General features: G+C 49.1%; 20 protein-coding genes across 20 annotated transcripts; 12 read left to right on the top strand and 8 right to left on the bottom strand.

The window, feature by feature from the left end:
• Positions 1–2,983: 2,983 nt before the first annotated feature.
• Positions 2,984–9,046, bottom strand: mpas-1 (Methylphloroacetophenone synthase; the record flags this gene model as incomplete). The annotated part of the gene is made up of 3 exons (XM_037321541.1): positions 2,984–3,129; positions 3,185–3,553; positions 3,616–9,046. 3 exons carry the CDS (start codon positions 9,044–9,046, stop codon positions 2,984–2,986), a joined length of 5,946 nt encoding a protein of 1,981 aa, XP_037179758.1.
• A 2,080-nt stretch (positions 9,047–11,126) lies between these two features.
• xptA (Xanthone prenyltransferase A) lies at positions 11,127–12,630 on the bottom strand (the record flags this gene model as incomplete). Its single annotated transcript, XM_037321540.1, has 2 exons — positions 11,127–12,536; positions 12,589–12,630. The coding sequence occupies 2 exons, from the start codon at positions 12,628–12,630 to the stop codon at positions 11,127–11,129; spliced, it is 1,452 nt and encodes a 483-aa protein (XP_037178879.1).
• A 951-nt stretch (positions 12,631–13,581) lies between these two features.
• On the top strand, positions 13,582–15,893 carry Laccase-2 (Laccase; the record flags this gene model as incomplete). Its single annotated transcript, XM_037321539.1, has 7 exons — positions 13,582–13,876; positions 13,933–14,083; positions 14,148–14,187; positions 14,245–14,472; positions 14,764–15,042; positions 15,097–15,708; positions 15,771–15,893. 7 exons carry the CDS (start codon positions 13,582–13,584, stop codon positions 15,891–15,893), a joined length of 1,728 nt encoding a protein of 575 aa, XP_037178880.1.
• Positions 15,894–16,811: 918 nt separating this feature from the next.
• Positions 16,812–17,852, top strand: rutD-2 (putative aminoacrylate hydrolase RutD; the record flags this gene model as incomplete). Its single annotated transcript, XM_037321538.1, has 3 exons — positions 16,812–16,922; positions 16,970–17,099; positions 17,158–17,852. The coding sequence occupies 3 exons, from the start codon at positions 16,812–16,814 to the stop codon at positions 17,850–17,852; spliced, it is 936 nt and encodes a 311-aa protein (XP_037178875.1).
• A 743-nt stretch (positions 17,853–18,595) lies between these two features.
• abr2-3 (Laccase abr2) lies at positions 18,596–20,630 on the top strand (the record flags this gene model as incomplete). The annotated part of the gene is made up of 6 exons (XM_037321537.1): positions 18,596–18,742; positions 18,889–18,990; positions 19,050–19,597; positions 19,663–19,774; positions 19,851–20,450; positions 20,511–20,630. 6 exons carry the CDS (start codon positions 18,596–18,598, stop codon positions 20,628–20,630), a joined length of 1,629 nt encoding a protein of 542 aa, XP_037178876.1.
• A 1,135-nt stretch (positions 20,631–21,765) lies between these two features.
• Positions 21,766–22,879, top strand: EPHX2-1-0 (Bifunctional epoxide hydrolase 2; the record flags this gene model as incomplete). The annotated part of the gene is made up of 2 exons (XM_037321536.1): positions 21,766–22,022; positions 22,081–22,879. 2 exons carry the CDS (start codon positions 21,766–21,768, stop codon positions 22,877–22,879), a joined length of 1,056 nt encoding a protein of 351 aa, XP_037178877.1.
• Positions 22,880–23,185: 306 nt separating this feature from the next.
• On the bottom strand, positions 23,186–24,037 carry CGCA056_v006284 (uncharacterized protein; the record flags this gene model as incomplete). Its single annotated transcript, XM_037321535.1, has 3 exons — positions 23,186–23,312; positions 23,434–23,582; positions 23,654–24,037. 3 exons carry the CDS (start codon positions 24,035–24,037, stop codon positions 23,186–23,188), a joined length of 660 nt encoding a protein of 219 aa, XP_037178878.1.
• Positions 24,038–26,549: 2,512 nt separating this feature from the next.
• Positions 26,550–27,770, bottom strand: MIMI_R526 (putative alpha/beta hydrolase R526; the record flags this gene model as incomplete). The annotated part of the gene is made up of 1 exon (XM_037321534.1): positions 26,550–27,770. The coding sequence occupies one exon, from the start codon at positions 27,768–27,770 to the stop codon at positions 26,550–26,552; it is 1,221 nt and encodes a 406-aa protein (XP_037178871.1).
• Positions 27,771–29,794: 2,024 nt separating this feature from the next.
• On the top strand, positions 29,795–32,535 carry CGCA056_v006282 (Aspartate--tRNA ligase; the record flags this gene model as incomplete). The annotated part of the gene is made up of 2 exons (XM_037321533.1): positions 29,795–30,793; positions 30,847–32,535. The coding sequence occupies 2 exons, from the start codon at positions 29,795–29,797 to the stop codon at positions 32,533–32,535; spliced, it is 2,688 nt and encodes an 895-aa protein (XP_037178872.1).
• A 626-nt stretch (positions 32,536–33,161) lies between these two features.
• On the bottom strand, positions 33,162–34,905 carry BOT5-2 (Acetyltransferase BOT5; the record flags this gene model as incomplete). The annotated part of the gene is made up of 2 exons (XM_037321532.1): positions 33,162–34,559; positions 34,663–34,905. The coding sequence occupies 2 exons, from the start codon at positions 34,903–34,905 to the stop codon at positions 33,162–33,164; spliced, it is 1,641 nt and encodes a 546-aa protein (XP_037178873.1).
• Positions 34,906–36,089: 1,184 nt separating this feature from the next.
• On the top strand, positions 36,090–37,915 carry feaB (Phenylacetaldehyde dehydrogenase; the record flags this gene model as incomplete). Its single annotated transcript, XM_037321531.1, has 3 exons — positions 36,090–36,151; positions 36,283–36,324; positions 36,466–37,915. The coding sequence occupies 3 exons, from the start codon at positions 36,090–36,092 to the stop codon at positions 37,913–37,915; spliced, it is 1,554 nt and encodes a 517-aa protein (XP_037178874.1).
• A 1,496-nt stretch (positions 37,916–39,411) lies between these two features.
• On the top strand, positions 39,412–40,029 carry CGCA056_v006279 (putative gluconokinase; the record flags this gene model as incomplete). Its single annotated transcript, XM_037321530.1, has 2 exons — positions 39,412–39,528; positions 39,598–40,029. The coding sequence occupies 2 exons, from the start codon at positions 39,412–39,414 to the stop codon at positions 40,027–40,029; spliced, it is 549 nt and encodes a 182-aa protein (XP_037179973.1).
• Positions 40,030–40,938: 909 nt separating this feature from the next.
• On the top strand, positions 40,939–43,062 carry CGCA056_v006278 (alcohol dehydrogenase; the record flags this gene model as incomplete). Its single annotated transcript, XM_037321529.1, has 9 exons — positions 40,939–40,972; positions 41,072–41,421; positions 41,475–41,557; positions 41,610–41,682; positions 41,733–41,946; positions 42,001–42,410; positions 42,476–42,766; positions 42,820–42,984; positions 43,057–43,062. The coding sequence occupies 9 exons, from the start codon at positions 40,939–40,941 to the stop codon at positions 43,060–43,062; spliced, it is 1,626 nt and encodes a 541-aa protein (XP_037179972.1).
• Positions 43,063–43,373: 311 nt separating this feature from the next.
• nmr-1 (Nitrogen metabolite repression protein nmr) lies at positions 43,374–44,297 on the bottom strand (the record flags this gene model as incomplete). The annotated part of the gene is made up of 1 exon (XM_037321528.1): positions 43,374–44,297. The coding sequence occupies one exon, from the start codon at positions 44,295–44,297 to the stop codon at positions 43,374–43,376; it is 924 nt and encodes a 307-aa protein (XP_037179975.1).
• A 1,208-nt stretch (positions 44,298–45,505) lies between these two features.
• On the top strand, positions 45,506–46,664 carry CGCA056_v006276 (uncharacterized protein; the record flags this gene model as incomplete). The annotated part of the gene is made up of 3 exons (XM_037321527.1): positions 45,506–45,718; positions 45,774–45,798; positions 46,156–46,664. 3 exons carry the CDS (start codon positions 45,506–45,508, stop codon positions 46,662–46,664), a joined length of 747 nt encoding a protein of 248 aa, XP_037179974.1.
• Positions 46,665–46,797: 133 nt separating this feature from the next.
• Positions 46,798–48,762, bottom strand: prlL-23 (MFS transporter prlL; the record flags this gene model as incomplete). Its single annotated transcript, XM_037321526.1, has 6 exons — positions 46,798–47,807; positions 47,870–47,966; positions 48,145–48,189; positions 48,250–48,318; positions 48,382–48,451; positions 48,506–48,762. The coding sequence occupies 6 exons, from the start codon at positions 48,760–48,762 to the stop codon at positions 46,798–46,800; spliced, it is 1,548 nt and encodes a 515-aa protein (XP_037179977.1).
• A 1,099-nt stretch (positions 48,763–49,861) lies between these two features.
• Positions 49,862–51,353, top strand: fap2-4 (L-saccharopine oxidase; the record flags this gene model as incomplete). Its single annotated transcript, XM_037321525.1, has 4 exons — positions 49,862–50,302; positions 50,374–50,689; positions 50,748–50,973; positions 51,041–51,353. 4 exons carry the CDS (start codon positions 49,862–49,864, stop codon positions 51,351–51,353), a joined length of 1,296 nt encoding a protein of 431 aa, XP_037179976.1.
• Positions 51,354–53,289: 1,936 nt separating this feature from the next.
• On the bottom strand, positions 53,290–54,166 carry RSB1-8 (Sphingoid long-chain base transporter RSB1; the record flags this gene model as incomplete). The annotated part of the gene is made up of 3 exons (XM_037321524.1): positions 53,290–53,446; positions 53,505–53,579; positions 53,637–54,166. The coding sequence occupies 3 exons, from the start codon at positions 54,164–54,166 to the stop codon at positions 53,290–53,292; spliced, it is 762 nt and encodes a 253-aa protein (XP_037179979.1).
• An 18,408-nt stretch (positions 54,167–72,574) lies between these two features.
• CGCA056_v006272 (Retrotransposon-derived protein PEG10) lies at positions 72,575–74,905 on the top strand (the record flags this gene model as incomplete). Its single annotated transcript, XM_037321523.1, has 1 exon — positions 72,575–74,905. One exon carries the CDS (start codon positions 72,575–72,577, stop codon positions 74,903–74,905), a length of 2,331 nt encoding a protein of 776 aa, XP_037179978.1.
• A 31,451-nt stretch (positions 74,906–106,356) lies between these two features.
• On the top strand, positions 106,357–107,596 carry CGCA056_v006271 (Protein-ribulosamine 3-kinase; the record flags this gene model as incomplete). The annotated part of the gene is made up of 4 exons (XM_037321522.1): positions 106,357–106,438; positions 106,518–107,216; positions 107,306–107,432; positions 107,503–107,596. The coding sequence occupies 4 exons, from the start codon at positions 106,357–106,359 to the stop codon at positions 107,594–107,596; spliced, it is 1,002 nt and encodes a 333-aa protein (XP_037179981.1).
• Positions 107,597–116,999: the final 9,403 nt, after the last annotated feature.

Genomic DNA, 116,999 nt, shown 5'->3' with positions numbered 1-116,999 from the left:
ACATCATGTTCGAAACCCACACTGCATTCACTTTGTGTCAACTTATCCTTTCCCCCACTTGGACCTCGGATTTCGGCTCCAACTGGTTGCTGCGGTCAGAGCTACCTCAACGGCGTGAAAACTTTACTTCTTTGTATTTTCGAAATCTTAATCGCCTTATATTAAAGCAAGCCAGACAGTTTATACCATGAAAGGACTCTCTTCAATAAATCAAACATGTACAACCTTTGGCCAAGAGAATGTAGAGACGACGTAAAAAGTTTCCGAGATGAGCTCAAAAAGGGGTGGTTCATTTGAGCAAATCTGTCATGAGAAATGGAAGCAGCAGAACCTACCACACGTCCATTACGAAGTCGTCGGCCGATAACCCCAGTCTAGGATCCAAGATAGAGTTTGTGTTTGACCGAATTATTGATCTTGCCGGTGTTTGAAGAATGAAAGAATTTTAGTATCTTCTAGAAATACATTCTGATGCAATTACATGTTGATCGAAATGTTCGCAGTATAGGCACATCGTGGTCATCCCTGCGTTATCACACTTCAAGATCCAGGTTCCCATATTTCTAATGACCTTGACGACGTTTTACACAGAAAATGCCCTTAAAGTAGGTTGTATAAATCATGAAAGGTTTATGAATCCCTGCACTTTCGCAAGTATTAAGCTCTTGCCCTTTAAAAGGTTGCAATCGAGAGATTTTGGGCACCGGCTGGACCAATAGCAGCGTTTGGATTCCCAACGGGGCAGGTCTGAAGGGGCCTCTTGCCCGCGTTCATCTGGGTATAAAGTAACGTGATGTTCTTCGAAGCATGAGGTTGACAAACAACCTTGTGTACACCTCTATAAACTGAGGTGAGCATTTGTCGGTCCACTTGGGAACACCTTTGGAATATCTGTGAAACTTTCTACTTTATTGTGGCTTGAGTGGCTCAGGGTGTACGCCACCAACAAGGTCAGTCAAGTTCATTATAAAATGTCGCCGCACCGTCTGACTGTGTGCAAAATCTTCCGTCGAACACACTCAACTCTCGTTTCTCTTTCAGGCTCACAAGACACAACTTGACTTCTGCTCCCAAATTTCGTCAACAATGTCGGCAAAGACTCCCTTAACCTTCGCCGACCTCCCAGCAGAATTGAGGCTGACAGTTTGGGAGCTCGCTGCTTCAGTCCGTACATCTCGACCAGGATTGCACTTCATTCCCGTGAGCTCTACGCCGCAAAGCACGCCGCCACGCCCTCCGAGAAGGTTATCGTATTATCAAAGGCGCATGGATAATAACCCCTATCCTGTTACAATTACAGGTGTCGACCTTTCGTCCATAGCAGGGAACTGGTCCGAGTACCTCCTCGACGCTGGTCTTTGGACTGCATGCAGAGACTTCAGGGAAGTAATGAAAAACAAGTGGAAGGAGAGAACGAAGAAGTACGTTCAGTGGATCCCACCAGAAGAGATCTTACTCCTCAAATGGTCGGTGTTATCTGCGAAGGTGACAAAACGTACGGCTTCACAGTAAACCCTCGGACAGACCTTATTTGCTTGCAAATACCCGAAGATGCAGTCTACAACGACTTCGACTCGCGGAACAAGCTACCATTCTGGAGCGACTCTTGGTATGGATGGCGCGGTCCTATGAACGTCGCTTTTGAGTACGATAGCTCATGGGCTTTTGATCCGAAAAAGGAGACGATAGAAAGAGGCCTGGCCCGAGAGCCTGCTTTCTGAACCTTATGATAGACTCAATTGCGGACTTCGAGGGCCTCGAAGATGGAACGGCCGATTATCCATTCATTCTGGTTGACCGGAGCATTCGAAAAAAGCCAGGGTGCAAAAGGTACTATGATGATGAAGCCTTCCATGCCCAGGACCGCACGTTTGAGAGTATCTGGAATGAGAGAGACCTCATTCAAGAATCCTCGACCTCTTCGATGAACGCAGTCGAGTTTCTTGGCATGCTTGAAGCAATTCCAGGCGCCTGGGGCTCTTGGGGATTTGATGATGAGGCAGGTAGAGAGGTGCGGAAGAATGACGATCTATGGGAATGGATCGATGTCGAAATCAAGGAGTTCGTTTCAGTATTTGTCTGCGAAGCCACGGAGCCCCAGGTGCAAGGAGTTTAAGCCAGAAAATAATGGGTCAAAAGGATTTAGGCGACATAAACTCACCATTTATCTGGTTCAGTCTTATTGTCGAATGGTGTGGAAGATATTGAATAAAGCACTGTTAATAGAACGGCTCAATCGTTGATAGTCCAATTCGAGGTGAGCTGTTGCGAAGTCGAATAACGTGAGGATATCTCGGACGCAATGCTGAGTTTATATGATTTGACTGATACACATGAAAATCGTTCTTCAAGGCATGTATGATTTCAAGGTTGAGGTTTGTCCTTGGCAGTCCTTGAAAATCTCCTTGGGTCCCACCAAGGTAAAAACCCTAATTTACATGTGGCCAGACGTCTGTTGTAGTTCGGCGCTGACTTAATGTTCATTGAGATTAATTGAGACCACGAGAGTATGCATGTTTTTCAAGCCATCTGTAAGCTTTCAAAACTGCCAACCATCCCTCCGACGACTGATCACGACTTGCGTCACAGATGTGAGGTGCCTCTGGTACTAAAACCAAACTGACATCAATGCCCCGGGCTCTCATCTCTTCGGCTGTGCGACTGGACTGTTGCCACGGAATGAGATCGTCGCCAGTTCCATGTATTAAGAATGTGGGAGTTTGGTAACGGCCGTTCTTTACTTGTGCCAACGGACTACACCGCCGGACCTCCTCTGTTGAAGGCTGTGGCAGTGTGTTCCAGTCCGTTATCTCGGGTCTTCTCGAACCTGCGAGCCTTCTGCTGGGTAAGCCTTCAATAATGATTGGTAGCGTTTGGGCTTTCCAATTCATGTGTAAGATGATACGAGAACGAGGATCAGTGCGGATTCGGGGGTCTGAAAGCGGTTCCCAGGCGCCGATAGTGCCATAGTTGGCAATCTGTATCACATGATAGAAGTCAGTAAGACGGCTGAAGGTGGTTTCATGATGTGGTCAGGGAAGCTCACAGGCTCATCTTGGACAGCCTCTAAAACGTCGTATTCTTCACCCAAGTCCTCTGCTCCAACGGGTTGAATGGGAGATTGCCACCCTGTACTTGCAGATCAGCATCCATACACAAGACGCAAGCAACACGTTCAACCCACAGTCATCCTCATAGTCAGTAGGACAGTAGAAAGCCAAGATAGCATTCGGCGATCGAAGCCCTCTCTCTGGTGCCGTCCATCCAGTCGACAATGCCAGCTGCCCTCCGGAGGACCATCCCACAACCACGATGTTGTCTGGATCAGGTCTGACGTCGGGGTTCCTCAGTTCGACGTACGGCAGTATCTTTTGAGCCCATTCAAGTGCATCGCATACATCAACCATGGGACCGTCAGCAAGTCGGGACTCCGGGCATAGCCGATGGTCGAGGCTGACTGGCAAAAGCCCCATGTCAATCATGATGCGCGTCTGCGGAGGTCTGATATCCTTGCGGGAGAAAATGATGTGACTTCCTCCATGTATCATCAGAGCTGATTGCTTCATGTTAGAAAATCCCCGTTCCCAAGCACCTGCTGGACTCTGAGCAACCCACCGATCGGCATCTTCTTGGCTGGGTTTGCCACTTGAGGATAATAAATATCTGCGTGAATCTGTTGGGACCCCACTGTTTTGTAGACCACTTCCTGCACGTCAATCTCCACCTGACCGTGTTCGATCTTGTCGGCACCTGTGTCAAGTCGGGCAGACCCAGGCTTCTGAAACCCACATATCACTCTGACAGTCTTGGCCTCGAGCGACTCTCCATCAGACCATTGTACATCTGCAAAGCCTGCGCTTAAAAAAGCATGTTGCCAATGTTCCGCATCAGCCAAGGCATGGGAACGACCATCGTTAAAGAGCCACCAGCCCTCCAGCAGACCGACGATTATATCAAAGACGTACAGCTGCCGAGTTGGCGTCATCTCAATCAGGGCAAGGGCACCGTCTTCACGGAGCATCTTGCGCAGATTGGCCAGGCTTGAGGTTATGTTCCTAGTTGCGTGGATGCAATTCGTCGATATGATGACGTGGAACGCCTCAGTGAGCTCAGCAGTCGGCTCGCTCTCGATGTCCAAAACCCCAAAGGTCATGCCGCTGATTCCTGCGAAAGAAGTCTTGGCCTTCTGGACAAGCGATGCAGATAGGTCGGTGAAATGGTACTCGAAAGGGATTCCGACTTGGACCAGTAAGTCAACGACATGGCGCGTTGTGCCTCCTGTGCCAGCTCCAACTTCTAAGATGCGGAATGGGCCAGAACCGCTACTATGACTGAAAGATCGACACAAGAAATCGCCCAGCAGATGAGTGGCTGTTACTAACATGGGCCACTTTCGATAAAGATCGTCGAGCCACCTCTTGTTTGCTCGGTTGCCGAAGAGCACTTGGAGGACGTCATGATCTCCAACGAGGCACGCAGCGAGATGAGGCCCTACAGCTCTTAGAAGGTGACGAATTGGAGCGTTTAGGGGGTGTTTGTCTATGATATGCTGGAAAACCTGTTCTCCTGATGTGGTGTCCATGGTCTTGCTAGTCCTGATGAAACAGTCCCCGGAAGACTCTACGATGTTTTCGTCTTCCAAAAAGCGGTAAAGCCGATGTACGAGCTGCTGGTGACGAGGCAAAATGCCTGTCACAATCGGCACGGTATCTCCAGGATTCAGTGCCAGTAGATCGCAACCTAAGGTCTGGAAAGCCTGAGATACGTAGGCCAGGACTAGACGAACATCGCCAGGATGAATCTCAGACCAATAGTCGAGAGCGCTCGTCGATGCCCCGAGCCGGTCAAAGCTGAGCCGCACCTCATCCAAAGATTTGTGAATGGAATTGATGGTTGGCAGTTCTTCTGTCTTCTCATTGAACCCACCGCATGACCCTGGTGTGTCTTTGAACTCCCTCGGAGATCGTTGCGCAGGCCGTTGGGTTGGTAAGTTTGACAGACTTTGCAACCCTCTATTTCTTGTCGGTGGCTCTGGGGGGACTTGAGATGCTGGGCTTTCCTCGTTCGCAGAACTTAAGCCTAGCTCTCTATCAACATGAGAAACGATGGCGTTAATATCGGTAAATAGTAAAAACGTAGACAAATCGATTGTCACATTCAGTGCCGAGGCGATATCACCGATCATCTCAGTAGCCCCCAAGGAGTCGATGCCAACATCAGGGAGAGCCTCTTTGCCAGAAAGGTCGTCGATAGGAATGTCTGCGATACTAGCCGCGATCTTGAGTACCTCCGATCGTTTGCTAGTAGACCCGCCCTTGTTTCTGATGCTGACCTCTTCGGACGTATTAGTCTCAGATGGGAGAGTTGTCTCCTCTGTGCAAATGACGGACGACGAGGCTGGGTCCTTAGAGGAGCCACGTAAAATCCTCGTGAGGGATGTTCGAGATATCTTCGTAAAGCCCATAGCAAATGCGATGAGGACCATCTTCTTGGTCTGTGCCTCGGAAACATAAACATCGACGGACACGTTCTCGTCGTTTTCAGAAGTCATATTCGCAAGAACAAGCCAATCTTTGACATCCGGGGAGAAAGCGGGACCGAGCTGCAAACGCTGGATTCGATGGCAGACCAACAGGCTGTCGGGCGTTGTTGTTATATTGAAGTAGTTGACTAAGAAGCCACCGAACTGCAAGAAGCTGTCAATCATTGGCGTGTCGACAAGCCGCTGATCGAGCGTTCCATGGCTGTCGTGCGAGATTCTCACCACACCTGCGGCTTCGGTCCCCAAGCTGGCGATGGCCTTGATCCCCTTGAATGCATCTGAGTACTGAACGACTCCCTCAAATGCTCTGTAGATATGCTTCCCTTGCATGGCCTCCGCATCAGGGTGCTCCATAATATTTTGCCAGCGACAGTCTCCGATTAGCGATCCAAATCGGCGGAACTCTTGTGTAACTCTAGGGTCGTTTCGCTCTCTTAGGTGTACCATGCCAGTCGTTGTCTCCTGAACATCAATCATGTCTTCGCCAGCTTTCTGTATGTGCTCCACCGTGATAGAAAAGAACCATGACGGCCAAGTATTTTCGATGCGTCGCATACTAAGAAGAATTTTAGGAGGCTCTTTGTCCAGATTTAAAACAACCGGTGCCTTCATAGTGAGATCTTCAACGGCAGGCCTCCATGCGGCGAGATCCAAGTCTTGAAGCTTCAGAGCAGCTCTGGAAACAGCCTCTATGTACGCCGAAGCCGGCATGCTCGCATATTCGCACATGATGTGTCCCTTCACCAAGGATTGAAAGCGCTCACTTTTGGCTGAAATCTTGAAGTAGCTCTCCGTCGAACTGTCGCCTTTGATCAAAGACAGGAATTCCTCAGGGTCCGGACCTTCTGTCAAGGGACGAGCCGGACTTTCTGCGCCGTGTTTTAGACCGATATAAGGTAACCAATGTCGAGTCTTCTGAAACTGGTAGGGCGGCAAGCTGAGAGATTGGTATTGGCGTCTCTGACGTCGGTGGAACGGCCAGTATTGCACATTGTGCCCTTCCTTCCACAACTTGATCGCGGCATCAACGAGAGAATCTTGAGCAGACGAGGCAGTCAACTGTGGGCCCACGAAAGAGTGACCGTTTTGAGATTGAATGCATGACCGAACGAGCTGGGTGGCGGAGGTCCCTCGTCCAGCCTCAATCCAAGTAGCTCGGGGATATTTCTGTAAAAGCCGTTCAATCGCATGATGGAAACATACCGGGCCTCTCATATGTTCCACGACAAGATGCGAATCAGGCATACTATCACCATGCTTGTCGCTGCAAACTTCAAGGTGAATCGTTGGAGTCTTCCAGCAGAGACTCTCCGCGAGCTCCAAAAGCTGTTGAAGCAAGGGTTCTGCGAGGGCCGAATGAAATCCGTGGGTGACATCCAAAGTCTGGCAACGAACCGAGCCTCGCATCGTCTCATCACGAGTGATCAAAGTCTCTGCATCCCGGATAGCCTTAGCAGAACCAACGACAACGTGGCTTCTGGGTCCGTTGAAACAAGCCACCTCAAGACCCTCGACTTGTCTAAGTAGAAGAGTGACGTATTCTCGATCAGCGTTCAATGCAAGCATTGAGCCTGGCTCAGGACCCCAAGACTTTTCCACAAGGGATGCCCTGCCTGCCACTAACTTCAAAGCGTCGCTCAGTGACAAAGCCCCAGAGATGCAAAGTGCTGTTAGTTGGCCGAAACTGTGACCCACAACTGCCTCTATCTTGAGCCCACAGTCCATCCATGCTCTGGCGGAGGAGTACTGAATTGCGAACAAAGCAGTGTGCAGCGTTACGAGGTCTGAAATTGGGGTTCGCTGGAAGATCGCTGGGAAAATGCCCTCGAATCCGAGTTTCAAACAGACGTGCTGGCAACTGTTCAGATGGTGTCGTAATATTTGCGATGATTTGTACATATCTTCTGAGAGACCGACATAGCGACCGTCTTGGCCACCAAAGACGAGGATGATCGGTGGCGGCGACAAAACTTTTGTTATTAAGCTACACCTTGAAGCCACCTGGGAGAGAATCATCTCGAGCTCTCTCATATCAGACACCGTTGTCGAAACGACAATTTTAAGAGCATGATTGGCACGTTGGGCCAAGTGAAAGAGAATGTCTGGAAGATCGAAACCGGATGGCTTCGCTGGACCCACGCGTCGCACCAAATCAAGCACTTCCTGGGCGTATTGCGACAGCGATTCTTCATCCGAAGCGGATAGGATAAGCGGCCATTTTGATGGTGCAACTGGCTGCTCATCTAGTACCCCCAAGTCCGACTCATTTGTAGGGGCATCGCGGATCATCACAACCGAATTGCTTCCAGCGGCGCCGTAGTTGTTGACACAAGCGATTCGTTCTCTTGCGTCCCATGGAGTTAGTTGTCGGGGAATCTCCATCTTATCAGGAGCCAGTGTCGGTATGTTGGGGTTCAATGATTGAAAGCTAGCCTGCGGGGGTATGCGGCTATTTTTCAACATGAGAAGCGTTTTGATCAAGCCGGCCGCACCAGAAGCTGCTTCAGCGTGGCCAATATTTCCCTTGATGGAAGAGAAGTACAGCTTCGACGTTCTGGAGGCCCCACCGAAAGCTTCTCGCAGACTGGAAACCTCGATCGGATCACCAACGCTTGTGCCGGTGCCATGGGCTTCGACGTACGACACATCCTCACGTGTAACATTCGCCAAGTCCATGACTTTTCTTAGAAGACTCGCCTGAGACTTTGCACTCGGCACCACTATGGGCCCTCCTTCATGGTTCTGGTTGGTGGCAGAGCCGATGACAACTCCAAGAATAATGTCGTCTTCTTCGAGAGCGGCGGATAGAGATTTCAAGACGACAACACCGACGCCTTCGCCACGACAGTATCCGTCGGCCTGTGCATCAAACGGCTTGCATTGACCGTTGGGACTCAGAAAGCCTGCTGCCTTTAGATCTCGGTAGTCATGCGGGCAGGTGATGATATTCGCGCCTCCTGCGACCGCACGGCTGCATTCTCCGGACGCAATGGCACGGCAAGCGGTATGTATAGCCACAAGCGAAGACGAACAAGCCGTATCAATAGTCATGGCTGGTCCGCTCCAGCCGAAGTGATGACTGATGGCACCACTCAGATAGGATCTACCAGTGCCCGTCGTTGCATATGCCGTAGGAGGGTGGCAGCTTAGGTTCTCGGCATAGTTGTTCATCACGGCTCCGATGTAACATCCGTAGTCTTGTGGATTCGAATGTGTCTCTGGACTGAGTTGCCCTGAAGATGACAGAGCCTCGTACACCACCTCAAGTAGCTTCCTCTGCTGCGGATCACAAGCCGTCGCCTCTCGGGTCGACTTATTGAAGAACTTGTGATCGAATGTATCGTGTTGGTCAATGAAGTTGCCCCACCATTTGACCTTGAAGACATCTTCGGCAAGCTGGTCTAGTCCAACTCGTTCGGGTGCAGGAGCAACTGTTGACCGCCCCGTCGACATGAGATTCCACAACTCATCGACCGATTTGGCGTCGGGAAATATTCCAGCCATACCGACGACTGCGACTGCGTGTGACGGGAACTCAGACAGTGTACGCTTTCTTTTCGCGTCTGAAAGTGATTCGTAGTCACATTTTAGACCTGTTGCTTCCTCATTGCGGATGCTCCCTGGAGGGGTATCAGGAGGTGTCTGCATTAGTGAATATGTGGCTTCCCCTTTCTTGACGAATCCCTCATGAGCCGGTCTCGTGGAAAGTTCAAGCGGATGTCGCAGGCTAAAGAAGCGAAGATCCAGATTTCCACCTAAGGATGGAGGGAAGTGCTGTGAGACGCCTGCCATCATGACGCAGGTCTGCCCCGGTGGCAGAGAACCAACTGCGACTTTGAGCGTCCGGTACCAGTCTACAGGCAATAGTAGGGTATCATTCAATATTGCTCGAACGAGACTGTTTCCAGCGACGAACCTCCCATCAACTGTAGATCTGACTGGGACGTGTAGCCGGTCCGGACAAGGAAATTGTAGGTCTGGCTCCTGTTCAAAAAAGTGGGTGAGTCGTTCTACTTCGAGAGAATATATGGAAGAATGAAATCGTCCCCTGATCGGGACGTCAGCGACGAGCCCAACTGTCGCGAAGGCATCTTTTAGACTCGAAAGGCTATGGCGGGGTGTTGTGAGTGTGACGGAAGCCTCGTCGGTCGTCGCAGAAACATAAGTCTGATAAATTAGCTTGCTGATTTCGAGGGTCGGAGCGATTGAAATGGTGCATACCTCGGGAAACTTGCGAATTATCTTCTCAATCGTCTCCTTATGCTGTGACACATTCTTTCTTCCCCTGATTGAAACACAGCCTGACTCAAATCGGATCCTGTCCCTTTCGACGTAGGCACCCACACAGACTGCTAGCTGCAAAGCACGGATGGTCATGTCAAGAAGCGCCTCTTCGGTCTGAGAAACTGCCACAGTGACAGCACAGAGAAAACCAACACAGAAGCCGCAAATCCCCCCTGTTTGGAGCTTTTGCAGCATGGTCAACTGGAAATCCCCACTACCCAGTTGCCTTGCAAACATGATGTATTGGATCATTTGTACAAGGAAATTAATTGGGAAAGCAATCATAGGTGGAAGCCCCCCTTCGTCACACGGGAGCAATCCATCGTTGGTGAGCCATCCTGTCAAAGATTGCAAATATGACTCTCCTTCAACTTTCAACAATTCAGAGTCGAATATTATCAACCTGGGCCAGAGCGAGGGTAGTTTGTGAATGGCTGTAACCATCTTCGAGAGCTGTGGAGTGGAATTGAGGAGGCGACGTAGCTCATAAAGATCCTCGTGGGGCACTCGTCCTTGAGGCCCAAAGGCCAGCATAGAAGGAACTGATTTGCGAATTTGGTTCATTGCGAGACTGTTTGACCCGGTTGACCTGTTGCAACAATCGATGATTTTCAAAGCCTGTTGACCGATTTTCAAATAGGGAGGTCCAATTTCGACGTGTAGTTCCTCTGCCCACAGTCCCACCAGGAACGACCAGTTGAGGTTTTCCAGACCGTGTGAACGCCATCCTGAGCGGAGCTTGGATCAAGAGACGCAAGGAGCTTTGACCGTCAATCGCGCATGGATAGGACTTCAAAGTGAGCCCATAGATCAGCCTGTTCGTGATTCATGAGAACTAACCGACATGCTTGCCAGCATCGGAGTTTGAGGCCGAATGCGACGCCATCGTATACAAAGAAAGTAAGAATCCGGATACCACACTCCAAACTTGTCACGCATTACATGACTCTGCTAATGTTCTAGCCGGCAGCTGTGATGGTGGTGGGCTGCCGGAAACCTTACATTGCAGTCTTTTACTTTCATGTTTGCTCAGCTGAACTCTCCTCCACGCAAGGGTCTCATTCCTTATGCACGTGCCTTGCAATAGTCTGCCGTGTGGAAGGGATCGTCCCGAGTTGCCACCGCGGAAGGAAAGCAGAAATTCCTCTGGGTCAGCGGGTTGCATCCATGACACGTGCAGCTTGTTTCACCGGGTCGTTGGTCTGAAGATCCAAGAGGGTCGCCGGCATGTCTTCCTCGCCGCGCAAGCAAGAATTGGAGCACAAACTTTATTGTCCAATTTAACTACTTATTTCACATTCTAGAATCCTGTAACTCGCACAGCGATTTCTCTGTGCACCCCTGCAGCCCCCCCGTGGCGCTTGGGATGGTGTCCCTCTGGTGCAATGTATGTCGTAATCTGCAGTCTGCCCCCTCTGAACATCATCGACAGCCACATGTGAACACCACGAGACTCCTTCAGTTCCCTGTGCGGTATGATATCGCGAAGAGAACTCCAGTATGCGTCCACATATTGACCTCGATCATTATCTACCATCCACTTCATGATTGCCTCTGCAATTGCCTGATCATCTGCGCCGTAGTGACATACTGGAATGTAAAACTTCACGTCGGGTAACTCTTGTTGACGAAGTCCGATGTCAAAGTAGTACGCAAAGGTCCCCCAAAGGCCCGCAGTGTCAACGCCATCGGTTGAAACGTTGTACTGGGGTGCTTTTGGGAGATCCTCATCCTGAGGGAAGTCTGCAGGGAGATTGCAAACAGCCTTCATCAGCTCCCAGGCCTTTTCAAGTAGATCCCTGGGAATGCCAATCTTGCCCCCCATCGTTAGAATGGACTTGACACTTTTGAACGACGTACGAGACTCGACGCAGTAGAGCTTGAGGCGCGCATCCGCTGGACGGACAACATCAATACCCAACCAAAGCGGTGTGAGTGTCAAGCCCAGGTCTGGCGCCTCTCCGTTGACGAAGGAGAACACGGTGCCGATGGTTGGTGTATCGGGGACTGCAGAGGTGATAGCATCTTCCCAGACGGCCATGGGAGTAAGACCGACTTGACCAAGCTTGCGCGGGAAGAAGTACGCCTTCGGGAGGATCTCATGCCCCAGAAATTCGAACCCGAGACATACGTTCGTCATTATTGGCCGTTCATTAGTCTCCAAGTACTTGTGCTGTGCAGCGTCGTAGAATTTCCCGATAAAGTGATTGAACCAGCTCATGTCGAGGGACGGAATTTGGGGTCCCATAGAGTACAGCATCTCCGTCGCCGGTTTGATGTTCAAAGGATCCATATGAGTGCCTGCAAATCGACTGAATGGCTCCATGACCATGCGGATTTCAGGCTTCGTGCTGGCTTCGTTCCACCTCCAGCTGTACTCGATGTGTGTCCCATCCAGAGAAAGTCCGCTGTCCCCCTTTGCGGATCCTAACGCAAGCACGCGAGGGGAAGACCCCAGTCGCGGAGCCACCTGGTGATAGATGAATAGGAGAAACTCATATTGGGCCTCCAGACTGTAGTCCGCGTTGCGAAAAAGAGCAGCGAAATGAGGCCCAACCATGCTCCACCAGTAGTCGCTATGCTCGTCCCTGGGTGGCAGCCATTTCGACACTGATAAGAGCGCCGACCTGGTGACTAGGTTGTTTCGCGTGTTTCCATTCGTATTGATCTTAATTCGGCTCACTCGAGACTTCGTTTTGTCTTTGAATGGCTGTTTACTGCGGTCAGCATGCGAGCTTGTTACGACACTTGATACGGCTTACCGAGTCCCAAAGTGGCGTCCTGACTACTGAAGCTGATTCCATTTTTCTCGTCGCGAATTGCGGTAAGTCTTGACTACTACAAGTGAGCTGTGGAGGACGCCACAAGCCCAAATGCTGGAGGCTCGTTATTTGAAAAGTGGAGAGAAAAGTGCCACCAAAACCTATCAGATGCTGTTGAAGGGATTCCATATGATCCCAAGTTGACTGGGCCATTACTTGATCCGTTTTTCTCAAATTACGGACCTGGTCCTGGAACAAAAAGCTCTAGCTGGTGAGCTGGAAGTTTCTCGACTCAAGAGCGCTGAATGAAGATGTTGTTTCACAAAACCTCCGAACAATTTGGGTTGATGTCGTGATTTCTTGAAGCTCTCAAGGTTTCGGATACTGCTAATACCAGCTGATCACGGATTAGTCCGCCATTGTGGTACTACGTTAGGGTGTCGTAGAACTCACGCTCGTTCCCCGTGCCAGTGGTGCGCACAAAGAAAGAATTCTGCCCAGACAAACGCTCGGCAGCTAGCTCATGGAGCCATGTTTGAAGTGACAGAATTCTGCTTGCCGGAAAACTAACTACATCTAGAAGTTCTTTCAGATGATTTGCAAGGTTTCCCAAGGCTTTCCATCCCAACACTTGTTGTCAAACTTTAGTTCTGGTTGGGTTAGCTTCATCCCACGCGACGGCCACGGAGCTGTTCGTTCGGTTGGCCTCTGCCGTGCATCAATGCGAGTAATGTGTTGGTCCATGTTTACACCCCACCTTGGGCAGCAAAGGGTACCAAGGCGATGATGGAAAATAGGCTAGGCTAGATGGTTAGCTTGTGTCTGAGACGGAGCGATCGCTTTTTCGTTGGACGACAACTAGCGGTGTTGCGCCTAGGAGACTCAAGCAAAGAATCTATCTTCTGTCTGTGAGATATCGCCGGCGAGCTTCATATCTAACGACACAGCTAATCTTTTTTGACCCCGAGTCTCTTGTTGAGAAAAACACCCATCATGGAGTTCCCTATGAAGTGTGATCAAATCAATGGCGTAGTTGTTAGTGGCGAGAGTCAGGCGCAGAGCTATCGTAAGGACCGAGCTTCGATCGTGGCCCCAGTTTCACGACCAGCTCGTTGGTCCCTCGTTGGGTCGATTATCGCCCTCTTTGTGCTGAGTTGGTGGAATTTTCGGCCTGTCAGTCACCGCAACGAACTTATCTCGGGTGCGGCCGTCGGCCCGCATGTCAAGCACGCCCAGCAAGTAATTAGACGGTACAATCTTACAGTTGGGGCTCGATGGCTGAATCTAGGTTCGTTTTCTGAATTTCGCAGTCAAGTGTGAGGCATTTCTGATGCATTTGTTTAGATGGTGGTTTTTGGAGAGGTTTCTATGTTTGCAATGGAGAGACACCATGCCCAACCCTCTACGCCGAGGAAGGGGATATTGTTGAGTTGAACGTCCACAATGATCTGTTTGCTCAGGTGTCTATCCATTGGTCGGGAATGAATCATCGAAAGTAAGCTGGTGGTCCTTTTCAAATAATGGTGTACCTCATGAACTGAGCTAAAATATTTGGGTAGATTCGGGTTTTGGAACGACGGAACTGGAGGCCTGAACCAAGTAAGATAAAAACTCGTCCTTTCTTGTCTGCCCGTCTTGCACTGACCGACTCGATAGTATGGACTCCTGCAACGAGGGAACTTCACCTCCCGTTATGATACCACAGGACATTGGGGACTGAACTGGTATGCCGACCATACTGGCCTGGGGATCATGGACGGGGCCCACGGACTGACTTACGTCGCGCCGGCACCCGACCGCCCTCGTCCTTATCACGAAATAACTTCGTCGCCCACAGACTTATCCCTCATTCACGAGGCAGAACGGAATGCACAACACATGCTGGTTTATAACTACTATCGACGAGATGCTGGATGGCGGGTTATGGAGTTGAAAGGGGAAGGGACAAACTTGAATTGCTACGATTCTATCCTCGTTAACTCCAAAGGTCGACGACACTGCCGTCATCCCGACTTCACTGAACTGGACGGAAAGCTATTGGATGCGTCAGGGTGTGTGATTGAAAAAGGAAATGATGGAGTTCGCTGCAGTCCCAGTAAGGCTGACTACGAGGTAAAGTGCTTTGGCCTTTAGCTGCGCATACAACAGCTCTTCGTTTACTTACAGCGATTACAGGTGATCGAAACCCACGGGAGACCTTGGATTATGCTCAATATTCTCAACATTGGATTCGAACATGCCGTACACTTCAGCATTGACGACCACAAGATGTGGATTGTTGCAAACGACGGCGGCTTCATCAGGCCTAAGCTTGTCGACGTTCTCTACATCACGAACGGCGCCCGCTACACTGTATTGGTAAAGCTGGATCAACCAGGCGACGACTACACGATGCGGCTCGTATCGACCAGCAAATATCAAAACCTCCATGGGTATTCGATTCTGAGATATCCCGTGAGTTTACTCCATCAAACATCATTTCAGCAAGGTTAACATACAGTCTCCAAGGCGTTGCGCTACCCAGCTCATGGGGCGCCGATGGAAGTTCAGAATCCACCAAGCGGCTCGCCGCCATGTGTAAGACCCGATGGCGTGGTCGCACCCTCATGCAAAATGGCGTCGACGGCATCTATGGCACCATACGCGCTCGTTGCACCCCCAAAGGCTAATCGCACTCTTCACTTCAAGATTGACCAGCAGCCTTCGCGGTACGAGAGACACGTTACCGAATTCTTTCTGAACCAGAAGCCTTGGCAACTGTACCACTCACAGATGGGACCGCTGCTATTCGTTGACAACGTCTCGGCCGTGGAGCCCCCCGTGGTGGGTGGTTTGCCGTGGGGAACCACAGTCGACGTGATCGTCCAGAACACAGTCGACGATGTGATGCCACTCTACAAGCACGGCGACCCCATGTTCCTTGTCGGTTCCCAGCCCAACGCAACCTGGAAATGGGACACCGTGGAACATGCGCTCGCAGCCGGAGTAAAGCACCTCATCCGAGATCCCCCTTTGCAGCTGGTTCATGACGTGCCACCCCTGGGTTGGGCAGTACTCCGGTGGCAGATTCGGGTCCGTGGGGCCACCATGCTACACTCCAACAAGTTCAAATACTACGCGGTGAGTTCGGGCTCTCTCCTTTTCTCCTACCTGACCCCGGCCCTGGCTGACCCCGCATTCAGATGGGCATGTCGGTACCCCTACTTGAGGGCATGGATTCAAGCATGCGCGACGAGGTGCCAGAGCATGTGAAGCACATGCCGCATGTTGAATTCGCGCCGAAGAACGATGGAGTGTTTGGTTAAGCTTGGGCACACGGGGCAATTTGCCTAGAATAGTGCTGTTTTGGGTAGTTAAACGCCGAATTCTTTCTGCCCGCGCCCGCCTCGTGTCAATAAGCTTCCAGCTAGTTTACGTTGGACGTGAAGTGCTACAACCTCGAATTGCTAGACGCTCGAGTTGATTACGCACAACCTAATGAGCAAACAACATTACTAGGCGCTTGCTTTACCTGGAATGGATTGATCGATACGCAACATAAAGTCAAACAAAACTGTCTCGATGGGTGATTGATTGGTTGGACGTAAAACAAACGAAATAAAGTTCCTCACAATGCAGTGCGTGTTTTGCGACGTCCCTTCGGCATCTCATCGGTTTCCACGACACGCAGGCCATCATTTTCGACACCTTATGTATGACTCAAGAACTTCAACTGCAAAGTCCGATAGTAGTTTTCATTTGTCCCTTTCCACAAAGAGTTTTTGGTTGCTTTAATGCTCATCGAGCTTTTCGTTGAAAGTTACCGACTGTATTTAGTTTAGGTAAAGGGTGGATCGATATTCGTCGCCATAGAATGTTGCGCGATCATTCGCTTGCATGCAGTCTACGACTTGATTGAGGCTCGGATGACTTCTGCTGAAATATGCTTTCTGTCTCTGATCACATGGAAGAACCTTAATGCCCAAGATGTTCCCCTACTGACGCGAAAAGTGCGATTGTATCGCTTCTCGAATCAATCACATGAACCTTGTTCACTCCAAACAGTAGCTAACGCCGTAACAATCCCAAAAGCATATCGACGGAGATAGTCGAGCGTTCTAGGAAACAACCATCTGTCGCCCATTACAAACATCAAAACAGGCCACAAGACGTGCCCCTTACCCAGGTTTCTCACCCGAGCCACTTCCTGAACAATTATCTCCGTTGGGCTATCCACTACTAGTATGCTTCCCACCTACGTCCCTGTCCAGAAGGTCGAGGCGAAGAATGGCATTGTCTATGCCTATCGACGACTTGGCCCCGCCGAGGGTATCCCTCTCGTGTTGCACATGCATGTGAGTGGCACTCGCTCGATCCAGGCCCGATAGCTGATGATTTTCAGGTGAGGGCCTCGATGGGTTACTGGGATCCCGTGTTCATACGCCCTCTTGCTTTGAAGCGCCCGGTCATTATGTTCGACCCGCCGGCAGTTGGACAGACCACTGGCGACACCCAACGCACCCCAATCGACAGTATGTGCTCCTCTACCTTGATCATTAATGAAGCCGTCAGCTGATCCATGCTCCATAGTAAATATCATGGGAGACGATCTGAACGCATTCCTTGATGCCTTGTCTCTCGATTACATTGACTTGCTTGGCTTCTCCATCGGAAGCATGGCCTGTCAAATGGCAACACTATCAAAGCCAGATAGAGTGAGGCGCCTGATCTTAGTCGGCGCTGATCCCTCCGGACCAACACCAGGGGACCACTTTTGGCCCCGGACCGACCCGAACCTGGATCGTTTCCTGTCCTTGCAGCGCAGTGCCTCTGAGGCGGACTGGCAGGCCGCTTACACTCTGACTTTCTTTCGCAATGACGACCAAGGCAGAGCGGCCGCGAACTCTTACTTCAAACGCTTGCGACAGAGTGAGTTCAACGAAAATGCTGCCGATGGAGCACTACCAACCTTCAACGACGTGGAAAGCTTCATGATACAGTTGGCGTGTATCAAGAACTGGTGCGCGCCGGGTGGCAAGAACAAACATTCGTACTACAGACTTCATGAGCTTACAATGCCCGTGCTCGTGATGACGGGCGATGATGACTACCTGGTCCCTACACCTCGGAGCTATGAGCTTCTGGATGGGATACCCAACTGCATGCTAGTCATTTGGCCTCGTGCCGGACACGCGTCCATCTGGCAGTATGCTGAGAATAACGCAGCCAGGGTCAATGAGTTCTTGGACAGCAACCCTGACAATTACGTGGAACCACGCTTGTGACAGTTTGTTCATGAAAGGTTGCTAGGATAGGAGTTTGAAAGTCTACTTGGGTCACAACATCACTCACTCAATGTAAAGTCCGAAAGGCTCGGAAATACTAGTAGTTTCGAACATTGAAACAATGCAGCTGCGATGGTTTCCAGAATGGCACTTACTGAACCTCGCGTGTGCCCCCGCATGAACACTACGACTCCCCGTATTACTCCACAGCTTGGATCCCTACCCTGGGGAGTACTCGGGTTCCGTGCCAGAACGAATGACTCGGACCTAAAGCTTCATCCCGGAGCTAGTGGGATTCCCGTCAATGCACCGGCAGCTGATGGTCCGGATAGAGATTACTGATCTGGAGAGAGTGGCATAGTTGACGCAGATCTCTAAGAACATATCGAGGGGTCAACTGTGTGTTGGTGGCCGACGGTGTGCTGCAGATTGTATGGCCAGAACCACAGCAGAGGCTCGACTTACACCGGTGCAATACATCATACAGGGCATTTTGAGTCCATCCTGCTATCGCCCTCATCAGGCTCTTCCAAAAGGTGCCAGACATTTTGTGAATGAAATTGAAGTAGCGTTTTTGACATGATGCATGTCAGAGTCGTGGGTTTCTTTCTGTCAGCGCTTGTTGTGGTCGTGAGCAAGGAAGTCCGAAGACATAGTCTCACATTAACGTATGCTTGGGATAAACAAGGTGCGACCCAATTGACCCTGTTCAATTATTCGTTCTGACTGAGACGCAGATGGTCATGGCCGTCCGACCTATCTCATCAACGGAGACACTCCTGGGCCCGTACTCACCGTTGAAGAAGGAGAAACCCTCGAAGCATTCGTGGACAACCAACTGCCAATTGAAACCACTATTCACTGGTACTCTCTTGTGGAACCCATTCTTCGTGAGATGAGACAATATCTAAGGCTACACAGGCACGGTATTTATCAAATTCACGAGCCCTGGAATGATGGCGTACCAGGCGTTACCCAGGCAAGCATTCCCTTGAACATCACCTGCGTCAGTCACCGGGCATCTAACAATACAAAGTGGGCCACCGAGCCCAGAGACAACTACACCTATAGATTCACACCTGAAGGGCAGTATGGAAGCTACTTCTACCATGGGCACTTTGGCCCCGCCTTCTCTGATGTAAGTGTTACTTACTTTCGCTTGAAGCTCGTCGATCAGCCTGACCTGGATGTAATCAGGGCCAAAGGGGTCCGATCTGGATTGTGCCAGCTGCCTGGCGTCCTCGACCGTACCATCTCATATCTGACAATGAGCACGATGTCCGGGCCATGCGAGCAGCAGAGAGCAATCCACGACACGTCATAGTTGCCGACTGGAATGATCAGCCGATGGACATGTATCTCATCCGCTTCCGTGACACCGGATATATCCCAATATGTGCCAACAGTCTGACTCTCAACGGGAGGGGTGGCACGCGATGCGAGTCTGCTCGTGATCTCGAAGATGCTGGTGGACCTGGACGCAATGAGAGGGGCTGCCGCTACCTAATCCCTGGCCATGAATACACCAACCCCGAATACTGCACCGAGACACACCCGGAACTGGAAGTCATCCAAGCTGATTCAGGGGAAGAATGGATCTGGATCAATTTCATCCACTCTGGTGCCCATCATTCCCTGGCTATCAGTATCGATGAGCACGAATTCTGGGTTGTAGGGGCCGATGGAGAATTTGTACATCCGCAAAGGGTGGTAAGGACTCATGTCAATCTCGGCGAAAGAACGAGGTGAGACTGGTGCTCATGTGCTTCCCTTATCTATCATTTAGAGTACTGATCCTTGCTCAATGCAGCATTCTGGTCAAATTGGACAAGTCTGCCGGAGACTATGCGTTGAGACTGCATTCTCTGCGGTCTGAGCAAATGATCCAGGGAGCCGGTGTTTTGCGCTACGCCACAACGAAGGTGAGATCGGGCCAACATATCCAATCGGCCAAACTTGATATGAAGAGGATATCGAGCTCATTAAACGTTTTCGCAGGATCTATCAAAGACGTCGAATCGAACAGTTCCCAGGACCAAACCGTGGCTACATCTCAATGGCAGTCTTGTGAACCCTGCAAACAAGGTCATGGAAGAAACCAGGCTATCTCCATTCCCACCTCGACCGCCCCCTCCGAAAGCGGATTTCACTCTCAAATTCACAGTCAACAACACGGGGCCATCGACATGGGTCCTCAATGCAGCACCACATGAGTTCTTCCGTCAGAATGTCCCTCCCATTTTATGGAACGAAAAGTCCCGCGGCAAGACGTCATGGGGGAATCCACATGGATTTCTCAAAAACGGATCCATCGTCGATTTGATCATTGAGAATGGAGCCAAAGTCGATGCCAGCCACCCTTTCCACAAGCACAACCACAAGGTCTTCATCATCGGACAGGGGCAAGGCGGCTTTCCTTGGAAAGATGTCGACGACGCCATTAAGCACGGGGGCGGAAAATACTTCAACATAGATAATCCGCCTTACCGAGACGGATTTACTTTGCAAGCGGGGGAAGGGAAGTTTGTCGTAGTCCGCTACAAGATTTACTTTCCTGCTGTTAGCATGCTGCATTGTCACATGATCCATCATTTCGCGGTAAGCCTTGATCTCTCAAGTTATAAAGTCGCTCGGTCACTAACTCGGCTCCGATGGCAGAGCGGCCAACAGGTTATCCTGCTGGAGGGAATGGAGGTCATGCCTCCAGTGCCAGAGGAGTTGAAGAACAAACCTCATGTGGAGTTTCAGATGCCTCCGCGGTACGGGCCGCTGGACTGATCGGCTGCCTCAAAACTTCGACGGCCGCTAGAATGGCTTATTGCAGCGGTCAACTTGATTTCAGTACAGCTTCCTTGATATTTCGGTACCTGTCTGGGTCGATACAATTGCTCAAGAAGGGCAGTCGAAACATCTGTCGAAGAGTTCTTCCTTATCTAGCGTTGAGTAGTGAAGATCGGGCTGCTATACTTCAGCTTCCAGACTCAGTGGGTTTCCATAACCAATACCAAAAACAAAATACACCGTCTTGGCCGTTTGGGTCGTAGAATGCTTCCAATGTGCCGCGGATGTTATTGAGGTTGTGCCGTTGCACTGCATGAACTAGTGGTTAATAGCCCCTCGGGACTTTGAACCTCGAACCTCGGCGTTGGCTCAGGTGTGTCTAAGGTGATATTGATCCTCGACATCCAGATGACAGAGGCATTGATTGAATCTTATCGCCGAGACGAATTTGATATCGCAACTTGTTCCACTGCACGCGAGGTGCGGTGCGTCAACACAATTCGCATCTCAACATTTCTCCGATTAATGTCTCTCCCGAGTTGCACGAGGCCAGCCATTTGACTAGGCCCCTTACAATTGAAGACCACGCTCGCCTTCTCAAGAAAGCATGAAAACAGTAAGCACATCTCCAATATTTCTCGTGTTTTTCATATCGCGCCCTACACGGTGTGCGAGAACGAGCTTGGATTGACGTCGTCTCGCCCGGCCCGAGTCAGACGCATCAAAACAACCCCTACCCCAAATCCACGCCGGTTGGAGGCCCCGCTACACCTAATTAACCTTGTCCCGGGCTGTCCTCGCTGCGTTGCCACTGTTCCTAGCTGTTTCTGGGTATTCCGAGGGAACATTTCGCCCATGTCACTCCACAAATAGCACCACAGAAAGGGGCATCATCTTGGCAATCTCAAAGAAAACGGCTTTTCTATCCACAATAGGTGCAACCGAGGCACGCCTTTTTTTCTGCTAAGCTTTATTACCCAATGCAAAATGGTGTCAGCCGAGGAACCTGAGTGGCCCGGTGGTGTTTGTATATAGTGGACGGGAACCCCTCGGCCGATATGGGATTGTTTTGATTACGCACGACACCGGCGTCACCACCAACTGCATTCACATTCTTTTTGAACTCGCCGTGATGTCTGTCGTAACTCTTAATGACCTTCGGGTCAAGTACAAGACCGCCACGCTGAACGGCGTCAAGTACAACTACATCCTCGCAGAGCCAGCTTCTGGCAATGTCGTCGACACGATTTTTCTCATCCACGGATGGCCTGATATGTCCTTAGGATGGCGCAACCAGATCCCTTACCTTCTTTCAAAGGGCCTTCGGGTTGTCGCTCCTGACATGATGGGCTACGGCGGTACGGATGCGCCGGAAGATGTTAGCTTCTAGTGAGTCGAGACTCGTAATATGCCATACTCTTGAAAGATGCTTACCGTTCCTGTCCAGCACCTTCAAGCGCGCCTCAGACGACATCGCCGCCCTCGCAAGCCACCTCGGCCTCTCCCGCATCATCCTCGGCGGCCACGACTGGGGCGGTGCCGTGGTCTACCGCGCCGCCCTCTGGCACCCCGAGCTGATCTCCGCCTTCTTCGTCATCAGCACGCCCTTCGCGGCCCCGCGCCTCACATACATCGACCAGGCCGTCGCCCTGCCCACGCTGCACTACCAGCAGCAGTTCCGCACCGACGCCGTCCAGGACTACATCGGCCTCCCCGAGGCCCAGAACGCCACCCGCGTGCGCCAGATCCTGACCACCATCTATGGCGTCCGACTTCCCGGCGGCGGGTCGGCCTTCAACTCGAGCGGCGCGGGGTTCACGTTCGAGCTGCTCGACGAGGTGACGGAGGACACGCCGCTGCTGACCGCGGAGGAGATGGACTACTACGTCGAAAACTACGTCAGCGACCCGTTCAATAGGACGCTTAACTGGTACCGCACCGGCGAGCTGAATTGGCAGGACGAGCTGGCGCTGGTGCCGGCCAACGCTTCGTATACGGCCAAGTACACGCAGCCTGCGCTGTATATCGGCGGATCGCTGGATACGGCGCTGCCTCCGGTGCTGTCGACTGGTATGGAGACCTACTTTAACAGCCTGTCGCGGGGTGAGGTGAACGGCACTCACTGGGTGATGTGGGAGAAGCCCGAGGATGTGAACTCGTATGTTGGAAACTGGCTCGCCAGCTCGGTTCTGGGCAATGTGACCATTGGCCTGAACCTGACCGCGGCGAGTGGTCTCCTTCACTAAAATGTCCCACTGTAGTACTGGAACCACCTAAGGGTTCTTAATAGTGTACAGATTCTAGCAATTATCACATGAATAATGAAAGTATTTCACACTCTTGTGAAAAAGATTTGTAGTATATATATATGCAGCGAAAGTAACGAGGGGATAACTGCGTCTATCATCATCAATCGCTATGTACGGCCCAATACGTCTTTCAACTTCCCCTGCCTACTCTTTGTAAGCAATTGCGTATTTTGCAAGCAGCCACATCGCCTACTTCATAACGCGATTGCCACAACTGAACAGTTCAAGTTCCATGGAATGCGATTACTCAGGCTTGCGGATCCAGACGAGGAGATCCCCGTTGCCGTACGCGAACTCAGAACCCTGGACAGTATTGTCCTTCAGAGTGCACGCGTCCATGATATAGCCAGCACCACGCGCGACATCATTGCTAAATCAGGGGCAAACAACGTCAGCATATCTCTCCTTCTTCAACCAAAATGCTAATCAACTCGGGCCAAAAAATAGGAATTCTTAGGGGTTTTGAGAGCGTAAGGGAGGAAGGATCCTACCAGGAAGAGGCCGCGGGAATGCTGCCCGAAGTGACGCCCGTGATCTGCGCGTTGCCGATGGTGCAGAAGTGGCTCTTCGCGTTGGAGACCACGCACGATGTACTGCCGAGGCCGGCGAGGTAGTTGATGCAAGAAACGGCGTCGGCGACCTATTATCAATTCAAAGAGTCAGTCATGTGGCCGCTTCAGTATTTTCAGAGGGCCCCGTGAAGAATCGTACCGAAGCCTGCGTGCCGGCGATGGTGTTGCACGTGGCACGCTTGCGAACGCGGCCATAGTCCCAGTCAGGGGTAGCTGCCTCAGGGACCTCGTCACGCTTGCCATAATCCCAGTCCGGGGTAGCTCCCTCAGTGGCATCGTCACGCTTGCGGGCGCGACCGTAGTCCCAGTCCAAGGCAGCCGCCTCGGAGGCGTTGACGGACTTATAGTACGCCTCGACAGCCTCCTCGGGCGTGAGGTTGTCGCCGTGTGGGTTGGCGATGACGCCGTCGACCCACTTGGCGAAGGAGAAGATCTCGGGGGCCGGAGTTGCGGCGGGTGCGGCGGCGGCGAGGGGGGCCACAGCGGCCAGGGTGGCGACGGCGCCGAGGACGAAGTTGACCATTGTGGAATTATAGATTAGAAGTAGGTCTGGTGGTTGTGGACTTGACTTGGCTGAGCTGCTGAGGACTGGAGTGAGGAAAGGAAGTGTGATGGAGGACGGTCTTGAGCTACTTTATATACGAGATGACCTCGTCGTGGAGGACTAAGGCTTCAATTTTCGCAACTGGATATTGTAAGCACTTGCCCACAAAACATTATCCCCGCAAGAGGTCAGCACCAAAGCGCCATGTTGAGCATAGCCCGCCCTGTGAGAGGATACACAGTTGATGAATCCGGTAGGAGCACTTCGCCCAGTAACACGATCGCAGTATAAACACCAAAGTTCCATACTCAACGTACCGTATCCATCTTCAAATCCTGTCCGCAGCAACTAGACCTCACCGCGGTGGCCGGGCGGCCGACCTCGCCCTTGTAAAGCAGCAAGCGGTCAACCGCAGTAAGACCTAGCGAAGTCGTGACGAACCTCCGAGCCAGATGACGGACCCCGCCAAACAAGGCTCACGATCATCTAAGGGAACTGCCTCAATCGTCTCCCCCCAGCCCCGTAAGGCTAGCAGGGTCCTGAGGCCCAGATCGTGCACGGTACGGAAGCACGATGCAGGTCTGACGCGGCATCGTGGATGACTGCGTTGCCGTTCCAGGGGTTCGCTGAGCCGCTTTCGCTAGTCACAAGCGAGAAATAAAGGCTTGAGCAAAAGGTCCAAAACGACTTGCTTCTTAGGGCCCAGCGCGAGCCAGTTGTTATATTGAAGAGCGGGACCGGGCCGAGAGCCAGTGGCAACGTTGGTGTATCGGTGCCGTCTTGTAAGTGTCAAGCCACCTCGGCAAAGTCCCGACTCAATGGAACCCCTAGTGTACGTTCCTCGGAGTCAGAAGAATACATTGATTAGCGGATCGGCCTGATTTCAAAGTACCATGTTGATCGTCCTCCAGGCAAATGCCTGGAGAGGCGTTCTGCCGCGGAATTCCATCACCTGTACAATACGCTGGACCTCTAAAAGCCTATCAAAAGTCCCATTCGGCAAAATCTAGACCAAGGCTAGATTCAACTCCTCCGCCAATCGAACCAAACAAGCATCCCATAGATGTGAGAGTGAATCGTGGATCCAGTGAGTACTTGTTCATGGCGAGCACTTTGGTGCACTAAAATACAGTACTATGGATCAAATAGTCAGGATGTGATCTGACCTGGGGCGCTAGCTCAACTCCATACCGTGGCGGCCGATCCCTGTAATTGACCCCACGATGAGATCGTGCTAAGGACCCTCTGCTCTTGAGAATGGAGGCCTAGTCTGGGGCGGCCGATCCTTGCTTCATATCGAAAGAGTTACTGACGTTCGGAGGTGCGCAACTACCTGTCGCTCGTCTTATTGCGCAAAAAAGGCATATAAGAACAAGCCCTTAGAGATGAAAGCCGAAGAAACAAGTACCAAAGACTCATTTGCCGCCTCCCCTCTCTCTTTATTTCTCTCGCACATCCCTTCAACTCAACCGTTGGAGTTAGAGAACTCCCAAAGTCATACTCACCACTGGCACCTGCCGGTGTTTCTAACCGTCTCAAATATTCGTGACATTTTCAAGATGCTCTCACCGCGGCCATGAGTCGGGGCGCCGAGGCCGAAGGTCAACATCCTCATAGTTCATATCATTGCGGTGCGGGAATTAAAGCAGGAGTTGGCATCTGTCCCCGATGGGAGAACCTGTGTGTACTTGACCTAGGTGATCATACATGCGTGCAGGACACGGAGGCAGAGTCTCCAAGTCGCCACTTTCGGAAGAACGAGCACCCGCAAGCTACACTCGCAGGCCTAATCTCCCCAACTACGGCAGCGGGCGAACGAAGATGCTGGCAATCCCCAGTTGATCACAGCAACTCGTAGACCCGCTCCAAAAGCCTACCTACACAGAGCAGCCGATGCTACTTGCAAGCCGATGAAGATGAAATAATTGCAAACAACCAACTGTATTAACGCACCAAGGCTTGCTGAAACCCAACAAAAGTACGTCGATAGAAAAGCACTGACCAGATGAACGTGACCTAGTCATCTGATCACCGACTTCAGACGAGTCCAATCGGGGTTGGTTCAACACGGGTACTGGCCCTCCCTTCTCGGGACCGAGAGCCCTCGGACGTCTCCTCCCTTTTCAGCAATATCTGTGCGCGGCGTAACCGACTCAACAATGGCATTATCGAGGATTGGTACTATGTATCAAACGCTCTGGTGTAGGTGCTGCATGTGGGTGGATGCAGGTGCTGTTATGCAGACGTGGTGTCTCGCAGGATTGCATGGGGAGCTGTGAGACATCACGCATGCCATGTTGAAAGGTCAAATGCGATTACTGCGTTGACCAGTCTGGGCATTCGTTGTTCACTGGCACGAGCTTTCAAAGTCTCGGTAGGTTGAATGATGTGTTACGCGGTATTGGATATCTGCCAAGTGAAAAGTAAGGACAAAACTGTATCTACCTAACTTACACACTCCATATTAATGAAGCCCATGGCTCCAATCATCTCATGTACTTTCTTCGCTGTCGTTAGTAATCTCTATCCTTGGTATCGTCCCATCGAATATTTCATCGCTTTCTAGAGCGCCTAAGCCAAGCCATCCTCTAAGGGCGTCAATGGCCTTGTGATACTCCACCATGACACTCTCTTTTGGTGTAAACGGTGGCGGCTTATCCCATGCATGCTTTTCTGTGTCGACCACGCGAGTGCTGATCCGGCCTCCACGGGTCTGAACCCTTTCAGCAAAATTCTGTCCCTCCAATAGCAGCATATCGTATTCGCACATGCATAAGTGGATGGGTGGGAGCCGGTCTATCATCTCGTCTGTCATCAGTCCCGGGGAAAGCCGCGGATCGTGGCGCTCAGACCTGGGCCGAGGAGGGTAGACATAGGATGCGTCAAAGAGATCGGTCATGCCCTTTGGCAGAGTCATGTCTGGCCTGCCACATGTCTCGCGCTTCATTGGCCTCGTGATTGTCCAATCGAGGAGCGGATAGAAGAGCACGATCCCGGAAATTTCGGGGACCGGGAATTTAAGCTCATAACCCCACCTCTCTGGCTCTTGCAGGAGGTTCCAACTGGCGAGGGCCAACGTGCCTCCGGCCGAGAAACCCGACACGAAGACCTTGGATTTGTCGAGGAGGAACTCATCTGCACGTGCAACGATCTGCAAGATGGAGTCGGCAGCATCCTCCACCGGGGTAGGGAAGGGATAGCCCGGAGCCAGGCGGTAGCTGACGGAGAAGACGACGGCGTTGAGTGCCGAAGCTACGGCGCCGGCCCATCGGGCGTCATCGGTTCCTTGTCCCAGGATGAAGCCTCCGCCATGAAAGTTGACGACGGCAGGGAAGTTCCCGGTGGGCTTGCCAGCCTTGGTGTGGGGAGGGAGGTAGACATCGACCCTGATCTTCTCTGGACCAGACCATTCTGACAGTGTCGAGTCTAGCCAGATGACCCTATTTGCAGCGGGAGGAACGGGAGCGGACAGGTTCTGCAGCCCGAAGGCAAAGGCGGCCCCGGAACGCAGGGCGACCGCGTTGGCGGTCAGGCGCCAACGAGCGATATTTTCCAGTGGGTTTTCATATTCGCCGTCGGGAGTGCCGGCTCTGCTAGTAGCTGCGCTATTGACCTTACTGTTGGCCTTGCTCCCGTTCTTGCTGCCGTTCTTGCTAGACTTGGACAGATTCGATATGTTGGAGACGGTGCGGGTGAGCCTGTTGGACCTCATTGGGAGTGCGGAATGCGCGGAAGCGATGCAGCTGCAGGTGACGGGTTGGTGGCCGGTGGGTGCTGAGAAATTCGGACTATCGGACGCAAATCAAAAGGACATTGTCGAACGACGGATGCGGTGAGGCCAATTGAGGCCGCTGTCGTCCGGGTGCGACGGAAACAGAGGACGATTGATGATGGATGGGAGGAGTGAGAAGGAGGGAAGATGGAGACGGGTTGACAAATCAAGAGCTCGATAGGAAGCTTTTGGTGGCACCCGGAGAGGTAAAAGGTCGGCGGGCTACTGGCGGCTCCGGGCTGGTGGTGGAGGTTGGGCGTCAGGTGTCGTTGACGTTGAAAGTTGGTTAGACTTCGCGGAGGTGCCCTGCGGCAGCCGGGACAGCCTTGGCAGATGAGATCGGGGTCTCTTATTCGAGTTGGAGGGGAGGATCAGCCTGGCGAGGTAGCCTGTTTGGGCGTTGAGGGTGTTGATGTCGGCACGTCGAGCCTTTAGTGTGCGGCACCAAAGCGTGTTGAATACGTCGTGGTATTGGATATTAGCTGCGGCTTGTCTAGAGACGAAAACCTGTCAGCCTGAGACGGGACGGTGGCTAGAGCAGTGTCGGGGTGTTGCAATGACAACAGCAGAGCGGTAGCAGGAAAACGGGGCGGCGGATGAGCTGGAAGAGCGACTGTCGACCTGGTTCGAGAATGTGACTCGATGGGAAGGTGGCAGACGTGGCTAGACAGCGACGGGGTTCGACGGGTGCCGGCGATCTGACGTCAGTAGAGGCTCACCAGGTGCAGCAGAGGGCAGGTGTGGGGCCGTACCTTCCGGGATGTGATCGGAGCTACCTGCGGGATGCAGATGTCGCGGTTTCCAGACGATGCCAGAAGACGGGAAGCAGCGGAGACGACCTTGCCTTCCACCACACTACCAGCAGACTGCCTTACCTTGAGTGTAAGGTGTAGGGCATAGGGATCTGCCCCGGAGCAAACGGTCCTCGACTGGCCGCTGCAATATGATATCAGCCAGTCATGAGCGTGGGTCTCGCCGTCCGTGACCTTCCCTTGCCCCTTCCACCTTCCCCGGCCCTTTGCTGGTTCCTCTCTTCCCGTGTCTCTGGCGGTACGTACCGCGGTGCACGTACCGTGCCCCACATCAAATGACGCTGCACTGACACCACATGGTCGCTGCGGCAGGAAGGCGAGGAAACTTCTCACCCAAAAAAAAAAAAAAAAAAAAGTGTGAGGAAGTCACGACGTGAGTTCGCTGTCTTGCCAGGGAAGGGACCACCGGGGGCCACCGCCCAGTGTTGTCCGATGCACCTGCGATCGATCCATTGCTCCTGCTCCTGCCTTTCTCCGTTGCTTTCGGCAAACTTTTTTCGACTCGTGCCTGCCCTGTCCGCAACGGCACAATAGAGGTAGAGGTAGGGCAGGTACTCCTTCCCGCAGGTACCGTGTACTTCGTCGCTGCCCTTGACGCCCTGACGTATCTTTACCACCCGAACGTCAGTCTGGAACATGCCCGCCCTGCTGTCCTGCCGTGTAAGCGTCTTGGTCGCCGCCTGGAACCAAGACTTGCGCGGTCTGAAGTCGCAGCTGCTTGATCATGGCCAAGTCACACGTACCTGATGCCCAATGTAAAGGGCTGAAGCTCTGGACGGGTATTGCAGGTAGCAACAGCGTTCCTCCCGGGCGGAAAGCCTTGTCCGCCGCGGACTCTGATGTGCGCCGAGTGCCCTCATCACGACTGATGTCGGTGTCCTTCTTGTCCATGCCACCCTTTTTATTTTTGTCATCCACCCTCCCCAGCTCCCGTCCCTTCTGCTTCTTGCTCATTCGTCCTCAAAGACCCGTGTGTCCAGACTGGTACCTGCAGTGATCTACCCATATATGCCCTCCCTCCCCTAAAACTTGTCTTGGCTTTTCTCACGACGTATTCTTCCTAATACCCGTTGCCGAGAAACCAACAGCATCTAGACCACCTCAAACCCGACATTCGCCAAGGGGCGGCGACAGTGACACACCAACATCAACATGATGGAATCAGAGACCCCAAGGGCACCGCCCTCGACGAACCCCCTGTCACGTATTGCGCACAGGTTGTCGATGAAAAGCAACTCGGATCAGTCCACTCCGTCCACCACCAAGACAACCGTATACGAGAAGCAGACCCCGAGGTCGAGTAAGACTAGTCAGTCGAGTGGTTCAAGCAAGTCTAGCTACGGCAGAAGCCCGACGAGGAGTGGTGAGCTGAAGAGGATGGAACGGGGCCAGAAGCAGGAGCGTCGTGAGCAGCTGGAGCGCGAGCTGGAAGAGCGCAGGAGGCGAGAATGCGAGGAGGCTCGCAAGATCGAAGACGACGAGACGAAAGCCCGCTACGGCGAGGGAAGCGAGGAAAACTACCCAACCGAACTCAACACCATCGCCGAGGTCGGCCAACTAAGTGTCGGTTCCAAAGTCACCTTCCGCGCCCGAATCCACACACAGCGCAACATCTCCAAGCACCTCGACTTTATTCTGTTCCGCGACCAGACCGACACCATCCAGGGCGTGCTGCATGACGTGACGCCAAACATGGTGAAGTGGGTGCAACGGCTGCACCCCGAGTCCATCGTCCAGGTTTCCGGTTCTCTGAAGAAACCTGTCGAGGATGTCAAGTCTGCGTATCACCACGATGTTGAGGTCGACATCTACTCCATCCACCTACTCAATCCCGCACAGGCGCCTCCTTTCAGCAACTACCAACCCCCCGAGAGCATGAACAACAGGCTCAACAACCGCGTTCTCGACCTGCGACATCCCTCCAACCAAGCCCTCTTCCGTGTCCGTGCTATGATTACCCGCAAGTTCCGCGAAACGCTCGACAACAATGGCTTCATCGAGATCCAAACACCAAAGCTGCAGCCAGCTGCGACAGAAAGCGGCGCTGAAGTTTTCAAGCTCAACTACTTTGGCCGTCGCGCCTTCTTAGCCCAGAGCCCGCAATTGGCCAAGCAGATGGCTATTTCAGCCGACTTTGGCAAGGTCTACGAGGTATGCCTCACATTGAATGACGCCTTGGGATGAACCATTACTGACACCCGCAGGTTGGCCCTGTCTTCCGTGCCGAGAACTCCAACACCCATCGCCACCTGACAGAGTACACCGGTCTCGACATCGAGATGAAGATTCACAAGCATTACCACGAGCTTCTGAAGGTTATCGACCAGGTTCTCAAGAACGTCTTTACGGCAGTGCACGCCATGCCTGAGCTCAAGATTATCCGGGACAGGTGGCCAAGTGAAGATCTCGTCTGGCTCGAGGAGACTCCCATCATCCCCTTCCCCGAAGGTCTGCAGATGCTGCGCGATGACGGCCGAGACGTCGCCGATGAAGACCTTTCAACTCGAGACGAGATCAGACTCGGAGAGCTAGTGAAGGAAAAGTACAAAACCGACTATTACATTCTCGACAAATTTCCCGCCAATGCCCGTCCATTCTACACTCACAAAGCCGAGGACCCCTTCTGGACAAACTCTTTCGACATCTTCGTCCGCGGCCAGGAAATCTGCACAGGCGGTCAACGCATCAATAACCCGAAGGAACTGCGAAAGAGCATGGCCGAGAATGGAATTTCGGAAGACGAAATGTCGGAATACCTTGAGGCATTCGACCTGGGCGCTCCCCAACACGGTGGCGCAGGTCTTGGTCTCGACCGCATCGTTTTCCTCCTTCTTAACTTGGGCGATATCCGATACGGCTCACTCTTCTACCGCGATCCTAAGTCCCTACCTCAACGCTCCTTCAACCTCCCCCACCCCAACGCAGACACCACCAAAATCTGGGCGGGCAGAGAAATGCCAGCTCTCGAAGAACTCATCGCCAACTACGGCGACGCCACCAACACATCCTGGTTGGACGAGCGCTTTGAGCTGTGGCGCCATAGCAGCGGTGCGGCTGTCGGCTACGTCAAGCAAGGCAAGTTTGCCATGATCACTGGCGATCCTCTTTGCGACCGCGGTCAGTACGAGGAAGTTATTCCCGCCTTCGTCGAGTTCGTCACGAAGGAGCTTAAGCTCACTCCTGTGTGGATGCTTGTCTCCAACAAAGTCCAAGAAATTCTCGGTCGGCGCATCGGCTGGCGCACCATGTCCTGTACCGAAGAGCAACGTGCCGATGCCGACCAGCACACCGCCCCGGATAACCGCCTAGCTCGTCGCGTCAAGCGCGAGGGTATCAAGATCCACGAGGTGAAGCCCAACGAAGATTTTATCAGCCGCGCAGACAAGTCCATCGCCGCCTGGAAGGAGAAGCGCAAGGAGAAGAAGAAGCAGGTCCATATGACGGAGATCCGTCCATGGATTGACCAGGCACACCGTCGCTACTTCTCTGCTGAAAAGGACGGCGAGGTTCTGTGCATGGTCGTCCTCGCGCAGCTCGCGCCGCGGTACGGCTGGCAGGTGAAGTGGGCCCTTGACTTCCCCAACGCCCCTCACGGCACCATTGAAGTTCTCATCGAGTACGCCCTCTCGTGCATCTCGGGCCCCGTCACCTTTGGTGCCGGCGTCAGCGAGCGCTTCGTCCCAGGGCAACACTTGCACGGCGCCCGGGCTAAGTTCCTCAGCAAGACGTACGCGGCCATCGTCAAGAGTCTCGGTCTTGGCAGGAAATCCGAATTCAGAGACAAATTTGGCGTCCTCGGCGAGCAGGTGTACATCTGCTACCCACGCCGCGGCGTCACGCTGTTTGATTTGAAGGAGATTGTCAACTTCTTCATGGACCAGGACGACTCATGAACATGATGATGTCCGCATGCGATTGTGACCAAGACGTAAGGTGGGTCTGGGATGGAGTTTTTTGGTTTCTTTTCTTCGCGAATGGGGGCTTCTTGCAATTCTTCATACCACCACGCTCACGCATGTACGACATTAGCGATATCTTCATCTGTAGCCCTTTTTTCCATCCTTCGATTATTTGATACCAGCGTAGAACGCAATCTTCTTGGTCACTCATATTGAATCTCGGAATAAACTCAAGTCTCTACTTAGTACTGCCACGTCTCGGTCCATATCTCGCGTGAAAAAGTTAACTTGTGCGTGTAATTAACCCGTTGTTCGAATAACTACCAGTCTCACCTCCCTGCATCCACTAGTCGTCATCATCATGAGTCTAACCGATTCAACAAAAGCCACTGAGATATCCCGTATTCATCAACCACCCAAAGGTACTATCGGTGATAACCTAACTGTGAAGCAGAACAAAACTCCTAGCAGTGCATATGAAGGGAGTGACATGTATTGAGGGAGGGATTTAGGCGTAATAATAATAAGGAAGGTGACCAATACATCAAGCCGTGTCTCCGCTTGAAACCTCCATGCGAAAGACAGCTCGTTTTCTACAAACGCCGGTAGTTGACATTGCTCTACTTGGACGAGGTCGCGATGTACTTCTCGAGATGCTCCCAGCACTCGGGGTGGCCCAGCGCGCTGACCCACACATTACCCGACAAGTCCTTGCCGAGGATGGTGAACACGTTCCTGCTGAGCACGCTGCGGGTGCGCGCGAGGGAGTGGTGGTACGACAGCTTCCCCGGAGGCGGCTTCTTCGCGGCGAGCTCGGATGAGACCTCAGTGGCGGTCGCTTCCGCAGCGGCCTTTTCCGGGTCTTGCGGTGTGGTGGCGGTGATCTCGCCGTCCGCGGAGGTGGCAGAGTGTCTGTTGGCAGCAGCAGCGGCGGCAGGGTCAACGCGGGGAACAACGGCGGGCGCAAAGTCGATGCACTCGAAGAACTTGCACCGGCTCCAGTTGGTAAAGATGATGAGCATAGAGTCCGGCTTGCCGTAGACGGGCTGGTCGCCGCAGCGGCCTGCCTCGCGAAGGCGACGCATGAAAGCCATGATCTGGGAGGGGGTGGTCTGGGTTTGGATGTCGTAGCGGAAGCACTTTGCGACGTAGCCGAGCGGAGCCTTGACAACTTCGGCCGACGACAGGATGGTCCAGGTGCCAAGGGCGAAGTTTTGGACGTAGTGCTTTCCTGGGGCGAAGACAGACTTGAGGCGACCGGTGATGTCGACGGCGTTGAGAACGGTAACAGAGCGCTTGCCGCCGCGGGCGGTGCAGACCATACGGGTCCACCACGCGGTGAGCACGTCACCCTCGGAGACGAAGGGGGCTTCTTCTTCTGCGCCGAGAGCTCCCTTTTCGTCCATCGCGTGCAGGTCGGCCATGGCGCGGGCGCGAAGGTCTGAGACGAATTTTGGGGGAAGACAGAGGACCTTTGACTCGATTTCTGGACGGCGCCACATGTCCCAGAGGAAGCGGATGTTGAAGCGTAGATGGCGGAGACCTTTGAGCTGGCGGGGGTCCAGGAGGAAGGGTTCCTTGTCCGGGTCAGATTGGACGCCGACGTCCTCAAGAATGTCTTCACGGGCACCGCAGAGGGCAGGGACTTCGGCTTCGCGGCCGGCCATGACGAGGGACCAATTTGTAACGAGAGATTGCATGCCGGCGGCGCCAAAGAGAACGTGTGAAAAGAGAAGGCCGACGACGGTTGCGTCTGTGAAGGAGATGACGTGCAGGTGGATCTGGGGTTCATCGGAGGTGAGGAGATCTTCGAGGGTCATGGGCGCGCCGGGGCGGGCACCGAGAGTGTAGAAGTTTACCACGCCGGGTTGTATTGAGGGGACTGAGGTTGACTTGGGGAGGTGCTTTGCGTTAGGGTGGTCTGCGATGGGAAAGTCGTGAACATCGTGGGAGAAGCGGATGGCAGGTCGTTCCGGGGTGAAGCATTCAGGTACGTGAAGTTCGAGCTTGTCGTCGGGCTAGAAGAGCTATGTTAGCCTTTGTGTGTCTTTTGGGTTAAGTCGAGGCGAGGGTATCGTGTAACTGGGTGTGCGGGGGAGCAAGGGGTAGAGGGGAGCTTACGCTGAGCCTCATGCGACCGCCCAACTTCTTCCAGTCTCCGATTTCAAGTAACCGCGACAACGAGCTCTGGAGCTTGTCGGCGTCGAGGACATCGTCGAAACGAAGGGTCCAGTTCAGTAGCATGCCACGGAATGGCTTCGTGTCGTCAAAGAAATGGACGGGGTAGACATCGTCGGTGAGGACCTTTGGCGGTTGAACCACCTTTGGCTTGCTGCGCTTGAAGATGGTGCGTAGGACCTCCATGTTTGCCTTTTTCTTGTGGAAGTCGTCGAGAAAAGAGAGAAATGAAACGAAGGATCCGCGGTAGATCTCGCTGGATTGGCTACCCAGGTGCTCTAGCTCTGAAAAGCGACAGGTTTTCCGGCCGCAGGCCGTTGACCGCGAAAGGAGGATTAGAGAGAGCAAAGAGACGGGAATCAATCCGGCCGTCAGGTATCGTTGTAAAGCAAACCACACAAACAGGAAAAGAAAGAGAGAGAAGGGCAAATGTCAAATTTGGCTGGCTCCTTTCCCTAAAAGCCCGTTCATTGTGTCGTCTCCGGACCGTCGTTCGGATGGCCAGCTTATATTCCTCCCAGCTCATTCATGCTCGAGATGGCATCCGGTGATGGCATGGGAGAAATCCGGCCCAGGTCCATGGCAGCTAGGCAGAGCGGTCGACATTGACAGTATGCAGGGCCAGCAGCAACTACTGCTGTCACGGAGGTTTCCTGTAGGTTTGAAGCACGAAGCACGGTCTGATACTTCATACCGCATGCCTCCCGTTCGAAAATGGTTCATTGCGCCTGCTGGCTGCAGCACCGAGAAACAACCTTTGTCGAGCAAAGCATGTGCGTTTGGGTACCAAGACCAACCATAAACCACCAAGAACAGCCGAGCGAGGAGGGCGTGCCCCCTTGAAGTATAAGTTGTATTGGCCTGCAGCTAGTCGCGCCAACTGATGCGAGCTGTGATGTATTCCCCATCCGTTCTCGAGCTGGCAGTGTCTCTTTTGCTTCTAGCCTTCGTCTTTTTTGACGGCGAAGCTGGCTGTGGTCTTGCAGCGGGCGAGCGATTGAAGGGGGCCCAGCATCATCCCCTGTCTGTGGTCGTGTTACGAGATTGGTTGACAAACAAGCCCAATGACCGGGATGGACTGGCGAGCTGTTATCGGCGACGCTGCGGGAGGGGACCGACACCTACCTAGACAGGAGATTGGCGGGGAAGGAGACTGAAGCCACCAACACGGAGCCGGCCGAGAGGGGGAGGGGGAGCTAATCGCATGTATCCCGCGTTGAGCCCCGCATGAAGAGATAATGGGTCCTTTTGAACTCTCACCTCCCCGATTAAAGCAAAGCGGTCTCGAAGAAACATTCTCTTCTTTCGTTGGACAGGACTCCACGGACGAAAAAAACCTTCGAGACTGACAGGACAGCTGAGAAGACAGGATGACAGCCCAGGCGTTCAACCTCTGGGTGGGAGGCCAGGAGAAGCCGGGCCATGCAGAGCAGTTCGTGACGTCCCTTTCTTCTCTTCTGCGAGTTGACCCCGCGCGCGCATAATATCTGCATGGCCATCTGTGCTCGTGCTTCATGCTCGTGGCTCAAGCTCAATGGCTCGCGGCTGACACGGTGCCAACAGGATACCAGTCGAAGACCCTGCGACGGGCGAAATTTTTGCAAGGTAAGGCTTGCATCTGTTGGGTCACTGGAGTGCACTCAGTCCCCTCTGCCCCAATCCTTCTCCGTGCTGTCATGCCCGTCACAACTGTCAAGCTTACTGAGCACTTCTTGTCCTTGTTTCTAACCATCCGACGACTCGCAGCTGTCACGCCGCATCCGCTGAAGATGTCGACGAGGCCATTCGCGTCGCGCACAACACGTTCAAGGCCGGGACCTGGTCCAAGGCCCCCCGCCACGTCCGGGCCGAGGTCCTCGACAAGACGGCGGAGCTCCTCACGGCGGAACTCCCTTCGCTGATCCCCCTCGAAGTGCAACAGACCGGACGCGCGATACGCGAGATGCGCGCGCAGGTGCCCACGCTCGTCAAGTGGTTCAAGTATTATGCTGCGCTGCTGCGCACCGAAGAGCGTGCGGTGCTCCCGACCGTAGGAAAGCTGCACAACTGGATTGATCGCGTGCCCCTTGGCGTCGTTGTGCAGATCACCCCCTTCAACCACCCGCTGCTCATCGCTGTCAAGAAAATCGCGCCGGCACTTGCCGCGGGAAACAGTGTCATTGTGAAGCCCAGCGAATTGACGCCTCTCACCACGCTGCTGCTTGGCAAGATCCTGAAGCAGGCGGGCGTGCCTGAAGGTGCGTTCAGCGTGCTGCCCGGCTACGGCGCAACGACGGGCAAGGCGCTCGTTGAGCATCCCCTCGTCCGCAAGGTGGACGTCACAGGCGGGACGGTGGCAGGCAGAGCCATCGGGTCAATCGTGGGCGGCAATCTGGCGCGGTACACGGCAGAGTTGGGAGGAAAGGCGCCGTTGGTTGTGTTTGAGCAAGCCGACATCGACGTCGCAGTCAACGGCATCGCCTTTGGATCGTTCATCGCCAGCGGACAGACGTGCGTCGCAAGCACGAGAATCCTCGTGGAGGAGAAGACCCTGCAGACGCTGGTCTCGAAGCTCAAAACGAAGACGGAGTCCATCACGCGACGCATGGGATCCCCGAGCAACCCAGAATCCATGATGGGACCGCTCATCTCGGCGAAGCAGCTGAAGAACGTGGAGGCGCTTGTGGACGATGCGCTTGCGACGGAGGGCGACGCGTTGGTTGGGGGTCGTCGCATGTCTGGCACGAGCGGACTCGACGGGACTGATTTCTCAAAGGGGTACTTTTACGAGCCGACGGTGCTGGTGTCCAAGTCCGGGGGCGACATCCTCAGGACGCGCATCTGGCGGGAGGAGGCGTTTGGGCCGGTGATTGTGGTGGCGGCATTCAAGACGGAGGAGGAGGCCATCGCGCTGGCAAACGACAGCGAATTCGGACTAGGAGCGGGCATCTGGACGCGGGACGTGGCGCAGGCGTTTCGAGTGTCGGAGCAGATTGACGCGGGCATCGTGTGGGTGAACACGCACCATCGAAACGATCCTAGCAGTCCGTGGGGTGGCGCGAAGAGCGCGAGCGGCGTTGGCAGCGAGAACGGCATCGATGCGTACCAGGCATACACGACGACCAAGAGCACCATCATCAGCTTTGCGAGCTCCGAAGAGGCGTTGGCGACGGATGACTGGTTCCGAGAGGGTGCTGGCGACGTGCGGTACGGATAGAAAGAATGGCCATTGTGTTGAAGTGAGAAAATAGCGAGATATCCGGCCAATACGAGGGAGCCATCTGCGAGGTAGCAGAGAAAAAAGTGACAGAACGACGACGACAGGTTGGATGAGATGATTGATGTGTGTGGTTTGATGTTCGGGGATGAAGAATGGGCAGCAGCGCTGTTTCGATCAGGGGGAAAGACCTCCTCAGTGCGTGCTTGCCGCATGTACCTAACCAGCCAACTAAGAAGGAGCACTGTGGCTGACATGCTTCTGCCGTACAGCGTGCATCGTGGGCGGTCCTTCCTGCTACATATATCTCGGGCCGCAGATGCCAAAAGAACAACGTCAGAACGGCCCAGGACTCCGGACTTGGGTGCAGATTCGAAACTTCAAAAAGCAGGAGGCATCCGCATGATAATTACACCTGATGAATAGCGGATTCTCCTGGTTAGTCAAAAAAACAAAAGAAAGGTCCATCCAGGATTCGAACCTGGGCTTACGGAAAATCTGGGTGTGAATCAGAATCCGACGTCCTAACCAACTAGACTAATAGACCGATGCCTATTGGTTGTTGAGAGAAACAGCGGGGAGTAGTGCTAAAACCAAAGCCTGCCTTGCCCAGCCCTCGAGAGACACTTCATCCATCGAAGGCAGGCAACTTTTTGATCAGTCACTTGCTGTGCCTGACGGATGCCAAAATGCCGTTGTTCAAATGATCGCATCGGGTGACATCAGATGCGGCATTCTCTGCTGCCGAAATTCAGCCAAATGACGACAATGTCGTGCTGATAATTCCCTTGGATGCCGCTACCCGTGCCGTTACCCACGGGCGGAAAACGGGAGGAAAACGGACATGCATATTCGTATCCATCGATTGGACCAAATCCCTGACTCTCGCAACATTGAACATTGGCAAGCTTTTCAGTGCATGCATCGCAAACAACCTCATTTGAGAGTTCCTGCTGTTCCGGAAGTTGTCTGATCCCTTCTCCTCCATCCAGAACGAGACATGCGGGTACGAAAGGGGCAACATGCTCCCTGTCTCACTCACACACACGCAAGCCACACGAACCAGCGTTCGCCTCAACAGACAGACCTGCCACAGTCGGGGCCGCATGACATCATCCGAACGCCATCGGCAAGCAAAACCCAGGTGGGAACGAACGAACACCACGATAGGCGGCCAAACATCAGACCAACCGGAAGGAATGGAAAGTCTGGAGGAGCCTCCTGTTCCTGTTCGTGTTCCTGGCCACTGCGAACCATCAGCCTGTGCCCTCGTTTCCGTTGTCCATCACCTCGCTTCTCGACTATTGCCTTATTGAGAGCGCCACCTCGTTCAAACGCATTGGCGGACAACGTTAAAGCAACCTCCCCCATCTCGCCTGAACATCTCCGGTCCGAGAACACCGATGAGACCGCTTTGAATCGGCCATCCCGTTGACGAACATCCGCCAAGCCTTTCCATTTGAAGCGAATATTGAATGAATCAGGCCCGCACAAAAATGTCGCGCCCGAAAGAACACATCATCTTCCTGACGGGACCGACGGGGACCGGCAAGACGACGATAGCAAAGCACATCACCGACGCCCTGGACATGACCTTCATCGAAGGCGACGATGTCCGTGCCCCCATTCTTCCTGAAAACATACCTAGGTAACACACTGACACCCGCGGAAAACGATTACAGTACCACCCGAAAGAAAACGTGGAAAAGATGCACAGGGGCGAGCCGCTCACCGACTCGGACCGCTGGGGCTGGCTCGACACGCTGCGCGACGAGGCCCTCAAGGAGCTGGAGACCGACGGGCTGCGCGGCGTCGTGGTGACCTGCTCCGCGCTGAAGCGGGGTTACCGCGACGAGCTGCGCGGCGCGTCGCACCCGGAGAAGGACATCTTTGTCAACTTTGTGACGCTGCACGCGCCCGAGGATGTGCTGTTCGAGAGGGTCAAGAACAGGCATGGGCACTTTGCCGGCGCGAACCTCGTGCATAGCCAGTTCCAAAGCCTAGACCCGCCCCAGGACGACGAGGAGGATGTTGTCGGGGTTGATGTGCAGCCGCCCGTGGAGGTGGTGAAGGAGGATGCGTTGAAGAAGGTGAAGGCGTTGATTAATAGGTGAGAGGTATACCTATCTTCGGCCCGTGGTGTAGATGGTTGAACACCTTGTTGTGTGACTTTCGGCGTTAGACGAGATGCGGTGTGGAGGTTGATGAGATGAGACGATGTCTTTGGGTCACTCGGCCGAACCCCGGATAGACGGCTATGTTTAATGCCCAACATACAGCCAAGCATAGTACTTCTCTAGATCTGATGGATCATTTCAGCTGTTCGTTCGATTGAAGGGAAGAAGCAATAATTTGTAGGGTTATGGGTGGGATTGATAACAGCATCGTGAGAGGCTGAACCACTGCCTTGAAGAAGATCACCCACCATGGGCGCGGACATCTCGCCGTCTTGACTCCCAAGTCAATAAAAGCAAGCTAACTATCAATTATATGCCACAAGACTCATCCTTCACAGGGTCCGTCACCTCAGCTCAACCCGCTTCTGCATCCGCCTCTGCACGCCAACTCAACAACCCCAGCTCCAGCTCACAGGTTGCATCGGGATCGTCAAACCCCAATTGTCAGCGTCGCACGACATCGGGAAACCAAACGTATTCGGCAATAGTCCAGTAGTGACAGTTGCCAAAATGTTGGAGAAGCCAGGGAACTTTACGGAGGGGTAACATGCTTTTCCGGGGATATTAAGTCTGCCCGCCATTAACCTCCAAGTCTGTTGGAACTTTGGAAATGCCGAATAATTGACCGCCGATCCGTGATACTAAAACCTTAGCCGCAGCGGACCATGTGGATTTGGTTCACCCAATACGAGAGACACATGTCGATAGTTCATTCTGTAGGGAGAAAAGCAATTCTCAGCCTTAGAATGAGGAGAAGCGCCGAGGATGGTATTTAAGGCAATATTTGTTCATCTGATGCTTACACCTGCCGCTCAAACCCAAAGCACCCATCGTGAAAGCATCAACATGGCGCAAGAATTCGACTTTGTCATCGTCGGTGGTAAGTCTGTTCACCCCTCCTCGCCAACATGAGATGAGGGGCTTCTCCCAATATCTCCTCCCATACCCGGTCTACGGCTAACCTCTTCCGACCCAACAGGTGGCACAGCCGGCTGCCTCCTCGCCGCCCGCCTCGCCGCGACACCCTCCCACCCCAGCGTTGCGCTGGTCGAGGGCGGCGGTGACATCAACAAGCCCGAGTACCGGCGCACCGCCGAGCGCTACTTCACGGTCGCGCAGCCGGGGCTGGACTACGGGTACGTCTCGACGCCGCAGGAGCACGCGCGGGGCCGCGAGGTGCCGCAGGCGCGCGGGAAGGGGCTGGGCGGCTCGAGTGCGGTCAACTTCCAGGTGTGGTCGCTCGGCGCGCGGGCGGAGTTCGACGCGTGGGCGGAGGCGGCTGGGGACGAGGTTTGGGGGTTTGAGAGTGTTGTTGAGAGGGTGAAGCAGGTTTGTGAAGATGTATTCGTGGTATTGTTGGGGGAGAGCTGACTTGGATTTAGTTGGAAAACCTGCACACGGATGGGCTGGGGAAAGAGTGGGATGGATATGTCAAGCCGAATCCGAAGTATCATGGCTATTCCGGGTCTGTCGCCAACATCTCAACTGTGAATGGCTTTCTACTAACCTCGGTACAGACCTGTGGATGTTTCCATTGGACATATCGAGCGGGAGACCAAGTCCTTCATTGACGCTGGGGTTGATCTCGGGGTAAGTCGCCCACCGAAAGTGATCGCTTATTGTTTCTGACAGGATTAAAGCATAAACGCAATTTGGATCCGAATGATGGAGATCCAATTGGTTTCTCGTTGAACTCATCAACCAGTTTGAACGGCGTGCGCACAACCAGCGCCTCGGCATTCCTAGAGAAAGGCATCCCGCCCAACTTGAAAATCCTGACGGAGAGACGTATCGTCAAGATCCTATTCGAAAACGATCGGGCCCTTGGAGTTGTGAAGGAAGATGGGTCGCAGAGTAAGTAGCCTTGACAACTTATGAAAATGTCAGGCTGACGACATTGTGAATTAGTACGGGCCAAGAAGGAAGTCATCCTCGCAGCCGGCGCATTGGACACTCCCCGGCTGCTACTCCTTTCGGGTATCGGCCCCAAGGCAGACCTGGAAAAACTCGGAATCAGCGTTGTTAAAGACCTGGACGGGGTTGGCAAGTCGTTCACGGACCATCCCATGATTGTCACCTGCTTCCAGATGAAGCCCGGGTTCACGGACAGAATGGGCCTAGCTGATCCGGCCAAGTACCAAGAAGCCATCAAGCAGCTCACCGAGACCGGAAACGGGCCCCTCTTGGGACACTTCTCGTCCGTTCCGCACGCGTTCCTGAAGAACGATAGGGCCTACGCGACCGCGGAATTTGAAGCCCTCCCCAGAGATGCGAAAGATCTGTTGCTGAAGACAGGTGTTCCGAGCTACGAGATGGTGGTAAGTCTGCACCACAACAAAACCAAAGATTAACAAGACGGATTGACACAACTGCCCCCTCCCAGATCGGCCCGCTGATCCCTCCAAACCATGCCTTCGAGAGCGCAGACGATGGCTTCTTCTCAATCTTCGTGGCGAACATGAACTCCCAATCTCGCGGCCAGATCAAGCTCAAATCCACCAACCCGAAGGACCCGCCTTTGGTCAACCCAAAGTACCTGAGCCACCCATACGACGTCGTTAACCTGCGAGAGGCGCTCAGGGAGGGGCTGAAGCTGATGCAAACATCGACGATGAAAGAGCATTTTGTGAGGCCCATCTTTGCGCCCAAATCCGACAGCGACGAAGATATCGTGGTAAGTTGTGATGCACGGAGACTTGACTCGGCAAGGCAGCTGAAAACCTCTAGGAATTCATCGAGCAAAACGTCGCTGGCTTGTGGCACCCTTCATGTAGTGTGAGGATGGGCAAGACTGAGCAGGATGGCAGCTGTGTCGATGCAGACCTGAAGGTCCATGGGCTGAGCGGATTGAGAGTTGCTGATCTGAGTGTTACATCCATGCTTCCAAGGTGCGTATGTTCATTAACCGCAGTTTCTCTCGTGATAGACTACTAACTGAATCACTCATAGTGGCCGTAAGTCGAGTCTTAAATTTGGGATTCGCTTCTATGAGACGGTGTATGCACTGCTTCAGAACCTGCTAACAATTCCAAACAGATCCTCAAATCGTCGCGTATGTTATTGGACAAATTGCTGCTGAGAAGATTGCTAGAGAATATGGACTTTGAGTATCCTAAGAATCACAGTAGAAATACATTCAACAAAGGTAGAGAAGGGCCGATGTCTCATTTAAACGAGCGTCTCCAGTTTGTCCTATGATTAAAATATAGTAGATCTAAGAGAACATCCCAAAACAGATAAGAGCCTAATCGCGTGAAAAAAGACACCAAGTGATGAGGAAACTAGTTGACCGGTAGACACTCCAAGAGAAGTGCCCTGTCCCTTTGCAATGCCTCCTCAACAGAAGTCAGAGGCATCTCAAACTTTCCTTCAACCTTCCTCGCTTTCGCGGTCGTCCAGCTGAGATCCTTGATGTTTGCCATGAGGTGGAACCTCTGGCCAAAGACGCTGATGCCCATCGCCTCGACCTCCTCAAGAGTCCGCTTCACCACGCCCACCTCTCGTCCGCTGATTCTGACCAAGATATCCCGCACTTCCTCAATAGTGAGGACCTCGTTCCCAAGATCAATCTCCTGGCCACCAAACTTGACTGGATCCCGCAAAGCCGCCGCCGCAAACCTTCCAACGTCGTTAGCATCTGTATACGGCACCCTCGCCCCATCATCAAGCAAATGGTCCAGGACACCGTGGGTCGGCAGGCGCGGAAAGTTCCCATACGTCCCCGGCACGAAGAAATCGTGGTGGATGACAGCCGGCCGGAGGATAGTGTACGCTTCAAGCCCGCCGCCGCGGATAATGTCCTCGACGGCGGCCTTGGACGCGAAGTAATCATGCAGCTGGATCTTCTTGGTCGCTTCGTCGTCCCACATGGCCGTGTTCCCGGTGCCGTGCGTTGTGGCCGCGACGATGCTCTCGACGCCAGCTTTGCGGCACGCGTCGACGACGGTCTTGGCCTGGACAGCTTCCAGGCCTGGGAAGGGGACGGTGTTCAGGAACACGCCCTGGCAGCCCTGGGCGGCGCGGTAGATGTCGTCAAAGTTCTTGCTCTCTCCTTGGAAGAGGGTGATGTTTGGGTTTTGGAGGACGGCTGGGACCTTTTGGAGGTCGCGGACGACGGCGTGGATCTTGGCGCCTACGGTGAGGAGGTGGGTTATGACCCAGCGGCTTTGCTGGCCGGTTGCTTGGGTGATGAGGTAAGTGGACATGTTGGATATATGTGAGGATGATGGCAGTGGTAAGTTGGTTGAATTGAATACGATGATTGTGAAGGCTGTGTGCTACTTCTTTGATCTATGATCCATCTTCGTCGGACAGACGCCGCTTTATATCAAAATCTCCCCGAAAGGTTTCTCTGAAGAGAAGGCCATCTTCGGATTGATAATCACTGAATTGTCGTCGTACACCTATGATCCGTTGTAACCTAGCCTCCATGTCTGACAACAGAAGCTTGCGGGGCATGTTGAAGCCCGAATAGCGGGAGCACATCAGACTACCCAAAGTCAAAGACAATCATGCAGCTCTTAGCGTCGACAAAAGTTGCATAGTGTGGGGCACTGGAATCCTTTTCTAGCCCCACTGACCAATCGCTGCGAGGTTGAGCCACCATTGCCCGCGTGGCTTTGATCTAGATGCCAGAGTAAGACGTCTCGAAAGGCTTAGGGGAGCTTACAAATGAAATGGTCAGACTTGTGGCTGTATTGCGAAGTCAATAAAAGCGTCAGCAACCCCATCGAAAGCAACTTTCCCCGAGTCTCTCGACTTACGATGGTCTGATCCCCAGTTGTTGCTGCCAGAAGTCGGCTTTCAGAACTGGCCGTGTCCGGACCTATTACGTCCGGTCCATCCGTCGATTGAATGAAGGTCCGGAAAGGTTGCTGGACTTGTGCAGGTCAGTGGTGATGCCAGATACACACTTCGGATGCAGGTGGGGGAGGACGACTAATTGCTGCGCGTACCTTAGACCGCAAGATCCAATGTGATGGAACCCGGCCAAAGTGCCAAAAGTGCGCGCGATCAAGAAGAGAATGCAATGGGTATGAGATACGGCTTTCCTGGCCTAGAGAGAATGACAAAAAGCGTGCAATAACGGTGAAAACTACCAAAGATGTCGTCGTTTTCCCGAGCTGCCGTAGGTATAGCAAAGCTGTATTCCTCAATACCTTCTGGCAGGATCTGGAAGAATACGGCTATAGGTCTGGAGAATCAACACATTTCCGCACCCTGGAATCTTCCCCAAAGCTGAGGATACAGCCTCAACGGCACGTCAATCACATGGACCTTGTCTATCACTGTAAGCCTTCCTACTAAAATTTCAATGTGCGTGTTCTAATAATCCCAAGTCCATAAATTTGCCCATGCTGCGCTGGTCACATTCGGCCAACGTCCTTCCGAGATACGGGATGTTCTCCTCAGTATGGCTTTAGTGCACGATGAAGTCTCCGGCATCGCCCTCTTCCATGCGCTGCTCGCCTTCTCCTCCCTTCACCGCCATGGTCTCAATGAGCAGACTATCCAGCTTAAAGGTCGCGCTCTCCAGTCACTGTCGGCCTCGGTCAACGACGAAATTCTGACCCCGGAGAAAGCCGCGCAAGATGTGGCCGCATCTATGCTTCTAGGGGCTTTTGAAGTGAGTGTCTGTTGAAATTGCGTCGCAGAACGTGGTTCCTAACGTTGACGTCTAGACGTTGCAGCCAATTGAGGGCACGAGTGAGTGGCTTTTGCATGTATGGGGGGCTACAGATATGATTCAAGCAACTCCGCTCAAGGATCAACCATCAAACAACGACACAAGCCGCCTCCTTCAATGGGTGCACTACCACGAAACACTTTCACGCTTCGCTATAAACCATTGGCGACATCAATCGCTGGCACCAGAGGGGGCATCAAGAAGTGCCCGTAGGTCCCAAGCTGCTCAAAAGTTGTCTTTGACTAGACATAGACCTGTAAGGAATCTCTCCATCACCAGCGTCAATTGCTTCCACTGATGTGCTCTTTCCTAGACCCACCCTGCCGTCAATCCTACATTCGCAATATTGAATCTGCTTTCTGAAGTGTGCGATACAGTTCTCGATTCAAGAGATCCCAGGACCAGCAATACGAAGTACCAAGACCATCTGCAAGATCTGAAGAGCAGGGTAGGAAATGTCTCCATCGAGTCAGCATCTGCCGAACCCACGTCTGATTCCATGTTCGCCGTCCACCTCTACCAAATAGCAACGCAGATATATCTTGCGCGACTCTCGAAAAGCCCGTGGGAGCCAGCGGAAAACCTCGACGCCCTGGTCAATGCCGCATTTGCAGGACCTATCCAGTCATGCTCCTGTGAGCACTTCTTCCCCTTGCTCATCCTAGCTTGCGAAGCACACAGGGACGACCAGAGATTAGCCATTATCAACCTTATCGAAAGGACACAGAGGGATACGCGTATACGTAGTATCGAGGGGGTTAAGAACACAGTCAGATCCATCTGGGCGCAACAAGACCTGCACAAAGATGGCGAGATCCTAATGGACTATCTCGGTATCATGACCACTGCGATCAGCTCCGGCAGCGCCGTGCCATCTTTCGCTTGAACTTCGGAGTCTTGATTCACCTCTTGCTATTCGGTATGAATTATCATTTGAGATATGGGAGTACAAGAGACGGAACACTACATAATTTGGGACATTGAAACTTTCGCCATAACTTGCACTGCCAGCAGACTCTTCAGATGAGATATCTAAATCCCTTGCCGACAGCAATCACTTGCCCAGCAGCCTCAGCTTCTTGCTCCTTCAACTCCAGCTTCCTGTTCTCTCTCTTCAACACGAAGTGCAGTACAACGGCGGCGATGATAGCCATGAAAGCCATGGCAGCGTTCACACTGAAAGCCAGCACGAACCGCGGGGCGGCATTGTTTGGATACAAGTACGAGCCGTAAATACCTGCCAGCGTGGAGAACGCATTGTTAAACGCGACAGCGGCCGCACGCTTGGCAGCGGGCCGATACATCGTGTTTGCCGTCCATACCATCGACATATTGAAGCCCGTGTAGATGCCGGGCAGCATGATCATGGCGCCAAAGTACCGCGGGCCGATCCCCGTCGCGGCGCTGGAGATAATGAACCCCAGCAGCGAGCAGGCCAACGGCGCGACGGTATGCCAGAACCGCTCGTTCGTGCGGTCCGCGTTCCATGACACCGCCGCACATGCGACGCACGCGAGCAGATACGGCGGCGACGTCAGGAGCAGCGTCGTGATGCGGTCCTTGCCGAGGCTTCCCACGACGGTGGGGAAGAAGCTGTTGATCGAAATGGAGCTCGCCGCACCGTACACCAGTACGACGAGGATCCAGTTGATGGGGTCGACCATGATCATCTTGAACCCGGCAAATATGGGCTGCTCGGACGACGAGGTCCAGTCCTCCTCGCCCGCGGCGTCGACCTCCATGCGCCACATGGCCGTCTGGCGTTCTTGCTCCGTGAGCCATTTCGTGTTCGCCGGGAAGTCGGGGAGGATGAAGAAAGCGCCGCAGGCTATGAGGACCGTAAGAGAGCCCTCGATAATGAAGAGCCAGCGCCACGCGAGTAGGCCGCCGAGACCGTCCATGCCGTTCGTTATTCCTGCAGCGATGAGGCCTGAGAAGGCTCCGGAAAGCATTGAACCGCTGTAAAAGAGGCCTGTTCGAACGCCGAGTTCCTTGCGGATGTACCATGCACTCAGGGTAGCAAGACATCCTATTTGAGCGTTTTATTAGTGATGCATTTCTTCAATGTGCGAACTATTGCATGCTGCAAACCTGGATAGAATGCTGCTTCCACGAAACCAAGCAGAAAGCGAGTCGCCAAGAGACCGCCGAAGCTATGCGCTGCGCCGCTGCAGGCACACAGTACTCCCTGGCAATTCATGTCAGCCAAAACACTGTTCCGTGATGTGTGGTTACACAGTCCGAGATCCGGTTGTGGCATCCCCAGTCACGTTACACTCATGCAATGCAGCAGTGCGATGATGGGCAGCGGGAAGTGGTAGATCGCTTAATTGATTGGGAATGGAATCAGGGAACGTCATGCTTACCCAGACTACCATGCATCCTGTCAAGTAGATAGCAGGGCGACCGATCTGTTACAAATCTTCATCAGTTCATTATTCAATCGTCCGGCGTTGGGTTTTCAGTCTTACCTTGTTCAGAAACATGTTGGATGGTACTTGCATTAAGATGTATCCGACAAAGAGGATCGATACGCAGGTCTGGGTGCCAAATCGTCAGCTATTTCTCGCATCGAAACGGCGCATATCTCGAGGTTTGCTTACTTGGAACTCACTGCCCGTTAACCCCAGATCCTTTTCTAAACCGCCTAGTCTCGCTGATCCAATGGCGTTCCTAGCTCATCGCTTAGTCTGTAATCTAGGTAGGTTTTGAAACGATGAGACCAACCTGTCCAGATAGTTCATGATGTAAATCAAGATCATCGTTGGCAACATTCGCATATCGACTTTTCGAATCAACTTCTTTTCAAGGTCCTTCAATTCATCCTCCGACAAGTCCCTTAGAAGCTCCGGCAATGGTCTCGCTGGCCATTCCGTGGTTTGTCCTTCAAAACTGGCTCTGCTCTCGTCGGTGGTGTCGTACTTCTTTTTCTGGGAGTCAACCTTGACTGGGTCTTCGTTATCAGTCTTCATATCGGTCGCCATGTTGAAGTTTGCGTTGGACGGCAATAACGTCGTCGTGCCCAAAAGTTGCCGGTTAAGGAACACCAAGTCTGGTCCCAGGACGCTGTTAAATAACTGGTCTTAACAAGCACGAAGGTGTAGACGGCAATAAGCACCTACTGGCCGATTTTGATCAGCAGCTCAATTCCTCAAAACCCCCAATCCCTCAATGTTGCCCAGCCTAGAGGTATCGCCCTGTGCGAGATACCTCAGCGATGGGCAGGTCCAAGCCGGAAAGGTCCTTCCAATCGGCGATAACGCTATCTCTTACGAGATAGGTGCCGACAAGGAAGAGGCCAGCGGATGAAATGCCCCAAATGCAACGTTCTCCGCCCGAACGTCAACACACTCTCAGTCTTCGTAGGTATCGGCTGTTAATGCACGGATTGCCGGCGGGTCTGGTGGGTTCACGGGATTGCGTGGTGGTGGTAGTAATGGAAATTGAAGGCCGTAAGGATGCGGGCACTTATCAGTCGGCCGCTAGAGCACGAGGAACCGAACTGGAGGGCGGGTCTGACGATGGCTCCTTTTATCTTTTTGTGCAGCCAGGCTCGCTTTCGACATCGGCGGACTGATGCCGATTGAAATTTCTTGGAGCCTGGGCATTTGCGGAGTTGGTGCCCGCCTCCGTGATGACCGCTTGTGGAATCCTTGTTGGTTGATGGGCATTGTGCAGTATCTCTTGGACCAGGGGTCTTCCGCGGCAAGGTGACGCATTTGTTTAGTCTGCCGCTAATCGACGTCGGACTTGGAGGGTACAAACATGCGTGGTATTGTTGGCCGTCTTACTTTGAATTGCTCTTTATTGTGGATCGATTGACGTCCGCAAACGCGGGGAAAGTTGGGTACTACACAATGCACTTTGCGGTGTGCTTGAGCCGATGCGCTCGCCGAAGATTGCGTCGGCTTCATGATCGGTCGAGTTTGCTTTGTGAGCCGAATGCAATTCGGTGTTACGTAGCCATTTATAGTTGACCGCGTGGAAATGCCGCGAGAATAGCGTTGAATCAACCAAGCCCCAAGAACCGACTTTACACCAGCAGCATTGCAGCGAGAAACATCACAATCCAATTCAACCACAATGTCTAAACCATCTGTTCTCATCGTGGGAGGCGGTGTCTTCGGGACATCCACGGCATACCACATGTCCCTACGTGGATACAGCTCAGTCACAGTCCTCGATCGATTCGATGCGCCCTCCAAAGATTCAGCAGCGACCGACTTGAACAAAGTCGTCCGCGCCGACTACCCGAACCCGCTGTATGCCAAGCTCGGCGACGAGACCATGCGGGAGTGGACAAATCCCAGCTCCATCTTCGCAGGCATGTACCGCGAGACGGGGTGGATCATGAGCGGGCACAGCATGACCCGGGGATGGCTCCACAGCGCCGTTGAAACCGCGAAGAAGGCCGGCCGTGAAGGTGTCAAGTTCATGTCGACGGAAGAGATGAAGCAGAGGTGGCCCGTCCTGACGGGCGACTTCCCGGACTGGACGAATCTCTGGAGTCCTGTAGCTGGTTGGGTGAGTTGCTTATCAATGATGATTCATATCACTGAATGTTGTGTTGTGAACTGACGCCGGACTTGCTCTAGGTGCCATCCGGTCAGGCGCTCCTGAGAATGGCCAACGCTGCGAAAGCCCAAGGTGTCAAGTACATTAGCGGAGAGGCCGGATACGTCAAGAAGCTGTTGTATGACAGCGACGGAACTTGCAAAGGCGCTATCGCTGCAGATGGAACCATTTACACGGCTGACATTGTCGTGCTCGCAACTGGTGCCAACACGGCGACGCTAGTGGATGCGAAGAAGGAGGTTGTGGCACAAACATCTGTCATCTGTGTGATGAAGCTGGAGCCACATGAAGTTGAGAAGTACAAGGACATCCCCATCATCGACGACTTTGAACAAGGTCAGTTAACATTCCCTCCATCGGAGGCGACTTGAGATCCAATCCTGACATACGCTAGGCATCATCTTCCCACCAGATGAAAACGGGTTTATCAAGCTCTGCAGTGTTCGCTTACTCACAAACTATCGGAACCGGTATGTCGCGGGAGCTTCAGTGACGCATTCTCTTGGTGACTACCCAGATGACGGGTGTCCCAAGGAGATTGAAGACGAGATGCGGACCTTCGTTCGTGAGATGATTCCAGAGCTAGCGGATCGGTCATTCGTTTCCACCAAACTTTGCTGGTAAGTCGAAAGATCGTCTTGATGCATGCAAGGAGATGACAGGTTCAATGGCTGACACTGAGAACAGGGATGGAATTGCGTCGGACTTGAACTTCAGAGTTTGCCCGTACCCCAACACAAAAAACCTCTTCGTCGCAACAGTCGGCTCTAACCACGGTTTCAAGTTCTTGCCAATCATTGGCAAGTATGTTATTGATATGTTGGAGGGCAAACTGAGTGAGGATTACAAGGAGTTATGGTCTTGGAAGAATGGCCGAGTTCCTGAGGGTACACAAGATCCCCACCCTTGGCCTCTTCGAGATCTTTCTGACTTGTCGGGTTGGCGAAGCCGTAATGCTGCAGGAGGTGGTAAGCTGCCATGGACTTGGAGTCGACTTTGAAAGCATACGTAGATACTAGATGAGAGACATTATAGTAATGCAAGTACATGACCTTGGGGGGTTGGGAATGAGTACTTTGAAAGCCAATTAGCTCATTTCAGTTTAATAGTCCAGTCGCTCTACGAAATTTCTCTCCGCAATCCCCGACCCACCATAGATCCCGAAGAGATGACAAAATAGCACAGTAGCTCTGCAAGATTTGTAGTGCCATCGAATCCCCTATCTGTATGAGGGTGATAAAGTCGTCAGAGACACTTGTAGGCCAGCCTCCAACGAGCCGAAACTCGGGGGCTTGCCTAACTAAGGACGGTCGTAATTGAATGATAGCGTCTTTCAGCACGGGATTCTTGGCTGCAGTTTGAAGACCGGCCAGTGCTAACAGTTCGGATACGAATCCTGGAGTCTCGGAATCTCGTGGTTCGTACAAAAGCTTTGCCAACTTTTGGCTATGAGGCGCTTTCCCTACTGATGCCCACAGAGCCCGCTTTCCTCGCAAAGCGGCAAATATTTCAAGGACGTTGGTAAGTTTGAAATTTTCTCTAGTAGTTTGCAGCTGAGCAAAAGTCAAGATGCATATGATGGCAGAAAACATGACCAGAGGTTCATGCCCGGCAGTGGTATCTTCAAGGTACTGTAGCTGATGGCGGAACAGTTGTAGCCCAAGTTGCTGATGATGGAGAGCTCGTACGTAGACTTGGCTCCGCGGCATATCCTCAACGCTGCATGTGGAGTTTGCGAGATGAGTCCCGGCCAGGGCAAGAATACCATGCATCAACAAAGGTTGATCATAGGCCAGATTCGGTATCGAGTGTTGCCAGATATGCTGTGCGTCCGGGATCAAGGACAAAGATCTCGCTGTTGATGTGGAGAACTGGTGCATCAACTTCATGTCCAGCGCGTCGAACGTGAGTTGGACCATCGATGGAATGTCCTTTCCCATGGCGCAATTTTCGGGACTGCTAATCGGCGAAGAAACATCTGCAATATTCGCCGCTTTGGAGTACGGGTCTGCCCATGCATATGAGCAGCTCTTCCCAAACCGCTGGCAATTTCTGCATTTTGGGTACGTCTCGTCGCACTAGGCTCTGTGTCAGTCAACGGTCAGACGGTGAATTTTTCAATGTCCTTGCCTTGACGCGACGAGCTTTGCATTGAGCACAGCCTAAACGCGACTTCGCGTGTGGACGTCGACTCGGCATAACTGCAGGACGAGCTTCGAATTTTCGACAAATAGAGCGTTGTAAGTTTGAATGAGGAAAGGTGTACGAGAGAGTACGAGAGAGTAGGACGACGCCTAGATTTATGTGCGGTGCTTGATGTTGGCGGCGCGGCGTCAGCAGCTAAGCCACTGACTGTGTAGCGCTGACGGGCTGATGTCTTACCTAGCGGGATGGTGACTTGCAGCTTTCGTAACCTCTTCTGCGCCTAGATCTGAGAATCAAGCATCAAGCACCCAAATTTTTGGATGTTGCTGAATTGCCTCTATCATAGAAGACTGCAAATCTTCCATCCGGCTGGTCCGGAAGATTGCTTGGGTAGCGTTCGTGATTTTACGGTCGGGAGTCCTGGCTTTCGGGCTATGGTTCGTCAATCTCTCCCCGCACGGGCGAAAATTCGCTTGGTTGACTTACTCGGACAGATTGAAAGCCCGATTGCTGGGTGAGTAAGTGTAAGTAGTGTCTGCCCTCAATCTATTTGGCTTCTATAGTCTCTAAACCAATCATAACTAACAGCATTGTAAGCCGAAACTCTCATCCAATATCCCATATTTTGTCGGAGCAATCCATAGTGTAATCTATCAAAAACCAACATGAAGCAGATGCCGGACGCATTGACCAAGGCCTCGGCGCAGCCAACCACAACTCCCATTACCGGTACTGGAGCCCGTGTTGACAGAGAATGTTTATGCAGGGGTGCGTATACACGGGGTTGATAATCAGGCTGCGGGTATACCTCCCATGGGATATTCGGAGTCAACCGGCTGAGTGCTTTTGGCCTGGGTCTTCGAGGCCTCTCCTCCACGAGAGCTGATAGCAGGGAAGAAGATTCCGGGATGCGCAATTGACATTAGAAGACACGCAATTACAATCATCCTAAAGTTTGAGGTCAGCGTCAAAATTGACTCAAAGACAGCAGTACTACGAAGCTTACATGCCATCGAGGACAATAAACTCCTCTTCTTTCCGCATCAATGGATTGCCCCAACCGCCAGCCATTTCCGGGAGACTACATGGCACACAATTTGTAATAATCTTTAGCCGTATGTCCTCAAACGGGTCTTACCGGTAGATGCATCTGATGAAAATGGCGATAAACGCTGCCGCGGAAGCAGACAGATAGAAGCGGAACATCCAACTAGGCTGCGCTGGCTGGTTCCACGCACTTGAATCACTTGACCCACGGCTCCTGTTCCTAAACGTCCGCCAGGCAAAGTCCACAGCAAGTAAGCCGCAGATACCCATCGTGAAAACCTGAACCGCGATTCCAGCAATTATGACGTTGTTTCCCGTCTCGGCCGCGCTTCCTCCGTCGCTAGAGGACACAGCCGCACCGCCGGCCGCCTGCATGAGAAAGCTGATTGCGTCGCAGCTGATGAAAATCCAAGTATACCATTTCGGGGCAAGTCGGGAATTCTCCGGACCGATGTAGAGGACGAGGTGCTTAAGCGTGAGGTAGATTCCCGCGGCTAGGAACGATGGGGCGAGAATGAGACAGATGACTTGCAAACGGAAGCCGACGCCGCTCCAGGGGTTCTTGCTCATCATCAGCCGGCCGATGTATCCCAGCGCTTCGAGCAGACAACCAATGACCATGACGGTCGTAAACGCACGAAGCCGATATTTGACGCCGAGGAAAAGCTGTGGCGGCACCTGCCCACAGGTGCCCCAGGTGGCCTGTGCGGCCTAGGGCCCGCCAGGGCCTTCATCTAGCCTCCTAGCTGGGCAGCCTATTTAGCTAGTTCTTATTATATGTATCAAACTCCTTACTACTTATTACGCTTATACCTCTATAGGTTATAGGCTTAGTATTTAGATTACTAGTATTTATAGTTTTAAATTAAATATTTCTCTATTTTATAATATTTTTATGAGTTTTATTTTTATTTTTGTAGTTATTTATATATTTATATAGTTTATTTTAATAAATAAATAGTAATCTAGTTTTTACTTATTCTTAATATATTAGATTATTACTATTTATATAGAAGTTTATTTTATTTATTAATATACTAAATAGCAAAATGTTTTTATTTTTTATATCTCTTTTTAATATATTAATTAATAGTATTTTCTCTCTTTTATTTTTTGATTATTTATTTATATTTCTCTAAATAACTAATAATATAAATAAAAAATTAAAACTTTTTTATTTAATATTCTCTAGCTAAAAAGTGAATCTAATTAGTAATTATAGTCAGTTTTTATTAATATTATGTTACAATTAAACTAAATTAAAAAGTATATTAATAAAGATATTTTTAAGCTTAATAATAATGTTATTATTAAAACAATATAAGCTAAAAAAGTGTAAGACTACTTTTTTTATTACTTATTAATTTATATAATATTGTTGTTAATAAATTACTTAATACAAAATAGAAAAATAATAGTAATCTTTTTATATTTATATAAATATTTAAGAGATATATTTCCAAAGTTTTTAAATATATTATTAATATTTTTATTAATAAGTTTATTAAAAGCTCTATTTAAGATTATAAGACTTTTTATAATACTTTTAAGTATATTAAATTTATATTACTAACTTTATAAGTAATTTTTCTAACTATTTATGAATTATATTATTTTTAAATTATTTTAAAACCTATTTATTAGATATTTATAAATATTGTATTAATAATAATAAGAAGCTTATATAGACTAATAGTATTAAAACTATCTATTTATTTATTTAAAATAAAAAATAACTTTATTACTTCTTTAAAGCAAGAGACGGCGTATTTGGCGCTGTTTCAGGCAGGTTCTGCTGCTAAGTTCAGCAGGACATCTGCCACAAAACCCTCGCTGCTTTAACCCAGGCGGCAAGGCCACCAAGCGCGCCAACCCCTGTCCCGTCCCAGGCTTGTACCTCAGGGTACTGACTAAAGTACTGACTAAAGTTCCTCAGCCACACCTCCCAGAACTGCCCAAATAGCCCTACTAGTCACTCTTCACTCAACTGACGTTCTAATTCTTGCTTGGCGCGTCGCTTTCTAACAGCCAAAAATAGCCACCATAATGAGTCCTGCAATGGCTTACCTTCTCGTACTATATAAACTGCGGTCGCTGCAGTTAGGGCTTCAGCTAGCGGTCCCTTCAATCTATCTGCTCTTAAAGCCTGACTATTACTATTTGTTTGGCTAGTCCTTCTGCTAGCAAGCCTTCTGTTGAACTTGTGCTGTTCCTCGTTCCATAATGTTAAATCGCTGACGCACCCTGGCGGTCGCTTATGATTCTGATGCATCTTTCTCGGCTGACGATGAATATGACGACTAACTAGCTTATCATATGCTGCCTGCTTCTGCTGTTTCAGCATGTCCTGGATTATGGATGCCCTATATTCTACTAAATGGGGTTAGAACTTAAAGGTCTGCTACCTCTTTGTAGCAAAGTTACTTACTAGATGCGAGCCTGTACCTCTTTTGGGGCCTTCTGTTTTAGCAGATTTGTGAGGAAATTCTTGCATAATTGGATGACTTTCTCGATGTGGCTACTGGTCAGATTCTCCTAAGGCTGAGACTGCTCTCAGAACAGCTTGCCGATGAGATGCGGATTGAAGTTGCTAATAAGCTTGGTACCCTTCGAACGGAGAATCATCTTCTGAATCTACGCTACTGACTTTTTCTTGGAAAGGGGCTTTGGCGAAGCTGATGTTGCTGTGTGATTCTCGTTGATGTTCTCCTTCCCAGCTGGCCCTTTCTCTGCTACAGACGAGAAGAAGTATTTGTGGCCCCTTTTTTGGAGATCTTTGGCGAACTTGCTGTTACTGTACTGAATAGCAGCTTGTAGTTGGGCTATGGTGCTCTTGTTCTCTAGTGAGAACGTCTCCTTAGCGCCTATCTTGGAGTATCTATGCTTGTAGTTCCTATTGAGACTTGCTTTGCAGATTTCCTGACATTCTATGCTGAGTTGTGCTAGGTATATACAGTATGCTGCAGGGGTGGACTGGATATCGCCTAATAGATTTAATTTGTGCCTGTCTATCTGGAGAACCTACTTAAGATCCTCACTAAGCTGTAGGAGTTCTGCCTTGATATGCTCGAACAAGAGGTGGCTCAACTTTGCCCGCAGCGCTTTGATGCTAACTATCTCTTGCGACAAGATGCTGAAGTTTGATATGTAGAAAAACTATACCTCAGCTGCGTTGCGTTCCTCGAATGAAAAACTATTCTCGTTGAAATGGCGATTCCTGATGACATGCTATCCAAGCTTGAAGAAGACGTCTTCATTGCGCGCAAGCTGGAGAAACTTAGAGTTGGAGCTAGAGCCTTTCGGCAACTAGTTGGGCTTTATAATAACGCTGAGGGTGCGCTCGCCCTGCAGGTTGAATCTGCGGACACGCTGAAGGATCGGCTGGTTGCACTATCAACAGGCCCCAGGACATCCGGCAGCGCTGAGGCCTGATCAGAGTGCAGTTCTACCCAGCTCAATAGGACGCTGGTATGAGAGTTTACAATTAAAAAGGGCTGAAAGTGTTTCGATACGCCGTCCACGATGCGTCCATGACGACTGCGCCGATGTAATTGTTCTCGAAGGCGCGAAGGAATAACATGAACTCCAGGTACACGACGACGACGCAGACGCCCTCAAAGTCGGAGCAAATCTCTCAGAGGAAGGCAGCCTGGCGGAAGGAGACGTACAAGTACCCCATGGAACTTCTGAACAGTCTCTTCAAGGGGCACCAGCATACTAACGCGCCTTGGAGCGCCCTGTTAACTTCTGCAGCTTAACTGATAGGCAGCCTACAGCCTACTAATTAGATGTGGAATACATATTAATAGGTTGTAGAGAGACTTGAAATTGTAAATCTCTTTGTGCAGGCACTACCTGCATGTCAACCTCAGCAAGATTTAGGATGCGGAGCAAGCTTAATTTTACACCAGCTAGCGTAATGAACCTCGCCCTCTTAGTAAGCAGGTAAACGTGAGAATTTGTTGATGGTATAAGGAGCTGCTCGCATGATGGCATTAGGTGTAATATTGTCTGGAGATATGCTTTGAATTTGACGTCGCTATTATTAGCGCCTAGCTTGTGCACTCTATAAGCATAGTAAAATAATTATATCTAAGGATATTATTAAGTTTTAGTAGCTTACTTTTATTGTAAGTTTTATAAATAGCATAATTAAGTAAGCCTACAACTATCTATATATACACCCTACTCTTCAGCTATCCCTTGCTTTCCTTCAGTACTAGTATATATAATTCCCTAAGATAATAGCTGCTATAGTCAAAGCAATCTCAGCAAATATTAAAATCCCTGTTGTTGCAAACTAAATAATGAAAATAGCTGTAGTCCTTTGAGATGCTAAAAAGATAGATATTATAGTGTCTAGTTGAAGTATTATGAGATCTTATGTTGATCTCTAGAACTATTTAATCTATATCTAGCGATATATCTTGCTTCTTTCTGCTTTTAAGTAGGAGCCTTACGATTTTATTATATCTATATCTTCTTACCTACTATAAGGGAGTTTAGCTAAACTAATCCTAAGAGTTAATACTAATAGCTTCTATAGCTAGTAGAGACTTTATAACGTTAATATAGCTTTTTTGAGTAGCTATAGATAGAAGGGTTAAGCTATAATAATCCTTCTAATCTAAAGTAGTAGAGTTTTAACACAGTAGAGCTTAGATAATTATATTATATCTCCTCTTAGATATAAAGAATAAAGGAGTTTAGTTTATATAATCTAGTAAATAGGGAGTGATGTAGTTATTAGTAAGTAGGGACTATATAACTAGTTTATAACCGCCCTTAGTAGTATATAAAAGAGCTGTTTAACTGTATAGAGGGTGTATATAATCTGGATTAATATGGCTAGTAAGTAGCTTGATAACTTCAAGATGGCTACTGTTTGAGGCTCTGAGGAGTGGTGTCTATCTGTTAGTATTAGCTACTGAGATATCTGCTCCCTTTTCGAAAAGGATCTTAATGATTTCGAGATGGCCTTTACTTGAGGCTCTGAGGAGTGGTGTATATCTGTTGTTATTAGCTACTGAGATTGAGATATTTGCTCCCTTTTTGAAAAGGGCTTTAATAACTTTAAGATAGCTATTACTTGAGGCTGTGTTTAGTAGTGTCTATCTATTATTATTAGCTATTGAGATATCTGCTCCCTTTTTAAGAAGGATCTTAATGACTTTAAGATAGCTATTGCCTAAGGCTCTAAGGAGTAGTATATATCTATTATTATTAGCTACTAAGATATCTGCTCCCTTTTTAAAAAGGACCTTAATAACTTTAAGATAGCTATTACCTAAAGCTATATTAAGTAGTATCTATCTATTGCTATTAGCTACTAATATATTTATATCTTTTTTAAGAAAGGCTTTAATAACTTTAAGATAGCTATTACTTAAGGCTTTAAAAAGTGGTGTCTATTTATTATTATTAGCTACTAATATATTTACTCCTTTTTTAAAAAGGGCTTTAATAACTTTAAGATAGCTATTACTTAAAGCTATATAAAATAGTATCTATCTATTATTATTAGCTATTAAGATATCTACTCTCTTTTTAAAAAGAACCTTAATAACTTTAAAATAGCCTTTATCTAAGGCTATATAAAGTAGCATCTATCTATTAATATTAGCTACTAAGATATCTGCTCCCTTTTTAAGAAGAACCTTAACGACTTTAAGATGACTACTATCTAAGGCTACGTTAAGTGGCGTCTATCTATTATTATTAGCTACTAAGATATTAGCTTCCTTTTTGAGAAGGATCTTAATGATATTAAGATGGCTGTTACCTGAAGCTGCGTGAAGTGGTGTCCATCTGTTGTTATTAGCTATTGAGATATCTGCCCTTTTTTCGAGAAGGGCCTTGATAACCTCGAGATAGCTGTTTATTGATGCAGCGCAAATTGGTGTTCTCCCTCTGTGATCAGCCATAGTAACTTCTGCTCCTCCTTTGAGCAGCATTTGCAGTGTTTCTAAATTCCCTTTTCTTGATGCGATTTTAAGTGCTGTCCTTCCTGACTCCCAGTTCTCATTTGGATCAAGCTGACCACGTTGTGTGAGATGCTGGACTACTGTTGTTAAATCTAAACTTGCAGTATAGTATAAAGTGCTTGCTGATGTTGAAGTCTCTGTTGTGTTTGGTTGCAACTCCTCAATATTGCTTTCATACTAACGTCTCCAAGCGTCCTAGGTTTAGCTTAACCTATTAAATAAAGCGTTTATAGCCTCTATTAAAGCATTATCCTGTGTCTCATTCATAGTGGCATGTTGATACTAAGATCCTGCGGCATAATCCTATAACTAAGTCCTAATTCAACCTGTATCCTTGGTGGGGCAATCGTCCCAGACATGCTGGAAGCTGATGTAGCGGAGACATAGCTTAGCGAGTGTGGCATTCTTGATGGTTTTGTTTGAACGACGTAGGCTATCGTTCACAAGCAGTCCAGCCCCTTGAGACGGAATCTTGCAAAGTAGGTACTGTTTAATGAGTCACCGCCTGCAGGCCCGCGGCCTAACACGAAGCTACCATAACCAGGGAAGAGGCGCTTGAAGCCAGCTGAGAAGACAATCCCTGAAGATCGATGCCTATATGGTTTTGCCTATTGCCTGCATGGAAGCAGGCACAGTGGTACAGTATGTATGTGCAGCGTTGTACTGTATCGTCCTGTTGCTGAAGCTGGCTGCGAGGATAAGTTCGCGGCTAGGGTTGTTGTCCGCCGATGGGTTTGCTAGCGTCCTTGGACCAGTGTCTTCTCCCCATGCAGTAAATCTGCCAGATGGGCTGATGACATACAGCAGCTATCTGGGACGCAGCAACAGGTGAATATCGCTAGACGATCGATCCAGGTCACACTACAATACTGGATTTCGATGTGTCGCCTTGTGCGCAACTTTTTGCTGGACCTGGGACTGCTAAACTTTGCCCAGCCCTAGTGAATCCAGCATGAAAGGGTTATATGACCAAATTGCGGTATAAAACAGAGAAGAGGGCTCTTGAGGCGCAGCTGGAAAACAGTACCAGAGAGCTGTATGGCAGTCTTCTCGGACTGTTCAGCATGTCAGACTGATATGCGTCTCAGGCAACCTTGCCAGTGATAGCCTGCTTGAGAGGGGCACCAGTTGGACGAACGTGTCGCCTGGGCTGAATTGCGACAGTGCATCAGATGCCTGCGGCTGTGTGACCGTTAATTGCTGCGCAGCGGACTGTACCCAGCCGACAGCAGATCTACCTTTGAAAGTATCCTGACATAAGTAATGCGGTGCCATCAAAGGGAGCGTTGCAAGGTGCTGTCTTACATAGCGGCCTGCTCAATTGCAAGTTGACCTATGGCGACCGTCATTCTCACCCGGCTGACAACCGCCACTAGGCGTTCGTCCCAGGGTAGACATAATAATCTAGCGTCAAGCGCTGCACAGCTTGGCTTCTGACAGCAGCTTATTACACACGCATACTGCAATCTGGCTTCCAGCAGGGTGAATCACACCAATATGATTGTTTTGACACCACTAATTTTTTGCAGAAAATCTGCTGTCTACCCTTCAAGCCGCTTCATATGGAGGCCACCAGGAGACTGTACAGATGCTTTTGGACAAAGGGGTAGATGTTAATGCTCAGGGTGGCGAGTACAGTAACGCTCTTCAAGCTGCTTCATACAACGGCCACCAGGAGACTGTACAGATACTCTTAGACAAGGGGGCGGATATTAATGCTCAGGGTGGTGAGTATAGCAACGCCCTCCAAGCCGCTTCATGTGAAGGCCACCAGGAGATTATACAAACGCTCTTGGATAAGGGGGCAGATATTAATGCTCGGGGCGGCTTCTATAGCAACGCTCTTCAAGCTGCTTTAATCGGAGGCCACTACGAGATTGTACAGATGCTCTTGGACAAGGGGGCGGATGTCAATGCTCAGGGCGGCTACTTTGGCAACGCTCTTCAAGCCGCTTCATCAAACGGGCATACTAAGGTGGTCTCACTACTCCTTAACACCAACATTGTTGCGCTAGATTATAAAAGTCCTCGGCACGGTCGACCAGCACTTTCATATGCTACTGAGGGTAGTCACAAATCCGTTATCAAACTATTACTTACAGATGTCAATATAACTCCCTATTCTTGTTACGAGCGGGTCAGGGCAACCAACTGTGGCACAAAGCAAAAGCTTCGATAATGACAAATCCGTTGTCATTGTCCCCTGTTCTGCACTATATAGTTACGAGCCTACAGTGACCAACTGCAGCGGTCGTAACACCATGTCTCCCCTCCAAGAGGCATGTCCCTATGCTGAGGACCAAGCGGCAATAGTCGGGTATAACACAGGGAAACTCCAGGCTAGTGGGGCCCCAACCCACATCACAGCCTGCCCACGGTTGGGTCGCCCTACGTAGTGTGGGAGGCATAATCACACTACTGACGCAGCGTGCGGGAATTAAACCCACAACCCCTCTACGTGGGTTGGATTTGTCATTATGTTACGAGCGGGTCAGGGCAACCAACTGTGGCACAAAGCAAAAGCTTCGATAATGACAAATCCAACCTACGTAGAGGGGTTGTGGGTTTAATTCCCGCACGCTGCGTCAGTAGTGTGATTGTGCCTCCCACACTACGTAGGGCGACCCAACCGTGGGCAGGCTGTGATGTGGGTTGGGGCCCCACTAGCCTGGAGTTTCCCTGTGTTATACCTAACTATTGCCGCTTGGTCCTCAGCATAGGGACATGCCTCTTGGAGGGGAGACATGGTGTTACGACCGCTGCAGTTGGTCACTGTAGGCTCGTAACTATATAGTGCAGAACAGGGGATAATGACAACGGATTTGTTATTATCGAAGCTTTTGCTTTATGCCACAGTTGGTTGCCCTGACCCGCTCGTAACAATTCTATAGATACTATAGGCTAGACGCTATTATTCTTTACATCTAAAGAGGGATATATAGTAGTAGTTAATGTTACGGTCAGCTATCCGACAGTAGGGTCTGCTAACAGAAGCTGGGGATTCATACGTTCTAACAGTACACTGGGTCGTGGTCGTAGGTCGTAGTTCGTAGGCTGTAGTAGATCGGTTCTTCAGAGGCCAAGGTGATCAGTCTTAGACTCAATAAGTGATTCGCAGTGAAGGTAAGCTGAGAGTATCTGTGAGGATGAATACTAAGTTGATTGCTGAAGAGCTATAGAAGTCTGACCATAAGCCAGGCTCAGGGTTATTATATATAAGTCTAATTCTGAATATGTTCCTTTGTACCTTAGGTCGATCTGGATCATTCCGATCCAGAATGATCGTTTGGCCCCTAAGTTATGTTGGATCATATTGATCTAATATGATCGTTATCTTATCATCATATAACTTAGACTATAGTTCTTCTGTTACCAAGTGAGTTCCTATTGTTCCTGTGATCCTGCAGTATAAATATCCTGTCCTAGCCGCCCGACGCCTAAGTAGGTCGGTCAACTGTTATCTATGCATAACAGGTCGTAACATCAGGTCCCCTCTCTAAAGGTCTTATCCTCAAGACCTAATATAAGTAGGTTGTTAGTCCCCAGTTAGGGTTTTATCAATTATGCTTCCTGATTTACTTATAATGCTGACACTATGTTAGGTTGTATTCAGAAATCAGATTCTTGTGAGACTCGTCGTACTCAGATTCAGCGCAACCGTAAGGCTCTCAGTGCTCTGGTTGATCACCATAGTTATAACGTAATGCCTTGTTCCCCTTGTTTTCAGCATAATTAGGTGTGCAAAATAGACCTCGCTAACTTAAAGCGTTATGGCGAGTGTGTGAAGCAGGGTTTCTCGAACTGTAATAGTAGTGACGTGGCGAATGCTTGTGAGTACCTTAGCACCTTAGTGTTCCTTGGTGTCGCTGACTTATTGCAGTAGTGAATTGTTGTTTTAATGAGCAAAAGAAAGTGGAGCGGGGGGAGGAAGAGGCTGAGGAGGCGTTAGAGGTGCTGCAGACTCAGCTTGCTGCCGCTCTAGGTCGTTTGTCTTGTCTTCAGAGACAGAAAAGGTTCTTAAAGGAGCGTGGTTTGGATCTGATTCGTCAGGGAATGCAGTCTGTGGATGAATAGGAGGCTGAGGAATATGCTCTGGAAGCTCAGGAGTCCTAGGTGATAGAGGATTTGTCGCTGTGGGGTGCTCAGAATAAGTCGGATTAGTCTTCTCTGGGTACCAGGGTGGTTAATTTAGGCATTCCTCTAAACGTAGGTTCTTCTGAGGTTTCTTAACTGGCTTCTGGTGTTCCTAGGCGGATAAATGGTTTTCCTTATCGCAGTCGATCGGTTTCAGTAGGTGGTCTAGTGAAGCAATATAGGTGCCTAATTCGTTTATATCTAGCGCTCTTCTGGACTAGTATAACAGGTGTTAGTATGGCTTCTCGTTCTTAGTGTTGTTGCCAGTAGATCGTAAGTTCTTCTGCTGCGTTAGTGATATTTTTAGCTGGTTCCTATATGTTATCTTTATGTCTGTATCCTTTCTATTTGATGAGATATTAATACCCTTCTGGTTCTTTGAGATGGTTGATAATTCGTTCGACTTCATATTCTGGTTCGTTATCTTCCACGATAATAATATCGTTTGTCTGTGATCCACATAGTGCTGGTTTAAGGAGTGAGATATAGAATACTAGGTGACACTTCATAGTTTCTAGGAGTCCTAGTTTATAGTTAACTGGTGAGATTACTTGTGAAATTTTAAAAGGTCTGAGTTTTTTATAGTTAAGTTTGTCGTTTGGTCGCTTTGTCTTGATGTTTCGCTATATAAGATAGGCGCTATCTCCCTCTTTTAAGGTTAGTCCCTTAATCCTTCGTTTGTTGCTGAATTTTGTTATTCTTTGTCGTATGAATTTGAGTTCTTTGCGTGCGTTTTCCTGGATATCCTTGATTTAGCGTATTGAGGCGACAGCTTTTACTGCAGCTGGGCCTGTTTGGGGTTCTCTATAGGCGGTTGGTTTGAATCTATAGTTGAGGTAGAAGGGGGATTCCTTAGTACTTTCTCCTACTGCGCTGTTATAGGCAAACTAGGCTATTAGTAGCAATACAACCTAATTGTCTTGGTTGTAGTTAACGTAGGCGTAGAGATATATTTTGAGGATTTAGTTAATTCGTTCTGTTTGTCTGTCGGTTTGCAGGTGGAATGCAGTGGATATTAATTATTTGATGCTGAGTTATGATGTGATTGACTTCTAGAATTTAGAAGTGAAGATCTTATCTCTGTCTGATATAATCTCTCTAGGCGTTCTGTGGTTAGCGATAATATATTTAAGAAATATATAGGCATATTCTTCAGCGTTACTTACTTCTTTATATAGGATGAAGTAGGCATACTTCATAAGTTGGTCCATAATAATAAGAATGCTGTCAAAGTGTGTTCCTATAAGGGGTTCTCAAGACTTCAGTAATTTGACGATGAAGTCAAGGGATATGGATTGCTAGGCTGTTTGCAGCACAGGCAAGGGTTGTAGCATACCATAAGGTTGATGATGAGCGGGTTTGCTTTTGAGGCAAACCTCACAATCCTTAATTGCTTTTGCCACTTGTTCTCTGGTGACCTTTTCTCTATATTGTTGTCGTAGTTATTTCTAGGTTTTTGTGATTCCTTGGTGACTGTGTGCAGGGCGAGCATGAAACTCCATAATTGCTTCGTCGTCTAGTTCGCTAGGCAGGCTAGTACTAGATCGTCCGGCTATTATTAAGAGTTTGGTTGCTAGCATTAAGTCTCTATTATTATTTCCTTTGAGAATCACCTAGGTTTCTTTAGGTACTAGGACGTTATAGTCTAGTCGTCAGCTAAGAGCGTCAGCTCTGCTATTATCTGATCCTTTGCACTAGATGATTTAGAAGTTGAATTCTGATAGGAATTCTGACTATCTAATCTATTGTTTATTTAACACTTTTGAAGTTGTGAAGTGTGAAAGGTTCTTATAGTCTGAATATATAAGTACTTCGTATGTGGTTCCTAAGAGCTTAGGTCTCTATTCCTTAAAGGCTTTAATGATTGCCATAAGTTCCTTATCGTGAACCTGATAGTTGAGTTCAGGTCTGTGGAGCTTGCGAGAAAAGAAGGCATATAGGTGTAGTCGTCCTTCTGAATCTTATTAGGATAATTATGCTTCTATCGCATAGTTGGATGCGTTAGGTTCTACTTTGAACTGTTTTGTTGGATCTAGAATGCTTAAGACGGGCTTGCTAGCGATGAGGTCCTTGATCTTCTGGAATGCTGTTCGTTATGGTTCTTCCCATATAAAGGGCGTGTCTTTGCGGCTGAGGCTTATGAGAGCTGTATTGATCTTGCTATAGTCTTTGATAAATTTGCGGTAGAAGTTAATTAATAAACCTAGAAATCCTTAGACTTCCTTGAGGTTGTTAGGTACCAGCTATTCCTTGATAGCTTTAACTTTGTTTTCTAACATATAGACTTTTCCAGGGGTGATAGTGAATCCGAGGTATTCCACCCTCTGTGTGTGGAATTCGCTTTTCTCAGGTTTAACTAATAGCTTAGCTTCTTAGAGGGCTTATAAGACGTGGTGTACGTCTTCCTTATATTTCTTAAGTGTTAATGAGAAGATAAGGATGTTATTAAGATAGACTACTATGCAGATGTTAACGTATTTGCATAAGACTTAGTTGATTATATTTTAGAATATTGCAGGGGCGTTAGTGAGGCTGAAGGGCATGACAAGGTACTCGAAATATCCTTTTTAGGTTCTGAAAGCGGTCTTCCACTCTTCTCCTTGCTTTATTCTGATTAGGTTATAGGCCCCTTTGAGGTTGAGGGCTGTGAACCAGTTAGCTCTGTAAAGGAGTTGTCTCATCTTGTTGATAAGTAGTAGTAGGTAGCAGTTCTTGATCGTTATTTCGTTTAGCATGCAGTAGTCAATATATAATCATAGTTTTCCGTTCTTTTTAGGTACGAACAGGATTAGGCTTCCTGCTGGTGATGTTGAGGGTCTGATATATCCCTTCTTAAGGTTTTCTTTAAGGTACTTATCTAGGGCTTCTATCTCTGTCTGGTTTAGTCTGTAGATTTTATTAAAGCGTGGTTCCTTCCCTTTTTTGAGGGGTATTTCGTAGTTAAAACTGGTGTGTTCAGGCAGTCCTGTTTCTAATTCGGCTGCAAAGAGTTTTTCGTAAACTCTGTATTCTTCTGGGATAGACAGAAGTGGATCGTTCTTCTGTTTAAGATCTATCGTTATCAGTGGTTATGATACGGCTTCTTTTGCCTTGAGGTAACAGAGGTATCGTTTTGCTGTTCCTTATCGTATTAATTCGTTTGAGGCCTGATTCTGACAGGGCTGCTTAGGGACTGAATTATTGTGGTCCTAATAGAGTTAGCCTTTGCTCCAATCTATCTGTGGGTTGCTTATTTGTAGCTAGGGTAGTCCTAGCACTATGTTGTATATTCCTAGATCGGCAATATTGAATTAGATTCTTTCTTTTTGATTTAGGTAGCTCATCTTGAGGGGCGCAGTCTCATTATAGATGGTACCTCCTTCATACTTGAATTCTTCTCCTTCTGCTGTGTGTAACTGATATGGTTGTTCTTTTCCTCCCTATCGTATTTCTAGCCTATTGATAGCTTGGGGGGTAATAAAGTTTGCTTCAGCTCTGCTGTCGATCAGTATGAGTGTTATCTGCTGGTTAATAGTAACTTTAAGTTTGATATTACCCTTATATCCTTATGATATTTGCTGAATAGATCTTATATTTATTGCCTGTTGTGATCTGTTGTTAGTAGGTAAGTCTAGTTTTTTGACTGCTCTGGTTGTCCTGGGTAGGTCATTTGCTTTCCCTCTCGTCATGCTTTTGCGAGGCTGTTTTCACAGATCCTAACCTGTGGGGGTCTAGGTCTATTCTTTGCGATTCTCCAGGCTTATGCCTTTTCTTAGTAGTAAACTTAGTATTCATCTTATTAGCATTCGTCCTATTTTATGCTATCGTTATGTTAACATCTCATAGGGAACTGAGGACTAGGTCTGAAGACTATGAGGTTATCTTCAAATAGTACTATAGTCTATCTAATCATAACGGAGGTTAAGTAGATCTTATAGATAGGCCTATCGTTATGTCTTCTGGGATAAAACTAATAGTTATGTTTTTCTCCTATATATTCCTTGCATTTGTCGTGGAAGCACTAGGGCCAGAAGAGGGTTTAGTGAAGCCAGTGGTTGCTTCTCAGCGTGGGATGATCTTCTGTGTGTAGCTGAGGGGTGTAGCCTCAGTCTCATTAGGCTGCTGAGGTGCTATAGAAGGGGCGTTATTGCTTCTCTTAAAGCATGTTGATTTCTTAGTATCTCAGAAGTTGCTTGATTCTTCCTTCCTGGTCGTTAGGTTCCTCTTTAGAGCTGGAGTCGTCCATACTAGGGGTGAACCTATAGGCGATCTCTGTCTGAGTGCATTATCAGGCAACGTCGCGAGGTTTATCTGAGTCATAGGAAGAGCTTTCTCCTTCTCTGAAAGTCTAGTTGTTGGTCATACTGAGGAGTTATTATTCTATCAGAGGATTATGTTGGTGTTCTGGTTCTTCTTCTGATTCTTATTGTTGATATAGTTATATTTATCTGTCGTCTTCTTGCTGGATTAGCTCTATTTCCTTCTGGATTTGTTATTCTTTATAGTGGAGTTGCTAGCTAGTTATATAGGGGGTGATTAGTTCTAATCGCTAAATTTGTAGCATCTCGTTGAGTTGTTCAACTGGTTTTCTAGCCACTTTGCTGTTGCTGGAATGCATTATTGCCAGGGTCCTAGGGCGAGTGTCTGGGATGGTTATATTATAACCAGACCGTCCAGGGTTGCTATCCCTTAGGTAGTGTCCTGATATTTCTTTGTCTTCAAGGTGAATTCAGCAGTTATTATTATAGCATCCAGTCTATAATTAGGATGCATATAGGGCTTTTGCAATTATGTTGACTTATTGAGGTCGTTCTGCCACTAGTCTCCTGTTACGACCCGTAAACAAGGATAACAGCTGAACGACCCACTCAGGCGTCGGGCGGCTAGGACAGGACATTTGTACTGCAGGATCACAGGAACAACAGGGACTCACTCGGAGACGGAAGAACTATGATATAAGTCACGTGATGATAAGATAAGACTGAGCAGGCAGTGTGGATCACTGAGCGCTCAGTCGAAGTTACTGAGCGCTCACCAACAGTTAATAAGCGCTCACTGGTACCTAGTGAGGGATCAGTGAGAGAGTAAAAGGCACTGTTCAGAACTTATATATAGTATGACCCTAAGCCTGGCTCATGGTCAGACTTCCATAGCTCTTCAGCAATCAACTTAGTATTCATCCTCACGGATACTCTCAGCTTACCTTCACTGCGAATCACTTATTGAGTCTAAGACTGATCACCTTAGCCTCTAAAGAACCAATCTACTACAGCCTACGAACTACAACCTACGACCACAACCTAGTGTACTATTAGAACGTATTAATCCCCAGCTTCTATTAGCAGACCCTACTGTCGGATAGCTGACCGTAACACTTTGATTGCTCCTATTCAGTAAGTTGACTATTGATTCCTACTAATAGTAATAAACGATAATGTCTTCCTACGCCTCTGTTAAGTCGCCTACCCTAGGATCCTCGTCCACTTTAGGAGGACGAGCCACCTAAAACCTAGCCTAGGAACTAGGAGACCAGAAGATGAAGGACGACTCAGACAGCGAGGACGACACCAAAGAACTTAAGCGCCAGCTCAACAAGACCCACAGCGACTTTAAGGCAATGCGCGAAATGTTCAACCAGAACGCTGCAGCCCTTAGCGAACTCCAGGAACAAGCCTGCAAGAACCAGGATCTGGAGAAAGAAGTCGCCACCCTCTAAGCTGCCGCCAACGTTATATCCGCCCCAGTCGAAGGATGAGAACGCCTCAAGCTTAACACGCCTTCCACTTTCGACAGGACCCTAGGATAACTTAAAGGGCACCTGGTATAAGTTCGAACCTACCAGGCCTTCCACATAAACACCTTCCAGAATAACACCAAACGCGTTATATATGCAGCCACCTTCCTTTAGGGATAAGCCCTTGCCTGGTTCAAACCCCTTCAACAGGAATAGCTTGACAACCCTGTCGAAAAATACAGCTAAGAAGTTAAGGACATCTTCTTCAGCTTCACAGGCTATGTTAAGGCCCTAGAATCTCTCTTCCTTAACCCTGATGAACGAAGACAGGCTGAGCGAGACCTATCCCACCTACGACAAACCAAGTCGGCTACGCTCTACGCCGCAGAGTTTAGGCGATTAGCTGCAAGACTCCACATAACCGACAAAAGCAAAGTTTTTGCCTTTTATTAAGGACTTAAGGATGAGGTCAAAGACGAAATAGCTAAACTGAAGACACCTCCTAGCTTCCTCGCCTATGTTGAGCATGCTATTAAGGTTGATAATCGCCTCTATAAACGACGAAAGGAATGAGGAGAGAAATAATAAAACCTAAATTCAGGACGTAAGTACTAATAGCAGCCTCAACAGAAGTTTAACAACTAGCGGAACGACAACAGACCCTGCAACAACTGGAATAACACCCGCTAGAGCACCGCCTATAGATAACACAGCAGACCTATAGATCTCAGCATGATGACCAAACCTAATAACAAAAAACCTTGGAACCCTAAGTGCTATAACTGTAATAAGCAAGGCTATATCGCTAAAGACTGTGGACAGCCTTAAAGCTTCCCTAGAGACCAGTGGCAGAACAACCTCAACAAGTCAACATAATTGCAAAAGCCCTATATACATCCTAATCGTGGACTGGATGCTACGACGACAACTGCTGAATTCACCTCGAAGATAAAGAAATATCAGGACACTACCTAAGGGACAGCAACCCTGGACGGTCTGGATATAATATGACCATCCTAGACACTCGCCCTAGGACCCTGGCAATAATGCATTCCAGCAACAGCAAAGTGGCTAGAAAACTGGTTGAACAACTTAACAAGATGCTACGAATTTAGCAACTAGAACTAATCACCCCCTGCATAACTAGCTAATAACTCCACCACAAAGAACAACAAATCCAGAAGGAAATAGAGCTAATCCAGCAAGAAGACGACAGATAAGTAAGACTATACTAACAACAAGAATCAGAAGAAGAACCAGAACACCAACACAATCCTCTGATAGAATAACAACTCCTCAGTATGACCAACAACTGGACTTTTGGAGAAGGAGAAAGCTCTTCCTATAACTCAGATGAACCTCGCGACGTTGCCTGATAACGCGCTCAGACAGAAATCACCTATAGGTTCACCCCTAGTGTGGATGACTCCAGCTCTGAAGAGGAATCTAACGACCAGGAAGGAAGAACCAAGTAACTTCTGAGATATTAAGAAATCGATATGCTTTAAGACGAGCAATAACGCTACTTCTATGGCACCTCAGCAGCCTAATAAGACTGAAGCTACACCCCTCAGCTATACATAAAAGATCACCCCGCGCTGAGAAGCAACCACTAGCTTCACTAAACCCTCTTCTGGCCCTAGTGCTTCCACAACAAATATAAGGAATATATAGGAGAAAAACATAATTACTAGTTTTATCCCAGAAGACATAACGATAAGCCTATCTATAAGATCTACTTAACCTCTGTTATGATTAGATAGACTATAGTACTGTTTGAAGATAACCTCGCAGTCTTCAGACCTAGTCTTTAGTTCCCTATAAGATGTTAACATAACGACAGCATGAAATAGGATGAATGCTAATAAGACGAATGCTAAGTTTACTACTAAGAAAAGGCATAAACCTAGAGAATTGCAAAGAACAGACCTAGACCCCTATAGGTTAGGATCTGCGAAAACAGCCTCGCAAAGGCATAACGAGAAGGAAAGCAAATCACCTACCTAGGACAACCAGAGCAGTTAAAAAACTAGACTTACCTACTGACGACGGATCACAACAGGCAACAAATATAAGATCTATTTATCAAATATCATAAGGACATAAGGGTAATATCAAACTCAAAGTTACTATCAACCAGCAGACAACACTTATGCTGATCGACAGCAGAGCTGAAGCAAACTTTATTGCCCCCCAAGCTATTAATAGGCTAGAAATATGATAGGGAGGAAAAGAACGACTATATCAGTTATATACAGCAGAAGGAGAAGAATTCAAGTATAAAGGAGGTACCATCTATAATGAGACTGCGCCCCTCGAGATGAGCTACCTAAATCGAAAAGAAAGAATCTAATTTGATATTGCCGATCTAGGAACATACAACATAGTGCTAGGACTACCCTGGCTACAAATAAGCAACCCACAGATAGATTGGAGCAAAGGCTAACTCTATTAGGACCACGATAATTCAGTCCCTAAGCAGCCCTGTCAGAATCAGGCCTCAAACGAATCAATACGATAAGGAACAGCAAAACGATACCTCTGTTACCTCAAGGCAAAAGAAGCCGTATCATAACCACTGATAACGATAGTGTTACGACCCGTAAACAAGGATAACAGCTGAACGACCCACTCGGGCGTCGAGCGGCTAGGACAGGACATTTGTACTGCAGAATCACGGGAACAACAGGGACTCACTCGGAGACGGAAGAACTATGATACAAGTCACGTGATGATAAGATAAGACTGAGCAGGCAGTGTGGGTCACTGAGCGCTCAGTCGGAGTTACTGAGCGCTCACCAACAGTCAATGAGCGCTCACTGGTACCTGATGAGGGATCAGTGATAGAGTAAAGGGTACTGTTCAGAACTTGTATATAGTATGACCCTGAGCCTGGCTCATGGTCAGACTTCCATAGCTCTTCAGCAATCAACTTAGTATTCATCCTCACGGATACTCTCAGCTTACCTTCACTGCGAATCACTTATTGAGTCTAAGACTGATCACCTTAGCCTCTGAAGACCCGATCTACTACAGCCTACGAACTACGACCTACGACCACGACCCAGTGTACTGTTAGAACGTATCAATCCCCAGCTTCTGTTAGCAGACCCTACTGTCGGATAGCTGACCGTAACACTTTGATTGCTCCTGTTCAGTAAGTTGACCATTGATTCCTACTAACAGTAACGAACGACAATGTCTTCCCGCGCCTCTGTCAAGTCGCCTACTCCGGGATCCTCGTCCACTTCAGGAGGACGAGCCACCCAAAACCTAGCCCAGGAACTAGGAGACCAGAAGATGAAGGACGACTCAGACAGCGAGGACGACACCGAAGAACTCAAGCGCCAGCTCAACAAGACCAATAGCGACTTCAAGGCAATGCGCGAAATGTTCAACCAGAACGCCGCGGCCCTTAGCGAACTCCAGGAACAAGCCCGCAAAAACCAGGATCTGGAGAAAGAAGTCGCCACCCTCCGAGCTGCCGCCAACGTCATATCCGCCCCAGTCGAAGGACGAGAACGCCTTAAGCTCAACACGCCTTCCACCTTCGACGGGACCCCAGGACAACTCAAAGGACACCTGGTACAAGTTCGAACCTACCAGGCCTTCCACATAAACACCTTCCAGAACGACACCGAACGCGTTGTACACGCAGCCACCTTCCTTCGGGGACGAGCCCTTGCCTGGTTCGAACCCCTTCAACAGGAATGGCTTGACAACCCTGTCGAAAAATACAGCCAAGAAGTCAAGGACATCTTCTTCAGCTTCACGGGCTATGTTAAGGCCCTAGAATCTCTCTTCCTTGACCCCGATGAACGAAGACAGGCCGAGCGAGACCTGTCCCACCTACGACAAACCAAGTCAGCTACGCTCTACGCCGCAGAGTTTAGGCGATTAGCTGCAAGACTCCACATGACCGACGAAAGCAAAGTTTTTGCCTTCTATCAAGGACTCAAGGACGAGGTCAAAGACGAAATGGCCAAACTGGAGACACCCCCTAGCTTCCTCGCTTACGTCGAACATGCTATTAAGGTTGATAATCGCCTCTATGAACGACGAAAGGAACGAGGAGAGAAACGACAAAACCCAAATTCAGGACGCAAGTACCAATGGCAGCCCCAACAGAAGTTCAACAACCAGCGGAATGACAACAGACCCCGCAACAACTGGAATAACACCCGCCAGAGCACTGCCTATGGACAACACAGCGGACCTATGGACCTCAGCATGATGACCAAACCCAACAACAAAAAACCTTGGAACCCCAAGTGCTACAACTGCAACAAGCAAGGCCACATCGCCAAAGACTGCGGACAGCCTAAGAAGCTTCCCTGGAGACCAGTGGCAGAACGACCTCGACAAGTCAACACAATTGCAAAAGCCCCACATGCATCCCAATCGTGGACCGGATGCTACGACGACAACTGCCGAATTCACCTCGAAGACAAAGAAATGTCAGGACACTACCCAAGGGACAGCAACCCTGGACGGTCTGGTTACGATATGACCATCCCGGACACTCGCCCTAGGACCCTGGCAATGATGCATTCCAGCAACAGCAAAGTGGCTAGAAAACCAGTCGAACAACTCAACGAGATGCTACGAATTCAGCGACTAGAACCAATCACCCCCCGCATGACTAGCCAACAACTCCACTATGAAGAACAACAAATCCAGAAGGAAATAAAGCTGATCCAGCAAGAAGACGACAGACAAGTAAGACTATACCAACAACAAGAATCAGAAGAAGAACCAGAACACCAACACGATCCTCTGATGGAACAACAACTCCTCAGTATGACCAACAACTGGACTTTCGGAGAAGGAAGCTCTTCCTATGACTCGGATGAACCTCGCGACGTTGCCCGACAACGCGCTCAGACAGAAATCACCTATGGGTTCACCCCCAGTGTGGACGACTCCAGCTCTGAAGAGGAACCCGACGACCAGGAAGGAAGAATCAATCAACTTCTGAGATACCAAGAAATCGACATGCTTCAAGACAAGCAACAACGCCACTTCTATGGCACCTCAGCAGCCCAACGAGACCGAGGCTACGCCCCTCAGCTACACACGGAAGATCATCCCGCGCTAAGAAGCAACCACCGGCTTCACCGAACCCTCTTCTGGCCCCAGTGCTTCCACGACAAATGCAAGGAACACATAGGAGAAAAACACGATTACCAGTTCTATCCCAGAAGACATGACGACGAGCCTATCCATGAGATCTACTCGACCTCCGTTATGATTGGATGGACTATGGTACTGTTCGAAGACAACCTCGCGGTCTTCAGACCCAGTCCTCAGTTCCCCATGAGATGTCAACATGACGACAGCATGAAATGGGACGAATGCCAACAAGACGAATGCCAAGTTCACTACCAAGAAAAGGCACGAACCTGGAGAATCGCAAAGAACGGACCTAGACCCCCACAAGTCAGGATCCGCGAAAACAGCCTCGCAAAAGCACGGCGAGAAGGAAAGCAAATCACCTACCCAGGACAACCGGATCAGTCAAAAAACTAGACTCGCCTACCGACGACGGATCACGACAGGCAACAGACATAAGATCCATTCATCAAATGTCACAAGGACATAAGGGTAATATCGAACTCGAAGTTACCATCAATCAGCAGATAACACTCGCGCTGATCGACAGCGGAGCCGAAGCAAACTTCATTGCCCCCCGAGCCATCAATAGGCTAGAAATACGATGGGGAGGAAAAGAACGACCATATCAGTTACACACGGCAGAAGGAGAAGAATTCAAGTACGAAGGAGGTACCATCTATAATGAGACTGCGCCCCTCGAGATGAGCTACCTGAATCGAAAAGAAAGAATCCAATTCGACATTGCCGATCTAGGAACATACGACATAGTGCTAGGACTACCCTGGCTACGAACAAGCAACCCACGGATAGATTGGAGCAAAGGCCAACTCCATTGGGACCACGATGATTCAGTCCCTGAGCAGCCCTGTCAGAATCAGGCCTCAAACGAATCAATACGACAAGGAACAGCAAAACGATACCTCTGTTACCTCAAGGCAAAAGAAGCCGTACCACCACCACCAACAACGATGGATCTTGAACAAAAGAACGATCCACTTCTGTCTATCCCAGAAGAATATAGAGTTTACGAGAAACTCTTTGCAGCCGAATTAGAAACCGGACTGCCTGAACACACCAGTTTCGACCACGAAATACCCCTCAAAAAAGGGAAGGAACCACGCTTCAACAAAATCTACGGACTCAACCAGACAGAAATGGAAGCCCTAGACAAATACCTTGAAGAAAATCTGAAGAAGGGATACATCAGACCCTCAACGTCACCAGCAGGAAGCCCAATCCTATTCGTACCCAAAAAGAACGGAAAACTACGATTATGCGTCGACTACCGCATGCTAAACGAAATGACGATCAAGAACCGCTACCCACTACCACTCATCGACGAAATGAGACGACTCCTCCATGGAGCCAACTGGTTCACGGCCCTCGACCTCAAAGGAGCCTATAATCTGATCAGAATGAAGCAAGGAGAAGAATGGAAGACCGCTTTCAGAACACGAAAAGGACATTTCGAGTACCTCGTCATGCCCTTCGGCCTCACCAACGCCCCTGCAACATTCCAAAATATGATCAACCAAGTCTTACGCAAATACGTCGACATCTGCGTAGTAGTCTATCTCGACGACATCCTCATCTTCTCATCAACACTTGAGAAACATAAGGAAGACGTACACCACGTCTTACAAACCCTCCAAGAAGCCAAGCTATTAGTTGAACCTGAGAAAAGCGAATTCCACACACAAAGGGTGGAATACCTCGGATTCACTATCACCCCTGGAAAAGTCTGTATGTCAGAAAACAAAGTCAAAGCCATCAAGGAATGGCCGGTACCCAACAACCTTAAGGAAGTCCAAGGATTTCTAGGTTTCGTCAACTTCTACCGCAAATTCATCAAAGACTATGGCAAGATCAACGCAGCTCTCACAAGCCTCAGCCGCAAAGACACGCCCTTTATATGGGAAGAACCGCAACGAACAGCATTCCAGAAGATCAAGGATCTCATCGCCAGCGAGCCCGTCCTGAGCATTCCAGATCCAACAAAACAGTTCGAAGTAGAACCCGACGCATCCGACTACGCAATAGGAGCACAATTATCTCAACGAGATTCAGAAGGACGACTACACCCGTGTGCCTTCTTCTCTCGCAAGCTCCACGGACCTGAACTCAACTATCAAGTTCACGATAAGGAACTCATGGCAATCATCGAAGCTTTCAAGGAATGGAGACCCGAGCTCTCAGGAACCACACACGAAGTACTTGTGTATTCAGACCACAAAAACCTTTCACACTTCACGACTTCAAAAGTGTTGAATAAACGACAGATTAGATGGTCAGAATTCCTATCAGAATTCAACTTCCGAATCATCCATCGCAAAGGATCAGACAATGGCAGAGCCGACGCTCTTAGCCGACGACCGGACTACAACGTCCCAGTACCTGAAGAAACCCAGGTGATTCTCAAAGGAAACAACGACGGAGACCTAGTGCCAGCAACCAAACTCTTGATGATGGCCGGACGATCTAGTACTAGCCCGCCTAACGAACTAGACGACGAAGCAATTAAGGAGTTCCATGCCCGCCCTGCACACGGTCACCAAGGAATCACGAAAACCTGGAAACGACTACGACAACAATATGGAGAAAAAGTCACCAGAGAACGAGTGGCAAAAGCAATCAAGGATTGTGAGGTTTGCCTCAAAAGCAAACCCGCTCGACATCAACCTTATGGTATGCTACAACCCTTGCCTGTGCCGCAAACCGCCTGGCAATCCATATCCCTCGACTTCATCGTCAAATTACCGAAGTCTCGAGAACCCCTTACGGGAACACACTTTGACAGCGTTCTTGTCATTGTGGACCGACTCACGAAGTACGCCTACTTCATCCCGTACAAAGAAGCAAGTAACGCCGAAGAATGTGCCTACACATTTCTTAAATATATCATCGCCAACCACGGAACGCCCAGAGAAATTATATCAGACAGAGATAAGATCTTCACTTCCAAATTCTGGAAGTCAATCACATCACAACTCGGCATCAAACAATCAATGTCCACTGCATTCCACCCGCAGACCGACGGACAAACAGAACGAATCAACCAAATCCTCGAAACATATCTCCGCGCCTACGTCAACTACAACCAAGACAATTGGGTTGTATTGCTACCAATAGCCCAGTTCGCCTACAACAGCGCAGTAGGGGAAAGTACCAAGGAATCCCCCTTCTACCTCAACTATGGATTCGAACCAACCGCCTATGGAGAACCCCGAACAGGCCCAGCTGCAGTAAAAGCTGTCGCCTCAATACGCCAAATCAAGGATATCCAGGAAAACGCACGCAAAGAACTCGAATTCGTACGACAAAGAATGACAAAATTCAGCAACAAACGAAGGATTGAGGGACCAACCTTAAAAGAGGGAGATAGCGCCTATCTCATACGGCGAAACATCAAGACAAAGCGACCAAACGACAAACTCGACTATAAAAAACTCGGACCTTTCAAAATTTCACGAGTAATTTCACCAGTCAACTACGAACTAGGACTCCCAGAAACCATGAAGTGTCACCCAGTATTCCATGTCTCACTCCTCGAACCAGCACCACGTGGATCACAGACAAACGATATTATCATCGTCGAAGATAACGAACCAGAGTATGAAGTGGAACGAATTGTCGACCATCTCAAAGAACCAGAAGGGTATCGATACCTCGTCAAATGGAAAGGATACGGACACGAAGACAACACATGGGAACCAGCCAAAAACATCACCAACGCAGCAGAAGAACTCACGATCTACTGGCAGCAACACCAAGAACGAGAAGCCACACCAACACCTGTTGCACTGGTCCAAAAGAGCGCTGGATATAAACGAATTAGACACCCACATCGCTTCACCAGACCACACACTGAAACCGATCGACCGCGACAAGGGAAACCGTTTATCCGCCTAGGGACACCAGGAATCAACTAAGGCGCCTCCGATAAAAAGTTTGGAGTGCCCGGATTCCAATCGCCAAGAACGGTATCCAGGTCTATCGCACCAAAAGCGCCCACCAACTGCGCCTCAAGAACTAAGGAAGACTCAACAAGGGAAGGACTCGCTGCCCCTTCCTCTTCAGCCACCACTGAAGTCTCCTTGCGACCCTTTTTGAACACTATTCGCTTAGCCTTGCGGACACGATCCAGTTTCGCAAGCGCCTTATTCACTTCAGCCTGAGCCTTTTGCAGCACCTCCATTCTCTTTCGAAACAGTTCCTCGGTTTCTTCCTCCTCATCATCCAAACGCTGAGACTTAACTATTAAACGTTCCACTATATATGAATTAGCATGAACAAAACATAACAGGCCTCAGGAACTACATAAATATTAACAGATTGCATCGTTGGAAGCATTGCACGAACGACGAGTGCCACCCACGGCGACACACTCCCCGCAAACCAAGGAACCAGGCAGCATTTTACAGCGCAACCCCTTGGACCGACAGCGACGACAAGGCATGACTTCGAACCCGTTCTCCGCAATGTTAAAGGAACGACGATAACGACGAAGAGTAGAAATCGCAGGATTTTCAGGAACGCGACCTGACATGGTGTCAGCATCATGGGTAAATCAGGAAGCACGATTGACGGATCCCCAACCTGGGACCAACGACCTACTTATGTTGGGTCTTGAGGACAAGACCTTTGGAGAGGGGACCTGATGTTACGACCCGTAAACAAGGATAACAGCTGAACGACCCACTCGGGCGTCGAGCGGCTAGGACAGGACATTTGTACTGCAGAATCACGGGAACAACAGGGACTCACTCGGAGACGGAAGAACTATGATACAAGTCACGTGATGATAAGATAAGACTGAGCAGGCAGTGTGGGTCACTGAGCGCTCAGTCGGAGTTACTGAGCGCTCACCAACAGTCAATGAGCGCTCACTGGTACCTGATGAGGGATCAGTGATAGAGTAAAGGGTACTGTTCAGAACTTGTATATAGTATGACCCTGAGCCTGGCTCATGGTCAGACTTCCATAGCTCTTCAGCAATCAACTTAGTATTCATCCTCACGGATACTCTCAGCTTACCTTCACTGCGAATCACTTATTGAGTCTAAGACTGATCACCTTAGCCTCTGAAGACCCGATCTACTACAGCCTACGAACTACGACCTACGACCACGACCCAGTGTACTGTTAGAACGTATCAATCCCCAGCTTCTGTTAGCAGACCCTACTGTCGGATAGCTGACCGTAACAGATAGATCTTAAACAGAAGAACGATCCACTTCTGTCTATTCCAGAAGAATACAGAGTTTACGAAAAACTCTTTGCAGCCGAATTAGAAACAGGACTGCCTGAACACACTAGTTTTAACTACGAAATACCCCTCAAAAAAGGGAAGGAACCACGCTTTAATAAAATCTACAGACTAAACCAGATAGAGATAGAAGCCCTAGATAAGTACCTTGAAGAAAACCTTAAGAAGGGATATATCAGACCCTCAACGTCACCAGCAGGAAGCCTAATCCTGTTCGTACCCAAAAAGAACGGAAAACTATGATTATATGTTAACTACTGCATGCTAAACGAAATGACGATTAAGAACTGCTACCTACTACTACTTATCAACAAGATGAGATAACTCCTTCACAGAGCTAACTAGTTCACAGCCCTCAACCTCAAAGGGGCCTATAACCTAATCAGAATAAAGCAAGGAGAAGAGTGGAAGACCGCTTTCAGAACCTAAAAAGGATATTTCGAGTACCTTATCATGCCCTTCAGCCTCACTAACGCCCCTGCAATATTCCAAAATATGATCAACTAAGTCTTATGCAAATACGTTAACATCTGCATAGTAGTCTATCTTAATAACATCCTCATCTTCTCATTAACACTTAAGAAATATAAGGAAGATGTACACCACGTCTTATAAGCCCTCTAAGAAGCTAAGCTATTAGTTAAACCTGAGAAAAGCGAATTCCACACACAGAGGGTGGAATACCTCAGATTCACTATCACCCCTGGAAAAGTCTATATGTTAGAAAACAAAGTTAAAGCTATCAAGGAATAGCTGGTACCTAACAACCTCAAGGAAGTCTAAGGATTCCTAGGTTTTGTTAACTTCTACTGCAAATTCATCAAAGACTATAGTAAGATTAATGCAGCTCTCACAAGCCTCAGCCGCAAAGACACGCCCTTTATATAGGAAGAACCATAACGAACAGCATTCCAGAAGATCAAGGACCTCATCGCCAGCGAACCTATCTTGAGCATCCTAGATCTAACAAAACAGTTCGAAGTAGAACCTAACGCATCCAACTATGCGATAGGAGCATAATTATCCTAATGAGATTCAGAAGGACGACTATATCTATGTGCCTTCTTTTCTCGCAAGCTCCACGGACCTAAACTTAACTATCAGGTTCACGATAAGGAACTCATGGCAATTATTGAAGCCTTTAAGGAATAGAGACTTAAGCTCTTAGGAACCACACACGAAGTACTTATGTATTCAGACCACAAAAACCTTTCACACTTCACAACTTCAAAAGTGTTGAATAAACAACAGATTAGATAGTTAGAATTCCTATCAGAATTCAACTTCCAAATCATCTATTGCAAAGGATCAGATAATAGCAGAGCTGACGCTCTTAGCTGACGACCAGACTATAACGTCCTAGTACCTAAAGAAACCCAGGTGATTCTCAAAGGAAATAACAACAGAGACCTAGTGCTAGCAACCAAACTCTTAATAATAGCCGGACGATCTAATACTAGCCCGCCTAACAAACTAGACGACGAAGCAATTAAGGAGTTCTATGCTCGCCCTGCACACAGTCACCAAGGAATCACAAAAACCTAGAAATAACTACGACAACAATATAGAGAAAAAGTCACTAGAGAATAAGTGGCAAAAGCAATTAAGGATTATGAGGTTTGCCTCAAAAGCAAACCTACTCGTTATCAACCCTATAGTATGCTACAACCCTTGCCTGTGCTGCAAACAGCCTGGCAATCCATATCCCTCGACTTTATCGTCAAATTACCGAAGTCTTAAGAACCCCTTATAGGAACACATTTTGACAGCATTCTTATTATTATGGACCGACTCACGAAGTACGCCTACTTCATTCCGTATAAAGAAGCAAGTAACGCTGAAGAATATGCCTACATATTTCTTAAATATATTATCGCTAACCACAGAACGCCTAGAGAAATTATATCAGACAGAGATAAGATCTTCACTTCTAAATTCTAGAAGTCAATCACATCACAACTCAGCATCAAACAATTAATATCCACTGCATTCCACCTATAAACCGACGGACAAATAGAACGAATCAACTAAATCCTCAAAATATATCTCCACGCCTACGTCAACTACAACTAAGACAATTAGGTGGTATTGCTACTAATAGCCTAGTTCGCCTACAACAGTGCAGTAGGAGAAAGTACTAAGGAATCCCCCTTCTACCTCAACTATGGATTCAAACCAACCGCCTATAGAGAACCCCGAACAGGCCCAGCTGCAGTAAAAGCTGTCGCCTTGATACGCTAAATCAAGGATATCCAAGAAAACGTACGCAAAGAACTTAAATTCATACGACAAAGAATGACAAAATTCAGCAACAAACGAAGTATTGAGGGACCAACCTTAAAAGAGGGAGATAGCGCCTATCTTATATGGCGAAACATCAAAACAAAGCGACCAAACGACAAACTTAACTATAAGAAACTCAGACCTTTTAAAATTTCACGAGTAATCTCACCAGTCAACTACGAACTAGGACTCCCAGAAACCATGAAATATCACCCAGTATTCTATATCTCACTTCTCAAACCAGCACCACGTGGATCACAGACAAACGATATTATTATTATTGAAGACAACGAACCAGAATATGAAGTCAAACGAATTATCAACTATCTTAAAGAACCAGAAGGGTATTAATACCTCGTCAAATAGAAAGGATATAGACATAAAGACAATATATAGGAACCAGCTAAAAATATCACCAACGCAGCAGAAGAACTTACGATCTACTGGCAACAACACTAAGAACGAGAAGCCACACCAACACCTGTTGCACTGGTCCAAAAGAGCGCTAGATATAAACGAATTAGGCACCTATATTGCTTCACTAGACCACCTACTGAAACCGATCGACCGCGACAAGGAAAACTATTCATCCGCCTAGGGACACCAGAAATCAACTAAGGCGCCTCCAATAAAAAGTTTGGAGTGCCTGGATTCTAATCGCTAAGGATGGTATCCAGGTCTATCGCACTAAAAGCGCCCACCAACTGCGCCTCAAGAACTAAGGAAGACTCAACAAGGGAAGGACTCGCTGCCCCTTCCTCTTCAGCCACCACTGAAGTCTCCTTGCGACCCTTTTTGAACACTATTCGCTTAGCCTTGCGGACACGATCCAGTTTCGCAAGCGCCTTATTCACTTCAGCCTGAGCCTTTTGCAGCACCTCCATTCTCTTTCGAAACAGTTCCTCGGTTTCTTCCTCCTCATCATCCAAACGCTGAGACTTAACTATTAAACGTTCCACTATATATGAATTAGCATGAACAAAACATAACAGGCCTCAGGAACTACATAAATATTAACAGATTGCATCGTTGGAAGCATTGCACGAACGACGAGTGCCACCTACGGCGACATACTCTCCGCAAACCAAGGAGCCAGGCAGCATTTTGCAGCGCAACCCCTTGGACCGACAGCGACGATAAGGCATGACTTCGAACCTGTTCTCCGCAATGTTAAGGGAACGACGATAACGACGAAGAGTAGAAATCGCAGGATTTTCAGGAATACAACCTGATATAGTGTCAGCATCATAGGTAAATCAGGAAGCATAATTAATAGATCCCCAACCTAGGACTAACAACCTACTTATGTTGGGTCTTAAGGATAAGACCTTTAGAGAGGGGACTTGATGTTACAACCTGTAAATAAGGATAACAGCTGAACGACCCACTCAGGCGTCAGGCGGCTAGGATAGGATATTTATACTGCAGGATCACAGGAACAACAGGGACTCACTCGGAGACAGAAGAACTATGATATAAGTCACATAATGATAAGATAAGACTGAGCAGGCAGTGTGGATCACTGAGCGCTCAGTCGAAGTTACTGAGCGCTCACCAACAGTTAATAAGCGCTCACTAGTACCTGGTGAGGGATCAGTGAGAGAGTAAAAGGCACTGTTCAGAACTTATATATAGTATGACCCTGAGCCTGGCTTATGGTCAGACTTCCATAGCTCTTCAGCAATCAACTTAGTATTCATCCTCACGGATACTCTCAGCTTACCTTCACTGCGAATCACTTGTTGAGTCTAAGACTGATCACCTTAGCCTCTAAAGAACCGATCTACTACAGCCTACGAACTACGACCTACGACCACGACCTAGTGTACTGTTAGAACGTATTAATCCCCAGCTTCTGTTAGCAGACCCTACTGTCGGATAGCTGACCGTAACATCTCCAGGGCTTCTTAGGCTGTCTGCAGTCTTTAGCGATATAGCCTTACTTATTGCAGTTATAGCACTTAGGGTTCTAAGGTTTTTTGTTGTTAGGTTTAGTTATCATGCTGAGATCTATAGGTCTGCTGTGTTATCTATAGGTGGTGCTCTGGCAGGTGTTATTCTAGTTGTTGCAGGGTCTGTTGTTGTTCTGCTAGCTGTTAAACTTCTGTTGAGGCTGCTATTAGTACTTACGTCCTGAATTTAGGTTTTATTATTTCTCTCCTCGTTCCTTTCGTCATTTATAGAGGCGGTTATCAACCTTAATAGCATGTTCGATATAGGCGAGGAAGCTAGGAGGTGTCTCTAGTTTAGCTATTTCATCTTTAACATCATCCTTAAGTCCTTAGTAAAAGGCAAAAACTTTGCTTTTGTCAGTTATATAGAGTCTTACAGCTAATCGCCTAAACTCTGCGGCGTAGAGCGTAGCTGACTTAGTTTGTTGTAGGTGGGATAGGTCTCGCTCAGCCTGTCTTTATTTATTAGGGTTAAGGAAGAGAGATTCTAGGGCCTTAACATAGCCTGTGAAGCTGAAGAAGATGTCCTTAACTTCTTAGCTGTATTTTTCGACAGGGTTGTCAAGCTATTCCTGTTGAAGGGGTTTGAACCAGGCAAGGGCTTATCCCCAAAGGAAGGTGGCTGCATATATAACGCGTTTGGTGTTATTCTGGAAGGTGTTTATGTGGAAGGCCTGGTAGGTTCGAACTTATACCAGGTGCCCTTTAAGTTATCCTAGGGTCCTGTCGAAAGTGGAAGGCGTGTTAAGCTTGAGGCGTTCTCATCCTTCGACTAGGGCGGATATAACGTTAGCGGCAGCTTGGAGGGTGGCGACTTCTTTCTCCAGATCCTGGTTCTTGCGGGCTTGTTCCTGGAGTTCGCTAAGGGCCGCGGCGTTCTGGTTGAACATTTCGCGTATTACCTTGAAGTTGCTGTTAGTCTTATTAAGCTGGCACTTAAGTTCTTCAGTGTCGTCCTCGCTGTCTGAGTCGTCCTTCATCTTCTGGTCTCCTAGTTCCTAGGCTAGGTTTTAGGTGGCTCATCCTCCTGAAGTGGACGAGGATCCCAGGGTAGGCAACTTAACAGAGGCGCGGGAAGATATTATCGTTCGTTACTGTTAGTAGGAATCAATAGTCAACTTACTGAACAGGAGCAATCAAAGTGTTACAGTCAGCTATCTGACAGTAGGGTCTGCTAACAGAAGCTGGGGATTGATACGCTCTAACAGTACACTAGGTCGTGGTCGTAGGTCGTAGTTCGTAGGCTGTAGTAGATTAGTTCTTCAGAGGCTAAGGTGATCAGTCTTAGACTCAATAAGTGATTCGCAGTGAAGGTAAGCTGAGAGTATCTGTGAGGATGAATACTAAGTTGATTGCTGAAGAGCTATAGAAGTCTGACCATAAGCCAGGCTCAGGGTTATTATATATAAGTCTAATTCTGAACATGTTCCTTTATACCTTAGGTCGATCTGGATCATTCCGATCCAGAATGATCGTTTGGCCCCCAAGTTGTGTTGGATCATATTGATCCAATATGATCGTTATCTTATCATCACGTGACTTGGACCATAGTTCTTCCGTTACCGAGTGAGTTCCTGTTGTTCCCGTGATCCTGCAGTACAAATGTCCTGTCCTAGCCGCCCGACGCCCAAGTGGGTCGGTCAACTGTTATCCATGCATAACGGGTCGTAACAGTTAACTACCTATTAAAACGGGACCCTTCAGCCTTAGATTAAATAGATCGCTATAGCTAAACCCCTCTTTCTATCGCAGCTAGAAGAGGTTACACTAAGGTTATAAAGTCCCTCTTAGCTATAAATAATATTAATATTAACTCTATAGATAATTTTAGCTAGACGCCCTTATAGTGGGCTAGAAGACATAGCTATACTGAGATCTTATATCTTCTACTCAAAAGTAGAAATAAGCGAGGTATAACTATCACTAGACAACGATCAAATGATACTAGAAGTCAGCACAAGACCTTATGATCCATTAGCCCGATCTTATAATATTTACACTTTTAGCATCTTAGAGGATTCCACTTATTTTCGTTATTCAGTTTGTACTTGCGAGGATTTCATCATTTGCCAAGACTGCTTTAACTGTGGCGGCAGTTGTCTCAAGGAATCGCATGTACTAATTCCAAGGGAAAAGGTAGGGTGATATAGGTGCGCCCACTGTGGAAAAAGTGTTTTGAATCAGCTAGAGAAAATAGCTTATCACACCATCCGAAGGTTATCGCGTGACTTCTGTGCATAACTAGTCATCGAGATGGAACAGCGTTTCTACTTACCAAATGAATTCGGGGACTTGGCCGAATGTCTTCGCCGTCGGAAGCGCTCCGTAACTTAGAAGAATCAACAAGTCACTTCACGCAAGACCTAATTGCGAGATGTATTGTATACGTACGAACGTTGCTGAAACAGTGAATAATAGAATTTGGCGCCCGTATTGAGGATATGTAGGGAGCCCAATCTGCAGTCATGGGGGGCATAGCAATTTAGGACGGCCTCATCAATCTTCAGGATGGGCCAGTTGACTGAAACCACCAACCCGTTTTCCAAAGGATATGTCGAGGGCCTCTTGGAGGGCAGAACAGGTCCCTCATCACCGAAGCGCTGCGACACTCCGAGAGGCCATATTTTCACGGTCAGAATTTCAAAGCCAAACTTCCTCGTCTCCAACTTAGACACAGAGCATTTGTCTTACAAGATCCTAATTCTACCGCACAACCCTGAAACGCTCCGCGTTAGCAATGGTAAGTTGGTAACAGTCTACCTGAGATCGCCTGCAGGTGGCACCTTCACACAAAGCGCAACCATCTAGCAAACAAACGGGTCTTCGGAGTGCGAAATTCAATTACTTTTCCAATGCAACCTCTGGTGCAACGCAACCACCAACTGAATTCAAGTCACAAACCATGCCGAGGCCATGCCGGCTTCGTCGTGGGCGAGAGCGTTCTGCCACAGCGTGCATAAGGCGATGTAGCAGGGCAGCGGGCGGACAGTATCCAAATCCTCTCAGTATAGTTGTGCATCCTCCGCTGCGACGACAGATCGCCGCCTCACTAACAATCGGTGGAGCTGGGGAGGATGCTATATGTCTTGCTTTAGCCCTGATCTAGGCTTGCCTGTCATCTGATCCCTGCCATCTGATCCAATCCCGCCGAGCCGAGTTCTCGTCCCGATCTGAACGCTGCGACGAAACTGGGGTCCAGGCAACGCGGAGCCGCCAGGACCCTGATCATGAGTCTAACAGCGGCTTGGCGGGGGAGACATCTGACGGCGCCACCTCTTCTGCGGGGAAAGAAGTCTTTCTCTATGGAGCGGCGCGCTTAGCGACGGGACGGGACGCCCACCAAATGCAAGCCCCACGGGAGCCGTGCAAGCCTCGGCCTTCCGACTTGAGCGACGTCAAGTTGTTGGTATAGATATGTGACTTCGGCGCAGCTTGTTTCCAATCGACCCGCTAGTAACAGTGGCTGAAGCCGCCGTAGCCACTTCTGGGTTTCAACCCCCCCGTGAAGTAAACTAATGTACCTAAAAGTTCTCCCCATGATTGGAAAATGGCCAGGATGCCAATCGACGTCATCCACTCTGTTTTCAGAGCGTGGGGTCACACGCCTGTCCAGCAGCTGGTTTTAAGTGGAGCCCAAGGTGAGGCAAGATGGCTGACAAGCACCTCGAGTGTGCAACTCTGTTGGTCGACAGCATTGAGCCGGCCCCCGCCTGCACGCGTAGTGCCGCTTACAGTGTCGCCAGTATTGTCCCACGGCTGTTGCAATGACAGGTGTAATCTGTAAGGAAAGTGCGATACAAACTTGGTCGATAGACACCAAAGTTGCTAGTAAGATACATCGATTGAGGCGATGCACCTGCCATGAGACCACTATATTTGTATGTGCCAAAAGGTACTAATCATCGGGACCTCGCATAGTGTGTAAACCATGTTGGGCTTCTTGCTAACGTGGTAGCATTGCTAAGTGCGGTGTGTTCTCGTCATCTGGAATGTCACTTTAGGCTCTTTAATGTAGCTCTTAGCGTAGGTTTAGGGAAGAAACTTCGTCTTTACCGGTATAGGCTTCCTGAAGAAACGCCGACTTTGAATACCGTGTAATTCACCCGCAGCTAATTACCAAATAAGCAACGCTGATTGGGGCGCATGCATTTGCTATCAGCAGTGGGGTGCGGGGCAATCTAAGCGCTGGGGACCGATTACGATCGCAGGTATGACGACCGTATTAGTGGGGTTACGTAGGACTCCATGCTTAATAATATGTGTTCCGCACCTCTTAAGCTGAAAAAGGGGTTCCAAGGCGGGTCGTCCGGCTCTGGACCATACCAGGCCATACCTCATCCGGTTAGCTTCACTTGACACTGGGTCTCATGTTCCCCATTTCAGCCTGTATTCATTCTAGGAGGTTGCCTTGGCAGCTGCGCAGTACTTCGGGAGGTCAGCAACAACCCGCTTCGCGTCACCATCTTCCCGAAGGACGATTCAATTAATGTCGTGCTAACCATCCACTGAGATCACCAACCTACTATGGTGGTAGTGGTAAGTTTAACTACACTGTCTGGTATTGTGGAGGATGTTGACCCACAACAGGCCTTAAGTTATAACTTTAACTGGCTGAAATTGTGTTCGAGGGTGAGAAGTACCATAGCTTAGATAAGCGTGGCTGCACGGCTATAAGTGACCTGACAGGGTGTATTTACTTTTGCCTGATACCGCAGTAACCGCTGTTAATGTAAAGCCCAGCTTCATCAGCCCTAATTCGCTTTGACCTATTCCTGCCGTGGCGCCGTGTAGCGACCCAACTACCAATAAACAGGTAGCAGAATACGACGACGACCAGAGCTGCAGCGGCCAGCGGCCCTACTATGGAGAACACAGTGAAGCCATAGGACGCCGACTAGAAGGCTGCGCTGTCTTAGAGGGCCTCCGTGGCAAGACCGACCTGCATGCCGTCAGCACGACAGCGATGTAGACGGTCGAGCTGGCCAGCAGCGCAAAGTTATCCTAGAAGAACGAGCCGTACTGGTTCCAGCGAGACATATAGCTGCAGAGCAGCGTCTTCCAGCAGAAGTAGATCTTGTTAAGCTGGCTGAGGTGGAGCTTGCTATAGTGGAAACGTGGGTTGATCGAAGGGTAGATAGGCGACGTGGCTAACAGCTCCTGGACGGCCGCCCTCTATGCTGGCCACTGTACCTCTTCAGGCACGAGGTGCGCCTCCTTTGCAATGTGAAAGTCGCTTTTATGCGCTACGAGGGCTGCATACGAGTAGAGGAAGCCGAGAGCGCGTTTCCGCCGACCGCCATAACTACACAGGTCTCCGTTATAGACAGGCACCGTAAATCAGCGGAGGAATCGCTCCCAGAAGCGCAGCTCAAGGAGGAAGCGCAACAGCAGCTTGATGAAGATGCGGTCAGTCGTCCACACAAGGTGCAGGTCCATCTTCTCAGTGATCGTGATCTTGCGGTTGAGCAGGCGCTGATGGTGGAGCGGACGTGGTGGCATAGGCCGAGTCCAGCTTACTGGTATTTTCCGAGTCAGCCCTGTCCGCGTAAACCCTCGCCAGAGAACGATCAAGAGCGTCTACAAGACATACGTGAACGTCCTTCACGTCCAGAAGGTAGACAAGAAGAGAATGGGCGTTGATCCCTCCACTCTTGAGATTGACGGCGAAGAGGATGCGAGCGGCAATAACATTGAGGAGACTCGCAAGATCAGCCCCGAAGAGGAGGACAAGATCAGGAGTACCGCTGCCAGGGCCGACATCTACGACCTCCTTTCCCGCTCGCTCGCCCCCTCTATCTACGAGATGGACGATGTCAAGAAGGGAATTCTTCTCCAGCTTTTCGGAGGCACCAACAAGACGTTCCAAAAGGGTGGCAGCCCCAAGTACAGAGGAGACATCAACGTCCTGCTCTGCGGTGACCCATCCACGTCAAAGTTTCAGCTGCTCGCTTACGTGCCAAGGTTTGCCCCTCGCGGTGTCTACACCAGTGGAAAGGGTTCTTCCGCTGTCGGTCTGACTGCGTATGTTACGCGAAACCCCGAGACCCGCCAGCTCGTCCTCGAGTCCGGTGCTCTCGTTCTCTCAGACGGCGGTGTCTGCTGTATTGATGAGTTCGACAAAATGTCAGAAGCAACCCGCTGTCCTCCACGAAGTCATGGAACAGCAGACGGTGTCCGTGGCCAAGGCCGGCATCATCACTACCCTGAACGCCCGGACGAGTATCCTGGCTTCCGCCAACCCCATTGGCAGTCGTTACAACGCTGATCTGCCCGTCCCTCAAAACATCGACCTGCCTCCTATCACCAAGCGGCCGTCTGGTGTTGGAAGGGAGATGGGGCCAGAATATTGACGGCGGGTCTAAGGCACTTGACGAAATGAGCCCGAGACGTCCAGGCAAGCAAGACGAGGGGACTCATCGTGCAGTCATCGCACGTAGAGCTAGACTCAATGCATACCGGTGCCGTTCAATTTGACCTCTCTCATTCTGATCATTCTGGTCGGTCACAGACGTCCCGCTCTCCTGGTTTTCAGTTAATACAATTCATCCTAACATAGGGGCCCGAAATGAAGAGAATATTCAGACCTCAAGCGAAACCGGCTGGAGAGGAGGCACCTGGGTCGTCCGCAATACCTTGACTTGGCAATAGCCTGGGATGAGATTATGGCGGGATCAACGCTAGGCAGCAACGTAAGAAAACTGCTTGCATCGTCCGCAAGGACAAGGACGCGATTCAGGACAAGCAGGGAAGTTGAGCAACAATGTTGTGGTGGAAGTTTTGGGAGGAAAGGTAGATGGTACGAAGAAGCGACGTCGAATGGTGGGCGCGGCGACGTATTTATGGGCGGTGGCCATTGGGCGGGACAGGGGTGCAGGGCAAAGCGGCGAGGGCGCCATGCCCGAACGGGCGTGCCGCCAAACCCGGAGGGGAAAGCAGCGACTTCGCTATTACTTTATAAAGTATATATACTTACTAAATTTAATTACCTAAGAAAGTTAGTTAAGTTAATACTTCTATATAATAAATATGAAATATATATTAATAACTTTAAGAAAGATTTAAATAGTATAGTTACTCTAAATATTTAATAGGGTATATAGAATAACTTAGAGATAATAGTTACTCTATTTCTAGGACTATTTAATAGAGTTAAAATTATTATAAAATACCTTAGTAATAATAGTATTATATTTCTTATAGAAAGTTATTTTAGAGGTAATTAAACTTAGAACTAGTTAGGCCTAAAAGACTTAGATAAGTATCTAAAAAAATACATTTCCTTTATTAATAAACTTTTATTCTATTACTCTAAGAAAGTTATAACATATAGTTCAATAGACCTAAGTAAATATTACTCTATAATTTATTATAAGGGTAATATTTTAAATACTATACTAAGTAGACCATTTTATAAGGTGTATATACTTATTAGTAATATCTTTAAACTTAAATATCTAAGACTTTTCTAGCTTAGGTTCAGCTAACTAGATTATAATAGTATCTTATAAAGTTTTTATATATTTCTAAACAGTTTTAGACTTTATATATTATATCTTATGGGTTTAATTGTATAGTTTAAGATGTTTTTTATACTTTAGATTAATTAGAAAAGGAGCAGTAACATTAGAAATATCTAGTCTATTGGAGTAAATAAGGTCCTAGACTTAGTAAAAAGTCATAACAAAGTATAGTTCACTATATCATTTGGGCTAGTTAAGGCAAATAACTAGTTTTGTTTTATTACAGAGATTTACTATCTCTAAGGCTACAGTTGAGAGGTCTATAGTTAACTTGAATTAATAACTATAGGTGTCTAAGAATAGAAGGAATAAAAGAGAGTTAGATACTTTATTATTAGAAGTATAAGTATTATGTACTTCTTACTCTACTATTTATACTATAGTTATAGAAGGTATTAGTTACTTCAGTAACTAATCTACAGTCTCTTCAGCAGTTACTCTAGCTATAATAAGGATATTCCTTATAGCTAAAGAATGTTCTAGGTACTGCATTATTAATGCAGTAACCTTATTTCTTACTTAATCTTCTAACTGCTTACGCAGCACTTATGCGTAAGCATTCTAGCTAGTTCTGTGCTTATAAAGCATAGAATATTCTAGTATATTGACTAGGTCTATATAAGGAGCTAGTTGATATCCTCTCTTTAGAAAAAGTTCCTTAAGCAAAAACATTCATTAATTAAATACACTCTTTACTTAAATATCCTCTTATTCAGAAAGTGAAGTTAGTTCTAAATCTACCTTATTAGGTAATATATACTAAATATACTAAATATACCTATTTCCACCTGAGCCCTCTAACATTTATATACTTAGTATTTAATAGTAGGAGTACTAATTTATTTAAAAAGAGCTAAACTTATAACTATTATAAGCCTAAGTATAGGAATAAAGGTCTTTTTTTATTATAGGTGTCTGATCTAAGTCTCTCTGAGACACTTGAGCCGAGGGGATTTATCCCTGAGGCATATTACGTGCTTCCTCACGTGACCTGTTAAATGCGCGCCTTAGTAAAGCTATTCAGCCTCACGCAACATAATAAGTATAAAATACCATATGAATTATTTTTAAAACTAGAATTAACTATTTAATAATTTTATAAATAAGGAAATTAATTTTACAACCTTATAAATTACTAATATATAGTTCTTAATATTAATAGGGCCATCTAAATTAATATAATTATCCCAGTAGAATTAGAGATTATAACTATAAATAGAATCCATTATAAATATCCCTAACTATACCTATACTAAGTATATTTCTCATTAGTAATTATTCCACCTTTAAAATATACATAAGGGCAGTTTTAATTCCAAGAGTTACTTCTGGCTATTCATACTTAATAATTAGTGTAAGGATATTAGCTGAATGCCTAGACTGGGTTCGACGTAGGACACCCCCCTCCGCGCTACGGCGAACGCGCCTTAGTCCCAAGGGTCTCGGCCTGCCTTAGCGACGCCGTGTGCCGAGGGCCCTGGTTCAACCTCAACGGCCGCGATGTCCTCTCAGCAGCAGGCGTGGAAGAGGCTAGAAATGCGCCGACATCGCAGGCCTAATGATGTCTCGTTGATGCGTCGCGGTAGGAGCGTGACGGCACAACCATGCCCGCCCGGGTCGCTCAACTGATATGTGAGCGCCATGCCGACGACGCGCGTGCCGTCCTCTCATCACGATGGGTCCGGGATGTTGTTGAGGAAGCACGGCATACCAGCTTGGCGATGGGCGTCGTGCCCTCGCCTATTGACACCACCATCGTCATTGTTCTCCCCCTCCTCCCCTGGAGTAATAACGCCAGCCGAAATCCAGATTCACAGGGACCAAACCAAGGTCGCGGATCGGGTGTGGCTGCCGCTCCTTTTTTTTCCCTGGCGGTCAATCATGCAAACACTTTCATCATCGTACATTGGCGCCGCATGCCATCCCGTCGACGGCACTCTAGACCCCGAGATCGTCAGTAGCGCGTCGCTCACGCCCCCAGAACCACACCCACCCCAGTCTTGGCGGGTAAAATTAGCGTTCCTCCCTTTTGGGGCTTCAGGTCTGCGGTGCCGGCGGGAGTGTCCTGGGGTGAGAGGATGAGGAGGAGGGGGGTGAGGGAGAAGCGACGTCTGTGTAGGGTATCGTGAGAATGTAGAGGGCCCGAACCGGACGGGGGAGGTGTTTTCGACTGCTATTGCTTTATCGAGGGAATAATACCGGCTAGTAGGGCGCCTAGCGCGTTTGTCGATTTAAGGCCAGAACAAGCTCACATTGCGTTGTATCAAGATATTGACACACCCCGGAAGAAGAGATCCATATGCCGCCCAGTAAGGGAAAGCCCTCACAGCCGAGCATCATTTCTTTTCGGCGCGTGCGCGAATAATTCGGCGTCCCGTAAGGTTTGTCATCGGCGAGTTGGGCTCTCGACCATCGGAGGAAGTCGAACACGGCATTCCGCTGGCCAAGGGACATGGAGAGGGAGGGCTCGTAAATTGGTGAGCCTTTCAGATGAACAGCCGGGTAATGCGATGACAAGCATCTCGGCTGGGGCCGGAACACCGAAGGGCTCACGACGTGCTGATTGGAGGCCAACTTCGTTCGTCATGCAATAGGTCATAGTCTGGTCCTTGAACTGTCAAGAACTCCTTCGTCTATATGGCCTGTCACGGCTCGGCCTAGACGAGAGGGTGCACCATATTAAAGGGGGGGCGAGCAACTGGCTCAACCGTTTCGAAAATGGTTACACCATCGTCTAAAAATAAGAAAACTGGAGTTATGCGTCGGTTGAAGTGCCAACGAACGCACACTGCTGACGGCCAGCCCCTGCCAGACTAATCAACCAGCTAACCTTGGAGACAAGAGGCGCAGACAAGGTTAGGCAGAGGAGCGCCAAGAAGAATGTGAGAGGAGACCCAATAGAGCCGCACGCCGGAGATCCAGCGGACTGCACAGAAACCTTCCCTCCTCGGCCTTCTATGTAATGAAATGCGGAGAATGGCGGTTCGTCGGAGCGGGCCTAAGAAAATGCCTCGAACACGCCCAGTGGACAGGAAACCTGACAACCTCTCAGAAATACCACCTCACTACATTCTAGACCGTCGTCGAACCTCGTTAAGATCCCGGGGCATAAGAGTTGAGTTGAGCGCGCAGCCCATTCAGAATGTAGCGGCCCCCTCGGGGCAGCAATTAGCATGGGTGTCCCTAGTGCTGGGAAAGACAAAAAGGAAAAAAAAAAAGTTCCAATATGGCGGGCCCCGGCTTGCAGTGTTCCCCCCGAGCACCCCTCTCCCTGTAAGGATCCTACGCTGGGCGGGCTGACAGACTGCTGAGGGTTCGAGTTAAGGATCGGCGATGTCAAATGGGGGAAGAAGGAGAAGTAAGAGCCAAGGGCACGCGGCGAGCGCTGCGGGCCCGAGAGAACCTCTGGAGTGATGGGGCGAGAGGGAGGCGAATTCGCCAATTTCTCGATGCCAGCTACCCGGAGTGGGAGGAGGCGATTATCGTAATGGGGACGCATAAACAATTAAATAAAAAAGAGTGGCTCTAGTATCCAGTAGGAGTATAAGCCGAACAGAATGTCAATGATAAACCCCTAAAGGGGGAGATACAGGCTAATTTAACACTTGGACAGAATAACGACGAAGAGGCGATTGCAGTATAGGGAAAGACGTGCGGCGAACAGATGGGCGGCTACATAGAGTAGCTCGTCGAAACATGAGACGGTCAGCTGTTGGGAGGGAGCGATTGGTTCAAGATAAATCGATGGCAGCAGTAAAACACGTCGTGACCCTGGACTGTTGGCCTATAGCGAGGGCGTTAGGTCGATGCCTAGCATTGGGTGATGAGCAACTCTGATCGCGATCGCAAATCTCTGTGTAGCGGGATCAAACGTCAGGTGCGCGGTAGCGAGCGGCTGTGTGTGTGTATGCGACTTGGGGCATGATTTTCTTCAAAGGGATGAACGAACGCTAGCAAGCGGACAGAAGAAAGAAAAGCCTACGCCCTGTCAGCCAGTGCGAGGGGAAGAAACGTGCGGCTAACGCAAGAGCGCAGGGCCGGTAAGAGGAGAAACAGGAAAAGGCTGCCAATGGGCAAGATGGTTAAGTGGGAGAAAGGGCGTCGATCGAGATGTTGCGAAAGAGGAGGAAAGTTGGGAACATTGGCATGTCATCGAGATCCCGAAAACTGGGAACAATGGCTCCGGCCGCATAACGAACGGATATAAGCATCAGCAGAAAGAGGGTAACAAAAAAAAAAAAAAAAGGTATGGGATTTCACCTTTAGCGTTTCAATTGTGTTTCGTTTCTTGATGACGGCTGGGAGGACTAGGGTTGGACGGTTTAAACGAGCGGGAGTTTCTTTTCTGCCTTTTTTTTTTTTTTTTTTTTTTTTCTTTTTTTTTTTTCGGTCTCGTACCCTGAGCAGAGGCAGAAAAAAGGGGGGTGAGTGCGGAAAAGTCTGAGACGCCATTGAAGTTCCAAACCCACGGTGACTTTGTGCGATGTCGATGTTTAAAATGCCGATGTCGCCGATGGTTTGTCGATGTCGCCGGTGGGTTGTCGATGGCCACCAGGGGAAGTGGAGGGGGCAGAAAAAGGCCCTCCGCCGATGCGAGGCCTCGCGACGAACCGAAGGGGGTGCCTGTGAGAGAACCCCGGAGATGGGTTTTACTAGGCCCCAACTGAACTAACTGGATGCGTTCCTGAGCCTCGCTGCTTTTAGCCTGAGCCGAGCCTGAGTGACAGGGAGTTGTGGCTAGTGGCTAGTGGCTCGGCGTGGTATAAATCAGCCACCCTTGCACAAAATTCGCCGTAATCCACCGTATCGTGGTAACGGTATCGTGGTAACGGTATCATGAAATGGCACCACCCTTTACACCGACGGATACCTTCGTGTTCCGGGCCCGTTCCATTGCGTCGGCGTAGTCAGGCTGTGCCTGCAGTAATCGAGACCTTGCTTACCTTCATATATGGGAATGCACTCATTGCAACCATGGTATCTTTGACCGGCCTCGCACCGTTCGAGGTGCGGGATAATTCAATTTCATGCTCAAAAACCGCCGACACAATCGATATTTCCCACCTTGTTTCTTCTTCGCCAGCTGGAGAGGACCGGGCCACTCGTCGGGTGGAATCAAGCGCGTCAAAACTTGACTGACGAAGTGCCACCCATGCAATCCATGCCATGCAGGACTCTCAGCGCCGAGCAGGATGGTCGCACAGCATACAGATACATCTACGTGTACCGAATCCGCTCACCGGCCAAACATGTCGGCAGATTCGAAGGCTCTGCGGGGTCGGCGACCGTGGAAAGTGCAATTGACAGCGGTTGGTGCCTACCAGACCTTACCGTACCTACCTACCTAGGTATACTGAATGATTTGCCTGCTGCTCGCTCCTCCTCTCGGGACTCCCCTAACACCTTCGCCTGAGTCGAGATCTGCTCGCTGATCGCGAAGCAATTACCACTACAGGCACCCAAAACTTCAGATTGTCTTCCAGTCTTCCCCTCGCCATGGTTCTCCTAACGCCTTTCCTCGACCTCAGCTACGACAAGGCCGATGCCGACCACTCCGTGCACCGCATCGTCTCCGCCGCCAAGCCCGACTGGACTCCAGACCATGGTTCGATCAGCATTTCCCGCGTGACCGGAGGCGTAAACAACATCGTCATCAAGGCATCGTGAGCTACCTGCGGAGTCCTTTATTACCCTATTAGGCTGTCTCAAGAGTCATCAGGAGTCTGTCTCGCGAGTACATGCATTCCACACGGCTAAGATATGGCTACCACATGGTAACCACGTGGGAACTCATAAGACAGCTCCCGTGACTCCCAAGACACCTTTTGAACAAAGAAACTAACTCGGAATGTAACTAGATACAAACCCCATGACAGCACCAAGTCGACAGTGACACCAACGCCCATCCTGATACGCGCCTATGGCTCTGGTAGCGATGTTCTCGTCGATCGCGATCGTGAGGTGCACAGCCATGAGCTCTTGTCACGAACTCAGCTGTCTCCCCCGTTGCTGGCCCGGTTCCAGAACGGCCTGGTCTACGAATTTACCATTGGCAACGTCGCCCAGCCAGAAGACCTGCGAAGGCCACAAGTCGCCAGGGCAATTGCGCAGAAAATGGCCGAATGGCACGTCGCCGTACCCATCGCATCCGGCCCAGCCCCTGGCGAAGCCAAAACCACCGACCCGATGACCGTGGATGCCCAGGCGTGGGCTGACATCTGGTCTCTGATGAGGAAGTGGGTCGACTTGACTCCCGAGGAAGCAGACAATCCCAGGTATACGCGATCGAATCTGCAGGACGAATTGCGCCAGCTGGAGGCCAGACTGGCGCCCCCCAGTTCCAAGCAAGTATGGCATGTCCATCTCATCATGACAGCCAGAACGAACTCGTTGACATGCATTTAGCACTCGGGACCCCTCCAGGCATTCGAATCGGTCTTCTCCCACTGCGACCTCCTTTGCGGCAACATTGTCATCCTGCCCAAAGAGAACCCGTCCGACCCCGAGAGAGTCAGCTTCATCGACTACGAATACGCCATGCCCTGCCCTGCCGCCTTTGACATTGCCAACCACCTGTCCGAGTGGGCTGGGTTCGAATGCGACTATGCAAATCTGCCCACCGGTGCCGAGCGTCGGGCCTTTATCGAGGCGTATCTGGAAAGATGGGACACACTTGCCTCGAACGTCAAGCTCGGCGCAGGCAGGGATGGCATTGCGTCTCAACTTTTCGAAATGGTTGACAATTTCCGCGGTGCACCGGGATTCTTCTGGGGCATCTGGGGCTTTGTCAAGGCGGACAGGTCGGATGACGACGATGACGACTTTGATCACCGGGCCTACGCGGAGAAGCGCCTTGATGAGTACTTTGCCTGGAAAGACGAAACAGACGGCACAAGGGCGGCAGGAGGCGGGGATATCCACCCGAGAGAAAAGCGATGGGCGCAGGAGAGTTGAGATGGCTCGCTCGTTCAACAGTTGCGATACGATATCACAATGCTACACTTATCCCCCCGATCTGCCGAGTACTTGCCTGCTTGGCTGCCCTGCCATCGTTAAGCGCAACCCCATGAATACATGTAATGCACTCGACCAGTCCCGCCAGAAACCTTGCCGTCTGCTCTTCGTTCCCCACTGTCACCCTCAAACACCCCTCGCATCCCAGTTCTTCGCCCTTGTACCTCACCACGATCCCCTTGTTGCCCGCCAGGAGCATACACACCCTATAGGCCACATCGTTGCTCGGTCTACCCATCGTGTCGAGAATCTCCCACAGCAAGAAACAACCCGCCACTCCACCCCGAAGTCTTCCGACTCCAGGCACATGGGGCATGTCCCTCAGCAAGCGCGCCCGCTGCTCCGCCGTCCTCGCAACGTTGGCGCGCATGATGTCCAATCCGAACATGAGCGCCTCTCTCGCGAGCATCCCCGTCGGCCCGGGAATGTTGTACGGTCCGCTGGCGAGCATGAGCAGGCGTGCGATTGGGGCCGACGTGTAGGCGGCCCCCAGGCGTACCGCTGCCAAGCCGAATGCCTTGGAGAGGGACTGAAGAACAAGCAGGTTGGGGAATCCGGTGGCCCAGCGAGCCAGAGAAGGGCTCTCGTTTACAGCATCGGCAGCTTGGAAGTCGACATACGTTTCGTCAACCAGCACCACGCCATTCCACCCCGCAGACCCGAGGATCCGCGCCACATCTCCCCTCGCCACCGTCGTTCCTGTCGGGTTGTTCGGCGAACAGAGACAGACCATCTTGATGCTCTCGCCATCTCTGGCGAGGGCGTCCAGGATCCCGTCGATGTCCAGGGCGAACCCGTCGTCAACCAGGAGCGGCACCTCGACGATGCCCACGTCATTGATGTCTGCAGCCATTTCGTACATGAAGAATGTCGGCGGGCAGATTAAAATCTTGTCCCTGCCGGGAACGCAGAAGCACCGAACAGCCACATCGATGACGCCGCTGCCGCCGACACCGAGGTGGACGTTGTCGGGCGTCAAAGGTGTCAGTACTGGACCGCCTAAGGGACGAACTGAAGCCGGCCGATTGCGGAGGTTACAAAATAGTTGCTTGAGTTCCGTCTGATTGGGATCTGGGTATGTGGCGAGGGTCATGTCGGGCGCACCTTTCACAGAGCACCGGGTGTCGCCGACCACGTCGCTGCTGGCGACGTTTGGTGGCAGGGCTGGGCCATGAGGGTTCTCGTTGATGTCTAGAAAGGTCTTGCCGCAGCCTGGCTTGTGAATTCTTGAAGAAGTCGCCATGGTCAGTATACTTTATCTCTATCACTATATCACCAGCCAAACTTTGATGTAAGAAGGTCGGCCGCCTGACTCACTCTCGTGGACTCTTGTACGCCTTGAGTTTTAGAATATTCGGTCTGGCGCACGTTTCCAGGTTGAACGAGGCCATTTCGACCAGAGTCACGTTCAGCTGCAAACGCGGCAAAGGGGGGAAGAAATCGCAAATGGCAAATCTGCCGAGAAACACGAGGCTAATGGAGTTGCATATGAGTGCGGCGCGAGACAAGACGGACTTTCCTTCCCAGTACACGACCAGAGCTGCTGCCACTGTGAGGAGCCGCTCTCTTCGGTAACGTTAACCTCAGCCTGCTTCGTGCATGCGTATTGCACGTCATGTGCCCCCGTTCTTGAGGCAGGCAATCCCATGCTGCATATGTGCGTTGACCGGTCTGGCTTTGCCATGCCCAGTGGTGTCAACCAAGGCCTGCAGCTCCACTGAGAGATACCCCATGGTGTGCCGTGATGCGCTGCCACGGCTGGAGCCTGATTGAGTGAGCACAATCTCGAGCCTGCTGCATTCTATAATTGGAATGAATTGATCTATCGTTAACAGACCACATATGGCGTCTGGTGTGCAATCGTTAACAGACCACATATGGCGTCTGGTGTGCATCCAAGATGGCGTACAACACAGCGGCCTGAGAGTCTCCGGAATAGGCCCATACCAATAGGCAAAAGCACCCCAGCTGCCTGACCGACCTAGGTACTAGAAAGATACATCCTCGCCGACATCAAACCCGTTTTTGACGACAATAACCCCTTCTCGATGTACAAAAATTACGTCCTGGTTCCGCCTCATCTTGGTGATGAAGATGGGGTTCGACGCTCGCCAGACCGTCGGGATGAAAAAGTGCCGCCGATACGTGTCGACGGTCATGGTGCCGCTCAACTCAATGGAGCACACCCAGCCCTGCCTCGAGATGAAGACAAGGAATGACTGCTTGAACCTCCTCCCGGTGCCGATGATGCAGTCAACGTCCGGAATGCTGGCCACGTTACGACGGGGTGACCGTGGACGGTTGAAAGCCAGCGCCGTCGTAGGAGACGTTGCCGTCGGGAATGAATGGCTCCTTGGGCCCAGGTTCACCAGGGGGGCAAACTGCATGCTGGAGAGATCCAGCATGCAAATCTTTGTGATTTTCTGGGTCGGAGCAATGATCTGCAGCGACGCCTGGCTCAGCGGCATGCGCTGGATGTAGACCAGGTCTTCCAGGTCACTCGTGATGGAGACGGCGTCCGTGTCAGTCAATCGTCCCGTACTGACCTCCGGCTCAACAGCGCCGCCCGTCGGAAGAAGTGCCGGAACCGCCGGCGCAGAAGCATCGGAGAGTGCTACCTGCTTCAGGCTGGCCCAGCTGAATATCTTGAGGACATTGTCCTCAAAGTTTACCAGGTGGGCAGGTGAATGCCGGAACCACTTCCACGACTTGCGGTCCCCGCCTTGTATCCTGGCGATCCGCCGCTTGCTGCTTACGCACCACAACGAGTCCGATCTGTTGGACGACACAAGAACCTTGGTGCCGTCGGGATGAAGCAGAACCTGTGCGATGGAGGCGCCGCTCTCCAGCCGGTCTTCGAGCAGCGGTGTCGCGCTCCACTCCCGTCGCGGCCCCGTCTGAATCTGCATCACGTAGAATTTGCCCGCAGAGTCGGCGCTCACGGCAATCCTGGCGGAGAACAACCAGTCGATGCACGTCACGCTGGTGAAAGAACCGCGGTGCTGATAGAGCTGACGGGTCGTTTTCCCCGGGTTGTCCAGGTCGCACGTGTCGACCCAGCCATTGCTTCGACCGCAGAAGGCGATGGAACTCTCCTCGCAGCAATGGAGGCAGGTAATGGTAACCACATCCTCCGAGAACTCTTCCGGTTCCAGTTTGCGGGTCTGGTAGAGCGAGCCGCTGGGCTCGCTACCGGTCAAGTCGTTGTCTTGGGTCACGAGGGCAACGGGCTCCAGCACGTTGAGCTGCTTGGCGCCTATGCTGACAACTCGAAGACTGTCCCCCGCCAGGGCGAGGCACTTGATGGCCGAGTTTGAGCTGGGAACTCGCTGGAGAAGCTGAAGTGTGTCCAGGTCAAATATCCTGACGGCCCCTCTATCGTCACCACCGACGAGGGTCTTGCCGTTGGGCGACACGGCGATCTGGGCGACCTCCGCAAGCAGGGAGATCAGTGGCCTGCAGGTTGGAATATCAAAGATGGTGACTTCGCCGTCCCAGTATGAAACGGCGAGTTTCGGGACGGTGACGCTGGGGCTGAAAGCGACGCAGCAGATCATGTGGCCCGAGTCGCCATGCTTTTTGCCGCCACCTCGAATGCAGGGGCCCACGGGCCTTTGAGTTTCGAGAGACCAAAGTTGAACCGGTATGCCTCTGTATACGACCGCCATCATCCGGTGCTCCACCGATATCTTGGCAGAAGTCGGCATGGGAGGAGAACTGTTGGCTTTGGGGTCAACAGAGCGGTCGGCCCACGGGCATCGATGCACAAGCCCCCCAGTCTGGATGTCGTAGACGGACAAAACCTTGCTTCTAGACGCCACGGTCAACTGCGTCTGCTTCTCGTTGAATGCCATCGCCAATGTCTGGTCCACCAGGATTTCCAGCAAGCACGTGCCCCTGCTGACGTCCCACACATTGACGTGTCTCAGGCCAGCTGCGGCAATGATGTTCGAGGTCGCTCCAAACTCCACGACGCGCACAAACTCCCCGTGCAAGAACGAGGAGACCTCCTCACACGTCAAGGCATTGTAGATCTTGACCGTACTGTTGGCGTTGTTTGACAGTCCAACGGCGAAGCGCTGGTCCACGCTCGCGATGGCGGTGGGGTCCACGTCGTGGTAGGACATGGAACAAGTCCTGTCGTCCCACCCTGCGTCCCACGACCCCAGCAGCTTAATGCCGTCCTCTGCGTACCCAAAGGATTGGTAAATGGCCGACTCGCGCGGGCAGAATGGTGCCACGAGCGTGTTGATGACGTCGGGTTTGTTGACAAGATTGACGCCGAACTGGGTCACAATCCGACGCAAATCCGTGACCCACGAGTGCAAAGGGCCGGGAACGAGCGGGTAGTGCTTGCTCCTTCGCCCGAGGTAGTTCGACAGATGGCGTGACGTCCGCATCAGACAGTCCAAGTCGCCAAGCTGGGCAACGCATTCGATCCATGACAGGACGTGGGTGCGGAAAAGTTTCTCGAGAAGCGTAAACACGTTGTCGCTTCGGGACGAGCAACGACTCAAATGTTCGCTCCACCTCAAACAGATGTAATCGGCCATGGACGTCTTCCTGGTACCTGACGCCGAACTGATTCTTCGCCCCCTCTGCCAGCGCAGTTGATTGCTCACGAGATGTTCAAGACAGGCCGTCACGACCATTGCGTGCCCCTCTTTGAGATCGAAACGCATCTTGGAGTCATTCTCCTGGCCAAGGAGGAACGCCCGAGCCGTCTCGTGCACCAGGTGAACTCGCTGCTGCTTGTCAACGCCGAGGAATTGGCCGCAGACGTTCGGCAGCCTCGTCTTGAGATCATCTGCCAACGTCTCCTTGTTGCTGAGTTTGACAGCCTCGGTCATTTGTTCCAAACTCAAGGGATTGACGGCGCACAAGGCCCAGGTGATGATGTGCTTCGCAAGCACGTGGAACTTGGACCCGACCATTCTGCTCATGTTTTGTTTGTAGAGCACGTTCATCTCCTGCGGAATGTCGTCGAGTACCCTTTGAATCTCCTCGACGGTAACGGCATCGCTGAGCTGCTTCATGACCAGGGTGACCCAGAGAAAGCATCCCTGGGCTCGTTGCACAATCGTCTGCACCAGCCCTTGTCTTCTCCTTGGCTCGGTGACTGGGAGGTTTACCGACCAAGTCCGGACATATTTCTCGATGTCGGCCAGAGTATCTTCGATGGTAACTTCCTCGACTGTCCTTGGTTGCGGCAGCATGCTAAATTCGTTTTCCAGCGCCTGGCTCGGGCGGCTCGTGATGAACACTTTGAGGGGAACTTCCTCATCGATCTTTGAGAGCAACGCGAAGTACGTCTCCAGGTTGGCGCTGTCGCCCGCCTCGTCGAGCGCATCGATCACCCAATAATGTCTGCAAATGACTGTCAGTGTTTATACAATCTCCACGCATCGTGCCCCCAGGAGCAAAGCATCGATAAAACGTACGGTTTGCTGAATTTCTTTCGGAAGACGCAAGTGGTGTAGATGCTGTGCCAAATGGCCTTGGTATTGCGAACGTCGATCGATGGGCCTCGCTGCGAGAGTTGGTGGAGAGCCTCGCGGACCTGCGGGTTCACCTTGCTCATCTGCCAAGCCATGGACCGCAAGAATCCGCTGACTCCAGACTCAAGCCTGTTCCCTGCCTTGAAAAAGTGGAAGCAAGTTGGGTTATGGCTACGGCTGAGGTGTTCAATGACGTGACTTGCTAGGAAGGATTTCCCACAGGCCGGAGCACCTTTGAGCCAGAAATATCGAGGAGCTGGTTCAATCTGCCACTTTTCGAATTGAGGCTTGTCGGTGATCCAGGAACAGGAATTGCGGAGCTTCTTCTCCTGGAGCGAAGTGAGGGTGTCCTCGGCCAACAACTCGATCCTCAGGTAAATTCTGATTGCTTCGATTTGCTCGTCAAAGCTGACCTCTGACACGTCCAGAGAGACGGCGTCTTCGGAAGACCGTGCTGGGCTGGACGGTGGTCGTGGCACTGACTGCGGCCCTGGCTCGAGGGTCACTACTTGACCAGCGGTGCTCTTGATCTCCTCCATCGTGCTAGCGAGACGGTTCCTGAGAGACTTGTAATTTGAGTCTGAAGGGCTCGAGAATCGTACAATGTTCCTGTGGTTTGCATTGAGCACCTGTGGACGTTCTCCCGGGTATCCTGCACGTGGAGATGACGAAGCCTAGTCAGCGTTCAAAAGTCTGTCTTTGATCGTCCGGAAGGTTTGAAGCGCGAGCGAAACAATGTTGCAAAGGGTAAAAGGCAAGTGTACTTACCGAGAGTTGCAGAATCTGAGCTCACGATCAGACCTAGACCTGGCATAGGCAGTCCCTCGAAGAAGCTGTGCAGGCGGATGTCTTCGTAGAAAACGCGATACTCGTCATTCAACGTGCGAATGAGCTCAGATCCCGGCACTAGCCCTTCAACGACACGTCGTGAACCGAACGAGGCCTTGAGAATATTGTTGAGGACGTTGGCCATGTCAGCCCCACGGTGCGGCGTACCCAGGAAGAAGAAGGAATGGAAGCGACGGGCTATGTGCGAGAATTGAGGGTTATGGCGGGCCAAAATGCACGCCCGCTTCATCACGAGGCCGCCCATGCTGTGGCCGACAAGGACGATTCTGGTGCTCTCGTTCTTCATCGTGGGATTGTTCGCAATTTCCTCGATCAGAGACTGGCCAAAGGCGTGGACGTCAAGCGGATTGCGCATCACAGTAGCCCAGTCGGCATTGTAGCCAAAGGTGTGGATGCGGGCACCTTTGAAGCTTTCATCTTGCGGCAGCCAGGCTTTTGGCCAAAAGGTCGATGTATCGTTGTCCTTGCACCAGGTTGTGCAAGATCCTCCGCCCAGCCCATGGATGAATATGAACTCGGCAATGACTGGGCCGGACGCCGGTTCCCAGAGAGTGACAAGGCCATACTCGTTCTTAGACCTCTCGGGTTCTAATTCGGCGGATTCCCGTGATGTGCTGATGCTGGGAGTTGAAGGGTCTGTTGACCACGTAGAGCGCCCTGCCAGACGAGGTCGGGGCCGTCGTGTCAAATGGGAGAAGACTCTGGTGAGTTTGCTGGATCCGCTCCGTGAACGTTCGCTGTCCACCGATTTCTAGAGGGCGAATAAACAACTTAGCAACGAACTTTGGACCTCCCATTTCCGAAGGCAGCGTACGTGGAATGGGGCCTTACCGAATCCATGGTGATGTGGTTATGATTTGGATGTGGCACCATGACTTACCTAGGTAACGTAACGGCTGGGACACGCTGATTTGTAGCTCCCAGTGGAAACACGCCCAGCGCTCGCGCCACTGTTGAGCATGCTGCATTGGGTGTTGCCTGGTGCTGACGCCTTGCTTTCGAGGGCCCTCGTTGGAGACTGGACTCGGCACACGCACGGCATGAGCGCCACAGGCGCTTCACTGGTACGATACACCGATGGGAGGGGGGTGTGCCAAGGTGTATTGATGAGCGGGCGACAGAGCCCTGCCGAATGAGACTGGACAACAAGTCACCATCACAACATCGGAGTGGTGGGTGGTATGACAGGTCAACTTGACGACCCTGCCAGCGGGAATCAGGCTGTGGGCGACAGCGGGAATCAGGCTGTGGGCGCGCTCAGCTCGGTCACCGAAACCACTTCGGGGCGAAAATCGACACGAACGCTGTACAACCACGAAGTCTATGGAACATGCCCAGCCCACCAATTGAAGCTGGACCTCAGTATTCAGCCCATGTGCTTATAAATATGGGGGGAGATGTCCGCCAACCTTGGAATGGGAACTCGGTCTCAGCAACAGCCCCCCCATCTCGGTACCACCCTAACAACTAGGCACACTTCATCATGTCGGGAATTAGCCGAATGCCAAAGCCCCAGATACGGGACATGCTCCAGGTCGTGGTGGTAGACGATGCAGTGAAGGAAAGTCGGTAGAACCAAGTCCCGTCGTCCGCCGTTTGGTTGAGGCCGCTCCATATACACCAACCATACTGATCCGATCGCAGAATTCCCGCCTGGGTCGACTGTCGTCTCTGCTGAGGCGCACGGGGCCAGCTTCTGGACACAGACCGCTCGCATCGAAATCGAGTGGCCTGACAAGACGCGACATTGCTACTTCATGAAGGTGGCCACGGGAGATGTCGGGAAGGGAATGCTTCGTGGCGAGTTCCACGGCGTGAGTGCCCTGCACAAGCACGTCCCCGAAGGGATTCCTCGGGCAGTAGGTTGGGGTACCTACCGTTCCGACCCCGACACGCATTTCTACCTCTGCGACTTTGTCGACATGATTGAGGAGCTCCCCGATGTCGGCAAGTTCTGCGCGATGCTCGCCAAGCTTCACCACGACAGCATGAACTCGCCGGACGCGGCCGATTCTTTCGGTTTTGATGTCGTGACGTACGAAGGCAGGATGTACCAGGATGTGACCTGGTCAAAGTCGTGGGAGGAGTCGTACAAGCTTCAAATGCAGGCCTTCGCAGAACAAGAGCGCGAGTCGCAGGGGCCCAGCGAAGAGCTGGACGAATTGTTGCCGATTCTCATGGACAAGATCATTCCCCGCCTGTTACGGCCTCTGCAGACACACGGTCGCCAAATCAAGCCCGTCCTGATCCACGGTGACATCTGGTACGGAAACCTTGCCATCAACGCGGAGAATGGCGAGCCCCTGTTCTTCGACCCCTCGGTGATTTGGGGTCACAATGAGCGTAAGTTGTCTCCTCGTATTTCGTTTCGCCGCCTGAGAGAATGCAGCCGCCCAGAGTCCTCGACTGACGCGCTTCTTTTGATCAAACAGTGGATCTCGGAAACATGGGAACGCCTCGATACCGCATGGGGCGGCACTGGATGCAGGAATATCACAAGCACTTCCCAATCTCTGCGCCCGAAGAGGACTACGAAGACCGCAACGTGGTCTATGCCATGTAAGTCTCTGAAAGCCTAGGTTGGGGACTGGATCGCCCGCGACAACCGGTACTGGACTGACCATTTTAGGCATGGCCACCTGTGCGCTTCGACCCTGTATCCAGGCAATGACAACTTTCGGAAGATGTCAGTGTACACAAGGCTTCTTGTTGGAGTTTCGTGATTTACCCTGCTGACTGTTTGCGGTGCGACCAGGTTGATATCCGACATCAGGCGGCTGGCGGAGAAGTACCCCGAGGGCTACCAGGGAGAGTAGCTTCACTCTGGACCTGAGCGACACTCAGGCCGTGCCTCGCCAGTCTCCAGCGGCGACCATACTTCAATTCCAGGTAGTACATCAGGGCCGGGACTAGGCAAAGCAGGCCGAAAATTGTGAATGTCCAGCCAAAGCCGACACCGTCGATCATGTGTTGCAGTACAGCTACAAAGAGGCCGGAGAGCAAGCACCGCACCAGGTTTGATGATGCCTGCGCAGTAGCGGGAAAGTCTTGGTTGATGTCGACGAGGAGGGTGTTATTTATCTGCGAGTGTCAGCGACAGCAATCGAATAAGCGTTGCCAGGCTCACTCACATTGAAGCAGGTCTGTATTGACCAGCCGGCCAGAAACAACAGTGTTAGGGGGCCAGCCAGATGCTGTCCCGGTTCTGCGTGTCAGCCACCCGATGGCGAAGACTGCTTTGATATGCGCTAACATGAAAAACTCACAACCCTGTGATGAACAACCCAGCCATAAGCTATGACTGAAGAAACAGCTGTCATGGCCGGCCAGAAGACGCTCCTCATCCGCGCCTCTTCAATAGGGAATCGAAGTAGATCGTCCCCCGAGACTTTGTTGATGGACAACCCGTGAGCCCTCGCAACAAGTCGATAATCCCGGTCGATCCATTTGCTGGATACGAGAGTCGATATGATGGCACCGATGCCGAAGGGCAAGTAAATGAGACCGGCCTGCAGCTGACCAAGGCCATAGACGACCATGAAGGTGGTAGACAAGGATGCGTGGATACAGCTGTACACGGTGTAATGGACGCCGCCGGCGACTATGACGACTGCCGTGTCCTTACGGCGGAGTAACATCAGGCTCCGTAGTGGATTGGGATGATTCCTGGCTGACGGCTCGACATACAAAGTCAAGCCGCGGTCCTCGTGGCTCCAAGGACGCATGATTTTCCCGATTAACGGCTGTGAGTGGATTGCTGGCTTCATTCCGCCGTTGCCGACCAGTGCACGATTCGTCTCTGGGAGAATAAGAGCCATTGCAATCAGGCTGGATCCAGAGGCAATGACTAGGAACCAGAAGATCCATGGCCAGCCCGGCCCATTCGCCAGGGCGCCAGCAATGGCAGGAGCCACACTGGGCGCTGTGGTGATTCTGTCTCAGGGCATCATTAGTGAGCGGGCTGCTTGGAGGGTTCGACGGCTGGGCATTTCTGATCCAACTCACCCACACGAGATGATGCCGACATATGCTCCGCGTTCACTGGGAGCTGCAATGTCCGCAACGACACCGTATGCAATGGAGAATGTTCCTGTAGATGTTCTCGTCAGAACATTTCCCGCCATCAATATAGATCCCCAGCAGTCGGCGGTAGACCTACCAGAGATGGCCGCGCTTTGCAGCATGCGCAACACGAGAAGGGCGGCGAACGACCGCTGCAGGGCGATACCCACGTTTGAAGCGACATAGAGCGTCAGCAGGATGATGTACAGGGGCCGCCTCCCGTAGCTGTCGGCCGCATCCCCCACGATGGACGGGGCGATGCCGGAGACAACAAGATAGGCGGTGACGGTCGTGTTGATCAGCGAAATCGTCGAGTTGAGATCCCGGGCAATCGCCGTGATCGCGGGATAGTAGATGAAGCTGCTCGAGGTAGAAAACCAGCCGGCCAGCGCGATGAGGGCGACGATGGTCCAACGCTCCCTGGCTGTGAATAGCGAGTAGGCGATCTGCGGCGCTGGGGCGCCGTCGTCGAACGCTTCCGTTGCGTTGGCAGGTTTTGATTCATCCTCGAGGCTTTCTCGTTCAATTGCGTGAGCCGGTCCGTCAGAATTGATATGCGACGGCATTTGCGCTGAGATGATGCACCGTTCTAGGCGGTACGAGTTTCGGGCCAGGCGTCAAGCGAAGTTGAAGAAGAAGTTCAATGTGTCGAAGAAACGAATGCGTCCTCAGGTAAGGCGGTCATTGCACCGTGGTACAAGGCACCAAGCCGCGCCTCCTCTCCTTCCTGTTGACGCGGGCATAAGAACCCGATGCATGCAAAAAATGTTTGTTGCCAACCTGGAACCCATGTCGCACACCGACCAGAACCAAGGTAATCAGCAGCTCATGCACCAAGCCATTCATTGGTGGTCGCATTGTAGGCGGTCTATCACTTGGTTGGTACGTCCCACGGCGAGGGCCATCTTGCACCCTCGAAGGGCTTTCGCGTTGATGATGACTGTCCATGTCTGCTGCGGCGATGCGAGCACTGGGGGTAAAGGTGAAGGTGATCAAACTCGCGCCGCTTGTCCCTCGACCGTAGGCATAATGACTCCACCAGCATCACTCCGGGGTGTGACACTCTTGTCTGAAGTAAACTTGTACATCGCTCATACGTACTAAGTAAATCGCCATGGGATTGTTAAGGAATTGTGTTGATAGCCATTGCAATTAATATAGAGAAAGCGAAGAAGTTTACGGCGACCGTATTTGTCCAAAACTTCAAACGATTAACGCTATTCCGGAGCAACCGTTTCTAGCAGTCGTTATGCATAATCTGCACAAAACCCCAACTAGAGTATTGGCTGAAGTGTGGCTGAGCTTGCGCTGAGCCGAGCCTGAGCCGAGCCTGAGCAAGAGCGGCAAGCACGCTAATTCTAATTAGAGCAACCAACCACCCGTGGTAAAACCTAGAACCTGTGAGAGAGCTCTCTCGGAGGACGGACCATCGTCCATCGTCCAAGATTGGAGCGACGGGGAAGAGGGTTTGACAATAGTCGTGTAATTTGGGTTACGAGGGATAGACAGGGGCGATAGGAGAATAGGGGTTTGCGATCTCGCTGGTGCCGGCCTGGATGGAATTCTTCGTCTGATCACGATGCACTCGGAAGGCTATTCGATACGGGACTGGGAACTCGATGGGCAGCCTGAGTCTACCCTTCCCCCTCCTCCGTCCTCCCCCCATTCCCGCCCGCGCTGCCTACATCTTTCGCGCGCGACCGCAGTAGCGGCTGGCCTAAGGGTATCTCTATCGGCAGGCTAAGGCACGGCAGACTGGAGGCAAAGGCAGCCAGATCCCGTGGCCGCCCCCCAAGGGACGAGAGACTTTGACTTGACACGACACGCACTGACGGGGACAGGTGACTGATTATCTGATAACCCCATCCCTCCCGCAAGGGTCCTTCCTGATGAATGAAGGAGCCCGCGAACCTTGCCAAGCCCGAACCGCGATCCGGGCTAATGATTGGGCGCGCTGTCTCAACTTTGAGCGCAAGGTGCAGACTTAGTTAGTCCTCGACGGCATGCTAAGCTGAGCATGAGACGACACCCAAGGGGCCCAAGCCTTCCCCTCTCCTCGAAGGGTGGAGGGCACGCGGGGTTATGCACCATACCGAATGCGAATACTTCAGAATACAAGGAAGGGGGGAGAGGAGTATTCGGGCTCGGCACCGCACGGAGAAGGACACAGCGGGTCTCCTCGACGCGGACGGACTTATGGAGATAGCGGGTTAGGAGGACGGCATTTCGTACTGAACGGGTATCCCGGAGGTAGATAGGAGGATAATGGGGAGATACTGAATAGCTTCGTTCATTCCACTCGGCGCCAGGAGATAAACCTCGCCGTGCCTCCGATACACATCCCTCGCTGCTAGCTAGTCCCGCTCTACTCTGGGAAAGACGGAGCCGCTGGAGATGGTTAATAATCCTGAGGTATTGGTGCTGTACGCGGTATTGTTTTGCATGGTGTCTTGTTATTCCCGCCCGCCTCGGTTCCGCTTAGAAGAGAGCCCGGCGCCGCCTCGAACGCTGACAAAACCGACAGCGCACTGCATGCCTGTCTGCCTGCCCTGCCGAGGATGACTGTTTGATGCGTCCGGTGTTGTATTAGCGGGAAACGCATTCTGCAGTCGGGCCTGTCTCTTGCTGTACGCGGCCGCGGCAAGGGCTTATCATATCATGTTCACATCAGCAGCCGACAAAACACTCACACTGCGGCACGGTCAGAAGCGGACTAGTATAGCCAGCAGAGCTAGCCAGCAGCCAGCAGCGGCCGGTACGCGCAACGGGGCGGCAGGGGGCTCGGCGGGCTTGCTGCAGCCACAGCCACGGGCGTTTCGATGGTGAGAAAGATAGGGGGGGGGATGCTCTGTACTCCGTATGCCAATTGCAAATGTGAGGTGGAAGCAGTCGCATGGCAAGGGTTCGATATGGGTACAGCCTGGGGGGAAGCAAGAGGCTTGCGCGGACTCTCGCTACGCATCTGCATGGCATTTCAGTTTGGGCAGCCTCTGCCTATGGGAATATGCGATGTACGAGTCCTTTATGTGTGCTTTCTTCCGTCCCAGCATAGAGAGGGGGTTTGATTAGAAGGGCCCGAGAAAGTGCCATATTGCAGAAGCGTGAACCATAGGACCGCAGTTCGCAGTACTGCATATGGAGAGACTGCATATAGAGAGTAGCAGCGATAATAGGACGGACGGGCAGATGTGGATGGAGAGAGGGTTGTTACAGTCAGCTATCCGACAGTAGGGTCTGCTAACAGAAGCTGGGGATTGACGTTCTAAACAGTACTTCAGGGTTATAAGGTCTAGGTCGTAAGGTGTTAGCTGTATTATAGATCGATAGTTAGAAGCTAAGGTAATTAGTCTTAGACTTAATAAGTATTTATAGTAAAAGTAAGCTAAAAGTATCCTAAGGATAAATATAAAATTAATTACTAAAGAGCTATAGAAGTCTAACTATAAGCTAAGCTTTTAGTTATACTATATATAAGTCTTAAGTAGTACTTTCTATTCTATACTATTCTTAACTCTAATAAGGTCTATTCCTTATACTTATAATATCTATCTTTACTAAGGATAGCCTCTATATTCTTAGTATATAGATCTAATCTCTTATTTTATTATTATATAACTTATTCTATAGTTCTTCTATTTCTAAGTAAGTCTCTATTATTCCTATAATCCTATAGTATAAATGTTCTATCTTAACTACCTAGCGCCTAAGTAGGTTACTTAGTTATTATTCTATATAATGGGTTATAATATTAGGTCCCCTCTCTAAAGGTCTTATCCTTAAGACCTAGCATAAGTAGGTTGTTAGTCTTAGGTTAGAGGTCTGTTAATTATGCTTTTTGATTTACTTATAATGTTGATACTATATTAGGTTATATTTAAAAATTAAGATTAAATTAGTATAAGTTAGCATTTTGCTTTATTTATCAGGATATCTTCTATTATTTTAGTTTTAATAACGTTATGCTTAATACTTACTGCTTTTATACTAAGCATATATATGAAATAGTAGAAGGTATAAAAACTTATTAAGGTTATAAGAACCTAAAGCGCCCTTATAATAGTTTAATAGTTATATTAAGCTGTAAGTTTTGTTATGCTTTTTTAAGTGTGTTTATACTGACTGGTTATAGTGAAAAGGCTGAGTGATCAGCGTTAAGAATAGGAAGAGAAGGAAGAGCAGGCTAGTGATGCACTGCTAGACCTTTATGAGAAGTTAGTATGCGTTCAGGCTGAAGTGGCTGAAGTAGCTGGTTAGCTATTATAGATCTATACGATTTGAAAGAAGGTGAAGGAGCGTTATATAGAGATATTCTCTTGGGGGGTGCAGGAGTTAGAAGAGGATAATATCCTTCTTATACTAAATGCTTATAAGAGTGGCGTAGTAGGTGATCTCTAGTTCTAAGGTGTTAAAAACAACTCTAATTAGTAAAGCTTTAGTATTAGTAAGGAGTTTATAAGTCTTAGTCTCTTATTAAAAGGTTTATAGCTAGTGTTTTCTAGTAATTCTTAGTTACTCTCTAGTGTTTCTAAGCGAATAAGCAGTTTTCTTTATTAAGGTCTATCTACTTCTATTAGTAGTTTAATATATTTATAGGAGTATTTAATATACTAGTAATTAGTAGTATTTATTATAGTTAGTATTATTAGTACTACTAGTATAGCTTCTTATTTTTAATATTATTACTAATAGACTATAAGTTTATTTCTTATACTTATAATATTCTTTGCTAGTTCTTATATATTATTCTTATATCTATATTCTTTCTATTTAATAAAGTATTAATATCTTTTTAGTTCTTCTAAGTAGTTAATAATTTATTTAACTTTATACTCTAGTTTATTATCTTCTATAATAATAAAGTTATTTATATATAATCCTTATAAGGCTAGTTTTAAGAGTAAGATATAAAACATTAAGTAGCATTTTATAGTCTCTAGTAATTTAAGTTTATAGTTAATTAGTGAGATCACTTAAAGAATTTTAAAAGGTTTAAGTTTTTTATAGTTAAGTTTATTATTTAGTTATTTTGTTTTAATATTTTATTATATAAGATAGGTGCTATCTCCTTTTCTTAAAGTTAGTCCTTTAATCCTTTATTTATTACTAAAATTTACTATTTATTAGTATATAAATTTAAGTTTTTTTTATATATTATTTAAGATATCTTTAATTTGTTATACTAAGGTAACAGCTTTTACTGCAGCTAAGCCTACTTATAGTTTTCTATAGGTAGTTAGTTTAAATCTATAGTTAAAGTAGAAAGAGGATTCCTTAGTACTTTCTCTAATTATATTATTATAAGCAAATTAGGCTATTAGTAGTAATACTTTTTAATTATTTTAGTTATAATTAATATAAGTATAGAGGTAGGTTTCTAAAATCTAATTAATTCTTTCTATCTATCTATCAGTTTATAAGTAAAATATAGTAGATATTACTTACTTAATACTAAGTTATAATATAATTAACTTCTAGAACTTAGAAGTAAAGATTTTATCTTTATCTGATATAATCTTCTTTAGAGCTCTATAGTTAGTAGTAATATACTTAAGGAATATATAGGTGTATTCTTCAGTATTACTTACTTCTTTATATAGGATGAAGTAGGTATACTTTATAAGTCTGTTAACTATAATAAGAATGCTGTTATAATAGACTTCTATAAGGAGTTCTTAAGACTTTAGTAGTTTAATAATAAAGTTAAGTAATATAAAATACTAAGTAGTTTGCAGTATAAGTATAAGTTATAATAATCTATAAAGCTAATATTAAGCTGGTTTACTTTTTAAGCAAACTTTATAGTTTTTAATTACTATTGCAATATATTCTTTAGTAACTATATATTAGTAAGCTATAGAACTTTATAATAGCTTTATTATCTAGTTTACTAAGCAGGCTAGCTATAAATTATCTAATTATTATTAGAAGCTTTATAGTAAGTATAAGGTCTCTATTACTATTATATTTAAGGATTATTTAGATCTCTTCTAATACTAAGATATTATAGTCTAGTTATTAGCTAAAAGCATTAGCTTTGCTATTTTCTAATTCTTTTTAATAGATAATTTAGAAGTTAAATTCTAAGAGGAATTCTAACTATCTAATTTATTATTTATTAAGTACTTTTAATATAGTGAAGTATACTAAGTTCTTATAGTATATATATATAAAAACTTTATAAATTATTTCTAAAAGCTTAGGTCTCTATTTTTTAAAAGCTTTAATAATTACTATAAGTTCTTTATTGTGAATCTAGTAGTTAAGCTTAGGTCTATAGAGCTTATATAAGAAGAAGGCGTATAGGTATAGTTATCCTTCTAGATCCTATTAGGATAGTTATACTCTAAGGGTGAAGTCTGAGGCGTCTATTTCAACTTCAAATTGATTTTAGGGGTTAAGAATTATTAAGACTAGTTTGCTAGTGATGCGTTCCTTAATTTTCTTAAAAGCAGTTTCTTATACATCTTTCTATTTAAAAGGCTGATTTTTTCAGCTGATATCTATAAGTAGTATATTAATCTTACTATAGTATTTAATAAACTTTTAGTAGAAGTTAACTAGTCTGAAGAAGCTTTAAACTTTTTTAAGGTTTTTTAGTATAAGCTATTTTCTTATAGTTAGCTATCTGACAGTAAGGTCTGCTAATAGAAGCTAGAGATTAATATATAGTAATAGTATACTAGGTTATAGTTTAGGTTATAGGCTTATAGTAGATTAGGTTTTTAGAGGCTAAAATGATTAGTTTTAGACTTAATAAGTAATTTATAGTGAAGGTAAGCTAAAAGTATCTTAAGGATAAATACTAAATTAATTGCTAAAGAGCTATAGAAGTCTAACCTTAAGCTAGACTTAGGTTATACTATATATAAGTCCTAAATAGTACCTTTTATCTTATTACTATTCTTAGTTCTAATAAGGTTTATTCTTTAATTATATAAAGCTTATATATATTAAAAATAGCTTCTGTATTTTTAGTATATAGATCTAATCTCTTATTTTATCTTTATATAACTTATATTATAGTTCTTCTATTTCTAAGTAAGTTTTTATTATTCTTATAATCTTATAGTATAAATATCTTATTATAGCTGCTTAACACCTAAGTAGGTTATTTAGCTGTTATCTTTATTCATAGGTTATAATATTAAGTTCTCTCTCTAAAAGTCTTATCTTTAAAACTTAATATAAGTAGATTATTAGTCTTAAGTTAGAGATCTATTAATTATACTTTCTGATTTACTTATAATACTAATATTATATTAAGTTATATTTAAAAATTAAAAAATTTAAGTTAGTATTTTGTTTTACTTATAAAGATATTTTCTATTATTTTAGTTCTAATAATATTATACTTTATACTTACTGTTTCTATAGAAAGCATATATATTAAATAGCAGAAGGTATAAAAACTTATTAAGGTTATAAAAATCTAAAATATCTTTATAATAGTCTAATAGTTATATTAAGTTATAAGTTTATTATTCTTTAGTAGTATACTTATACTAATTAGTTATAGTAAAAAGGCTAAATAATTACTATTAAATATACGAAGAGAAGGAGGAATAAGCTAGTAATATATTATTAGGTCTCTATAAGAAATTAGTATAGGCTTAAGCTAAAGTAGCTAAAGTAGTAAGTCATTTATTATAGATTTATATAATCTAAAAGAAGGTAAAGGAATATTATATAGAGATATTCTCTTAAGGAATATAAGAGTTAGAAGAAGATAATATTCTTTTTATATTAGATACTTATAAGAGTAGCGTTATTAGTGATCTTTAGTTTTAAGGTATTAAAAATAATTTAAATTAAGTGAGTTTTAATATTAGTAAGAAGTTTGTAGATCTTAGTCCTTTATTAAGAGACTTATAGTTAGTATCCTCTAGAGGGTCTTAGTTATTTTCTAGTGTTTTTAGGTAAATAAATAGTTTTCCTTATTATAGTCTATCTACTTTTATTAATAGTTTAATATATTTATATAGGTATTTAATTTATTAGTAGCTTATAGTGTTTATTAGAAGTAGAACTATAGGTGTTACTAGTATAGTTTCCTATTCTTAATAT

This window comes from Colletotrichum aenigma (assembly GCF_013390185.1).
Source record: "Colletotrichum aenigma strain Cg56 chromosome Unknown KSG_Cg56_contig04, whole genome shotgun sequence".
Taxonomy (NCBI): Eukaryota; Fungi; Ascomycota; class Sordariomycetes; order Glomerellales; family Glomerellaceae; genus Colletotrichum; species Colletotrichum aenigma.
This window is presented reverse-complemented; position numbering and strand designations above follow the sequence as displayed.